The sequence below is a fragment of the Haliotis cracherodii genome, unplaced genomic scaffold, assembly GCF_022045235.1.
Source record: "Haliotis cracherodii isolate W230 unplaced genomic scaffold, xgHalCrac1.p SCAF_22, whole genome shotgun sequence".
Taxonomy (NCBI): Eukaryota; Metazoa; Mollusca; class Gastropoda; order Lepetellida; family Haliotidae; genus Haliotis; species Haliotis cracherodii.
The window spans coordinates 5,431,619-5,567,942 of NW_027266278.1; the positions used below are offsets into that span (position 1 = coordinate 5,431,619).

The following is a 136,324-nucleotide window of genomic DNA, read 5'->3' on the forward strand; positions in this document are numbered from 1 at the left end:
ACCCCATTTCACCTCACCTCACCGTCTAAGCAACGAAGCTCTACCAACTTATCCAAATTAATTTAATATTATTTCCACAAAGGGTCATTCAGTTGTCATGAAAGCATGTGACGTCATTGCATTCCGTGAGCTGTTCCAGCATTCAGGAAGAATGTGACGTCGGAACATTTGTAATTTACTGTGTCGATCAACATTAATTGTTTCCCTGATTTGCAGGACTGTGTACTCCTCGCATGGAAACACTTTTTTTTGTTTTTTTGTTTGTTTGTTTGTTTGTTTGTTGTTTAACGCCTCACTCAGCAATATTCAAGCTATGCCGGCGGTCTGTAAATAATCGAGTGAGAGACAATCCGATGACTGACATCATGAGCATCGATCCACGCAATTGGGATCCGATGATATGCATCAACCAAGTCAGCGAGCCTGACCACCCGATCCGTTAGTCGCCTTTTACGACATGCATAGTCGCCTTTTAGGGCAAGCATGGGATGCTGAAGACATATTCTACCCCGGATCTTCACAGATCATGTTATCAAGTACATTATTCTAAAGGATATTTCCGGCATCAAACACTCAATAACACCTGTAAATCTGAAACTTTTTAGCTCTTAAGTTAAGTCTTCAGAACATTTTATGTTGAAACTGTTTCAAACAAAGTTTTTGCTCTTATGTTAAACTTTATAATATTCTAATAATAATCAAGTGCAGAGAGTGGAGAGAGATGTGAGAGAGATGAAGCGAGAGAGGAGAGAGAGAAAGCGGGAGAGGGGAGAGAGGCGAGAGACGGAGCGAGAAAGTAGAGGCAGAAAACCTGAGAGAGGAGAGAGAGACAGAGAGAGAGCGGTTAGCGAGAGAGACAGAGAGAGAGGGGGATAGAGAAAGCGGCAAAAAGGGGAGACAGAGGAAACGAGAGAGAGAGAGAGAGAGAGGCAGAGAGGGGGAGAGAGATGTGAGAGAGATGGAGCGAGAGAGGAGAGAGAGAGAAAGCGGGCGATGGGGGAGAGAGAGGGAGCGGCAGAGGAGAGAGAGGTGAAAGAGGGAGAGAGGGGGCGAGAGAGAAATGAAGAGAGAGAGGGAGAAAGGGAGAGGAGAGAGAGAAAGCGGGAGAGGGGAGAGAGGTGAGAGACGGAGAGAGAAAGAGAGAGAGGGGAGCGAGAGAGGAGAGGGAGAAAACCTGAGAGAGAGAGCGAGAGAGGAGAGGGAGAGAGGTGAGAGAGAGAGACGGAGAGAGAGGGGAGAGCGAGAAAGCGGCAAAAAGTGGAGACAGGGGAAACAAGAGAGAGAGAGCGGCAGAGAGAGGGGAGAGAGAGGGAGCAGGAGCGGTAGAGGAGTGAGAGGAGAGAGAGGGAGAAGGGGAGCGAGAGGAGAGGGAGAGGGTGGGAGAAAACCGCAGAGAGGAGAGAGAGAGAGGAGAGGGGGAAAGAGAGAGAGAGCGAGAGGGGTGAGGGGAGCGAGTTGAGAGAGGAACGGAGAAAGAAAGGGGAGAGAGAGAAAGCGGCAGAGGGATAGAGAAAGGGAGTGGTGAGAGAGGAGATAGAGAGAGGGGGGAGCGAGAGAGGAGAGGAAGAGAGTAGGAGAGAAGAGGGAGAAAGAGGTGAGAGAGAGAGACGGAGAGAGAGGGGAGAGAGAGAAAGCGGTAGAAAGGGAGAGAGAGGAAACGTGTGTGAGAGAGAGAGAGATGTGAGAGAGGTGGAGCGAGAGAGGAGTGAGAGAAAGCGGGAGAGGGGAGAGAGCGGGAGAGGAGAGAGAGAGTGGCGAGAGGAGAGGAGAGGTGAGAGAGAAGGGAGAGAGAGGGGAGAGGGATAGATGGGGAGAACTGGATAGAGGCAGAGAGGGGAGAGAGAGGAAGAGAGAAAAGGAAGAAGACGGAGAGAGAGATACAAAGACAGACAGAGAGACAGAGGGAGAGTTCTGTATCTCTCTCTCTCTCTCTCTCTCTCTGTCTGTAAGAGGAAGGTCGGTTATTAAATCCCTGATAAAGTCATACCAAAAGACGTTTAAAGATTGTCGATCAGAATTGAGACGATTGAACTAGGTCTGGTCGGCTCCGAGTTTGTGTAAGATGTCTGATTTGGGATATCCATGTTAAACCGCGCTAGCACTGTAAACACGGACTAGTAGAAGCAGACACACACAAACGCACACAAAAACACACACACACACACACACACACGCACGCACGCACGCACGCACGCACGCACACACACACACGCACGCACGCACGCACGCACGCACGCACGCACACACGCACGCGCGCGCAAGCACACATTGCATGCACATCGCTATATACAGTAAGTCCAAGTATCTTGAACGCGACGTTAATCCCCAATTTACCTACCCGAACCGCACCTTCTAAAATTCTATCACGCGTCTTAAAATATTTGAATAATACTACCAAATCAGCAAAGTATTTAATTAAAAAGAAGTACTTTACTTAACGTTCACATATATCTTTTTGTATAACTAGTCTGTTAGTTTCTTTCATTTTTAAACACATGCTCATGCCATTGTTGGAATTGTACAATGATGTTATCGATTTCATTTGGATATGGAAAGGGTTTTGTCACTTTATTTGAATAGGTTTCAACATATTAGCGTAATATGAACAAGGCCCAAATTCACATAAATAAAAATCCAAGCCTATATTCGTAAAACATATTAATTTGACTTTGAAAATCAATTTACACGATAAATTATCATGCAGTTATTTTCTTTCAATAAAATCATCTATAAACTATGGTTTAATTTCAAGCTTTATCCCTTCGCGTAATTACTTTAATATGAAATGATAAGGTAGAATGTGACTTTCCACAAAAATACATCAATTTGAAAAAAAATGACTTTTAAAACCCTCCAAAAACAGCACATAAAACAATACTCTGGAAACAGGAAAGAAATCAGAAACTCTTCAAAAGAAATGATTCAAGCAACCTAGTGCTTGAAGTGTAAAATCTGCGGGTTCAATGTACATCAATTCAATGCATCAAGACAATTATCGCTGTAATTTTTAAAATAAATAAAAAGGGAAACGTACACCTACCATTTGTGAATTTCCAGACACAGACACCAGGCTCCCGCAAAAAACAAACAGGGATATTTGTAAGGCAGACATGGCAACACAATCTAGCGCTTCAAACTGTCTCCGGAGTCAAAGAACCAGCCACTTATATACTGTCTGCTCTTGTCCACACAACTAATATATCTATTACAATAACTTTAAAGTCTACTCCCCTTTTATGGGGACAAAATCCCATGTAACCATAAATTTCGCCAAATTGGTCTGTTTATATGGCTCCCCCGTTGCCGAGCCTTTCATGTCGCATTCAGTGTCATTCCTTTGAGGAAGTGCGATGGCTGCTTTATCTTATTCTTTGCTTCTGCTCGTAACCGGAAACGCTGTAAACGCCGCGCACTTTCGTCCCACATCAACCGGAAATCATATCAATATGAAGATTATTGCAGCGCCACGCCGGAAGTTAAGCCCTATAATGGCGCCGACATCACTTCCGGTTAAATATGTGCTCAGCGAGCACAGACGAATAGTGAACTGCATTCATGTGGAAATTGGACAGGTAGTTATTATATGTCAGTGGTTGTAAAATATAGATTATAGATCTCTGGGGATAATATTTCTTTGTTAGGAACCTAAAGAAGTGTTTTTAAACATCACGTGGGATAGTTCTAATATCACGTGCACGAACTGCGTAAAACCACTGACGCAGATGTGGTGACAAATATACATTTAGTTAATGCCTTGCTCTGCATATAGATACATTAATCACTGCGTGAAAAACATCTGTTTTCAGTGGAAAATACGGAACCATAAGTTAAACGAGTAAACTCGAAATTTAACACAGGATTCATGGTGTGCATTGAAAGATTCACACAATGACGTCGAATTATTTTAGGAAAGGAGCGATTAAACTTGTGTTGTAGGGTAGCCTAGAGGATAAATCGTTCGCTTGCCATTTCTGTGTCACCCGATGTGATATTACTGGAATGGTGCTAGGAGTGGCGTTTTGACAAGTTATTTTTTGTATTACAAATTGACGTCGCTCTTGTGTAGCAATGGATTGTGGACGCTTAAAAAAGAATTACCAGGTCAAAAAAGATTAATATATACTAGATTCAAACACTAATTCATAAGATTAACTTGTGTTTTTCCAATTAAGAACTGTAAATGAATCAAGTAACTAAATGCAAGGAGAGTGAGTGAGTGAGTGAGTATGGTTTTACGCCGCTTTTAGCAATATTCCAGCAATATCACGGCGGGGAACACCAGAAATGGGCTTCACACATTGTACCCATGTCGGGAATCGAACCCGGGCCTTCTGTGTAACGAGCGAACGCTTTAACCACTAGGCTACCCGACCGCCCCTTAATGCGAGGAGAAGTACGTTGAACATAGCTAAGGTTTTGAGTGGAGTGTTGGGTTTTGCAAGTTTTGAATATTTGAGAAGTTTATACAATTCCTAAAACGCAGTGTCAGTATACAAATCGTGTATCTACAGTCATCCAATCAATAACTATCCCTAGTCACAATAATCAATCTGATCACTGGACAACGGCACGCCACAAGGCAGCATAAAAAACAAACCTTGTTTAACACCATGATCAATTACCTATTTCATTATGTCTGCTCTCCTACCCAAACTTCTTCATTCGCTGATGACAGAGCAATATGGGTAAAACAGAGATATTTTACAAATCCGAGAAATAAATCCGGTCACTCCTGGACGGAAAAGTAAGATGGTACAATAAATAGGAATTCACCTTTTCAAGTGAAAAACTGTGGGATATACCCCGTCTCTCCATAAAAGGCAAATGTATCAAATTCGAAAATATCATGTAGAGATCCATATACTGTATACTGTGTCCTGTCAGGCAAGAGGTGAGGTGAAATGGGGTTTAACGTCGCGTCCAAGATTATTGCACTTACATAGCGACGTGCATGTACGTGTGTGTGTTTGTGTGGCTGCTTGTACTAGTCCGGACTGATGCCGATTTATAGTGCTAGCTCACTGATATACCATGCCGCAGTTTAACATGAATACCCCACTCAGACACAGTATACTGACTCCGAGCCGAACAGTCCTTGTTTTAGCACCTTAATGCCGAGCGCCAGACAGGGTAACAACAAGTACCATCTTTTAACGTCTTTTGGTATGACGCGGCCGGGGATCGAACCCCGGACCTTCCGCTCTCTACCACTAGACCACGAAGGCGGTCTTCTGTCAGACAAGAGGCAGATCACCTACACAACAGCACCTCAGCTCATAAAGCATGAAGCCGAGAACTATAACTTTAACTTGAGACCCGACATTTTCCGTTTGACTTTGAAATGGCAGCTGCTAATGCTGCTACATCTGTGTTTGATGGTGTTCAGATCCGAGGATGCTACTTTCACTACGCATGGCATTATGGAGGAGGATACGACATCTGGGACTGGAGAACATGGATATTTTTACCAACTGGCCAGCCGAGCTAAAACCCTTCATCTTGTGCCGCTGGATCAAGTGGACAATTTTGGGGTAGACGCCATCAGTGAGTGTCCCAAGAGGGAGATCCGCGTTATATTCATGGACTAAGTCACGTCAACACAGATTGAAGGCGCATGGCACAAACTGACTTGGAATCACTTTGAATCACACAGAATCAACAACAACATTGAAGACTGGCACAAGTAGATTAATTCCCTGACCACCTGCAATCCCGACATCTTTGTCTTTGACTGCGTCGAACTTAAGAGGGAACAGTCTACCACGTATGTGATACTGATACGGCATAGAGGGAACCGTGGTAAACTTACTTGACGCAGACAGTATGTTTTTGTTTTGTTTTTTTGTTTTTTGTTTAACGCCGCACTCAGCAATATTCTAGCTATATGACGGCGGTCTGTAAATAATCGAGTCTGGACCAGACAATCCAGTGATTGATACCATGAGCATCGATCCACGCAATTGCGATCGATGACATGCATCTACCAAGTTAGCGAGCCTGACCACCCGATCCCGTTAGTCGCCTCTTTCGACAAGCATAGTCACCTTTTACGGCAAGCATGGGTTGCTGAAGACCTATTCTACCCCGGATCTTCACGGGGAGACAAGCATGGGTTGCTGAAGACCTATTCTACCCCGGATCTTCACGGGTCCAGACAGTATGTGGCAGAGGATGAGGACAAACTTTCGAGCAATGATGTATCTCTTATGGACTATAATGGTAGAGCTGCACATCTTCTAGGGGGTACATGATGCTTGACTTTAAAAATCTTATGTTTGTCTGAGTCTGAAGTGTCTGTGTTCAATAATTGTTGACAACCTTATTCTAGTGGATAAATGCTGCATAATATTTGTTGACAACCTTTTAACTCACATACAAGTGCTAAGATAGCTAAATAAAGTATGCAAAAAACGTATCTTATTGTTTTAATTGTGAGCACCCTAACAGTAAAATGGGTTGATCAACATGCCGACTTTGTATAACCGGAAGAGTCATTCATCCTTGACAATACCTGGGTTGCCTAATTGCAATTGTTTACCTGTTAGAAGTTAAACGAAGCAGACTGGCAATATGTACAATGCCACGCGCATATTGCATCTGGATGAAGATATTTTGTTTATCCTAAACACTAAACCATAATCCATATACGCACATACTCCATATTCTGCCGTCCTCCGCACTATGACACGTGTCTGTTGCATGTGGTTCAAATACTGTATTCCGCTGTCCATACGTCCTAATCCGCGCATATTACATATGGTTGAGAGACGGTGGAGACCATCCATAAATCCGGTACATCAATTCCGTCGATCACCGACGTCAGCTACAATGGTTCACCAGATGTCGTTAAAAGATACACTTATCTCAATATAAAATATATGTAACCAATCTTAAATTTCCGAATGATACCGTTTTCTCAATATAAAGCACATTTTACCATACAATTTCCCGGAAGTATCATGAAATGCTTTCGTGTAAATGTCGTAATACATAATGTGGATTTTCTGATGAAAGATGGATAAGATTGTTTCTCAAGCTGGTGTATTCAACCAATATGATAATCAGATAATTTTGCAATAAATGCACGTACATTACCCACAGATATATGTTGTACCACAGTAAATGCACGTACATTGCCCACAGATATATGTTGTACCACAATTAATACACGTACATTACCCACAGATATATGTTGTACTACAATAAATGCACATACATTATCCACAGATATATGTTGTACTACAATAAATGCACGTACATTACCCACAGATATATGTTGTACCACAATAAATGCACGTACATTACATACAGATATATGTTGTACCACAATAAATGTACGTACATTGCCCACAGATATATGTTGTACCACAATTAATACACGTACATTTCCCATAAATAGGTGTTGTACCACAATAAGTGCACGTACATTACCCACAGATATATGTTGTACCACAATAAATGCACGTACATTACATACAGATATATGTTGTACCACAATAAATTCACGTACATTACCCACAGATATATGTTGTACCACAATAACAGCACGTACATTACATACAGATATATGTTGTACCACAATAAATGCACGTACATTATCTACAGATATATGTTGTACCACAATAAATGCACGTACATTACATACAGATATATGTTGTACCACAATAAATGCACGTACATTATCCACAGATATATGTTGTACCACAATAAATGCACGTACATTACCCACAGATATATGTTGTACCACAATAAATGTACGTACATTGCCCACAGATATATGTTGTACCACAATTAATACACGTACATTACCCATAAATATGTGTTGTACCACAATAAGTGCACGTACATTGCCCACACATATATGTTGTATCACAATAAATGCACGTACATTACATACAGATATTTGTAGTACTACAATAAATACACGTACATTACCCACAGATATATGTTGTACCACAATAAATGCACGCACATTACCCACAGATATATGTTGTACAACAATAAATGCACGTACATTACCCACAGATATATGTTGTACTACAATAAATGCACGTACATTACATACAGATATATGTTGTACTACAATACCCACATATATATGTTGTACCACAATAAATGCTCGTACATTACATACAGATATATGTTGTACTACAATAAATGCACGTACATTACCAACAGATATATGTTGTACAACAATAAATGCACGTACATTACCCACAGATATATGTTGTACCACAATAAATGCACGTACATTACATACAGATATATGTTGTACCACAATAAATGCACGTACATTACAGACAGATATATGTTGTACCACAATAATTGCACGTACATTACCCACAGATATATGTTGTACCACAATAAATGCACGTACATTACATACAGATATATGTTGTACCACAATAAATTCACGTACATTACCCACAGATATATGTTGTACCACAATAACAGCACGTACATTACATACAGATATATGTTGTACCACAATAAATGCACGTACATTATCTACAGATATATGTTGTACCACAATAAATGCACGTACATTACATACAGATATATGTTGTACCACAATTAATGCACGTACATTATCCACAGATATATGTTGTACCACAATAAATGCACGTACATTACCCACAGATATATGTTGTACCACAATAAATTCACGTACATTACCCACAGATATATGTTGTACCACAATAACAGCACGTACATTACATACAGATATATGTTGTACCACAATAAATGCACGTACATTACCAACAGATATATGTTGTACAACAATAAATGCACGCACATTACCCACAGATATATGTTGTACCACAATAAATGCACGTACATTACATACAGATATATGTTGTACCACAATAAATGCACGTACATTACAGACAGATATATGTTGTACTACAATAAATGCACGTACATTACCCACAGATATATGTTGTACCACAATAACAGCACGTACATTACATACAGATATATGTTGTACCACAATAAATGCACGTACATTATCCACAGATATATGTTGTACCACAATAAATGCACGTACATTACCAACAGATATATGTTGTACCACAATAAATGTACGTACATTGCCCACAGATATATGTTGTACCTCAATTAATACACGTACATTACCCATAAATATGTGTTGTACCACAATAAATGCACGTACATTACCAACAGATATATGTTGTACCACAATAAATGCACGTACATTACATACAGATATATGTTGTACTACAATAAATGCACGTACATTACCCACAGATATATGTTGTACTACAATAAATGCACGTACATTATCCACAGATATATGTTGTACCACAATAAATGCACATACATTACCAACAGATATATGTTGTACCACAATAAATGCACGTACATTACCCACAGATATATGTTGTACCACAATAAATGCACATACATTACCCACAGATATATGTTGTACCACAATAAATGCACGTACATTACATACAGATAAATGTTGTACCACAATAAATGTACGTACATTACCCACAGATATATGTTGTACCACAATAAATGCACGTACATTACCCACAGATGTATGTTGTACCACAATAAATACACGTACATTACCCACAGATATATGTTGTACCACAATAATTGCACGTACATTACATACAGATATATGTTGTACCACAATAAATGCACGTACATTGCCCACAGATATATGTTGTACAACAATAAATGCACGTACATTACATACAGATATATGTTGTACCACAATAAATACACGTACATTACCCACAGATATATGTTGTACCACAATAAATGCACGTACATTACATACAGATATATGTTGTACCACAATAAATTCACGTACATTACCCACAGATATATGTTGTACCACAATAAATGTACGCACATTACCCACAGATGTATGTTGTACCACAATAAATGCACGTACATTACCAACAGATATATGTTGTACCACAATAGATGCACGTACATTACATACAGATATATGTTGTACCACAATAAATACACGTACATTACCCACAGATATATGTTGTACCACAATAAATGCAAGCACATTACCCACAGATATATGTTGTACCACAATAAATACACGTACATTACCAACAGATATGTGTTGTACCACAATAAATGCACGTTCATTACCCAGTGATATATTTTGCACTGCAATGAATGAAAATATATGTGATCGAAAAAATGCCATTAAAAATAGTTTTCAGTTAGAAATATTACTTTATTCCCCAATTCGTTTAGATTAAGTCACACTTAGGCTGACCTGTCGTGAGGTAACCAAATTGTTGCTATAAGTAGCAATTAGGTAAACAGACGTGCAGTAGTGAGTGAGTGAGTGAGTGAGTGAGTATTGTTTTACGCCGCTGTTAGCAATAACACCAGAAATGGGCTTCACATTATTGCTGGAACAGCATGATGTGGCCATGCATCCATACACCACCCGATTCCCGGACACAAACTTTTATTTTATTTTACATTAAAATACTTTCTTCTGATTGGTTAAGGAGCAGGTAGTTACTTTCCATGTAGCCCGCTCGCAGCCGATGTACGACTTTCTAGTAGGCCACTGAAAAATCAATCGGAACACATCTCGCATAAGTATTCCTGAGTTTCTGAAATGAAACGATGTTTACCGAATGCGTTGGGTAAAGGGAAGTAACTCTGTCCGCTTTCGTCTGGTAGCTGTCAACATACGTACGCTTCGTCCAGGCCTTTATGAATGAATGTCGTTGAGATAAATTCGTTGTCAACCGATCCCTCGGGTATATTATAAGTTGTCAACTGATCTCGAGGGGTATATGGGGTGATGTGACCATATGTTCCCCTAGCGGTCAGGCTGACACACATTGTACCGAATGTCCCGACGTATCTGTTGAGAACGAATTTATCTTACCGACATTCATTCACAAATCTCAGCAGCGTCACGGAGTCAGCAGACGACGCAAGCGAACCGAGCTACTTGCCTTAAGATAAGGCTTTATTAATCCCAAAGGAAATTCATATTGCACAGTTTTTTAGCACTAATATATGAAGAAAAATAAGAAACTTATTATGTTAAATTATGTACATAAGAAAAAAAGACACTTACTTATATACCAAGGGTAAAAACGTAGAGAATTGAACACTATCACAGTGACGACAAGGAATGGGATTAAAGTATAATGTATTATAGCATTAAACATATAATGATTCAAAAGACTAATACTGGCTGGTGTGAATGAGTTCCGGGTCCTGTTTGTTTTGAGCATGGGCATGCTCAGTCGTCGGCCAGGAGGCAGAAACTGATATTCGGAATGAAGTATATGACCGCTGTCATTTAGTATCTTACGCGCCTTTTTGACAATTTGCTGTTCATTAATTTTGCCGATATGTTGAAATTTGCTCTCTCTCTCTCTCTCTCTCTCTCTCTCTCTCTCTTGCTCCCTCCCCATCTCTCTATCTCTCCCTCTCTCTCTTTCGCTCTCTCTCCCCCATATATCTCTCTCTCGCTCCCTCCCCCATCTCTCTCTCTCTCTCTCTCTCTCTCTCTCTCTCTCTCTCTCTCTCTCTCTCTCTCTCTCTCAATAACCATGTCTGACCGCACAAAGATCTCCACCTTCTCACTTTGTTCCGCGAAAGAGTAACTATGTCAGCGAAGGAAAGATACAGCTGTGTTTATACTGATCGTGTTGCATTACACAGAGCGCAAAAGTACAGGGAGAGGCAAGAACGGAGAATATCAGTGGATACAGCGCGCCGCTGAGGTGAGTTGTCACGCTTCGGGTCAGTGTAGCAGACATATGCTGTCTATCAATGTCAATCAGTTTTATTCAGTACTTAAAAGGCCATAGGAATATAGTACAATGCGTATTTACATGTAGGTGACGTGGTTGTTAACTAACATTTCTGTTTCTATGTGACATCGCGTGACATCGCGTGATATCAATGTCATAAACGGCAACCACCCATGGTGATCCGGGTTCGAACTTATCTTCAGCAACCCATGCTTGTCGTAAGAGGCGACGGGATCGGGTGGTTAGGCTCGCTAACTTGGATGATATATGTCATCAATACCAGTTGCGTAGATCGATGCTCATGTCTATCATCGGATTGTCTGCTCCAGAATCGATGATTTACGCCATATATAGCTGGAATATTCTTGAGGGCAGCGTTAAACAAACAAACAAACATCAACCGCAGTAATATGTTAGTTTTCAATTATGAAAACATGAACGCAAAATATCAAGATACCACAACCCTCTCGGGCCACTCGAATTAACCAGCAGTTCACTCGTCACGCCCAAAGTTTACGTGCGATTTTCACATGGATACAGCATTTATATGTACTCGCTAAAATCACCGCAAACGTGAAGATCCGGGGTAGAATAGGTCTTCAGCAACCCATGCTAGCCGTAAAAGGCGACTATGCTTGTCGTAAAAGGCGACAAACGCGTTCGGGTGGTCAGGCTCGCTGACTTGGTTGATGCATGTCATCGTATCCCAATTTCGTAGATCGATGTCCATGACATCAATCACTGGATTGTCTGGTCCAGACTCGATTATTTACAGGCCGCCGTCAAATAGCCGGGATATTGCTGAGTGCGACAAACAAACAAACAAACAAAACATAAAATCACAGGGTACCGACTTTCGAGAAGCATGAGGTACCAGAGAGCTACCGTGCTTCGCCTCTATGCGTGTATACGATGTTAGGAATACCCAAACCACATACAGAATAAACAACAACTCAAAATTATATTACCGAAGGGCGCGTTAAACAAGAAAGTCACGACTCAATTTGTAGTTTGTGTTGACGTTTTGGGCGCGTTCAGCTTCCTCTGACGTCAGGGAATTTACTTTTGAGCTGTAGTGTAATTTCTTTTCTCTCCCGCCCGGGACTGTCCATATGATCATGGTGGTGTTGGTTGGTTTCAGATAAAATTCAGTGGTTACAGTTCGTCGCAACATGACAGCCCCGAGTTACAACGAAACGAGCAAGTCTCGCGGGGGCGTGGACGGGCGCAGCTACACCATTCCCAACGACAGCGTGTGTGTCAGGACAAGGATCTGCGGCGATAATATTGACTTGACATCTTTGTTTAAAGCCGTCATGGAGATCAAACAGATGGTCAGTGAAAACATGTCCTTTGTAGTTGATAAACTGGACAGGTTAGAGATGTGCAAGGATGCAGAAATACACCATTTAAAGGACGCGGTAAGCCGGGCGGAGGACACTAATCGAATTCTCAATGAACAGTTGTATGCCTACCGTATCAATGAACAGAAGATGCGGTATGAAATAAAGCTACTGAAGAATGAAAACAGAGAACTGGGGACGAAGGGGACGAAATGCCAGTCTGAAGTCGCATCTGTGACTAATCAGTTCCGCAAATTAGACGTCATGACAGAAAAGATGGATCTGGTGCTTCAAAAAACATCTTCCTCATCAGCATCCGTTTCCCTTAACAACATCGCGACCCAAACACCACCAGAGACAGCACAACTCAGTGAAAAGAATTTCACTCCTGAAACACCATCTGTCAGACGAGGGGTAACTCGCACCTCACCCTCACAAGATTGTCCAGCTTCTGATGTTGGTAGATGTGCACGGACACAAAAGTCTACAATTGCTGATGAACCATCGCGCAATGATACACGAACGCTTAAATTTGGGAGTGTAGAAAATCACCACTCTCACCCAGTTGGAAATAAGCTGAATATCAAAACACCAAACTCAGATGGAGAAAAGAACATTAAAACGGAACAATATGTGGTGTCTCGTCTCAAGGGACCTGCAAGTATTGATGGTGTAAGTGCAGCAGTGACGCGATATGCCGCTGACAGAAGTGTAAGGTTGACACATGCACGACACATGAAGACATGGCGTGGTAGGGCCGGAGGACAAACGTACACAATGCTCATTGATGTAGCTAGTGATGATTCCCACAAAATACAGGACAAATTCTGGCCGGATGGTGTTTACTGTAGACTTTACGTTCCCGAGGTAGAAATGACAACCAGGGACGGGGACAGAGCACGTGACAGGGATAAAAAATAACTAAAGGCACAAAGGATCCTGACACGCATAAGGGATGCAACTCTTCACAGACAAATGAAGTGCCTTAAACGAATGGCATGCAAATATGACATTTTCATGAAAGGCGCAACTACGAGTGAAAATGGCAACTTTTCAGGTCACAAGCTCAGATAAACATTTTATTTGACAAGAAATGTTAATTTTACAAGGTATTTTCTTGCATGACTTTCATGATCTTACTCTGAATACCATTGTGACATAGAATGAAAGTACATGTAGTTCCGACTCTAGAGAAATATTGATTTCGTGTTTGGATATTTATACAATATTTCACCACTAAATACATATTAAATGTGTTTAGGTCCTTATTCTCCAAGGTACTCCATGATTGTTTACACATATTCCTTAACGATAATCTATTTTTATACAAAAAAATACAGAAGTGTTATTTGCCTGTTTAGTGAACACGGTGGGTCCAGGTGTAGGGGTGCAGTTTAATAACAAGTAACTAAAACATTTACCCTTCTGAACTAGAAATAAAGGCGACCAGTGAGACCGCCTCATCTGTTTCATTACGGAAGCCTTTTAGGGCCATTTTTTTTTAATTTATTTTTTATACTCTCTTGAAATTTCAAGATACTAAGTTGAAATTTCAAGATACTAAGTTGAAATTTCAAGATAGAGAAGTTGAAATTTCAACATAGAGAAGTTGAAATTTCAAGATAGAGAAGTTGAAATCTCAAGATACTTAGTTGAAATTTCAAAATACTAAGTTGATATTTCAAGATTATTCACTTCAAACATATTTTTACATCTTAGGATGTTAAAAACTTATTATCATGAAATTTCAACTTATTATCTTAAAATTTCAACTTAGTATCTTGAAATTTCAACTTAGTATCTCGAAATTTCAACTTAATATCTTGAAATTTCAACTTAGTATCGAAAAAAACAAATGGCCCTAAAAGGCTTCCGTAGTTTCATCTTTAGATCTTTGAATAAAGATGTTCAGAGTGACAAAACCCATTCAACAAGACTGTATGACAAGAGGGATGACTTCAACTTTCCAGGAGTCAACTTTCCCTTCACATGCTCATGGGGGGTCGGGTAGCCTGGTGGTTAAAGCGTTCGCTCGTAACGCTGAAGACCCGGGTTCGATTCCCGACATGGGTACAATGTGTGAAGCCCATTTCTGGTGTCCCCCGCAATGATATTGCTGGAATATTGCTAAAAAAGCGGCATAAAACCATACTCACTCGCTCACTCACTCACATGCTCATGATATAGTCGGAATCGTACGATTAATTGACTCTGCTTTAGGCAGAAATTTCTTATGAATATCGAAAATGTCACTTTTATTTATTGATATGTTCTCAAAGCAAACAGAACGATTAAAGGATGCATCTGGCAAGCTGTATGTCACGTGAACCCTAGCTCCCGTTAAAAAATCTGTTTACGAGCTTGAATAGTCCCTATTCACACAAGCACAGTCCGCAAACACAGGCAGAGACACTTATCATTAAATGGATCCTGCTTTTGTTCCGCATTTACCGACCTTGACCTTGACGGTAACGCCACTATCTCGCCATATCTCTAGAAATGACAGGACGTATGGTGATTGTCGTTCTCGCTGCTTTCTTGTGCAGTTCGTTAAGGATATGTAAGTACTTTTTATCTAACCATATTGCTGGGAAGGGTAAGGTGACACCATGTCCATTTCAGCCTTCGTGATTTGCATATTAATGAGAAAAGACCACATGTTTAGAAAAGGTTATGCAAGTCATCACATGTGTGATCATTTCAACACGTTCGTGTACAGGACTTATAACAACACCATGTTATGTACAGTATTGCTAAACGATGTCACATATTCTCAATGGGCGGTCGGGTAGCCTTGTGGATAAAGCGTTCGCTCGTCACACCGAAGACCCGGGTTCGCTTCCCGACATGGGTACAATGTGTGAAGCCCATTTCTGGCGTCCCCCGCCGTGATATTGCTGGAATATTGCTAAAAGCGGCGTAAAACCATACTCATTCACTCATTCACAAATTCTTATTTAAGAGTATTTAAGGAACATTCTGAAATATTTCACATGGGCCAAATCTTTGACCCAAACTGATTATCCATGAAGACGTAGATAAGGACAGTTCGGGCATATGGCATATATTTTCTCTTGAAGTTGGAAAAAACGCTCCTTTGCACTCATTTTCATGCATTTGATCATACCAGGAGGAACTGCAAGTGTAAGAAATAAATAAAGGCTTGTTGTCAGCCATTTGAAGAGGTCTGGTACTTTTCATACCAATTTTTCAAACTTTAAGTTTGTTTGTCTGTTTGTTTATTTGTTGTTTAACGTCGCATTTAGCAATATTCCAGCTGTACGACGGCCGTCTGTATATAATCGAGTATGGACAGTCAAGTGATTGACATCATGAGCATCGATCTTCGCAATTCGGATGAAACAAGTCAGCGAATCTGACAACCCGATCACGTTAGTGGCCAAATGAGTAAATGAACTGGGCTTAACCCCACTTTGAATGTTAACTTTTCAGTTAATCATGGCGTGTAAGCTGTGACAGAAGTTTATAACACACGGAGACGTGTATGATAATTGGAAAATAAGGACAGAGTGATTTGGGATTCGAACATACGACGGACGTTCTTACACAACTCTGCACCATCTTCCCGAGGCAAGAGAGTTAACTGACAATAAACGTCCAGTTTCCACCCTAGCCGAACTAGGCTGGTATTATGGAGTTACATTTTGGCTGGACTAACGAGTCTATGCATAGTCCAATCAAAATCGAGCAACGAAATCGAAATCCTGTTCGTAAACTGTCATGCAGATTTCGCCCGATTGAAAGATTTGCAAAACGTGTGAAGCACCAACTCGTTGTCACCCTATATTGTCTAAATCTTTTCATGTCTTTAATCAAGGTGCTCACGTGATTTGATGCACTGCGTGATGTAAGACTCGTTTACACAATATAGATCTTGATTATCGATCAGATCGTCTTGACTTGGCGCCGCCATTTTGTTTGAAGAAATTCAAGTGATACGAGAGGTGGAATCTGATTGGTCCATAGGAGAGGCATGGAGGGGACATAGCTCGTATTAACCACTGGTGACGCTACGATCGATCCCAGGAATTCCAGCCTTGTTCGGCTAGGGTGGAAACTGTACTTTTAAAGTCAGTTAACTCTCTTGCCTCGGAAAGATACTCTGCCCATGCAAGTGGTCAAGGTCAACTTGTAGCTACCATTATTCATGCAATATGATAATACCCGGAGTTTAGGCATGATGATCAAACGGTTTAGACACGAGACTAACCACACCACCCATTAATGGGTGCGGATACAACATGATAATATTGACTCTGACCTAGCTGATCCTGCCCCGACTAAGGGAGGCGATTCTGTGAAGAGAATTATGGCGCCTTACAGCATCAGGCAACTGGTGCTCTCTAACATGTAACCTGGTTGGCTGGTTTGTTGTTTAACGCTGCACTCAGCAATATTCCAGCTACATGACGGCGGTCTGAAAATTATCGAGTCTGGACCAGACAATCCAGTGATTGACATCATGAGCATCCATCCACACAATTGGGATCGATGACATGCATCAATCAAGTCAGCGAGCCTGACCACCCGATCCCGTCAGTCGCCTTTTACGACAAGCATAGTCGTCTTTTACGGTAAGCATGGGTTGCTGAAGACCTATTCTACCCCGGATCTTCACGGGTTCTAACATGTAAGAGTGAGTGGGTTTGATTTTACGCCGCTTTTAGCAATATTTCAGCAATATCACTGCGGGGGACACCAGAAATGAGCTTCACACATTGTACCCATGTCGGGAATCGAACCCGGGTCTTCGGCGTGACGAGCGAACACTTTAACCACTAGGCTACCCGGAGGCACTTAACATGTTAAAACCACTGAATGTGTTAAATGAAAGCATGTCACACAATGTTGAGTAAATGCGAAATTATTGATTTTTAGCGCATGCACAGACCGCGTCATGCGCAGAAATTGGGGGCAGATGTCTCCCGGACGCGTCAGACATCTTCTGTGACGGCACTCGTGACTACAACAACCCGGGATGTCCCACACGAAACTATTGTTGTGTACCTCTCAAGAACAGTAAGTTGTAATATAAATAGTATCCAAAATGTATCCATTGCCGGAATTCCGGATCAGAGTAAACCCCCAGTACCCCATTAGTTGAAAAAGAATTTGGGGGGGAAATTATAGTGAAATTCTATAAACCATCTTAATTACAACAATTGCCCGCAGGAAGACAGTTCTCTTGCATTAAACTGATTCTGTTGATTGGGAAAGTAGGAAACAGCTGACTCATCATTTTTTTCATTATACTTTTTATGATAGTTTAAAAGGACATCGCTCATGTTTATTCAATAAAAGTTTCAGATTTTAGTATTTGCATTGAGTTCACTTTTCTTTATCAACACGGGTGCATTCGGGAGCTAAATCTTACCAAAATTGATTATGATGGCGGACATATTGACTTGTAGGTCACATGACCACAAGGGGGTTAAATTAACTTGGGTCTATATAAAAAATATTTCTTACAGACAGAGCAATCATTACTCCAATTGGCATGTTAGTATCACATTTTGGTAATTTTCAGCAAAATTACCGATTATATAATTATAATGAGGTTCGGGTGGTTACAAAGTGTTACCTGGCAGATCGTGTGCCATCAATAGCATCTGTTGTGGATTTTTTTGTGATATCGTGATGAAATGTTCAAAATCGGTATTCTTTGATAAACTGGAAAAGATATGTCGAATACAATATGTTTAGTATGTGGAGAAAATACACAATTCAGTTTAAACAAGAACAGGGACGTATTGGCAATGTTTCCGTCCCTTGTGTGACACTATGCCAACGAATTCTGATCTGGATGTTTGCCATGTGTTAGAAGAGAGCTGCTCGTCTCTCGCTGGCCGATGTATGAATCTGATCTGGGTGTTTACCATGTGTTTGTAGAGAGCTGCTCGTCTCTCGCTGGCCGATGTATGAATCTGATCTGGGTGTTTACCATGTGTTTGTAGAGAGCTGCTCGTCTCTCGCTGACCGATGTATGAACCTAATCTGGATGTTTACCATGTGTTTGTAGAGAGCTGCTCGTCTCTCGCTGGCCGATGTATGAATCTGATCTGGATGTTTGCCATGTGTTTGTAGAGAGCTGCTCGTCTCTCGCTGGCCGATGTATGAACCTGATCTGGGTGTTTACCATGTGTTTGTAGAGAGCTGCTCGTCTCTCGCTGGCCGATGTATGAACCTGATCTGGATGTTTGCCATGTGTTTGTAGAGAGCTGCTCGTCTCTCGCTGGCCGATGTATGAATCTGATCTGGATGTTTGCCATGTGTTTGTAGAGAGCTGTTCGTCTCTCGCTGGCCGATGTATGAACCTGATCTGGGTGTTTACCATGCGTTTGTAGAGAGCTGCTCGTCTCTCGCTGGCCGATGTATGAATCTGATCTGGATGTTTGCCATGTGTTTGTAGAGAGCTGCTCGTCTCTCGCTGACCGATGTATGAACCTAATCTGGATGTTTACCATGTGTTTGTAGAGAGCTGCTCGTCTCTCGCTGACCGATGTATGAACCTGATCTGGGTGTTTACCATGTGTTTGTAGAGAGCTGCTCGTCTCTCGCTGACCGATGTATGAACCTGATCTGGATGTTTACCATGTGTTTGTAGAGAGCTGCTCGTCTCTCGCTGGCCGATGTATGAACCTGATCTGGGTGTTTACCATGTGTTTGTAGAGAGCTGCTCGTCTCTCGCTGACCGATGTATGAACCTGATCTGGGTGTTTACCATGTGTTTGTAGAGAGCTGCTCGTCTCTCGCTGACCGATGTATGAACCTGATCTGGGTGTTTACCATGTGTTTGTAGAGAGCTGCTCGTCTCTCGCTGGCCAATGTATGAATCTGATCTAGATGTTTACCATGTGTTTGTAGAGAGCTGCTCGTCTCTCGCTGACCGATGTATGAACCTAATCTGGATGTTTACCATGTGTTTGTAGAGAGCTGCTCGTCTCTCGCTGGCCGATGTATGAACCTGATCTGGGTGTTTACCATGTGTTTGTAGAGAGCTGCTCGTCTCTCGCTGACCGATGTATGAACCTGATCTGGATGTTTACCATGTGTTTGTAGAGAGCTGCTCGGCTCTCGCTGGCCGATGTATGAACCTGATCTGGGTGTTTACCATGTGTTTGTAGAGAGCTGCTCGTCTCTCGCTGACCGATGTATGAACCTGATCTGGGTGTTTACCATGTGTTTGTAGAGAGCTGCTCGTCTCTCGCTGACCGATGTATGAACCTGATCTGGGTGTTTACCATGTGTTTGTAGAGAGCTGCTCGTCTCTCGCTGGCCGATGTATGAATCTGATCTAGATGTTTACCATGTGTTTGTAGAGAGCTGCTCGTCTCTCGCTGACCGATGTATGAACCTAATCTGGATGTTTACCATGTGTTTGTAGAGAGCTGCTCGTCTCTCGCTGGCCGATGTATGAACCTAATCTGGATGTTTACCATGTCTTAGAAGAGAGCTGCTCGTCTCTCGCTGACCGATGTATGAACCTAATCTGGATGTTTACCATGTGTTTGTAGAGAGCTGCTCGTCTCTCGCTGGCCGATGTATGAACCTAATCTGGATGTTTACCATGTCTTAGAAGAGAGCTGCTCGTCTCTCGCTGACCGATGTATGAACCTAATCTGGATGTTTACCATGTGTTTGTAGAGAGCTGCTCGTCTCTCGCTGACCGATGTATGAACCTAATCTGGATGTTTACCATGTGTTTGTAGAGAGCTGCTCGTCTCTCGCTGGCCGATGTATGAACCTAATCTGGATGTTTACCATGTCTTAGAAGAGAGCTGCTCGTCTCTCGCTGGCCGATGTATGAACCTGAACAGGATGTTTGCCATGTGTTTGTAGAGAGCTGCTCGTCTCTCGCTGGCCGATGTATGAACCTGAAGTCTGCTCTGGCCTGTGGAGGGGAGAGGGTGTTCGGTACAGCGGACTGCGGCCCCGTACAACAGGGCAACTACTGCTGTGTAAGACGGAACCCACAAGGTGAACAGATTTAGGGTTTAAACTTAACCTGATAATTAGGTTCTCCATGTGTCCTGACTCTAAACACGTAATTCTTTTGGGAGACATCCACAATTATACTCACAAAAGAGCGCCGCGGTTGGCTCTGTGTCCTTTTTGTGTGTCAGGATCAGCTGATCGTGGGTTCGAATCCCAGATCCTCACTGATTATCTCTGTGTCTGGGGTTAACAAGGCAAATGTCACTTCTTTAACTTGAGTTAAAGAAGACCTTGACCAGACTCCACTCCAGTGCGCTTAAACGAACAGCGCGGGCGGGAGGGCGATAATTACTTAAAGCCAACGTAAAATGCTTCCGTTGTCCCCGCAGGAACTTGAAAAACACGGAGTTATACTCTCTCACCCACTAACCCACCCACGAACTCACTCACTCACTCACTCACCTACTGTTACAGCATCCTGCGCATCAATGGGTGGTCAGTGCATGAATGTCAAGTCGGGGCTGGTGTGTGGAGGGGAAGAGGTTCAGGGTACCCCAGACTGCGGTCCTCAAGTCCAGGGCAACTACTGCTGTGTCCGCGCGGACGCTCAAGGTAGAAACAGCTCACTGAGATACCATGCCGCAGTTTAACATGAATACCCCACTCAGACACAGTACACTGACTCCGAACCGACCTGTCCTTGTTTTAGCCCCCACCTTCCGCTCTCCGGGCGGACGCTCTACCACTAGACCACGGAGGTGGTCTTTCGGAAATAACTGATTTATCCTGATGGCTGAAATTCTGCAAGGTTGTTTAGCGTGAAATCTTTTCCAACGTAATGCCATTAACAATAAGAAAGACGTTCATAGAATTCAGTTTTCGAAAACATTAATGATTGTCAAAAGTAAATATCACTCAAGTATATACCATATCTTATTTTTTTTTTAAAAGAATAATTTTTGTGTTGCTTATGTTCTTGAATATTGAAACCCCGTTTATACTTTTCTCAGTGAAATAACAGGGGCGGTCGGGTAGCCTAGTGGTTAAAGCGTTCGCACGCCACCCCGAAGACCCGGGTTCGATTCCCGACATGGGTACAATGTGTGAAGCCCATGCCAGGTGACCCCCGCCGTGATATTGCTGGAATATTGCTAAAAGCGGCGTAAAACCATACTCACTCACTCAGTGAAATAACGTCGTGCTTTAAAAAATATTATGGTTCCGGAATCACCCGCAAGCCGGCTTTTGAACTAACGAGGTCTCACTGCATTTATACTGATGAGTGGTTTTGTTTATTGTTGCTTTGAACAGTATTTCAGTTATATCACTGCATGTCTGTAATACAGGGGTAATAGGCCTGAAGCGCTGAAATCCACGAGCACAGGTGTGGCGTGACAAACCAAGGGAGATAACCAGGGCGTAGCTAGGATTCTAACAACTAGCATGTAATCCTGCAGCTGGCTGCTGGGGTTTGCACCTCGCCGCAGTGACTGCTTTACTTTAGACGACATGGCCAACCAATCCTAAATGATCCAGTGTATTTCATCTTCATTCCTTCATTATAAATACCCGTGGCCTATTTGCCGTCATTCTTTCGTTTCCGAACGTGACATCATTGTCTTCAACTCTCGGACGGAATTTCTCTCGCTCATGTTTGTTTGTTATTTATAACCTCACTCAGCCATATTCCAAACTTTATGAAGGCGGTCTGCAAATAATAGAATCTGGGCCAGACAATCCAGTGATTGACATCATGAGCATCGATCTACGCAATTGGGATACAATGTCAGCGAGCCTGACCACCCGATCCCGTGACCCGTGAAGATCCGGGGTAGAATAGGTCTTCAGCAACCCATGCTTGCCGTAAAAGGCGAGTATGCTTGTCGTAAAAGGAGCCTTACGGGATCGGGTGGTCAGGCTCGCTGACTTGGTTGATGCATGCCGTATCCCAGTTGCATGGATCGATGCTCATGATGTCAATCACTGAATTGTCTGGTCCAGACTCGATTATTTACACACCGCCGTCATATAGCTTGAATATTGCTGAGTGCGGCGTTGAACAACAAACAAACAAAACCCGATCCCGTTAGTCGCCTCTTCCGACAATCTTTTTTTGCTGAAGTCCGAAACCTAACAATTCTAACACTTATCTTTGCGGGTCCTATCGCTCGTGTAAGTATTTTGATTGGATGTTTTTTAGAGCACTGGCAGCCAATGGGCCCAGGGTATTTAACACAACAGGAGACAAAACGCTGCATAATCGAGTAGGTGGTTGCCCGTACACCTGAATTGGTAACCTAGTCGTATATTCCCCCTTCCAGATACCCCCATGGAAGCGTGTGAGAGAGAAGGGGGGAGATGCCAGACTCTGCTGTCTGCACTGGCTTGTGGCGGCGACAGGGACAACACTCAGTGCGGAGACAGCACCTTCACGTACTGCTGCTACCCTCCAAGACAATAAACTCTACATGTCCTCGTACATACGCTTTTTACGTGCGCTTTAATAGCAGCCATTGACGAATATATGTCAGTTCGACCTCTCGATCCTCTGCAACGAAACACTATTTGGAAATCGTGAATCGCTAATAAACTAAATAATTTATTCTGTTCTGTCCCATCCCACCCTCACCAAAACACATAATTGAGTTAAACAAATTTTAAAACAAATGCTTTAAATTCATTTTGCAAAATAAAATATTTACTTGGAAATGATAATGTTTTTCGTTGCTGTTGTTGTTTAACGCCGCACTCTGCAATATTCAAGCTATATGACGGGTGCTATGTAAAAACTTTGAAACTGGACCAGACAATCCAGTGATTGATATTTTGAGCAACGTCCTACACCGAGTTGGAACGGTGACAGGCATATGCATTTAACCAAGTCTCCAAGCAAAACCATCCGATCCCTTAAGTCGCCTCGTACAACAAGCATAGGTTGCAGGGGACCTGTTCTAAGCCGGAATATCCACGAAGGAAAATCATTGTTATGTTCGCAAAGTATATACTCTGAGCTAAAAAAGAAGAGAGATTTTCTTAAGGATATAAAGTATTCGTAGAAATATTTTAAATACCATGTGATCTGTACTGTATATATATTAATATTATTCTTAAATATTTGCGGTTGTCACCGTGTGGTATTATATTAGACATCAGTGTAGAGCATGGCATTGTCTTAAAAGGCCATCGAATCATTGTACCTTCAACAATGAGAACACAAATACCTGCAATCGTGCACCAAGGACACACAGGCGCTGAGAAATGTCAACTGAAGGCAGGAGAATGTATATTCTGGCCTGGTGAGGTGAAGTGAAATGGGGTTTAACGTCGCGTCAAAGATTATTGCACTTATACAGCGACGTGTATGTGCGTGTAAGTGTGTGTGGCTGCTTGTTCTAGTCCGGACTGATGCCGATTTATAATGCTAGCACACTGAGATACCACGCCGCAGTTTAACATGAATACCCAACTCAGACAAAGTATACGACTCCGAGCCGACCAGTCCTTGTTTTAGCCCCTTAATGCCGAGCGCCAGACAGGGTAACAACAAGTACCATCTTGTAACGCCTTTTGGTATGACGCGGCCGGGGATCGAACCCCGAACCTTCCACTCTCCGGGCGGACGCTCGACCACTAGACCACGTAGGCGGTCATCGAAAAAAGACGTGTAATGATGTAACAGTGTCACCCACGCTCAATGTGCGCATGGATGAATTTTGACAGAGAACAATCTTCTTTAAGTGTACAGACATGGGTATTTGGATGCTGAGTTAGTGAGTGGGCTAGGTTTAACGCCACTTTGAACAGTATTCCAGCTACATCACGGCGTGTCAGCTTGATGCGGGAGGAAAGCCGAAGTGATGCAGACGTTAAACACTGCAAGATAGCAACGGTAAAGTGTATCCCAAGGATAATTATCAGGCCAATCTTTGACATGAACTCTAGTTTAGCGGATCCTAGCAGAGATGAGGGTCTCAATTCTCCACATCGAAACGCCCCGACCCCGAGTGTTTGCATGTTCAACCAAACATGATAGTGTTATCTGGCTATAAACCGACAAATCAATAACAACATTCATCAACAATATATGTTTCCGTACGCGTCACACTTCCCGTGAATCTAAGGATGCGGCCGTAAAATATCTCTTGCTGGCGCACATGAAAGAGATTCTTATAAAGTCTGGAAGGTAATTTAAGGTACCGACGTTTACAAAAATATCTGAAAAACTATCAACTCAACTCGAAAGGGTGCACAGGAATCACGCACGTTGAGACGCCCAACGCTAACACCGTATTATTGCGGGCGTGATTCCCATAGAGTTGATTGGTTCAACTGTGTCATATGACGCAGGGGTAGCATTATGCAGATGTCTGTTTCAATGAATGCTCGTTCCACCCGTGACGAACAGGTCTGGGTGACGAACAGGTCTGGTTGTTGATGAAATATAGTGATAGCTAAATAGGCAGATTTTTCATTCATGCACCGATTTTCTTTAAATGAAATATCCAGTTGTATGACTGTTTAATAATCTCATACCAACTTTGACTGGAGTAGGTCCAATAGGTTTTCAGATATTGTAGTAAACGTCGGTACCTTAAATTACCTTAAAGACTTTATAAGAATCTCTTTCATGTGCGCCAGTAAGAGATATTTTAAGGCCGCTTCCTTAGGTCCACGGGAAGTTCACATCGGCACCTCTGTAGCCTGACAGTTTCCTTTTCCACTGAGATGTAACTGTCGTTTGACGCCATCCCCAACATTTCAAGCACTGTAATCTGTGTTATGTAGATTGTGTTCAAATGCAAAATATATTTCCATATAGAGACATTGTATAGAATAGAACAAGGGATGTTCTAAAAGTCGTTGCTGAGAGGCTATTCCACGCAAAAGCTAGTTAGGCCACTTTACGCAGACAGGATGACGTCACTAGAGGTTACTAATCACTCGTTAACCGGGTACAGGGTCAAGGTGATACGGAATTGTCGCAGAAATTAGTTTGTAAAGGAAATACATGGCACAACGGTATTGGGAACATCACAAACTGAGAATGCAGCTCAAGAAGACAAGAGTTGTGACCTTTTGCTGAGCTAACCGACAAGAGTTTTATGCCGTGTCATTTCAGTGGTCTCTAAAAAGATCTGACACATGTTGTTTTTGACTAGGTTTAGCGAAGGAAAAAGAACATTTCACCCGAGTGTCTTTTGATATCGAGTTGATAAACTCCTGTTGATATATTTGATATCAAAAGGGGGCGGTGGGGTAGCCTCCTGGTTAAAACGTTTGCTCGTCACGCCGAAGACCCGGGTAAAAGCGGCGTAAAACAATACTCACTGATATCAAGACACGAGGGTGAGATTTTATTTACAATCCAACATCATTCTTCCAACTTTTTTCAGTTTGTAGACAGTAATAAACAGTGTCTTAGTGTAAAAAGTACTGCTAACAGCTTTTAGTGATGTCATTTGATTGTGACGTCATTGTTACCATAGTCTGCAACGCATTGTGATGCAATTTCATTGCAACGATATCATGGGTGCATTGCAAAGCGCCAATCGCTTGCAAGCGATGTGCAGCGATTTGCCTCACAGCAGTGCGCTAACTTTCAGCCGCTTGCAAGCGAAACAATCGCTGGCTGAGGTCGCTTCGTTCTCAAACAAAAATGGCGGCTGACTTTGACAACGGAACAAGAAATTCTAGACTGGATCAACGAGGAAATGAGCAAAGGTAGCTAACACCCCATCATCCTGAATCTGCTCCACATCTTCAAAGTTTTCATAAATCTCATCAGCTCGTCATCAAGCCTCTTCTATTACGTTCTTCATTACGTCAAGGCAACCAAGCGGGTGCGCCGCCATTTTGGAAGAGTGCGCAAGCGCTTCGACCTGTTGAAGACCCCGGGATGACCGATTAATTTACTTTCTCAAAGCGATTCGTGGCTCGCAACGCGCAACTACAATGTAGATATCGCTTGGGTGAGGGGGCGGTCGGGTAGCCTAGAGGTTAAAGCGCTCGCTCGTCACGCCGAAGACCCGGGTTCTAATCCCGACATGGGTACAATGTGTGAAGCCCATTTCTTGCGTCCCCCGCCGTGATATTGCTGGAATATTGCTAAAAGCGGCGTAAAACCAAACTCACTCACTCACTCACTTGGGTGAGATCAAGCGATATCTCATGTGGGAGCCAGTTGTTTATGATAAAATGTGTTCTAATACATGAACGAACATTAAATTTGCGGTTGAGAGTGGTTTCCCTTATTTAAGCATAAAATCACCAAGATCCCGGCATTTGGCACCGAAAATGTGATTCAGTCTTTGATTACCATACGGGGAATCGAACCCCGGACGTCGGCGTCGCCAATGTGCCCAAAAAGCGTTACGTAACGGTTTACTTTAAAACAAGCCTGTATTAACATTATTGGGACCCGTGAAGATCCGGGGTAGAATAGGTCTTCAGCAACCCATGCTTGCCGTAACAGGCGACTATGCTTGTCGTAAGAGGCGACTAACGGGATCGGGTGGTCAGGCACGCTGACTTGGTTGATGCATATCATCGATCCCAATTGCGTGGATCGATGCTCATGATGTCAGTCATTGGATTGTATGGTCCAGACACGATTATTTACAGACCGCCGTCATATATAGCTGGAATATTGCCCTTGGATCCCCTTTACGATCAATCACCCCTTTACGATCAGTAGGGTAAAGTACCCGTTTAGTGGCTATTAGATTACCCGAACCCTATCCTTAGCCCTTGCATCCCCTTTACGATCAATCACCCCTTTACGGTCAGTAGGGTAAAGTACCCGTTTAGTGGCTATTAGATTACCCGAACCCTATCCTTAGCCCTTGGATCCCCTTTACATTCTACCAACCCCAGCTTTACGATCATTAGGGTTAGTTAGCCGATTAATGGCTTTTATAGATTCTATAGATCCGGCTCCTAATATTCCTCACACATTTATTCAGTACTGATTCAAAAGCGAACTCACCCTTGTGTCGTCACTAGCCATGCTTCTGCCTCCCTCGTCCCTTACACATGCCAACATTATCCTTACAGTGTTCAGTACCACAGTTTTCTGTCACAAAAATCACCCGACGAATTATTAAATACCATGTCATTCATGCGTACCCGCGAGTACGCCTGACGCCTAGAGTCGTTTTCAGTTCGCGCTATGTCGGCGCACCACTCGGAATCTTGTAGATTACGGAATGGGACGAGTGTGCAAAAATGGCATCTGGACCACTCGTATGTGTCCGTAGACTTAAGACACAAGGCACCATACCTACCCGTAAGCTTCGTAAGTGTCCGTCACCTATTCGACCCTTTTCGTTCAGTTCCGTAACGGCTTTCGGGTCTTTGAGACACGTGACCTACGACAGGGATCGTCCTCACGAGAACTTGTGTCTCTGAGTGTGATAATAAATAGTCCACTTCATACCGTTATCACTTTCTGCTGGACATTTGTGGTTAGAAGTCTCAACTCTAGACACCTGAAATATCATGTACAAAACAAACACATGTAGTCTCTGTGCTGAACCATGAACACATCATCCTCCAAGAGAAAGTTATTGCATCGGTAACCATGATAACCCTGTCACAATTTCAACATATGGTCAAGTCGACAGGGTTTCCTTCGTCCTCTGAAGGGATATCTTCGCTCACAGACTGTCATATTTTTTAACGTTTTTACGGTAGATAGTCTCCTCTGTTACTCGCCTTTTCAGCAATTGGCTCGGTCGCTTTAAATCCAGTGCACGCTTAAGTTTACGGTGGCCCATAAGGGACAATGAGTCTGTTTTTCAATATTTTGATATTTCACTTACTGTTATCCTCACCTTTTGCTAATTAACACGATTTGCTATACAAGTTACATCTGGCACATGAGGCTGTGTGTCATATTTGGGCGAGACATCCGTTCCTTTTGGAGTCAAGTTAGAGGTTGGTTGGCAAAGCCTTCATCATTATCTTACTTTGGCCTGGTAGGTTGTGATGGTCCGGAAATCAACATGGTCATGCCTGCCATTGTCTCCAACGCGCACAATATATGCCACTGGACCTAGTTGCCTGGAGCAACCTCTCCTTTCCTCTGAAGTTCCTAACCATGACTGTATCAGGTTAAACTCTCTTCGTTTCATCGTTGAATCATGCTGTGTCTTCATTCTGTTTTGCTGAGTCTCTACTCTCGCAGATTTGATTTAAGCAGAGTCAGTCCTGTCCGTAATTTTCGTATCAGGTTTCAGGAACAGCTCAGCCGGGGAAGATCCTGTGACTGTGTGCGGTGTGCTCCTGTACTGGAACAGGACATTTTCTAAAGCCTGACTGTCAATTTGCTACCTTGTTTTCAGTGAGTGAGTGAGTGAGTGAGTATGGTCTTACACCGCTTTTAGCAATATTCCATTAATATCACTGCGGTGGACACCAGAAATGAGCTTCACACATTGTACCCATTGAACCCAGGTCTTCGGCGTGACGACGGAACGCTTTAACCACTAGGCTACCCAACCGCCCCAACGTGACCTGAGACCAGCAGAGCGCAAACAACTCGTACAGTTGACCTGCTAATGTACACGTTATGGGCCGTGAACTTTGACGCTGAAAGTCCGACGACGCCATTTACCTTTGACGTAAACCTAGATTTCGAGTTATCGATAGTCTTAGCGCTAAGATCGCTTTGTGCAAGTGGACCCTGGTCTGTGTGCACACGCAACGGATCCTGTTGCTTGAAAGCGTAACCACGGCCGTCCGATGACACTCTGACTCTACCCGGGGGCGGTCGGGTAGCCTAGTGGTTAAAGCGTTCGCTCGTCACGCCGAAAACTCGGGTTCGATTCCCGACATGGGTACAATGTGTGAAGCCCATTTCTGGTGTCCCCCGCCGTGATATTGCTGGAATATTGCTAAAAGCGGCGTAAAACCATACTCACTCACTCACTGACTCTACCCAACTTGCAGCATACAAACAACTTAACCTCTCATCTCTATATTTAAAAAACCCGTAGCATATTCAACTTCAAAGAGTGCAGTTCAGCTATATCTGGCATGAACCATTTTATACCCACATTGACTGTTTCTTCTTCGTGCATTTTACGTTTCGGGGGTAAACCACTGGTTGCTTTCCGTGTTTTGGCTTGATATTCCCATCACCTTCAATCTTGCACTTTTCACTGTTTTTATTATTCGTCCATTTTTCCAGTTACAAGATAGACACAATTTTATGGATAACAACTTCTTTAATAATGTGAAAAGCGACGTTTCGGTATAGATCCTTATACCGTTGTCAAGCAACGTTGTCCCTTGCTTTACTATGGTATAAGGATCTATACCGAAACGTCGCTTTTCACGGTATTAAAGAAGTTGTTATCCATAAAATTGTGTCTATCTTGTCATCCGTCAACTTCTAAGTAATGCCTACCAAACAATTCATTTTTCAAGTTTCACAAAAAAAACATCCATTCAGTGTGACAGACCATTACAAAAAAATGTTCATTGTCCGACCTATTCACGCTTGTTGGCAACTGTTCATGTTTCACACCCTGCATACGTAAGTGACGCTTCAATTATATATGACGCTGAGTACATGATGTTAATTTGGACAAATGATACAATCAGATGTGACGTAAAATGATTCCAGATATGAATAATGCGACGAAACCATTTCCATATCCAATAGAAATCTCTACATAAAGCAGAGTCGATTGTACGATTCCGACTTTATCATGAGCATGTGTTTATGAATCATTATCAAATAGTAATGATACCAGGTTTTTGCGAAAAGGTAAGCGTATCCTGCCCCGCCGGTGACACCCGTCACAAACACATGCAAAGGTAAGTCAATTGTTCACCTGAAAAAAAACCCGGGAACATATGGTACAAGTCAAAAAAAGAATTGCATCGGACATCATTTTTGTCACTGATTTGTCAAATATGGAAATGTTCCCTACATGTCTACAGTCAAACTTTACTGAACCCTTGGATGTTGTAACCTTGATCAAACAACTTTACGTGTATAGACTCGTTAGTCCAGCCAAAATGTAAGTCCAGAATTACAGCCTAGTTCGGCAAGGGTGGAAACTGGACTTTTACAGCCAGTTAACTCCCTTGCCTCGGGAAGATGCAGGCTGATAAATCGACAGTATGTTCTTCTGAGTACAATAAAGTACGGTTATAACGAACTCAAAGGGACTACTAATTTTAGTTCGTTATAACCGTAGTTCGTTATAAGCATGTATACTGCATAACTACAGACCAAAAAACTAAGTTCGTTATATCCGTAAGTTTGTTATGAGCGTGTTCGTTATAACCGTAGTTTACTGTACTTTGAATTTGCACACACTTTTGCCAGAAGAAACAGTTCGTATGTGTTAACCCAATTATAAACATTTACAAGTGAGTGAGTTTGGTTTTCACAAATACAAAATAATAGATAAATTTTGGTTTAAATAGTTACCACCCTTTTAATAAAGACCCCTTTGCGTGGTTTAATTTGTCCACAGTTACCCATGTTTGTTATAAGGGTCGATTGAAGTGGATCGGATGGTTACACATTCTGCTATCAGTAATTACATCACGCACAGTTAATATTTTATGTGTCATGGTACACACTGATAATAGGAAAAAGCGGGAGTAAAGCACTTTATTAATCAATTCATACCCAGTTGAAAACATGCAATCACTCTGATACCACGCTGAATGGAACTAGCAGACATTTCCTTCTTTGTGATTTCCACAAAACCTACTCCAGAAAGTAGACATTTCCGCTCCCAACGCGTGCAGTACCAATGTAGGCATCCTCTCACTGCAGAGCACGAGAGAAATCGCATTAAAGCTTAGTTGTTCAGACATTCCAGCATACACCCAAACTCCAATGGCTGTTTTGATGTTTACAGAACACTCTTAATATGATTTTTTTTATAACTAACGCATTCTTCAATCCGTAGGATAGACGTATCATTAATTGTGTCCGGGTGCGTTCTGACATCTTTCCCGAGGCAAGATGCATAATGTATAATTATGATATATGTATATGATAGTATACATTTGTCAATGGAACGCGTTTACAATTATGTGGTTTAGTGGGTAGCGTGTCCGTTCATTGCGTATGCAAGGGTCAGGCTTTATCCCCGGGTCATATACTGGCCAAAAAAAGAAACGCATAGCTGAAATCTGTTTTTCAAACTTGACTGTTATTAAAGATGACCGCTTGAACTCAATATAAATGTCATTGCTAACTGTGAATATTGACCTTACACTAATTTATTGCACCCGAACACAATATTTGGTGACTTGTCGCCAAAATACAGCATCTTGAAACCAAACTGGGAGAAATTGCATGCAGAAAAAGCTGTAAGCATGCTGCATGTGCAAATACGGCTACTTACCCTTTATACCGATGGGTATAAAGATTTGTCAGTCCTGCTGCGAATCACTCTCCGATGTTCTGTATACGTGACTCTCAAGACTGAATGAAGACTGTAGAAACAGAGCCATTGGACGTCTTGAAGCTGGAGAAAGTCAGACATCAGTAGCCAGGCACTTTAACGTGAGGCAGAGTACCATTTCTCGTTTGTGGCAGCACTGCAGACTCCACAACTCTACAAGTGATCGACCGAGAAGTGGAAGACCCAGGGTCACATCTGCGGCGCAGGACCGCTTCATCTGGGTGTTGCATCTTCGCATCCGGGCAATCAGTGCAGCATACACAGCTAACAATGTTCCTGGTCTTCGTAGAGTCGTCCGAGACAGCATGGGATACGGCCAATGAGACCATATACAGCGCCCGTTCTGTGGTAACATCATCGCCGTGCACGTCTGCAATGGAGCAGAAATGTTCGACCATGGACCCTAGTGCACTGGAGAAGGATATGGTTCAGCGATGAGTCGCGGTTCATGCTGTATCGCCATGATGGTAGTATGCGTATCTACAGACGGAGAAATGAACGCTACACTCGACGCTGTATTCATGACGTCGACCGATACGGCGGCGGAAGTGTCATGATGTGGGCAGGCATATCCGTGCAGGGAAATTTAACTGCTGTACGCTACCGTGATGTAAACGTCACCTTATTCCCGCCATTGACGTCAGAAGAGAGATTTTCCAGCAAGACAACGGAAGACCGCATACTGCACGTGTTACCATGGATTATCTTGCCCACAACAATGTTACTGTGCTGCCATGGCCCTCCAAATAGCTTGATCTAAACCCCATTGAACATTTGTGGGATCTGCTTGACAGACGTGTACGACGCCGACAGCATCAACCACAGACGCTTCAACAGCTGAACCATGCATTGCAGGATGAGTGCAGAGGGATTCCACAACGCCAGATTCAGTCCATGCCCAGGTGGTTCAGAGCTGTGATCAATGCTCGTGGTGGTAACACCCGGTACTGACTTTGGCACAGTGCCATCACAGACACAGACGTCCCTTAGAACATTAAAAGACTATTTGTAGTGTAAGAAACATGTGCCCCATCCTGTGTAAAATTTGATTATTGTATCTTCATTATTTATTGTGTAATCCTATTTCATTAAACATGAAATGAAACACTGATTATTGTGGCCAGTGTACATTGTGGTATGGCTGAAGTTGTGTCGGGCGGCTGATGGAGGGTTGGACACACTCGTCGCCATTTTCCCAGGTTGTCCTGTGATTTAGGTAACATAACTTTGTCTGTTATATCCCGTGTCTTCTTTATGTGGAGGATCTTGGCTATAATTGGTCTTCAGAAACCCATGCTTGTCGTAAGAGGCAACTAACGGGATCGGGTGGTCAGGCTCGCTGACTTGGTTGATGCATGTCATTGATCCCAATTGCGTGGATCGAGGCTCATGATGTCATTCACTGGATTGTTTGGTCCGCCGTTATTTACAAACCGCCGTCAAATAGCTGGAATATTGCTGAGTGCGGCGTTAAACAACAAACAAAAATGTGGACAAGAACCGGATGTGACGCAGGACAGAGATGTTAACCATTTAATGATAAACAAATGTACTGACAAACCAAGCGAAAGCATTGGTGATAATCTGGATGCAATTCGAAGACCTACTTCAGCACTATCATACAGGTCTCAGGCATTCTGCTTTGACGAAACCCACGGAAAAGGCCGAGTGCTGACGATTCAAAGATCATTATTTGGGCTTTTTAGGGATTCGAATTCAGGACCCGGGAATACCTGCACGATACATTGCGGTGCCGAATTCCCGTGGGCCACCCAGCTTTAATTTGTTGTCATCAAACAACCACTGCAGACTTAACCCAAACGCTGTTGTAATCAATTCATCTAGATTGTGTCTGTCCGCTCGTGTTTGCTCACTGCTTTCGCGGATGCACTATGTATATATTCGTTATTTGAGTACCTTTTACAGCGATATTGTGTTTTAATTGAAACAGATGAATTACTGTTGAATCATTCCCCCATCAGTGTTTAATTGTTGACATTAAACACAGGAAGTACTGGTAAAGGAAATGAGGATTAGTCACAGATCGTCAACATACATACGTCTCTCAATTATACTGCAAATACACGAATATGGTCATAAAGCTTTATTGCACCGCCCGTAACATGTATTAATAAACTGTATTCATTTATCATTTAAAGTACGCTCGATGCGGGCTGGACATAAAAACCATGCAACCCAAGTATTTACAAATAACCAAGTTCATATATACATAACCTTAACGCCTTAACGATATGATGTTTAACGGGGCCGAAACCTGTGAATGAAAAGCCCTAAACATGTCTACGTAATTATGAAGTACGGTCCGACAGCTGTGCAATTCATTCGGAACATCCTGCAACGATCTCTCGGATCCTTCAGCGCAGTCGGAGCGCCATGTCCATGCGATGTCACAGGGTAGCGTTACGCGGGGACAAGGACGTATTTAAAACTAACTATAACAGGACGGAACATCCCCCCAAAGATAATGATGTAGTGGAATGTTGTTGCAGTGACGCCTGGGTGGACTTCACGCAGACCACATCTCTACAAGGGCTGCGTTACATATGGATGCGAGGCACCGTCCCCATCAGAAGGTGAGGATAGTTTTGTTAAGCCTCTATTAAATGCTTGATAGCATCGCTTTGGTGGGCCCGAAGTACATGTATGATGAAAATCTTTGCGCCATAATAGCACCGCTGTGGTTCAGTGGAAAGTAACTTTTTGTTGTTGAGAGGTCAAACATTTTTGGCATTGACGAGTGTGTTTTTGAAATTTAACCGTAACTTTTCTTTAATCACCGTGATTATATTCTGCGATTGGTGACATCGCTTAGGTTGATGTAAGCCTCAGAACTTAGTAGGAAGTGGATTTTTTTTATGGTTTGAGATGACAAACAATTTAACAATTAACATCGATACGTGGTTTTTTAAACACTAAAACATGTTTTTCCTTTTGGTAATAGTGTTTAAATTATACGCTTTATAGTATCGTTTTTGTTAAACCGAATTATGAGTAATAGATTAATTTTATAGATGCGTCGTGGCATTTCGTAGGAAGAAGATTATTTTTAGTTTAACATTTGCATCGACGCGTGTGTTTTGGGCACTTAAACAATTAATTTGTTTTACCTCAGTGATTATGTTGCACCCTTGATAGCATTACTTGATAGCATTGCTTGATGGCATTACTTGATAGCATTACTTGATAGCATTACGTGATAGCATTACTTGATAGCATTACTTGATATCATTACTCGATAGCATTACGTGATAGCATTACTTGATGGCATTACTCGATAGCATTACTTGATGGCATTACTTGATGGCATTACTTGATAGCATTGCTTGATAGCATTACTTGATAGCATTACTTGATAGCATTGCTTGATAGCATTACTTGATAGCATTACTTGATAGCATTACTTGATAGCATTACTTTTGTCGGTCCAAATATGAGTAATATCTTGTAAAATCACCGGAGAAGTTTAGTTAGAAGTAGATTGCTTTAGTTTGACAGGTTAACTTTATTTAAAATAAGCATCGATGCGTGACATTTTTTCTTTGTATACATGATTTTCTCCGTTCAACACAGTGCATTCATTACGACCGCCTTCGTGGTCTAGTGGTAGACCTGTGTGGGGTATTTATGTTAAACTGCAGTATGGTATCTCAGTGGGCTAGCACTATAACATCGGCACTTACGCACACACAAACACACACACGCACGCACGCACGCACGCACGCACACACACACACACGTGCATGTATGCATGTCGCTATGTATCTGCAACAATCTTGAACTCGACGCTAAACCCCATTTAACCTCACCTGACTTCCCCGCCTATATTACACGCTCGGTAGCATTGTTTTTGTTGTTTCGAAATAAAAGTAGGATTCATATTTCGGCGATTTACCGTAACATTTAGGTACATTTTCCTTTTGACACAGCACTTATATTACACGCGTTATAACATCGCTTTTGTTGGCCGGAAATAAGAGTAAGGTGTTTATTCAATTCACTTCAGCTCAATGACACAGCTGTTTTCTATCAATCTTTAACAATGTCACATTAAAACATGTCGGTATCATAAATTGTTCGAGGGGTACATGGGGTTTGATGCTTCCCGCGTTCAGGTTTATACCACGAGCCGGATGCGAGTGGTATAGACCCTAACGCGGTACTGTTAACGAGGTACTGGGGACATGGCTTACTGGGATTCAGAGCTGGGAAGTATTATCACCTGATGACTGATACTTTCTCTGCTAAATACCTTTTTTTTTTGTGTAAGTCGCCAAATGTAAAAAAGTGGTCTTCGACAGGAAGACTTTTCTCGTGGTTCTCGGGGAAATATTTGACGTCACCGCATTCCAAAATGAGGTTATGTCTTTTCAACGCTTTTTCAGTCAAAGAGAAGACTACCGCAGCCAACCAATACCCCTTTTGGTTGAAATTTTCACATGATTATCAACATTGTAAAATGCAAACGTTATTAGTAATGTTCAATAGCTCTCTCTCGACGTGATCCCCACCCTTTGTCCAAGGCGTCACTCTGGAATAATATGACGTCAAATTGTTCTGATTAATTTTGTTCAAATTTAATATTGAATTTGTATGATCTCCGTTTCACCAAGCCCAATGTTTCCAATTTGGGATTAAGAAAAAGAATAGGCGTTAAGAAAAATATTTACACGCAGTGAAATGTCCGAAACTTACTCATTCACATATATATGTTCTTTAATTTGTGCCGGGGCATTACCCTTTGTGGACATAAGTACAGAGATAAGGCGTCACGCGTCAATTAATATGTTACCCCACTGTAGAAGGGGAATTATTTCACGTTTTTATTGTATATTACGCCGTATACATGATGACCCCCACTGCATCGGTTAGAGTGTCGTTAAAGGACTCGAAATACGACACTTCGAGTTGCGCAGTCAACACAAAATCATACCGGCAGATATCTGAAATAACGTTTTTCAACCAGTCAGATTGCAGCACACACACCAATTCATTAAACGTGTAATGGTTTCCCCTTCATTAATGGCGGAGGGGAAGTCGAAGTTTCGGCTTCTGTTCTCGGAATGGGTACGTCATATGAAGCCTAGCAGGTGCCCCTCACCGTGATATGGAATATTATTTTACACGTGCATGAAGCCACATTCAATAATTCCCTCATCATTAGGAGATAAATATACAAACTTTTAAATTCGAGTGTTTCCATGCGTAACGAGGAAAAGGCCAATTTGGTTCATCCAACTGTCGGCGGTATCACCAGGGGAACTGAGGACGATGCATAATATGTTATTCTAAACTTATTTTTCTTATTATGTTGTCATAAAGCCAATGGTTCCTCGTTGAGAGGCTGCTGTAATATGCAAAAAGTGAAAAATATGTGTTATAGGCTGAGTGTATATTTAAGAAGTGAAGTTGCTCTCCCACCATGTTGACTGAAGTAAAGATTTGCTCTGAACTAAACTAAGCGGCAAAAGAAAGTATAGGTTGGCAATTTGTTATCTTCCTAAAAAGAGCGATAACTAGTGGAAAGTGGGTATTGGGAATATGACTGCCCAGGAACAGGTACCAAAAAACACCTCACCCGAACGCGCCACCTTTGACGGCGCTCGTGCGGTGACAAAAAAATGGTGAAACAGGTTTCCCGCCTATGGCATAAACTGCACGTGCATGTTAGCTGTATAAATGCGTTCGTCTGCAGGGTATAACCACACGTGATGAAAGCACACAAAAGAAATGTCACGACTGTCACAGGGGAAGAGAGTGAGAGCCATCGGTATGGCCGAAATGGGGGCAACACAGGTCCAAATTGCCAAAAGGTTTGGTTGTACACCATTGACAGTAGCCAGGCTGATTCAACGGTACAGGCAGACAGGGAGGACACAGGACAGGCCTAGAACCGGACGACCCCGAGTGACAACACCACTGGAAGACGGTCAGATACGGCTCATTCACCTGCGAAACAGATTCGTAACGGCGACGGCAGCAACAGCATGGGGACATCCCATTAGCCAACGTACAGTACTACGACGACTTCGTGCTGCTGGAATCCGAACGTATCGTCCTTTCCGAGGAATGGTACTGACTGCTTAACATCGACGCCTGAGACTGCGATGGGCGAGGCAGGTTCGACGCTGGCAATGAGAAATTGGCGTCGAGTGCTGTTTACTGATGAAAGTCGGTTTAACCTGTTTCGAAATGACGGCAGAGAACGAGTTTATCGAAGCAGAGGGGAACGTTTGGCTCTGGTGTGTATTCGAGAGGTCCATCCAATCGGCGGGGGAGGTGTCATGGTGTGGGGCGGTATTTTTGAGATCAGAAGACTGATTTGGTGATTATACCTGAACGCTGTGCAGTACAGAGACCAAGTGTTGCAGCCAGTTGTGCTTCCGTTCTTACAAAACCAACAGCATGGGACATTGTTTCAACACGACAATGCTAGGCCCCATACTGCAAGACTATCGGAACTATCTAAACCAGCAGAACGTTGACGTTTTTGCCCTGGCCTGGCCACTCACCCGATATGAATTCTATTGAACATCTGTGGGACCATCTTCCCTGACAGATTAGAGCAACAGGCTCTGATAGAGTGGTAACGGATTCCAGTCCACGTCATCAGAAGACTGACGTCATCGATGAGGCGGCGCATCCCAGCATGCATTGACGCAGCTGAAGGTCAAACAAGCTATTGAAGGCAACTGTGTCGACAATGAACTTGTAGTGTGTCTGACAATGTTTTGGTGACATTTCAGACAACTTTTGAAAATGAATTTTCGTACCCCACCATTGTTTACCTTGAGCTTACATTACCTGTGATTGCACAATTTCATTCAAACTGTGGTTGATCAATCATTTGTTACCCCTCCCTAGAATATATTATAATTCACAACAAAACCTCTTCTTGTTATTTCTTTATCGTTCATGGAACTCGACCTATACTTTCCTTTGCCGCCCAGTTAAGTATGGCTTCAGGACAGTGGAATAGTTCAGGGCAAAACTATTTTGGGGCGAAGGGCAATATTTATTGCTTTTTTTTAGATACGGAATTGAAGACTGACCTTGTGTTTCAGTAGAGGAACGTTCAGAGTCAATTCAGTTAAGTGCCGCCGTAAATTAAGACTCCCCGAATAGGGCTAAATGACGGGCTGTTCAACTAATTGCCTGCATCCTCACGTTAAGAGAACGGATTTTAATTTATCTATTTATATAACTTTGCTTCAATTTAATCACCTGACCCTAAATATTACACAACTGTATTGTGGGGCCTGGCTAACACATGTAACATAGCTGAAGTTCTGTGTCACTAGTCATTGTGGGGCCTGGCTAAGACAGGTAACATAGCTGAAGTTCTGTGTCGCTGGTCATTGTGGGGCCGGGTTACACATATAACACAGCCGAAGTTCTGTGTCGCTGGTCATTGTGGGGCCGGGTTACACATGTAACACAGCCGAAGTTCTGTGTCGATGGTCATTGTGGGGCCGGGTTACACATGTAACATAGCCGAAGTTCTGTGTCGCTGGTCATTGTGGGGCCTGGCTCACACATGTAACATAGCCGAAGTCCTGTGTCACTCGTCGTTGTGGGGCCTGGCTAACACATGTAACATAGCCGTAGTTCTGTGTCACTGGTCATTCCGGGGCCTGGCTTACACGTGTAACACAGCCGGAGTTCTGTGTCGCTGGTCATTGTGGGGCCTGCTAACACATGTAACACAGCCGAAGTTCTGTGTCGCTGGTCATTGTGGGGCCAGGCTAACACATGTAACATAGCCGAAGTTCTGTGTCGCTGGTCATTGTGGGGCCAGGCTAACACATGTAACATAGCCGAAGTTCTGTGTCGCTGGACATTGTGGGGCCTGGCTAACACATGTAACATAGCCGTAGTTCTGTGTCGCTCGTCACTGTGGGGCCTGGCTAACACATGTAACATGGCCGTAGTTCTGTGTCACTGGTCATTGTAGGGCCCGGCTAACACATGTAACACAGCCGTTGTTCTGTGTCACTGGTCATTGTAGGGCCCGGCTAACACATGTAACACAGCCGTAGTTCTGTGTCGCTGGACATTGTGGGGCCTGGCTAACACATGTAACACAGCCGTTGTTCTGTGTCACTGGTCATTGTAGGGCCCGGCTAACACATGTAACACAGCCGTAGTTCTGTGTCGCTGGACATTGTGGGGCCTGGCTAACACATGTAACATAGCCGTAGTTCTGTGTCGCTGGTCATTGTGGGGCCTGGCTAACACATGTAACATGGCCGTAGTTCTGTGTCACTGGTCATTGTAGGGCCCGGCTAACACATGTAACACAGCCGAAGTTCTGTGTCACTGGTCATTGTAGGGCCCGGCTAACACATGTAACACAGCCGGAGTTCTGTGTCGCTGGTCATTGTGGGGCCTGGCTAACACATGTAACATAGCCGTAGTTCTGTGTCGCTGGTCATTGTGGGGCCTGGCTAACACATGTAACATAGCTGAAGTTCTGTGTCGCTGGTCATTGTGGGGCCTGGCTAAGACAGGTAACATAGCTGAAGTTCTGTGTCGCTGGTCATTGTGGGGCCTGGCTAACACATGTAACACTGCCGAAGTTCTGTGTCGCTGGTCATTGTGGGGCCTGGCTAACACATGTAACATAGCCGAAGTTCTGTGCCACTGGTCGTTGTGGGGCCAGGCTATCACATGTAACATAGCCGAAGTTCTGTGCCACTGGTCGTTGTGGGGCCAGGCTAACACATGTAACATAGCCGTAGTTCTGTGCCACTGGTCATTGTGGGGCCTGCTAACACATGTAACATGGCCGTAGTTCTGTGTCGCTGGTCATTGTGGGCCTGGCTAACACATGTAACATGGCCGTAGTTCTGTGTCGCTGGTCATTGTGGGGTCCGGCTAACACATGTAACATAGCTGTAATTCTGTGTTGCTGGTCATTGTGGGGCCTGGCTAACACATGTAACATGGCCGTAGTTCTGTGTCGATGGTCATTGTGGGGCCTGGCTAACACATGTAACATGGCCGTAGTTCTATGTCGCTGGTCATTGTGGGGCCTGGCTAACACATGTAACATAGCCGAAGTTCTGTGTCGCTGGTCATTGTGGGGCCTGGCTAACACATGTAACATGGCCGTAGTTCTGTGTCGATGGTCATTGTGGGGCCTGGCTAACACATGTAACATGGCCGTAGTTCTGTGTCGATGGTCATTGTGGGGCCTGGCTAACACATGTAACATAGCCGAAGTTCTGTGTCGCTGGTCATTGTGGGGCCTGGCTAACACATGTAACATGGCCGTAGTTCTGTGTCGATGGTCATTGTGGGGCCTGGCTAACACATGTAACATGGCCGTAGTTCTATGTCGCTGGTCTATGTGGGGTCCGGCTAACACATGTAACATGGCCGGAGTTCTGTGTCGCTGGTCATTGTGGGGCCTGGCTAAGACATGTAACATGGCCGAAGTTCTGTGTCACTGGTCATTGTGGGTCCGGCTAACACATGTAACACAGCCGAAGTTCTGTGTCACTGGCCGTTGTGGGGCCTGGCTAACACATGTAACATGGCCGTAGTTCTGTGCCACTGGTCATTGTGGGGCCAGGCTAACACATGTAACATAGCTGAAGTTCTGTGTCGCTGGTCATTGTGGGATAGGGCTAACACACGTAACATAGCTGAAGTTCTGTGTCGCTGGTCATTGTGGGGCCTGGCTAACACATGTAACACAGCCGAAGTTGTGTCTCACTGGTCATTGTGGGGCCAGGCTATCACATGTAACATAGCCGAAGTTCTGTGCCACTGGTCATTGTGGGGCCAGGCTATCACATGTAACAAAGCCGAAGTTCTGTGTCGCTGGTCATTGTGGGGCCCGGCTAACACGTGTAACATAGCCGATGTTCTGTGTCGCTGGTCATTGTGGGGCCTGGCTAACACATGTAACATAGCTGTTGTTCTGTGTCGCTGGTCATTGTGGGGCCTGGCTAACACGTGTAACATAGCCGTAGTTGTGTCTCACTGGTCATTGTGGGGCCTGGCTAACACATGTAACATAGCCGTAGTTGTGTCTCACTGGTCATTGTAGGGCCCGGCTAACACGTGTAACATAGCCGTAGTTGTGTCTCACTGGTCATTGTAGGGTCCGGCTAACACGTGTAACATAGCCGTAGTTGTGTCTCACTGGTCATTGTGGGGCCTGGCTAACACATGTAACATAGCCGTAGGTGTGTCTCACTGGTCATTGTAGGGCCCGGCTAACACGTGTAACATAGCCGTAGTTGTGTCTCACTGGTCATTGTAGGGCCCGGCTAACACGTGTAACATAGCCGTAGTTGTGTCTCACTGGTCATTGTAGGGCCCGGCTAACACGTGTAACATAGCCGTAGTTGTGTCTCACTGGTCATTGTAGGGTCCGGCTAACACGTGTAACATAGCCGTAGTTGTGTCTCACTGGTCATTGTGGGGCCTGGCTAACACATGTAACATAGCCGTAGTTGTGTCTCACTGGTCATTGTAGGGCCCGGCTAACACGTGTAACATAGCCGTAGTTGTGTCTCACTGGTCATTGTAGGGCCCGGCTAACACGTGTAACATAGCCGTAGTTGTGTCTCACTGGTCATTGTGGGGCCCGGCTAACACATGTAACATAGCCGTAGTTGTGTCTCACTGGTCATTGTAGGGCCCGGCTAACACGTGTAACATAGCCGTAGTTGTGTCTCACTGGTCATTGTAGGGCCCGGCTAACACGTGTAACATAGCCGTAGTTGTGTCTCACTGGTCATTGTAGGGCCCGGCTAACACGTGTAACATAGCCGTAGTTGTGTCTCACTGGTCATTGTAGGGCCCGGCTAACACGTGTAACATAGCCGTAGTTGTGTCTCACTGGTCATTGTAGGGCCCGGCTAACACGTGTAACATAGCCGTAGTTGTGTCTCACTGGTCATTGTAGGGCCCGGCTAACACGTGTAACATAGCCGTAGTTGTGTCTCACTGGTCATTAAGGCAGGCTAGTGTAACAATGACAATTGTAACACATCACACAGATTCATGCATGTCATGAATATTTCTTTTGTACAACCTGATCTGGGTTTGTTTTGTGGATGTTATGGTAACTGTAAATAATTCATGACATTGTCGACCCGGGAACACCACTGTCTAGGGATTTTATTCAGTTGCAAATATTTTCCTCTGATCTTTATGTTCGCTCTTGGCAGTGTTGGCTGTTTCGCTGTCATTACATTGACACTGCACACTCACAATCGCCATGAGATAACATAGAGAACACCAACGGAAAATATATGTAATTAAACCCATTGACAAAATTGTGTTATTAGAACGAGAATTGTTTTTTAAGCGCATTTAATTACAAGAAACAGGTTTATTTTGTAATGGTAACACAGGATTGCGACCATGGGAATACCAAACAAACCTGTTCGAAAACAAATGCATTCATGAAATGACAATGACAACCTGAACAGACCCAGCGTTTCCGTGCTACATACTACATACACATGATTACACTCCTCAGAGGACTTTATGAAACAAGCATGATGTTGTGGAACTTATTCGTCACCGAACGTTGCAAGTCTCCAGTGATGAAACAAAAGATGGTTTACCTTAGTCGGTGTTGTGAACTGATAGGTCAACTGCCTTATTATGTGTAATGCTATATCTTATGTTTATTTGTTTGTTTTTTCTACGCCGCAAATAAATGCTGTAAATAATCCAGTGTGGACCAGCCAATCCAGTGATTGACAACATGAGCATCGATCCACGGAATTGGGATATGGTGACATGTATCAACCAAGTCAGCGAACCTGACCACCTGATCCCCTAAGTTGCCTCTTACGAGAAGCATAGTCGCTTTTACGGCAAGCATGGGTTGCTGAAGACCTATTATACCCCGGATCTTCACGGGTCATCTTATGTTTAATATTGCAGTTAGCATACACTCTTCAAAAAAAAGAAACGCACAGGTAGTGTGTTGTTCATGGAACCTGACTACACAAAAACTCCGGTATACAAATTGGACTTATCTTATTGGAAAATGTTGGTGGCCTGATATTCGACAAACGCAGCCATTGTCGATTTGCAATGTCTTAAACGGCATTGTTTTCACACTTGTTCAAAAATGTCATGGAGAAAAACATTAAAGCAAAATGCACGTGCAAGTTTATGGCATTATGAACTAGTGGTAGTGGCTATAAAAGGCAAGCATAAACCAATAATTTGTCATTCAATTGTCAACATTTTTCAAGTTCGAAAATGCCGAGACTCAGCGCTGCCGATCGAAACATCGCCATAGGACGTATCCAAAGAGGGGAATCGCAGTCTACTGTTGCACGCCACTTCACTTCAGACGTTGTACCTCTCTGACAGCTCCGGTCATGCCTTTCTCACACCTGCAGCCAGACGTCATGGCTTACACCGTGAAATGCCTTAAAAATCAACGAACAGGCAGAACTTACCTTTCTTCTGAACCAGTGTGTCGAATGAAACACGTTGGCTATGATGGAGCATCCTTGTTCGAACCCAGTCTGAGCTTCATGAAAAAACTTTATTACTGTCTGATCATATCTGAAATGTTGTGTTCCTAATGGAAGTAAACATTAAACATATGGAGGCAATCAGCTAGATCTGAAAAGTTGACCACTTTTGCTTTTGCCCTAGTCGTCAGGAGATCTAAAGGGTAACTGGATTAGAATTGCCATTTAATAGGTTCTCAAAATGGTAAATCCACTGGCTGTTATATTAAATGACTTTTTGACACTGCTCGGGGTCTTTGGACCTTTGGATTATTCATTGTGTCATCTGGTTGTTTCTCCTGCTTGACAGCAAATAAGTTCTTAAAGTGTGAGCGCAGTGTTCTCAAAATGTTCAAATCTAGTCCAAGGTGCATTGTTGAATTTATTTCTGACACTTCATCAGGCGTCAAGTTGTTGGTCCCTCCACAGTCAGTTTCTGGTCTGACTGCTTAAAGTTGTCTTGTGGCCGTTTCTGAGATGTTTTAGTATCCTCAGCAGCTATATGGTATATTTTTGTGACACCCTTGAGAGTTGAGAATTGTTGTGCGAGAAACTGAATGGCGTGTGTCTAAAACTGTCCCAATATATCATTGTGTAATACTGCCGTGTTATTACAACGAAGATAGAAACAAACTAAACTGATTTTCACCTTGAAACCTTCCAAGTCAGACCAGTGACTAAAATTGTGGGACATTTAATTAATTGCATGCATCCAACATCATTGAACCCTAATGCAGAATATCTGTGGAGGATGTTAAAAACATAGGCATGATACAAATAGCTTAATTTCGAACCCGGGTCTTCCAGCGTGACGAGCGAACACTTTAACCACCAGGCTACCCGACCGCCCTCAACAGCTTGAACACCGTTCAATGTTTTTCAACGAAACTTGGCACATGCATTGTTCATCATCCGAACTGCTGCCATTTACAATTTTAGTTTTCATTTTTATTTTTTCCATGGAAACAGTTTTGCCTTGGTCTCAAACGAAGGCAGAGTTCGTTTCCGAGCCTTAACTCTCAAATATGAATATTACTGCATGGAATTATAATATCTCTCTACTGTTGCCTTTTTCAAATGCTTGCGTTTCCATGTAATCTGTAATTTTTTAAGAGTCTTTCTGCTAAGCATTAGGCAAATGATTGTTTATTATGAGTATGGCTACTTTCACAATACAATCAACCACCCAGACTGCTGTTCAATAGTTCAATAGTCTTATCTGTCAAAAAGAGTCAAACACATTTATTGTAGTGAGTGAGTTGGGTTTAACGCCGCTTTTAACAGTATTCCATTTATTCCATAGCCTGCTAGCTTAATGTTGTAGGAAAGGCCGAAGTGATGCAGGTCTCAGATGTTTACCACTTCGGTGAAACCCACGAGCACGGTTATGGTGCTGACAAACCTAGAAACATAATCGGGGCGAACTGGGATTAGAACCCACAATCATCGGTGTCTGGCGTGCCCAAGGGACGCAACTCCACAGCGAATCGCGGCGCCTTAGACGACTGTGCCACCCGTTACCCCACATTGATAGTTACAACTTGAACTAATGTATCAAAAATGAAGGGGGGAGACATCTGGTTTTATTGGTAAAAAACAATTCTAGTATTCTTCTTATTCCAGACTGGTATGGCTGGTTCTAACAGTGACGTGTGTGGCCATCATGGGCTACCAGATTGTTGACCGCGTCATCTACTACTACGACTACCCCGTAACTGTCAACGTCAACGTTAACTACAACAAAACCCTCTTCTTTCCCACCGTCACCATCTGCAACCAGAATGCTTTCCGGTAGGTGCATAACCCCATCATTGTTTTGTTTCCTACGTACATATTGTTTTACACCGTGTGATCGGTATTAAAAGACATGTATAACTGTTGCATAAATTAAATCCATAATGACCTTAAATAGTGACGTGACAATAATTTGCCTAAACCTCTTTCGGAACAGAGCAAGCAAAGCAGCAGCGATGGGATACTATGAATTTCTGACCGCCATGTTTAATGGAGGCAAACGTATGTCTGCCCTTGACCTTGAGAAAAGAAACGCCACGAACATGACGCTAATGCATCTTTACACCAGCACAGCTCACACAATGGAGGATATGATCGTCAGGTAATCGTATTGGAACGCTGACACCTTACAATACGGACTCCGGGGATTCCGGATTTGAATGGGTCCCCAACCTATGCTGGTTTTAGAGGCGATTTAATGGATCGGTGGTCAGGCTGGGTCATTTTGTTGATTCAATGTTATCGTACCCGCGTAGATCGTGCTCACAATATCAGTCACTGAATTGTCTGCTCTAGACTTGATTATTAACAGACAGTCGTCATATAGCTGGAGTATTGCTGATGGCGGCTTTTAGCTAAAAACTCGCTCACACACTCATTCCGCATGAAGCTGACCCGCCATGTGCACTGACCGAATAAACATGATATAAAGTTGAGCAGGAATCTTTGAGTCACGTTTTCAAAAGCTCCAACAGCTACCCCAAATTTTTTTATTGGTTGACATTTGCCCTTTTCGTCTTCTATTGTATATAGGGGGGCACGGGTGGCCCAGTCGTCTAAGGCGCCGCGATCCGCTGTGCAGAGTTGCGTCCCTTGGGCACGCCAGACACTTATGATTGTGGGTTCGAATCCCGGTTCGCCCCGATTATGTTTCTAGGTTTGTCAGCACCGTACCCGTGCACGTGGGTTTCACCGAAGTGGTAAACGTCTGACACCAGCATCACTTCGGGCTTTCCTCCCACATTAAGCTGACTCGCCGTGATATAACTGGAATACTGTTAAAAGCGGTGTTAAACCCACCTCACTCGCTCTAAATTCCAACACGACGATAGTAGTATCGCTGTGATCATTATCTGTGTCTATATAATAATGAATTCATTACCTTCACACAGCTGCCAGTGGCGAGGGGAGCCCTGTGGGACCTCCAACTTCACTGAGATAGTGAGTGACCATGGCATCTGTTTCTCCTTCAACCTACAAAACACGTCTTACCCAGAACGTCTCAGTGTCATGGACGCAGGTTGGTCAATGTTCAGTTGAAATGTTTCGAATGTAAAAGGAAATTGCCAGGATTGCGGATTCGAATTGCCCTTAGCAACCTATGCTGATCTTGAGAGGTGACTTAATGGAATCGGGTGGTCAGGCTCGGAGAGTAGGTTGATGGTGTCAACGTACCCATACGGCGTGGAACGCTGCTCACAATATCAATCACTGGTCAAATCACTCATTTATTTACATGGGCCTATCGCTCGCGACTACGAGCTCGTTTCCCTGCATTTGTTTCGGACCCGTGAAGATCCGGGTAGAATAGGTCTTCAGCAACCCATGCTTGCCGTAGAAGGCCGCTATGCTTGTCGTAAGAGGCGACTAACAGGATCGGGTGGTCAGGCCCGCTGATTTGGTTAATGCATGTCATCGTATCCCATTTGCGTGGATCGATGCTCATGATGTCAATCACTTGTTTGTCTGGTGCGCCATCGTATAGCTGCCGTCTTGCAGCTGGAGTATTGCTTCGTGTGGCTTTTAACAACAAACAAGCAAACACATCATGATCAACAACGTACATATATTGATTGTAACCTGATTCATGTGCCAGGGGCAGAGAACGGCCTGTCCCTGACGCTGAATGTGGAGCAGTACGAGTACATGCCGGGGCCCCACGACGCCGCAGGGGTGAAGATCCTCATCCACGACCACAAACAGTTCCCCAAGGTGCAGGAGCTCGGCATAGCCCTACCCACGGGGACGCATTCATTTGTCGGCATGCAGCTCATCTCAGTAAGTAAGGTGCACGTTTCAAAGACTGGGTTCAGTATTCCTCTTTTGTTACCATACTTACACGATGTCGTGACATTTCAAATTTACCATTTCCGAGCGGATCCTTGCACTGACAAGAAACGTAACTCCTCCACTCTCAGAACCCAGGAACATCTTATATCACGCTGTGTCAGCTTATTGTCGGAGGGAAAATCAAAGAGATGCTGGTCTTAGATGTGTATTACTTTGTTGCGTTCCACGAGCACTGGAATATAGTATATCGTGCTGACAAACCAAAGATCGGAATCTTTGATTCCAAACCACGACTAACAGCGCCTTTAAGAAGACTGAACACACCTTGTATACAGTGCGTAAGACTTTATTGATACAATAACGTTGCGGTTTAATAAAAAAACTGACTTTCACTTTGTGTGGTTGGTTGGTTGGTTGGTTTGTTGTTTTACGCCGCACTCAGCAATATTCCAGCCATATGACGGCGGTCTGTAAATAATCGAGTCTGGACCAGACAATCCAGTGATTGATGTCATGAGCATCGATCCTCGCAATTGGGATCGATGACATGCATCTACTAAGTCAGCGAGCCTGACCACCCGATCCCGTTAGTCGCCTCTTACGACAAGCATAGTGGCCTTTTACGGCAAGCATGGGTTGCTGAAGAGCTTTTAAAAATTCCTACCCCGGATCTTCACGGGTCCACTTTGTGTGAGTTCATTGGAGTATGAACCTTCTTACAGTGTGGGCCAAACTGTATGAACGTCGGACCTTGCGACGACGTTCATACAACGTTTGGCCCTCACTTTCTGAAGGTTCATACTCCAATAAACTCACACAAAGTAAAAATCAATTATTATGAAAACATTTATCGCTATTTTATATCTCGAAGGATGTAGATCTATACACAATTCTATTTAGTAGGTGTGTCATCTTGTTTACACTGACAGCCATACAACAACTAGCTGTATCGCGGAATGAAGTAGTTTCTCAAAGGAGAGGTGGCATGAGCGTATGCATGCTCACAGTGACATCTTTTGGAGTTTGTTTACCACAAATATATTCAAATAATATCATTTCTAGATGAGAAAGGTCTGTTTAGAACTCCCTCAGTAAGTCAGTCACAATGGCAGCGCATCGTAATACATTTACATCAAGTACAAGACGTCAAAATGGCCGACACGATAAACGTGACGGGAGAGACTTCCGAAGTTATTAATGAACCTGTGGCGATTACAAGTGTTAGTCATCAGTGATCAATTGTCCGATCATTGAAAGGGGATTATCAAATAGATACTAAATTAAAACATAGATTGCTGTAGACTGTCACGGTGAGTCTAGACACTGATCGACTCGATATATACAACGATAGTTTGGAAGTGCATTTCTTCGTTTTGTTCACTAGGATTGGTCCCAGCGAGGATATCCTTCAACGGGCATATCAAACGTTTATCCCAATGTATGCTGAAATGCTGAGTTTAAGATTAAAGGGTCTAAATGATCTGAATCAATGCTTCTATTCGTGCTTGGGAATTCCCAGAGGTTTCCTCAGGGATGTGGAAGTAGTGCGTCAGTGTTTACGTCATTTCAAGACTACAGTTTCGTGAAAAACGCACGAACGTCAAAATGTGTCGATCGTACACTTATGAACTTCAATTTCGTGGTCATGTGACCGACCTCTTGTCCAATGAAAAAGCCGTGTATCAGTAAACGTTACATTAGAAAATTATTGCAATTTAATACTTTCTGTTGTAGATTCATAATCTTCCCAAGCCTCACGGGGAATGTCAGCACCCTACATTGAAGTACTTCCCTCACTACTCTATCGAGACATGCCAGGTGGAATGTGCCATGGTACAACTAGCGGAGAAGTGTGGCTGTAGGCTGTTCTATATGCCGGAAACGGAAGGTATGAGGACCATACCATATGCAATGTAGGGGTGTGCAGCTTATCTCATTTAAAGCCTTGAGGAATATATGCACCACATAACTGGTCAAACTTTTAGGCCATCTCAGGGATACCTTCAAATTAAAGTTTTGCAGTGATTGTATAATTTTGGGTGAATTAGTTCATATTCAGACTCGTGTATATGAAAATAACAAAGAGGTAATCTTCACCCTGAGGTGTAGCACAGTGGTTAAGGCGTTCGCTTGTCACGCCAAAGGCCAGGGTTCGATTCCGCACATGGGTACAATGTGTGAAACCCATTTCTGGTGTCCCCTGCATATATTGGTGAATATTTTCTAAAAGAGGCGTAATCCCGTTATCACTCACTCTTGTGTACATGTATTGCAGGTTAGTATGTTAACTATTACCGTTTACTTTCAGAGGACATCCCGCTCTGTACTCTGGGGGATTACTACAGTTGTTACAAGCCTTTTGCGGGTGACATTTAATTTTGTTCTTTTGGATACCGATTTTCTGAGTTAGCATTAGCGTGGCTCTTTTATACAATTCGGTAGATTATCGCTGAATTATCAATGCGTTAATATTCAAGTCAAATGGCCATAAAAGAGACCATTTTCCGTTTTTAGAAACATATGTAATAGTTTAATCAGTGCTTGTATATACAAGAAGCTCAGGGCCCTGTTCCACAAAGCGATCTTAGCGCTAAGTAGATCGTAACTCCCTTTCTTTAACACTGACTTAAGACAGTCATGGCGCTAAGATCGCTTTGTGGAACGGGGTCCTGGTTGGTAGGACACATCAAATTATGCGAAGGGGCGGTCGGGTAGCCTAGTGGTTAAAGCGTTCGCTCGTCACGCCGAAGACCCGGGTTCCATTCCCGACATGGGTACAATGTGTGAAGCCCATTTCTGGTGTCCCCCGCCGTGATATTGCTGGAATATTGCTAAAAGCGGCCTAAAACCATACTCACTCACTCAAATTATGCGAAGGAGAGACACAGGTCTTATTGCATTGAAGACTGACATCTTAAATTGATTTTTTCACAGTGGAGATTCGCGAGTCTGTGCAACAGAACTGTCACTGCCCTGTTCCATGCAACTACGCTCTCTTTGATTCCACTGTATCATACGCCACGACCTCCACCTTCGTCATCGACCGTTTCCTTAGCAACACAAACAGATCCGCCCTTAAAATGAAATACCAGAATGCCAGAGACATCACTCATCGTCTACAAAGCAACAAAGCTGAAGAGCTTCGAACACTAGCACAAACTTTGGACCAGAAATTCAAGATGCTAAGACACGCGATTGTGGATCAACTAAAGGTCAAGGTCATAGAGCAGAGGAGACAACTCCTGAATATCTCCGAAGACTTCTTGTGGAACTGGAACGAGACCTATATGTATTTTCAGTACCAGAACTACATTCATCTGAAGGACCTTGCACGTGCTAGAGATGCCATGAACGAGAGGACGTTCTCCGTGATTGCACACGGGGTTCAGGAGTTCACCTTCAGCGTAGAAAGGAAAATTGATCAACTGGCTGATCCAGAGATCACGGATAGCTCTGTGAGAAAGATGATCTACATCCTCGTCAAGAATCAGCTTGATGCAAGGATAGACATGGCAAGAAGAGCACTACAAAATCACACCCAGCTTCTGTCAAGTTATCTCAATGCAACACCAATCTTTAACTACCGGTTCAGAAAATTCAATCAGAGCGATAGCTACCTTCTCATCCCTGAAGTGATGATTAAGCAGTCGCTCCGCAGGTCCTGGACTATCAGGACACGGTCCTCTCGAGTTGCGACTGATATCAAGAAAATGATTGTCTGGATGGAAGAATACAAAAACCTTGCTGAATCAGCATTTATGAATGGAACTGTAAATGGCACATTAATATACTTTGCCAACATACACTTTCTTGACAACTGCAGACAGTATTTGCAAAGTAAAAGCCACTTCTTTAAGGATTTCATTGATTGGATTGTCACACAGTTGAATAAACGAGAACAGGATTTCACATTCATTAAAACGGACTTTGCAAAGGCCCGCGACTTTACTTTACAGTATATGGGCATCGTGGAGGATGCAATCGAAAACATCCTATTGTCCTTGGAGGACATACAGAATGGAACCCGTATGTGTGATGACTACTTGAACTACGGAAACATCAGCCTGGAGGTTGTGTCACGCTTCTTCCGATCAAAAGCTGTTAAGAACAGTGTCAACAGTTTAAATGTGTTCTTCGGGACTGTCAGAGCCCGAGGGCAGAATATTTACGACAGCTGGGAGAAGCTTTCTGTGGTATATCAAGAGATGTGGAACTTCACGTTTAAGCAGGTGGACCTGATGCCTTACTGGAGGAACAAGAATATCAGCAGATATTTGAGGAACAGCTCGGAGGTGATTCAGGAGATTCGGGACAGCTTTCTCGATCACCGGGACATGATTGACGTTCAGTGTAGGTTCGATAACAAGGATGAGGCGTTCCTGTTGAGTCTGGAGAGTCTCACTGATCACATGCAGGAATTCCACGCCAGTAGTCACGTGGATTCAACGTTTGTGAAGTAAGTGGTTCAAATTTTCAATAAATTCGATCATGGGGACGACCGTTTGATATTCTGTGGGGGCGGAGAAAAATTGGAAATTGGACTCTCAAATCTCTCTCTCTCTCTCTCTCTCTCTGCGTGAACTCTTACAATTGTGACACAGATGACGTAACGCTGGACCTGATAGCTGAACCAGCCTGGTTAGAATAATATGCACAACCACTACCAAGTCTAACCGGTTCAAATACATACTTAATTAAACTGACATTTTATTGACATTATGAGCGACCGATGTTGTTTTGAGTAATATTAGTGCCATGAATGTCAAAATGTTTGGATTTTAATTGAATAGATATTTGTTTTTACTTTTTCTCAACGATGTCGACAGTTGCTTCAAATAATTTTCGGCCAAATGAGAAGAATGATAAAAGTGAAAAGAAAAACTAACTATGTAATATGTTTTGCTTATCTTCTTTTTTGCCACCAAGAGATCAAGACTTAAGGTACTGTCTATCTACCCGTTACTTGCAGAAAAAATGAAATATACGAGTAAGTGTGTGTGACCTACTGATTTACTAAACGGGTGTCATATTGTTTGTATTTCCCGAAGAAGGGTAAGATAAAACGAAATAACACGATTTTCATTTTATTGAAATGCACAAACGAATGTAAGATATGTCATCCATACTTTATAATACACTGTAGTAAAGAAGCAGTACCTTAATAGCCAATATCATGTGACGTCATTATTATTGTGACGTCATTAAACAAACATTAACAATGGTGTCTGTGCTACGCAAATGTATTTTCACAAGGTAAGTGAGTAAATAAAAATTCACATGAACATGTAATAGGATAATTCCTTATAATACATATATTAATATTTACAACAGCTCCACAACATTTTTGAAGTAATATTAACAGCATTGTCGACGTAATGTGTAATGATGTCACAGCAGATCATTGTCCGGTAGGCTTCGCAAAACGGTACTAAAGTTACCACTTCCTTACCGCAGCTAGTAATGAAGTGTGAATAATAACGATTCTTTTACGATCAATGTATGTATCCAAAGGTGTTTACAAATCATGTGTCATTGTTTTTCCACCCTCTCCCTCGGGAAACATCTGGCACTGAGCTGGTTCGAATCCCAAAGTTCTGATTCCTTTTCTGTCGGCACCATTCTTGCTCTCGTTTGTTCCCAAATCAACGTCAGGCTCGCTGACTTGGTTAATGCATGACATCGTCTCCCAATTGTGGATCGATGCTCATGTTGCCAATCACTGTATTGTCCTTGATGTAGGTCGAATATTGCTGAGTACGGCGTTAAGTAACAAACAAACAAACTAAACCAGCCGCTTCACTTTTTGCTGTCCCTTTTCCGACATATTAAACAACATTCACATAACTGTTATCATTAAAAGGGTCAAGTTCTTGTCAACCAGTGACTTAGTGTTATTCTTGCTCATACTGGACTACGTAAGTGAGTGAGTGAGTGAGTGAGTGTGGTTTTACGCCGCTTTTAGCAATTTTCCAGCAATATCACGGCGGGGGACACCAGAAATGGGCTTCAAACATTGTACCCATGTCGGGAATCGAATCGGGTTTTCGGCGTGACGAGCGAACGCTTTAACCACTAGACCACCCGACCGCCCCATACTGGACTAAGTCGCCAAAGAAAGACAATTTATCTATATATAACAAGGCGAAAACCGATGGTAAAGTTCTTTTCAGTATAACCTTGCTATACAACTGTTTATTTTTAGGGAAAACTTCTTGAAGTTGAACGTCTATTACCGTCAACTCAACTTTGAAAAGCACACCCAGCAAATCGCCTATGACGTGTTTGCGCTGCTCTGTGAGTACTGTTCCTTGTGGTCATTCCTGGTTAGATCTCCACCAACACATGCTCGTTATACGTGACGTCTTTGTGGATCGGTTGGTAACTGCGTCACTTAGTTGATTGACGGTGTGGATCGTTGTTCACAATATTAATCACTGGCTTATCTGATCCAGATTCGATTACTGTACAAGCGGCCGCCATAACATACTGCGGTGTTTACCAACAAAAGGACAAGTCTAACAGTATTTTATTCAATATTGAAATAACTCGGATTATAAATCTATAGAAATTCCTTCAGCTATTTTATCACTGATTTTCAGTGATCCACTCATATCATTGAGTTGCCTTTCATGCTGTATGGCATCAGTTTGAATGGACACCCGTGAAGATCCGGGGTAGAATAGGTCTTCAGCAACCCATGCTTGCCGTAAAAGGCGAGTATGCTTGTCGTAAGAGGCGACGAACGGGATCGGGTGGTCAGGCTCGCTGACTTGGTTGATGCATGTCATCGTATCCCAATTGCGTGGATCGATGCTCATGATGTCAATCACTGGATTGTCTGGTCCGGACTCGATCATTTACAGACCGCCATCATATAGCTGGAATATTGCTGAGTGGGGCGTTAAACAACAAACAAACAAACAAAGTTTGAATGAATCGAGACTGACGTTCTATGCTTATCATGTTTTCTGGTTTATTATAATTATTATTATTATTATTATTATTATTATTATTAACACCTACTTCAATGTTATCTCATACCAGGCGACATCGGGGGATCCATGGGCCTCTTCATTGGAGCCAGCGTACTCACCATCGTCGAAATCCTAGACCTCGTCATGTTTCAAGCAATAAACTCTTCACGATAAGACCGATGGCTGAGGAAAGTACAGAGCTTTAAGTTGTCTGATCACCATGTGGCATGTGTATATCAATGTACTATTGTAAGGGTAAAGCTATTTATAAGGACATTATCATTTGCAGAAGCCCAAGGTCTTCCATTAACTGCCGGACGAAGGAGGGCAGTTGAAAAGACCGCGGGCGTCTGCAAATGATAATGCCCTGAAAAATAGCGTTACCGTTATTATAACTGAAATGGATAGAATTTGTTATAAAATAAAAAGAAACAACAATACCGGTTTTGAAACATTTACTGCAATCATCACGAATGTCACTGACCCACTTTTACAAATATGGGAACGTCATAGAACAAACCAGATGACGTCACTATTGAACGTGACGTCACCTATCTCTATCCTATGACGTCACCTTACAACGGGCGTGATATTGGCCCGTCGTCAAGAAATATGAGGGCATAATCAAGTTACAGTGGCCCGCTCATTTTTGATAACATGCGGGCGGTTAAATGATAATTCTATCCATTTTAGTTATAATTTCTGATAACATGCGGGCGGTTTAGAGATAATTCTATCCTTTTTAGCTATCGTGCTATCAACCACCGGTTTCTGCGTGTTCACAGGCCGTGGTGATATAGCTGGAGTATGATGATAAGAGCAACAAGCACTCTCAGGATACCAACTAGATTAAACTGACCACAGTGGTGCATGTTCAATCCGGGATTCGAACCCACACCCTCAGAGTGAGGCACCTTATCGCCAGCACACAAATTCAGCGATCTAATCTTATTCATGGGCCATTGGAGCCGTGCCAATTTTTCCACCTATCAGAGGTGGTTGGTTGGTTGGTTGTTTAACGCACCACTTAGCAATAAGCCAGTTATATGACGGCGGTCTGTAAATAATCGAGTCTGGACCAGACAATCCAGTGATTAATATCATGAGCATCTGACCAGCCAATCCCGTTAGTCGCCTCTTACGACAAGCATAGTCACCTTTTACGGCAAGCATGGGTTGCTGAAGACCTATTCTACCCCGGATCTTCACGGGGCTTTCAGAGATGGACACTATGTAAGTGATCTGTTGTCCTTCCAGTTGTCGCAGTTTCATTACGAGGGATCGTCGGTGGCCGAGTGGGTTATGATCGCTGACTTTGTGTGCTGGTGATTAGGTGCCTTACTCTGAGAGTGTGGGTTCGAATCCCGGATGGAATGGGTACCAAAAAGTATTAGAATTTGTTCTTCACTAAAGACGTGGTATCGCAAATATAACATTTGTTACATTTGACCAATTCTTTAAAGGAATTGTGTATTCATAGTGTGTAAATATTCCGTTGTTGACTGTGATCCATCCATTGCTCTCACTCATGCTGAGACAATCTATTTTTCCTTAAGCCTCACTGAATGTCATGTTCCATAATATATTTATCTGACAATTATGTAAGAGGAGTACTTTATGGTCAGTAACAATCGCTCTCTTGAGATATATAACTTTTAACAAATCCGTCCATTGGTGTCAATACCACTTTTCCAGGGGGCATGAGAATTTGTTGGAAACAAAATACTTATTTTATTTACAGCAGGAGCCGAACAATTTGATATCTTTTCACAACATTTTTTTTCAGAATATCCAGCAATAATTGTTTTTATAACATGATACAAAATATATTTTTCCAGTATTTATGGAACAAATGTTAGGTTCCTATGTGTTTGTGAGCTTCTTTTTGTTTGTGACGGAGACACTTGAATGACTGACTACCCCACAGTCTTCAGTCAGTGTATATAAACTGGGCGGCAAAAGAAAGTATAGGTTGAGTTCCATGATCGATAAAAAAATAACAAGAAGAGGTTTTGTTGTGAAATTTTAATATAATCTAGGGAGGGGTAACAAATGATTGATCAACCACAGTTTGAATGAAATTGTGCAGTCACAGGTAATGTAAGCTCAAGGTAAACAATGGTGGGGTAAGAAATTTCATTTTCAAAAGTTGTCTGAAACGTCACCAAAAATTGTCAGACACACTACAAGTTATTGTCGACACAGTTGCCTTCAGTAGCGTGTGTGATGTCCAGCTGCCTCAATGCATGCTGTGATACGCCGCCTCATCGATGACTTCAGTCTTCTGATGACGTGGACTGGAATCCGTTGCCACTCGTCTCTCAGGGCCTGGTGCAATTCTTGTCTGTTGACGGGAGGCTGATGGCGTGCTCTAATCTGTCAGGGAAGATGCTCCCACAGATGTTCAATAGGATTCATATCGGGTGTGTGGGCAGGCCAGGGCAAAACGTCAACGTTCTGCTGGTTTAGAAAGTTCCGAGTCAGTCTTGCAGTATGGGGCCTGGCATTGTCGTGTTGAAACAATGTCCCATGCTGTTGGTTTTGTAAGAACGGAAGCACAACTGGCTGCAACACTTGGTCTCTGTACTGCACAGTGGTCAGGTTTCCCTGTATAATCACCAAATCAGTCTTCTGATCTCCACAAATAGCGCCCCACACCATGACACCTCCCCCGCCGAATGGATAGACCTCTCGAATACACGCCGGAGCCAAACGTTTCCCTCTGCGTCGATAAACTCGTTAAACCGACTTTCATCAGTAAACAACACTCGACGCCAATTTCTCACTTGCCAGAGTCGAACCTGCCTCGCCCATCGTATTCTCGAGCGTCGATGTTGAGCACTCAGTACCATTTCTCGGAATGGGATGTCCCGGCACTGTTGTTGCCGTCGACGTCGCCGTAACGAATCTGTTTTGAAGGTGAATGAGCAGTATCTGACCGTCTCCCAGTGGTGTTGTCATTTGGGGTCGTCCGGTTCTAGGCCTGTCCTGTGTCCTCCCTGTCTGCCTGTACCCTTGAATCAGCCTGGCTACTGTCAATGGTGTACAACCAAACCTTTTGGCAATTTGAACCTGTGTTGCCCCCATTTCGGCCATACCGATGTCTCTCTCTCTCTTTTCCTGTGACAGTCGTGGCATTTCTTTTGTGTGCTTTCATCACGTGTGGTTAAACCCTGCAGACGAACGCAATTATACAGCTAACATGCACGTGCAGTTTATGCCATAGGCGGGGAACCTGTTTCACCATTTTTTGTCACCGCACGAGCGCCGTCAAAGGCGGCGCGTTCGGGTCAGGTGTTTTTTGGTACCTGTTCCTGGGCAGTCATATTCCCAATACCCCCTTTCCACTAGTTATCGCTGTTTTTAGGAAAATTACAAATTGCCAACCTATACTTTCTTTTGCCGCTTAGTTTATTTACAGCTGTCTCAATGATCACTCGACGAAACACAGCGTTATCATCATCTACCGTGAAATAAACTACTTGCATTCCATCCGTTGATTTGTTCGTTCTCTTGTGGAAAGTTAGGGCTAGCCAAACGGATGGGCCGATCGCTCTCGACTACGAGTTCGTTTCCTTTCATTTGTTTCAGACCCGTGAAGATCCGGAGTAGAATAGGCCTTCAGCAAACCATGCTTGCCGTAAAAGGCGACTATACTTGTCGTTAGAGGCGACTAATGGGATTGGGTCGTCAGGCCCGCTGACGCGGTTGATGCATGTCGCCGTATCCCAATGAATCAATGCTCGTTATGTCAATCACTGGATTGTCTGGTCTGCCGTCATATAGCTGGAATATGGCTGAGTGCGGCGTTTAACAATAAACAAACATCATTTTGTTTCGAAACCTTACACGTTTACTCGTGTCTTAAATATATATCACAACTTGTATGTGTCCAGAGCCCCATAGTGACTTTCACAACAGGTCGCAGGGGTCATAATCGGGGTAAATCCGGGATTCGAACCTAACCATCCTAAATCCTGCGCCTTCGGCCATTTGGCCACTGGAGACTCCTGGGCCCACTTCCACAAAACGATCTTAGCGCTAAGACTATTGTAAACCTATGTCAAAGTATGGGAGTTACGATCATCTTGGCGCTAAGATCGCTTTGTGCAAGTGGGTCCTGGTCATGTTTGAAACGCCATTTTTTTTTCGAACGTTTTCTGGGTGTAATACAAATAGCTTGCAAAATATACAGAGGTTATCACGCGAGTGTGTTTGGGGATGGTAAATATCCTGCATTAGGAATAAACATTGTATTTAGCGAGCCTTGGAGAGCTAAATACATAGTGTTTATTCCTAATACAGGATATTTACCATTCCAAAACACACAAGCGTGATAACCTCTTTATCATATAATGTCATTCTTTAATTCTGTGCTTTAAAATAGCTTTCCCTCTCTCACAAACATTACCCAAATAGAGTTTTCCTGGAATGCGCGCATTAATATTTATTACGTCACAGGGTAAGTAATGTGTTAGTCGGACAGTGACATCAGCCAATATAATTCCAACTGAAATCTGTTTCTTTTACAGTGGCGAAGCAACATATACGCAAAACAACAGTTGTTTTTATTTGCCTTTCGAGGCAATCCATCAGTCTGTCCAGTAGAGTAACTGCCCATTGTCAAAGGGAAGCTACTCTAACCCTAGTCTATGAGACGTCACGGCCACGGTCAGACGTTGTTGACAGTCGGTCTGTCCTGTCAAAACGTCAAGAAGTGTAGTCAGATGTACACACAGCGACAAAACGAAACAAAGGTAACAGTTCAAACATATTTCGGCCAAATCCAACTATTTTTATTTGTGGAGAAGGTTTCAAGCCGCAGAGGTCTACAAGCACATATATGGCTACTGATCCCGCTTGGCTAGGCCTCGTGCCCTCGCAAAAAAAAATCGAAATTTATATCTCCAAAGTTGCAAAAACTTATAAAATGCCTTAGCTACGTCACAGTTAGACACTGATTTTCAGTATGTTAGACTGTTCTTTTGATAATGATAGCAATTATCCTTGTAGTTTATCCAGATTCCCGATGGTTAATTCTGACTCGATCGCCGAATGACGAGAGCGACGCCATGTTTGTTTATAAACAGTGATAGTAGTCCTACTTGACCTTTGATATTTGCATCTCTATCCGCATATGACCCCAACGGATATCGTTTTTATCCGTTGGCTTTATCCTGCCGAGAAACCTACCCATTATATGATAAATAGAGAATCTCCCCCTCGTGTCTTTTGATATCAAATATATCAACGAGTTCATTCTTCTAACCTGTTCAGGTTGTAGACAGTAATAAGCACCGTCTTAAATGTAAACAGTAAAGCTAACAGCTTCAGTAGCAGAGCCATTAGTAATGTCATTTGATTGTGACGTCATGTAACCAATGACGTCACAATGGTCTGCAAAGCATTGTGATGAAATTTCATTGCAGCGATATATACATATAGAATACTAAACGAGCTCCCGTGTAATACCAATTTTATGAAACGAGTGAATAGTTGTGGTATCTGACGAGCGAAAGCGAGTCAGATACCATAACTATTCACGAGTTTCATAAAATTGGTTTTACACGGGAGCGAGTTTAGTATTTTATTTATTACTGGCCATTTATAACGTTTTTAGAATTATACTGTTGAGTGTTAATAGGCTGACACATACACGATCCACGGCATAATCCAACTGAGTTTAACACAGTAATACTTCAAATACGTCAAAAGTTGAAACGTATGAATTTAATACTACCCAACGGTCCACCTTTAGAATTCAGGCGTCCGTTCCACAAACATATCGTAGCGTTAAGGTTATCGCAACTCATATACTTTAACTTAGACCAACGACTGTCGTCGCGCTACCGTACGATCGCCTTGTGGAACGGGGCCTTGCACCTCAAAGTTTACAATCACGTCACAATACCCGATGACGTAATTTGTGGAATTTTGTTGCAAGATCCTTCGGCGAAACAATGCCATGTGACGTCAACCTAGCAACAAGGTTGCTGGGGTCATCGAGTGTGCATAAGCTCGTATCAGTGATCTATCATCTCCACACGCAATGTTGTTGAATAAGCCAAGGGATGTTGAGAGCTTTCAATATTTGTTCGTGAAACGTGTTCCGAGAGTACATAAGCACGCATTTTGGTATTACACAATGTGTAATACAGCTGTATGTTTATTAAACGGGTGATCTCTTCACGGGCAAGTAATAAAATGTAAATATCGCTTGATCTTACCCAAGCAATATCTCCTGCGAGAGCCAGTTTTGGATGATAAATATATTTATTTATTCATGCATCAACTTATATACAAACAAACGTATGTGAATATATACACTGACATATTAACAGCATCATGGAATCGGGTTTAACAGTCCGCATCATTTTGCGTGCATTCAATCAGGAAAAATAAATCACCAGCGTAATTCAATACAGCATCACTCTCTCAACCCTCCTACTGTTTCTTCTTCAGCTAATGGTTCTCTAAATACATGTTAATCCATTCTGAATACACTGCCGGGCAAAAGAAAGTATACACTTGCAAACTGAATTTGAATAAAAAATTAGAAAACATTCGCCGAAACACTGCAAACTAAAGGTCGACAACACAACTGTGATATTAAATATATCACCATTGAATAAACAATTATTGTTTGTTTCATTTTTAGCAATCAAACAAACGTGTTTTTACTTTTTTTTGCCCGTATTATACTTCAGGGATTTGTATACACTACGTTCCTCCATACGACTGTTTGTAGTCTGGTATCTGTGCAATTCGCTGTGCAGAGTTGCGTCCCTTGGGCATGCCAGACACCTATGATTGTGTGTTTGAATCCCAGTTCGCCCCGATTATGTTTCTAGTTTTGTCATCACCATACCCGTGCCCGTGGGTTTCACCTAAGTGGTAAACGTCTAAGACCTGCATCAATTCGGGCTTTCCTCCCACATTAAGCTGACACGCTGGATATAACTGGAATAATGTTAAAAGCGGCGTTCAACACAACTCACTCACTCATTCAGCTATCAAGGCCTCACAGAAGCCACATGAGCCCTATTCCGTGCATGGACTATGTCCGAACACGTCCAATGCCCGACACTGATGGTGCGTTAACTAAATGTCATGCAAGAAACATTGCCGTTTGCGTGCCGTAATCTGAGCGCCCATTGGTCAGAGTATTCCCTGGCTGGCCTCTCGATAGAAGCAGGCTGTCGCCCGACGTCTGGTGGAGCAGCAGGGGTCACCTCTTGAGGGGGGTACCCAAACTCAATTCCTGCTCTAATTTGAGCCTTATTAATGTTTTGCTTATTACAGGTTGCGTTTGGTGTTCTGCAGACAAACTAGGAAAACATGTATAATTTGGCTAAAATCTAATTAATTTTCATTATTAATGCTCTATACAATCTAGATACATTGAATTTGCACATCTAGCAGCATAAAGACGCCCATATGTGACAACAACAAAAAAAAAAGATTTTAGAAAATAGAAATATGTGCAAAAGTTGCAAATTCTATTTTTATCATTTAATGGTATAAAATCATCATAAAATATACAATAATACTTATTGATGTTCCAAAATCACAGGAAGTATTCATGTATAACCCCTATGGATGCGGAAACATATTTAGCAATGTTAAATCGTCTATGGAGACAAATACATCCCGATAGTTTAATGTCAGAACACACGTAAACGCGTAACCTACTTGTTGGTAGTAGTAAGAAAGTAGCATTTTCTTCAAACGCCATCATTTTTGGAATGTCATCATGGGTTTTCATTAACAGTAGTGATAGAGCATCATTCTAACCACACTAGACAATGTGGTTATGCTGGTTTGGGTATCTCAAAAACTAAGCCACTTTTAAGGCCTCTGCTGCTCCACTATTCTGGGTTAATAATAGCGACGACTATGCATCGTATATCGGCCCAGTTTATGCACAGGTGATAGATAACGTAATGTATACATACCAGTAAAGTTTCACGATAGTTCTTAATCGGATGAATTTCACAGGACATTTTACTCCGCATGTAACGAAGTCGTATAAGGAGTATAATTTGATACAACAAAATATTTTCTTATCCATTTAGAGTTGTTATCCTCGTTTATATTTGGATAACAGGATCAGACAACATGTTATGTCCTCTCGACTTTACTAATTGGCGTTGAGAGAGTGCAGTTAAATAAAACAAAAGGGTTTTCTCATGTCATTATTCATTTGAATATTTGCGTATTTTCTAAAAATAAAATGAAAATTTATGTTTTGAATAGGCTCCGTTGCACATGGGCAAACCGCACAAAGTTCTTGTCAGTGCTAAGCTGGAAAACACAATAACACTCGTACATCTTCTCCTTTAGTTTCTTAGTTGCGATACACACAAACACTTTATCCCAAGTTGAAGCTAGACATCGTGTTCCTGGTGTACAATGTCGAATACAGGGGATGATATGTCCGATACCAACTCCCTACCTGAATAAAAGCGATTCTTTACTTAACCATAAGAAATCTCTGCTGAAAGACGAGTCCATTATTCGATTGCGACTGTTGTATGAGTATGTGTTTATGAAGTGAGGTGAAATGGGGTTTAACGTCGCGTCCAAGATTATTGCACTTATCTTGCGACGTGCATGTACGTGTGAGTGTTTGTGTGGCTGCTTGTACTAGTCCGGACTGATGCCGATTTATAGTGCTAGCTCACTGAGATACCATGCCGCAGTTTAACATGAATATCCCACGCAGACACAGTATACTGACTCCGAGCCGACCAGTCCTTGTTTGAGCCCCTTAATGCCGAGCGCCAGACAGGGTAACAACAAGTACCATCTTTTAACGTCTTTTGGTATGACGCGGCCGGGGATCGAACCCCGGACCGTCCGCTCTCCGGGCGGACACTTTACCACTAGACAACGGAGGCGGTCTGTATGTGTTTATGAATCAGCATCAAAGAGTGATGCCAACAGGCGCATCCTGTCCCACCGGTGGCACCCGTAACAAACACATGCAGAGGCAAGTCATTTGATCCCCGGGAAAGATCATTTGGGAACATTTGGCGCAAGTCAAATAGGCACATCACCTAATATCTACCGTAAAACGTTTGAGATCTTGAGACTTACTCACTCACTCTCAAATCATTGCTTATCTCGAGGTTAACAACAAGCCTCAAGCCTCAATTTTACGAGTGCTTCTAGCTGAAACATTTTCGCAAACCTGTCTATTTTGTCGCTTTTATTTATATCGCAAACAATCAGTTAAGTTCACTTTGTTTGTTTTTTGTCGGAAGGAGTTGTTTCACGAATGTATTAGGGACATCACTCAATGTAGACATTTCTCCAAATGCTGCACCAGACTGGCCAACTCTTTCGAGACAAGCAAACTATTTCAATTGTCGTAAGAGGTGGATTGGTTGATTAGGCTCGGTGGGTTGGTAGGTTGCTTCTTAACGTAATCCAACGACGCGGGACGTTGCTTACAACAGCAATCACTTGTCCAGACTCGAGTACTTGCATGACGCCGTGATATATATTGGATATTGGTAACATTAAACAACCAACACGGTTTGGGAATGATTGCCCATTCTCCATCACACACGGGCACTCTGAATCTGGGGTTTCAAAATCTCTTCAGATAAGTCAGTATCGTACTTGGATGCGGGGGAAGGGCGGAGGGGGTCGCGCGTTACTGCTTCATCTCTGTGCCAGTCACCGAATGATACACAAGAAGATCCAGAATCTCGAAGATTGTCATCACACTGGCGCCGATAAACAGTCCCATGGATCCGCCGACATCACCTGTAACAAAGACACTCAATGAATAGAGTACACTCAGGATGTCCCATGGATCCGCCGACATCACCTGTAACACAGACTCTCATTATAACATGATTCTATCAACAGACTATCACTTATCTCACTGAAATTAAACATCTTTACTTGAAGTTATTTTTGGTTGTTAAAATATCCTATGTTCACGCGTTGATCACCCAAATGTGCATGACTCCTAGTATTTACTGGGTGGTAAAACCCTGTTGACCAACTCTACAATATATACACTTTGGCATCGGTCACGATCGAAGGTAAGTTCGTTTTGAGTAGTATATTAAGGGATAAACGCTAAACTGTAAAAATGTCTCCAGGCCTGAGGGATTTGACCAATGCAAATACACTAAAGGAGCAATTACTACTTAAATCTATGTCAGAATAGTCGGATAACAATAACTGGAATTAAGTCTGTTAAGCAAATGGTTCACAAAAAAGGGAGACGTGTTCTCCATATGGGCACCATGACAGACTAAGGATAGACATAAAGAAAAGCAGAAAAACAAATGTCGCGGTTTGCAGCGTAACAAGGGGCAGTTGGATCTGGTGGTTTAATCATTAACTGATACCGCCTAAGACCGGGTTCGATTCCCATCTTGGAGTCCACCATTTGTCTCATATAGCTATGGCTAAAATATACGTACACAACCCCATTCTCCCCAATCCCAGTGAAATGAACCGAGGAACTGCATATTGCCCATAATTAATACAAATTAAGCTGCGTGTTGGATGCTTAAAGACACACGACCCTTGACCTTCCCCTGGGCCATAGGGCAGTTTGGTAGAACCAGTGTGCGTCTGTATAGTATATGGTTGGTTGGTTTGTTTGTTGTTCAACGCCGCAATCAGCAATATTCCAGCTATATGACACCGGTCTGTAAATAATCGAGTCTGGACCAGAAAATCCAGTGATTGACATCATGAGCATCGATCCACGCAATTGGGATCGATGACATGCATCAACCAAGTCAGCGAGCCTGACCACCCGATCCCGTTAGTCGCCATTTACGACAAGCATAGTCACCTTTTACGGCAAGCATGGGTTGCTGAAGACCTATTCTACCCCGGATCTTCACGGGTCGTATAGTATATGACAAATACAGTTTGTATACTTACATAGTAAGGCAAAAATGTCGTAGGCAACTTGTTGAGTTATCTTCTCATAGCTGAGTTCTCGGTAGAAGACATTGACCTTTAGGAAGTTGTCCCTGGCGAAGACAGAGCATCAGTTAAAGGATAAATAGAGGTCATCACTCGAGCGTGTTTGGGAATGGTAAATATCCTGTATCAGGAATAAACATTTACTTAGCGAGCCTACATAGTGTGTATTCCTAATGCAGGATATTTACCATCCCCAACCACACAAGCGTGATAACCTCTTTATCATATAATGCCATTCTTCAATTCTTTGCTCGAAATATCTCTTCCCATGCCTTACAAACATAGCCTAAATATTTCTGGAATGTGCGCATTAATATATATTACGTCAGAGGGTAAGTGATGTGTCAGTCGGACAGAAGACAGTAGCCAATGTAGTTCCAACTGAAACCTCTTTCTTAGACAGTACGTTATCTACATATAGGCAAAACAACAATTGCCTACCCAAATTGTTTCTACTTGGCTTTCGTTGTAATCCATCGGTCTGTCCGCAAGAGTAACTGCCCGTTATCAAAGGGAAACCACTCTAGCCCTAGTCTATGAGGCGTCACGTTTGTTAAGATTCTGCCTGTTATAACGTTACAAAGTGCAATCAGATGTACATACAGCGACAAAACGAAATAAGGTAACAATTCGGACATATTTCGACCAAATCCAACAGTCATAATTTGGGGAAAAGGTTCAAAGCCGCAAAGGTCTACAAGCCCACTCGGTTAGTGTCCTCGCTAAATTGTTTCGCAATGTATATCTCACAAGTTAACAAAACTTGTAAAATGCCTTAGCTACGTCACAGTTAGACACTGATTTTCAGTATATTAAACTGTTCTTTTGATAATGCTGGCAATTATCCTAGTAGTTTCTCCAGATTCCCGATAGCTGGTTCTGACTCGATCGCCGAACAAGGGCGAAGCCATGATTATTTGTAAAACACTTAAAGTAGTCCCTACTTGACCTTTGATATTTGCATCTCTATCTGTTTATGCCCCGAACGTATATATCGTTTTTATCCGTTGGCTTTATCCTGCCGAGAAACCTGCCCATGATATGATAAAATAGAATGTATCTTGAAGGTGCTATTGAGTATTCAATGCAAGGCAATTTCATTCGGATCCGATGGTTTTATCCGGATATTTCAAATGTTAAAATTCCAGATCGTGAAATACTTGAACACACCCTTAAATCTGAAAAAACACAGAGACGCGCGCACACACATACATACATACACACAAACACACGCACGCGCGCGCGCACGCACGCACACACGCACGTACTCACGCACGCACGCACGCACGCACACACACACACTTGCAACACAAGTACGACAAGACCAACCTGACAAATGCTGAGTCCACGTGACTGCTGGCATGGAACATTTCCATGTGCTCCACGAGACTCCCGAGACTCTGCAGGAACTCCTCATCCTTGTTTAGGAACCGACACCGGACGTCAATCATGTCCCGGTGATCTGCAAACTCCTGCGCGATCTCTGCAGCCACCTGGGTGTAATTCCTGAGATACCGTCCGATCTTCTTATACTTCCAGTACCGCATCAGGTTAACCTGGCTTAGCGTGAAGTTCCACATCTGTTGAGAGGCCATCGATATCTGATCCCAGCCGTCGTAGATATTCTGACCACGATTCCTCACAGTGTCAAAAAAGACTTTTAAGTTATTGATACCATTTTGGATTTTCTCAGACGTAAAGAGATCTGCTACATCCACTTTGCTTACGTTCCCATGGGCTAAGTATTCCTTGCACATCTGTATTCCTACTTCCATGTCAGCCATCAAAGAACTCTCGATGCCATGGATTAGTTCGGAAACGCTCGAGAAATACCCCAACATTGTATCCCGCATCTGGATAAAGTCACTTCGCATTTGAAGGAATGTTTGCTCTCTTAAATCCAGCTGGGTCACTGGCCACTGGATGAAATCGTTAAAAAACATGCTTTTACTTTGTAAAAATTCTCTGGACGCACGTAAAAATTTCACATTTGCTATGTACAATTCTGTGTCATTCACCGTTTTATTATAAAATGCTTCCTCTGCTATTCTACCGTACTCTTTCATCCATGTTGCCATGGTAATTATATCCCTTTCGACTCTAAGAGACCTGACACGAACATGATTACTGCGTGTAAACGCTTGTAACAAAAGTTCCCGAGGAAGAATGAAATTGCTGTTCTTCCGACTAAAATTTTGGTATCTATAATTAAAAATTGATGACGAATTGAGGAAGCCTTTTATTAGTTGTGTGTAGTTCTGCAAGGTTCTCTTTCCTATATCCAGTCTTGCATTCAACTGGTTCTTGACCATAAGGAAGAGGACCTCTCGGACAGCAGGGTCGTCAATCTGTGGATCAACCAGCTGGGCAATTTGTCTTTCCACACTGAAGGCGAACTCCTGAACCCCATGGCCTAATACAGAGAACGTCCTCTCGTTCATGGCGTCTCGGGCACGTACTAGGTTCTTCTGGAGAATGTAGTTCTGGTATTGAAAATATATGTTCGTCTTGTTCCAGTGCCAGAGATAATTATTGGAAACATTCACAAGGTGTTTCTCCTGCTCTTCAATACTCACTTCCAACTCGTCAAGAATGACGTGGTTCAACGTTCTGAACTTACGGTCCAGGTTTTCTGTGAGAGATTTAAGAAGGTTGGCCCTGTTGCTTTGTAGGCGATGGGTGATGTCTCTTGCATTCTTGTACTTCATTTTGAGGGCGGAGCGGTTGGAGTTGCTGAGGAAACGGTCTATCACGAAGGTCGATGTGGTGGCGTAGGAGACGGTGGGATCGAAGATATGGAAAGAGCAGGGAACAGGGCAAGAACACGTGTCTCTCACAGACTCACGTATATAATCTGTAAATATGAATGTGAAAGTGTTAATTTCAGTCATATCACAGCGTGTCAGATTGATGTGGGGGCAAGCCCAAACTCTTGTAGATATCAATGATATCTTTAAAGCAATCCTTCATAAACATGTACGTATGTCAATGTGTGTGCCCGATCAGTTCCTAGAATGCTATAGGATGGTATGAAGACTACAAGGATCACCATCCCTGATGTCCTGAAAACCAAGCGGAAGCCAGAAGATTTTCAATGTGTGCGTGAGTGAGTATGGTTTTACGCCGCTTTTAGCAATATTCCAGCAATGTCACGGCGGGGGACACAAGAAATGGGCTTCACACATTGTACCTATGCCGGGAATCGAACCTGGGTCTTCGATGTGACGAGCGAACGCTTTAACCACTAGGCTACCCCACCGCCCCAGATTTTCAATTACCCATCACTATGACCCTGAGAGCAAACAAGATGCCACGGAGGTGAAACACGTCGGGTCAGCCAATTTGTGCAGAGCAACCAGATCCACTGAGAAAGTTATGTCCACCTTTTTAGGGTACTACACATAGTATAATACACATAGATTACTTACGACAATGAACAACTATGAATGGTGAATAGTATGTCAACGTACTGAAAACATGCGTGAGTCTATCAAAGAGAAGCATCGCGCAAACTTTGACATGATGTTCTTCATCAGGACAATACGCCCGTTCACAGCAGTGGGTGGTGGTGGGAGGTAATTGACCAATATCAAGTTTAGACTTACCAATTTTCTTCTGGTAACACTCATGGTGTTCCTGCAGTGTGCAGTACTCGGGGCTATCTGCAGCAGAATATATCATATATACTCAAAGGCAATAGTAACTGAGTGAATGAGTGACTGTTTATTAACGTCGCAGTCACAGTAAGTAATACAATATAAGCTAAAATCACCATAAGAGAGTGAGTCTTACGAGGGGCGTTCAATAAGTTGCAACTTCAATATAAGACCAAGTCTTGCACTTTTATTTTTCAATACAATCTCCAATAACCTCAATACACTTAGGGTGGGTGATTTAACTGTACCGCCTTACTTAGCCCCCAGTGACTATTTCCTGTTCCGGCAAATGAAATCGGCCCTACGTGGAAGACGCTTCCAGGATGACGAGGACATAAAGGCTGCTACAGAGGCGTGGTTAGAGGTCCAATCTGCGGATTTCTATAAAAGTGGTATTAAAAGCTTGAAGGACAAATGTAATAAGTGTATTGAGGTGAATCGAGATTATATTGAAAAATAAATGTGCAAAAGATACTCTGCGACTTGGTATTATATTGATGTTGCCAAACTTATTGAACGCCCCTCGTATTTTGTTTTACACCGCAGTCAACAATGTCACAGCTTATCGCGTTCTGGAAATAGTCGATACAAACCAGGGGTTGATAACATGATCAAATAACCAAATGGTAGGAGTACGATGTTACACAATCAGCCAGGCCACTAATTATACCACGATTCCATTAATTCTGCATTGTTATAAGAATAGGCTAATAGTGAGTGAGTGAGTGCTTTTAACAGTATTCCAGTTATATCACGGCGTGCCAACTTAATGTGGGAGGAAAGCCATGTGTGTTGCGGGTCTATGGCGTTTATCACTTCGAACACGGGTATGGTGCTGACAAATCTAGAAACATAATCGGGCCGAGATTCAAACCCAAAATAATAAGTTCCTGGCGTACCCAAGGGACGCAGCTCTGCACAGCGAATCGCGGTGCCTCAGACTGCTGGGCCACCCGTGCCCTCGAATAGGCTTTTAAGAAATGGGCTTCCAAAGTACCCGAGCACGGAATCGAACCCGTGTCCTTGGCGTGAGAAACCAACACTTTAACCACTCGGTTACCCCACAGTTAATAGTAGTTAGCGCATTTTAGCTGTCAACTATCTATAACCAATTATATTATTTATAAAAAACTCGTTTAATGTCACCATTGGATGGGAACTGAGATTAATTGTAATTACGGGTCATGCTTGATTGTTTGTTGTTTAACGCCACACTCAGCAATATTCAAGCTATATAACGGCGGTTTGTAAATAATTGAGTCTCGATCAGACAATCCAGCGATTGACAACATGAGCATTGATCCACGCAATTGGGATTATATTAATGACATGCATCAACCAAGTCGGCGAGCCTGACCACCCAATCCCGTTAGTCGCCTTTTAGGGCAAGCATGGGTTGCTGAAGACCTGTTCTACCCCGGATATTCACGGATCTACAGGTGATGGAAATGTTAGGGTAGTTGTAAAATGTGAAATGGAACCATGGTGGCAATAGTGTATCGAGTACGGTCAATACTTACCTTCTCCCTTCGGCATATAGAAGAGTCTGCACCCACAGATTGCATCCATCCTTTTCGTGAAACACTCCACATCACAGTTCTCCAGTGAGTATTGAGGGAAGAAGGAGAGATCAGGTGAGCTACACTCCCCGTAGGGTCGAGGGAGATTTACAACCTACATGATAAAGAGATCCATTAGTGACTTGTTTAACGCCGCAGCAGCCAATATTACATCACGGCCTGTAAATAATCGAGTCTGTACCAGGAAATAGTCTTGACGTGCAACAATGCACGCAATCAACTTGGTCACACATTGTGAACACTTGATCCGTATTTAGCTTTCGGTTGGTTGGTTTGTTGTTTTGTTGTTTTACGCTGCACTCTACTCTCTACCTATTATTTTTTTCAAGAAACTTTGAAAATATTCTGTCCCTGTTCCTTTAACTTGAGTTGTGTACGAATTACTTATTTGTTTCTTTGTTGGTTGGTTAACACCGCACTCAGCAATATTCCAGCTGTATGACGGCGGTCCGTAAATAAATCGAGTCTGGACCAGACAATCCAGTGATTGTTATCATGAGCATCGATCCACGCCATTGGGATCGATGACCTGCATCAACCAAGTCTTTGGGACCTATTCTGGCCCACGTTCCCCGCAGTGAGTGAGTGAGTGAGTGACACATTCTAAGACTAAGGGACGCAACTCTTCACAGCGAATTGCGGCAAGTTAGACGCCTGGGTCACCAGGTATCCCATAAATAGATCAGGGCGACGTTGACCAAATACTGTTCAATAGAGCATTATCCCAAATGGAGACTTTCCAGTATACATATATGTATTCTATATATAGCAATACAGCTTTATTTCTAATTTGTTGAATACTTGTCCTCAGGGTTATGCATTTTATCTTTAAGTTACACTTTAGAAACTGTTGCATCAAAGAAGACAGAGTTAAGTGGCGGACCAAAACATCCTTATTCTTATCATTCGACGTTTCGATGCATGCTTGATAACGGTACCAGCATCTGTAGCGAAGCAAATCTATCTTCGGCCAACGCGCCATGATACGTGCATCGTTCACTCTCAAGCATCCATCAATGTCTTAACTAGCATGCGCGAGTGAAGACTTTAGAATTGAATTCGAAGCCATTAACAAACTTGATACGTTCGCTTTAGACTGAACACAGTATTTTAATGTATATACTGCTGTTGTCCTGAAGACATCTGTTCATAGATAGCTCATTGAATCCTAGCAGGGACATTGTCGTGTTGTCGCAATGTCATGACAACGTCCCTCCTAGGAGTCCATAGACATCCTTCATTGCTCCTTGCATCACAGCCTGCCCGGACAGGAAGATCGGTGGTTCGATCCCCGGCCGCGTCAAACCTAAAGACGTAACTAATGGTACTTTTTGTTACCCTGACTGGTGCTCGGCATTACGGGAATAAAACAAGGACTGGTCGGCCCGGAGTCGCTATTATGTCTAAGTGGTATGTGATCCATGTTAAACTACGGCATGGTATCTGAAAGGGCTAGCACTATAACACAGGTATCAGTGCGGACTAGTACGAGCAACTATACACACACGTAAATGCACGTCGCTATAGTGCAATAATCTTGATCGCGACGTTGAACCCCATTTCACCTCTTCTCCCCTTATTTACCTTACAGTGATAAAACATAATAAACCAGATTTTATATATACTCGTAACCCTGGCAACAGACTGTAAAAACTCTTATGGGTTCACCCACCAACTGATGCACCGAGTGAGAACGGACCCGTGTATTGCGTATCGCAAGTAGTGTTTGAAGTAATAACACACGTGTCGTCCACGTGTGATTCCAAAATACTTCCCACGAAGAAGGGGAATATTGCTCCGAGGGTCCCTACATATCAGTATGGGGAGGCGCGTGTTATTCTGAGATAACACAAAAGTCCGCCTCCGCTCAGGGAAAGTAGTCCCGAAATATTCCGAGTAAATATTATGCTTTCATATCTTCTCACAGTCTAAGCCAAGAAGTTTCATTTTATGTTAAAGCTGTTCTTATAGTGGGAGTGTTCGGTAATCATGATATATCATGGACGATTCATAGGTAGAATAAAGACTTGAGTTAAAATTCGGTTAAACCGAGATGCGGAACGACAGATATAGAAATATAGTACAGTAAACTACGGTTATAACGAACTCAAAGATACCACTAATTTTAATTCGTTATAACCGTAGTTCGTTATAAGCATATATACAACATGGATACTGCAAATGGACGGGACCCCAAAACAGTTCGTTATATCCGTCAGTTCGTTATAAGAGTGTTCGATATAAACGTAGTTTACAGTACTTGGAAAGATAATCATTGTTGGACATTAGGCGAGTCAGCGTGGCCGTGTTGAATGTTTAGGATATGAGTTGTTTATGTCTCAAGTGTCTAGTGTATTCAGATATACATGAGTGTGAGTGAGTATGGTTTTACGCCGCTTTTAGCAATATTCCAGCAATATCACTGCGGGGGACACCAGAAATGGGCTTCACACATTGTACCCATGTCGGGAATCGAACCCGGGTCTTCGGCGTGACGAGCGAACGCTTTAACCACTAGGCTACCCCACCACTCCACTGTATGATATTGCATGGGTTGTGTTACCTACACTGAAAGCGGCATTAAGGGACTAAAACAAGGACTGGTCGGCTCGGAGTCACTGTGTCTGAGTGGGGTATTCATGTTAAACTGAGGCATGGTATCTCAGTGGGCTAGCACTATAAATCGGCATCAGTCCGGACTAGTACAAGCAGCCACACACACATACACACATACACACATACACGTAGCTATATAAGTGCAATAATCTTGGACGCGAAGTTAAACCCCATTTCACCTCACCTCACATTAGGGGCGGTCGGGTAGCCTAGTGGTTAAAGCGTTAGCTCGTCACGCCGAAGACCCGGGTTCGATTCCCGACATGGGTACAATGTGTGAAGCCCATTTCTGGTGTCCCCCGCCGTGATATTGATGGAATATTGCTAAACGCGGCGTAAAACCTCACTCACTCACTCACCTCACATTATCACCCATGTCATTATCCCATTAAATCCGCCAACATTACCGGAGACACTACATCTAAAACACTTCTCTTTGTAAATTGCTCCGACCTATCAACGCATTGACAACACTTTTTCAAAGCACCTACAAAGAGGAAACGAACCAATATCGACCAGTTTTTTAAAAATCCTTTAAATTTATATGAGTAATCAAATGCTCTCTTTGAAACCCGAGACAACGGGCTTGTGGCGCGTTACACACAGGTGATGTGTTGTAAATGAAACATGAAACGAGAAACATGATGTTTTCAACGTCAGGCAGATTACGCTAAGCGAGCGAAGTCTTCCATTAATGACGTTGATTAACAGCAGGCTTCACTGCAGCTAATCCACACGGGCCAATCACATTGAGACGATAACAATGTTCCCAGTGGTATATATGGCAGAAAATTACTCATATTTACTGTCAGAATCCGATATTTCCTGTCACTGCACGGAAACTGGTTTCAACCACGTTCTGGTGTAAAAAAGATTCGATTTTTATCAGATTAAAAATGACAAAATTCTCCCTATTGGAGAATGACATGTGCTGTTAGTTTATTCGAACACGGTATAACCGAAAAATAAACCTATTTTTCTTGTACCTTTTCATCATGAAAAGTGTTTACTAGTAGTTTCAGAGGCCAAACAATAAAAATATGACAAGTATCTTATTCATTTTATTCATAAAATCGGTTCATATTTCTATTTCCAAAATAAACGCACCATGGCTTATGCCCCTTGCAATATGACGTCATTGGTGACAATTGATAAAGAATGACGTCATGAAACTTTATTAGACTCGTTTCACGAGGTGTATGTAGAGGTGTGTGGTTCTATCTTCCCAGATGCGCAGCCTATTTTGTACAGTGCCGCGCTGTATAAGATACAACAGGTGATGTGGGTCTTCTCTTGTTTCCACTTGATTTTCCTCGTTTCCATACCGCGAAGCTTGCTCGTTTTGGTTCAAAAGCGTATGGTTTTGCGATTTCTTGAAGGTGTCAAGGGAACTTCTTCGGACCAGGCAATGTATCGGATGCCATGTTGTCTCACCATAAACTGGTACTTAATATCTTTTGCGTTATGACAAGACAGGGACCCAGTTAAATTGGCACCAATTACGTCATAATCCAAGGGGGATAACTCAGGCCTGTTTAGCTCGGAAACCGAAGGCCTGATAACGGCATAGCATTTTCACACTATTTTGAGCTCCCTACTTTCACTGTGAGAAAAATGAGTGTATATTTTCAAACACTGATACTAACTAATTCTAAAATTGCGTTTTGTTTAAAATAAGAAAGAAAGTTATTTTTGTCTGTACACTTCCCCTTTAAGATGACATAACCGATTGTGTATTAGATGTGTTGAGCTCGAATTGTGTATATTTTATTCATGCGAAAAGGAGGATGTTTCACATTTAGTCATGGTTTCCCTTTTCGCGAACACCTGGTGTCATCACTGATTTTCAGTTATCCATTCATATAACATTAACCGTTATTTGCCTTTTACGTCCAATGAATCTGTTTGGGCGGATAACCGAGGTTATTCCCTGGCGTTTTATATTTACCACAAAGTTCTTGTATCCTGAAATAACAATTCCATTTGACTTTCAACAAAATATACTGACTTTTGAATGTTGTCTCAGTGTCACGAATGTTTTAGTGTATATTAGGGGAAGAAAAAAGTGCATAACTTAAACTAAAAACAAAAAACTTCTATCGAAAATAGTTGGTCTGGTGATGAGGAAATAGATTTGTATAATTTCAGTTTGTGTTTATGATTTTTTGGTTAGATGCACAAACTAATTAATAATATTACGCTCAATGGGTTTTCTGATTGAAGTAAGTTTCAAATTACGTACCCCTGACTGGATTGGAAATTAGCATTTCCATATATCTGCACTTTACATCAGGACCTTACGAACCTAAGGAACATTAGTAGGATTGCAAGCTCGCTGAACAGCCGGGAGTTTATGAACCACCAAAGTCCTTAAAGTCGGTCACATGTGTCCTAAAATACTGAGTAGGACTCGCCTCCGTGGTCTGGTGGTAGAGCGTCCGCCCGGAGAGCGGAAGGTTCGGGGTTCGATCCCCGGCCGCGTCATTCCAAAAGACGTTAAAGGATGGTACTTGTTGTTACCCTTTCTGGCAAGGACTGGTCGGCTCGGAGTCAGTATACTTTATCTGGGTGGGGTATCCATGTTAAACTGTGGCATGGTATCTCAGTGAGCTAGCACTATAAATCGGTACTAGTACAAGCAGCCACACACACACGCGTACATGCACGTCGCTATATAAGTGCAATAATCTTGGACGCGACGTTAAACCCCATTTCACCTCACCTCCCCTCCCGTAAATAAATAGTTTTCTGAGACTACATTACACTACAGTGACGGGTTTAGCTAAAACATGTTGATACATCTCACAACGAGGCAGATATTGTATATCACTGATCGCTATTTTTACCTTCATTTCTTACCCATATTGGAAATGTATATCAGTTGTCTACAACATCTAAACTTATAGTCTCTCATAATTCCATTGACATGGCTTACGTGTCTTAACACATTTATTCTACAGCCAGCATCTTACTATTTACTTAATTTCCAGTGGAATATTATTTCCCCATACGAATACTCTTTCTTTCATTAATCCAATTAGTGAGTGATATGGTTGTAACAGTTTCTCCAGGATTCTAACCGGTGGTAAGCGGATCCTGCCACGCCTAAGGGGAGCAACTGAGAATCGCGGCACCTTAGACTACTGAGACCCCCTTGTCTATAAAAGTGAAACCCGCCAGCATGGTATGGTACTGACAGACCCAGAACGATAATCAGCGCGAATTTAGGATTCGTACATCACCGGATCCTGTCACGTCTAGTGGGCGCAACTCTACACAGTGAATTGCGACCATCTCTTTTTCATATTGTGAAGATCTGGTGCCATTGCAGATAGTACCGACAGGTTACTATTTCGAGGTACGTGGCTGTATTTAACTATTTATTCCTAAGATGCTAAGACGCTGGTTAATAAGATCCGATTGGAAATGGTAAATTTGAAATGGCACGTCATCGTGTAAGTATGGTAACAAAAGAGGAATACTGAACCCAGTCTTTGAAACGTGTACCTTACTTACCGAGATGAGCTGCATGCCGACAAATGAATGCGTCCCCGTGGGTAGGGCTATGCCGAGCTCCTGCACCTTGGGGAACTGTTTGTGGTCGTGGATGAGGATCTTCACCCCTGCGGCGTCGTGGGGCCCCGGCATGTACTCGTACTGCTCCACATTCAGCGTCAGGGACAGGCCGTTCTCTGCCCCTGGGACACGAGGCAATGGTCGTCATGTATTGGGGTATAGCAAGGGACTTGTGGCTGTGTGTATGTTAGATACAAGGTTCGTAACATCTGGCAACTGACTTGTGAAATTCAAGAACCAGATTAACTACATGTACATACCTGTATATGTACTATGTAGAGAGAGCGAGTGTGTGTGTGCGTGGTTGCGTGTGTGTGTGTGTGTGTGTGCGTGCGTGCGTGCGTGCGTGTGTTTGTGCATGTGTGTGTGTGTGTGTGTGTGTGTGAGAGAGAGAGCATTAGGCATTGGTTATATCATGTCTATTCAAAGTCGTCTCTCGGCAAATATGGACAATAACATTCACCCACACCCGTTATACTTAATAACCGACGTTCGGTTCGAAAAAGGCAATATTAATATTCGACATATCCAGCACTGGTCGATGTAGCTGAATCATCACGATCTGACTCTGTTGATCTACTCCACTCTGTTACTCACTGGGAGTTTCACGTATGTCCCACGAGTTGACTCCATTGCTCGCCTGATTGCATCAACATGATCCCCCTCTCTGTACTACGGTTATCTCGAAGGGTTCGACATTTTTGTCTCGACCTCACGCCAATAGTGTTATAGTGCAGCATACATGTCAAGTCCTGCTTCTTGATATTATTTGTCACCACCTTCATGTCACAGGACTACACTTAACTGTACGTTAAAGTCAACTTCGGTTGTGTCAAAGGTTTTCTTTTTTTCAGTTCAAGATATCGTGATATTTTTGTTCTAAATCTCGAAGTTATCCGAAACATCCTAGCTGTGTTATATATCTATCTATGCTAGAGGTCATTTTGCATAATTTAAGCTTACAGTTCATTAAGCAAGGATTTAGCAAATGTCGTTTCTCGTTCCAGGCAACAATGAAATCAATTTCCTGTATATTTGACTCCGATAATATTCCGCCATGTTGAGTGACGGTTCCTTTGTCAAACCAGAAAGTATCTAGTTACAAATACCTGGTCTATATGAAATTAAAACACCACAATACAATTCAACAGGCAGTCACTGACAACTTTGGCGAGACCATCTCTTGCCATACTGTGACAAGCACAATGGAGTCTCGTGCTCATCTCGCACTTCAAACAAGGACGATAACTCTTATTCCACCCGCGTCTTATAGTAAAATTAACGTAGGCGTTACAGCAGTGCTCGCTTATTCCTGTTGTAAAAGAGTTTAACATCTTTGGCAATCCATGCTAATCATTCATCCTCAGCTGTGCATCTATTTTTAAAATTATTAATTATTATTTACAGTTAGACGAAGGAAAACAAGACGAAAGTGGTTTTCTGTTTTAAATGGTTTTTAAATGACTATTTTGTTAAGAGTGGCAATTTCGCTATTGTCTTTTCAATGATTGAAAAGACAAACTTTAAAACTCATTTATTTCATGGCTGAATTTCTCTTTCAAGGACAGCAATAACAAATAATACACAAATGATAATTTTATATGAATTAATTCAAGTATTTCTAAATATATACCAACAACATATTGTGACCATTTTAATATTCAAACCCCGTTGGGACTCCCATGTTTGTTTGTTTGTTGTTTAACGCCGCACTCAGCATTATCCCATCTATATGACGGCGGTCTGTAAATAATCGAGTCTGGACCAGACATTCCAGTGATTGACATCATGAGCATCGATCCACGCAATTGGGACACGATGACATGCATCAACCAAGTCAGCGAGCCTGACCACCCGATCCCGTTAGTCGCCTCTTATGACAAGCATAGTCGCCTTTTACGGCAAGCATGGGTTGTTGAAGACCTATTCTACCCCGGATCTTGACGGGTAGCCCTGTGCTTGTAATTAAATGCGACATAACGGATGCAGTGGTCAGACTCGGCAGCCTGGTTGATTGCGTAGCATCGTACCCCGACGACTCGGATCGTTGCTTTTAAAGTCAATCACCGGTTTGCCTGGTCAAGACTCGATTATGTACGAGCAGACATCACATAGGGGGGATATTACCTTGTGCGGCGTTAAACATCAAGCAAGCTTTAATATTCAAGCTCGTTCTAAGTTAAGGTTTAATATAAAATTATAATCTTATCAACTGATGTAAACACATGTAGCTGACTGCTGGATATAAAATAAATAGCTTTAGTATAGTTGGTATTTAACGGAATAAATCGTGTGGGAGTAACTTAGTCTCTAACAGGTTTAATAAGCCAGAATATGCATTTATTACATTCTTCAGAGTGAAAGACTGAGTTGAGAAATTTAGAAAAGTGACATTTTCATTGCAGGGAACACTTGATATTTCACTGCAGTGAACATGACACTTTGAAAGAATTACTGTCATACAAGAGTTAACACCCCGCAAACTGTATCCCTTTATCGTAAGTGTCCATCTTCCCGAGGCAAAGGAGTTAACTGACTATAAAAGTCCAGTTTCCACCCTTGCCGAACTAGGCTGGTATTATGGAGTTACGTTTTGTCTGGACTAACGAGTCTATGCATAGTCCAATCAAAATCGCGCACCCAAATCAAAATCCGGTTCGTAAAGTGTCGTGCAGATTTCGGTCGATTGCAGGATTTGCAAAGCATGTGCATCGCCAATTCGTTGTCAGCAGATATTTTCCAAATCCTTTCATGTTTTTAATCAAGGTGCTCACGTGATTTGATGCATTTCGCGATGTAAGACCCGTTTTATCACAATATAGATCTTGATTATCGATCAGATCGTCCTGACGAAACAAACCAAAGTGATACGACAGGTGGAATTTGATTGGTCCATAGGAGAGGCTTAGAAGGGACATTGTTGGTAATAGCCACTGGTGGCGCAACGATCGAGCCCAGTTATTCCAGCCTAGTTCGGCAAGGGTGGAAACTGGACTTTTCAAGTCAGTTAACTCCCTTGCCTCGGGAAGATGTAAGTGTCTGGCCCGTTAACAAACTGTTGACCACCTTTTTACGCTAGTTCCACATTGACAAAGCAAACTAATGACAGATGGTCATTTATGGAGTTAATATCGCTTATTACCGTTTGTTATTCTCCAGAAAATGTTTCTCCTCTAATCTAATCTATCTATCTATCTATCTATCTATCTATCTATCTATCTATCTATCTATCTATCTAATCCATCTAATCTATCTATCTATATACCTAATCTATCTATCTATCTATCTATCTAATCTAATCTATCTGTCTGTCTGTCTGTCTGTCTGTCTGTCTATTTAATCTATCTATCTATCTATCTATCTATCTATCTATCTGTCTATTAGGCGGTCGGTCTGTTGCTGGACCTACCTGGTGAGAAGACACGAAGCACGTCCCTGGTACCCTCGTCGGGGGTGTTGAAGGTGTAGCAAACGCCGTGGTCGGTCACTACCTCGGTGAAGTTCTCAGACCCACACGCTACTCCCCTCCACGTGCAGCTGGGGAAAAACACGTATTTCGGTAAAATCTTGATGTGGGAAGAGAACCCAAGTGATGCAGGCCTTAGACAAGTACCACAAGGTGATGGTGCTGATAGACCAAAGGTCATGGCAAATCGAAGCTGTGTAGCAAGGGAATGAATGAGAGAGTTTAACGCCACTTTGAAAAGTATTTCAGTGATATCACAGCATGTCAGGTTTATGTCGGAGGAAAACCAGTGATGGATCTTGGACATAATAATTACAAACCTAGATTGGTAATGAGGTCGAATCTGGGATTACTAGGTTATTAGGTTTATTACTGAAATGGACTTTAATCCGCTGGATGACGAGTTCTTTTTCTTACGCACATTTTCCTTAAATAGGAAAAGTGAAGGTTGTGCGAGAATTGCGCTCACACGGCACTGGATCTACCTCCGGCTATAAAATTACCCATAGACGTAGAATAGTAAATTTCCATTCCGATGGTGTAAATTTAACTGCAAATATTAAACTGGTTTGAAAAAAAGACACAGGAAATTTCTCCGCTTTTTATCGAACACCGATAAAAGTACTTTGCGACGACGTGTTCTATTTAGAAGCTTTACGGAAACTGTAAGCGAACAAAATACAGTCTAATATCTACACGACATTAATATATATAATGGAGTTATATGCATATGTGTAATGACATAAATTCAATGCAGAAAATAGCCTGCCGTAAATGACGAAAACTGATTTTTCACTATGACGTGAAAAAAAGTTCACTTCGGCGTTCGTGTTTGCGTATTTTCCAAAACATCCTAAACAATTCTAGGGTTATCGGCGACGTTTTGGAATGATCATTGGTGATTTCATAATTGACAGATACCCGTGATCACAAATATGCTATTTGTGAAATTAATTTCCGAAATATCCGAAATTTAGATTTCAAAGTCTTTTTCATTAATATTGTTTGGCCTAAAATGCCAGTGGATGATATCACAGAAAAGGGAACAGTGTGTGTGTGTGTGCGTGTGTGTGTGTGTGGCTGCTTGTACTAGTCCGGACTGATGCCTATTTATAGTGTTAGATCACTGTGATACCATGCCACTGTTTAACATGAATACCCCACTCAGACACAGTATACTGACTCCGAGCCGACCAGTCCTTGTTTTAGCCCCTTAGTGCCGAGCGCCAGACAGGGTAACAACAAGTGCCATCTTTTAACGCCCCTTTGTATGACGCAGCCGGGATCGAACCCCGGACCTTCCTCTCTACAGACAGACGCTCTACCACTAGACCACGGAGGCGGTCTAACATCCAATGGTTGGTTGGCTGGTTGGTTTGTTGTTTAACGCCGCACTCAGCAATATTCCAGCTATATTCCAGCTATATGACGGCGGTCTGTAAATAATCGAGTGATTGATATCACGAGCACCGATCCACGCAATTGACATGCATTAACATCCAATGAATACACTAACCTTACAATGAGGTCCTCCTTCGTATGTGTTGTGTTTTTGAAGAGTTCCCTCAAAGTCAGATGACTGAAGTTCCTGACGCCGTAGTCACAGTCAGAACTCGTCTTCCTTCCCGTGTAGAGGTCAGTCAGAAGCTGGTAATGCTTCAGCTGGGCGGCCTTGCTGGCGCTAGAACAGACGCAGATAATTCATTATGAAACTCCGTTACCAAGACATACATGGATGCCCTTCTTCGTAATATACATGTCTGTACTTGCTGTATCATAGGCTTGGTGTGGAACCTGTCTCCAAATATTCTTTGAAAGATTATAAAAATCCGAGCTGTACTGAGGGTATACACCCTAGAAGGGTGGAAGCATCACATGAAACAAGAAATGGTTATTCGATGGTGATTTATTTGATACGGGTATCATAGCTGAATTAGACGTTGGGGGCACGGTTGGTCCAGACTCGATTACAGTAAACTACGGTTATAACGAACACGCTTATAACGAACTTACGGATATAACGAACTAACTTTATAGTCCCGACTATTTGCTGTAGTTATACTGTATATATGCTTGTAACTAATAACGGTTATAACGAACTAAAATTAGTAGTCCATTTGAGTTCGTTACAACCGTAGTTTACTGTATTTACAGACCGCCGTCATATAGATGGAATATTGCTGAGTGTTGTTAAACAACAACAACATACTACGATCCGTCAGATCAGCCACGTCGTCCTAAGGGACTGTTGTAAAATCGATTTTTTATTCTAAAATAAACAACAACAAAACAACAGTATTGTTCCTGGATTCATCCCTTGCTTCATGTCACCTTAACCGTGATTGTTGTTTTTGTTCATCTCTTTCAATATCCAGTAAACTACGGTTATAACGAACTCAAAGGGACCATTAGTTCGTAATAACCGCAGTTCGTTATAAGCATATATACAGCATATATACAACAAATGGTCGGGACTAAAAATAGGTTCGTTATATCGGTCAGTTCGTTATAAACGTGTTCGTTATAAACGTAGTTTACTGTAATCCCACACTGCATAGCGTATCCTACCCAGTTGTTGATGACTTTCTTGATAAAGGTACGAGCACTGCACGATATGTCGCAAAGAAATAATAAAGAAATTAAACTCCATCAGTCAATCCTGTCTTCACGAAAGTCATTCGTAGGCAGTCAGACCGACCCGACTGTGGCAAGCACTGCCAGTCGTTTAACACTGAAGGTTAAGCGCTGGAAGTAGACCTTTAAGGGAGAGCGAGTATCATGTACCAACCATCTCTTGGAGCCAGTCGTGATAAGGAAGATAATAACCTCTTAATGTTTTCCCTCGACGCAAAAACGAATGTGCCACATCTTTTGAAAAAAACATGTGCGATAGCCTCGCGTTACTGTACCGATATTTGAAGCGCATGAAGCCATGATGGTTTTATCAGTGCAAACTACAGGGGGTTTAACATGGCGGTAAGGTACAGGTTAGATGTGATAAATATAGACTTTATCATAGGCCCCTGTGGCTAAATATATTGGAGTGGCACTGTTTAGATTCTGTATCATTCTTGGCCAATTAATACATGATTTGGGCAATATGAATATTCTTCTTCAAACCTTAACATGTATAATTATGTTCACAGGGTATTTCCGCGGTATGAACGTGCCAAACTTTCAACGTATGGAGTGACCCCTTACTCCAAGTCGAAATATTTCCTGATTTTACTTGCATTGGAATGTTTCGGCTTGTTGTTTTTGTCTGTATATTGGTTGCTGTGTCTGGTGACTGTGTCTGTACATTGGTGACTGTGTCTGTATATTGGTGACTGTGTCTGTATGTTGGTGACCATGTCTGTATATTGGTTGCTGTGTCTGGTGACTGTGTCAGTATATTGGTGACTGTGTCTGTATATTGGTGACTGTGTCTGTATATTGGTGACCATGTCTGTATATTGGTTGCTGTGTCTGGTGACTTTGTCTATATATTGGTGACTGTGTCTGTATATTGGTGACTGTGTCTGTATGTTGGTGACCATGTCTGTATATTGGTTGCTGTGTCTGGTGACTGTGTCTGTATATTGGTGACTGTGTCTGTATATTGGTGACTGTGTCTGTATGTTGGTGACTGTGTCTGTATATTGGTGACTGTGTCTGTATGTTGGTGACTGTGTCTGTATATTGGTGACTGTGTCTGTATATTGGTGACTGTGTCTGTATGTTGGTGACTGTGTCTGTATGTTGGTGACTGTGTCTGTATGTTGGTGACTGTGTCTGTATATTGGTGACTGTGTCTGTATGTTGGTGACTGTGTCTGTATGTTGGTGACTGTGTCTGTATGTTGGTGACTGTGTCTGTATGTTGGTGAGTGTGTCTGTATATTGGTGACTGTGTCTGTATGTTGGTGACTGTGTCTGTATGTTGGTGACTGTGTCTGTATATTGGTGACTGTGTCTGTATATTGGTGACTGTGTCTGTATGTTGGTGACTGTGTCTGTATATTGGTGACTGTGTCTGTATATTGGTGACTGTGTCTGTATATTGGTGACTGTGTCTGTATATTGGTGAGTGTGTCTGTATATTGGTGACTGTGTCTGTATATTGGTGACTGTGTCTGTATATTGGTGACTGTGTCTGTATATTGGTGACTGTGTCTGTATATTGGTGACTGTGTCTGTGTGTTGGTGACTGTGTCTGTATATTGGTGACTGTGTCTGTATGTTGGTGACTGTGTCTGTATGTTGGTGACTGTGTCTGTATATTGGTGACTGTGTCTGTATATTGGTGACTGTGTCTGTATATTGGTGACTGTGTCTGTATATTGGTGACTGTGTCTGTAAAAGTCTCCTACACCAACATCTAGAAATCTAGAACAAGTGTAATATTATATTTTACAATCTTTGCTTCGAAACTCAATTTCAAACTGGCTTCGTTTGTCCTTATACTTCGTTATAATGAGTCTATAGTAAGCTACCCGTGTAGATCTCGGATAGAATAGGTCTTCATCACCCAATGCTTGCCGTAAAAGGTGACTATGCTTGTCGTAAGAGGCGAATAACGGGATCGGGTGGTCAGGCTCGCTGACTTGGTTGATGCATGTCATGATATCCCAATTGTGTTGATTGATGTTTATGATATGAATCGCTGGATTGTCTGGCCCAGGCTCGATTATTTACAGAACGCCGTCATATAGTCAGAATATTGCTGAGTGCGGCGTTAAACAACAAACAAACAAACATTACTGGTATGCCAGGATAAGTTGAGTTGTGACTTGACAATTAACCCCATGTGACTATGTATGAGGCCTGACCATTGTCAAGAAAGGGGTAGTGAGTGGTCCCCGACAAGTAGTACGCTGGGTATCTCCGTGTCCTGTCTCGGCTAACAACGAGTTCTAGGGGAGAGTTCAATAGTACGTGCTGATGTCAGGAGACCCATGACTGTGAAAACGGTGACCCCAGCTTTAGATAGATATCAACAACTGAGATGCATCGTGAGAATGAAGGGAATTCATGTGCTGTAAAAATGAAAATTTCAATATTTTTTTCACCCCAGAGAGCAATAATGAATAGTGTCATGTCATTCATCAAATGATTGTGAAGGTTGAGACCTTAACGCAGTTACAAGTGACTCAATGACATTCTTCTTAATTAATCCCATGTGATTTTGTGTGGGGTTTCAGCATGTTGTAAACGTGGTTGGTTTACCCTACCCTGGATAACCAATAGAAAGTGAATGGGTCACCAATGGCACTTGTTTATATAGAAAGCTTTCCGATATTTCTGAATGTTTTCTAAGCAATTGAATGGTCGACATCTGGCTTTCGATGTCATTACTCGAACCCTTTCGTTAAACATTCTCATTCCCGGAACGTTCACGTTCAAGTGTGCGTCATTAGTAATCTGAAACAGCTACGTCCAACTTGACATTAATTGTCACTTTTTTCTTTTCTCAAGTGTTTGTTAAAAGTTTGTTTGTTTGTGAGTTTATTTAACGCCACACTCAGCACTATTCTAGATATATATACAGTGGTCAGCAAATAGTTGGACAAGACAATCCAGTGCTTGGACATCGATCAACGCAAAAGGAAACGATGAAATGCGATCAACCAAGTCAGCGTGCCTGACCACCCGTTCCATTTAGTCGCCTTTCACAACAAGCATATGTTGCTTGGGGTATATATTCCTATTGCTACTCAAACGTCGTATTGAAAGAATAACGTCAACGTCAACTTCAAGATCAACGTCAACGTCAACGTCAACGCCACAGTGCTCGTGGGTTTCACCGAAGTGGTAAACGTCTGATACCTGCATCACTTCGGGCTTTTCTCACACATTAAGCTGACACGCCGTGATATAACTGGAATACTGTTCAAAGCGGCGCTAAACCCAACTCACTCACTCACTCAACGCCACAGAGAACAATCAGTTTCTACTTATTAGTCTTAATGTATTCTATTGGGCGTTAGTGGTGAAAATTATATGAATGAAGCACTGAAAATTAGTGACACTATATTCACGAAAAGGGCCAGAAACTATTGAATACATGTGGGTGGTCGGGTAGCCTAGCTAGTGGTTAAAGCGTACGCTCGTCATGCCGAAGACCCGGGTTCGATTCCCGACATGGGTACAATGTGTGAAGCCCATTTCTGGTGTCCCCCGCCGTGATATTGCTTGAATATTGCTCAAATCATACTCACTCACTCACTCAAGGTCTAAAGACACTTCTGGGTGTCAGGTGAACTTTTTTATCAACCAATCAGCTTTGAGGTTTTAAAATTCCCTCGGTATTCACACAAGAATCCTTGATTTCTGTATGGTTCCGAATGTAGATAAATAAGGCCGCGCCATTAAATTGATATGAATATTCTATACATCCTATCATTTCTGAGCGCCATGGCATCTACACCCAAAAGGGAGTGTCAAATGAATATTTGTGTTCTGTGTGGGTTTTCATTAGTAGTAATAGAAATTTCCGAATTTAGGGAGTAAAGAAATGTAGCCGAATCATTTTAGAAAGCTGACATCTGATTGGCTCAAGAACCCACGCATCTGCCATTTAGATTGGGCGGTCTGATCTTCGTGCAGAGAGGGATCGTATCAAAACAAATGATCTGAATTTTATGAGATGGAACGAGGTTTCAGTAAATATACCGCCAAATCGGGACCCGGGTTAGAATAGGTCTCTAGCAACCCATGTTTGTCGTAAAAAGCGACAGAAGGGATCGGGTGGTCAGGCTTTGCTGATGTTGATGCCTGTCACCGTATCCCTCGATGCTCATGATGTCAATCACTGGATTGTCTCGTCCAGACTCGATTATTTACAGACAGCCGTCATACAGATGGAATATTGCGGATTGCGGTGTTAAACAACAAACAGACAAGCCGTCAAAACAGAATATATTCACATACGAAAAAGGTAGAAGTTTAGGCTATGCACCTACCGGAAAGCGTTCTGGTTGCAGATGGTGATAGTGGGGAAGAAGAGCGTCTTGTTGTAGTTGACCTGGACGTTCACGGTGACGGGGTAGTCATAGTAGTAGATGATGCGGTCGATAATTTGGAAACTCATGATGGCAACACAAGCTACCGTTAGAACCAGCCATAACATTCTGTAACAAGAAGAAATGACATGATAGACACGCAATTCACTTTTAGATTCACCGAGGGTACAGCAAACAAGATGGGTACGAACCAGTCGGTTGCGTCCCTTAGGCATGTAAGACAAAATTGATCGTGAGTTTGTCGATTTGTGTGTGTGCTTGTGTGTTTCACTAAAGTGGTAATCATAAAGGACTTGCATCACTTTGGGCTTTCCTCCAAAATCACGCTGACACGCCGTGATATAACTGAAATAAATGGGATTCACACATTGCGCCCATGTGGAGAATCGAACCCGGGTCTTCAGCGTGACGAGTGAATGCTTTGACCACTAGGCCCCTGATGAAATGGTTCATTAATTAAATCTATACGGGTAAAAAAATAAAACAATATATAACTCTATTGTATGTGAGTAGATCAATCTCTTTACCCATTAACGATTTATTTATTTATTTATTTATTTATTTATTTATTTATTTCACCGCCGCAGGTTCATTAACAACTTCAGAAATCTCTCACGCCGCGTCATTCGTGACAAACTCGTGTTTTTCCGGAACAAGCCGTTTTAAGCAATATTCAAGCAATATCACGCCTGGGGACACCAGAAACTGGCCTCCCACATTGTACCCATGTCGGGAGTCGAACCCGGGTCTTCGGCGTGACGAGCGAACGCTTTAACCACTAGGCTACAGGAATTTCATCGTTTCCCATTGCGTAGATCGATGTTCATGATGTTAAGCACTGGATTGTCTGGTCCAACTATTTGCTGACCACTATATATATCTAGAATATTACTGAGTGTGGCGTTATAAACCCACAAACAAACAAACTTTAACAAACACTTGAGAAAAGAAAAGAAGTGACAATTAATGTCAACTTGGGCGTAGCTGTTTCAGATCGACCAGTCTTTCGTCCACGTTCCCGTGTGTTCTCTCTTCTGATTGTGATCCAAGGGTACACATTACTAATGACGCACACTCGAACGGGAACTTTCCGTTTCCAGGGCGAGGCGACCGAGAATGTTTGACGAAAGGGTTAGAGTAGTGACATCGAAAGCCAGATGTCGAATATTTAATTGCTAAGAAAACATTCAGATATATTGGATACCGCCCCAAGTATGAATATACGTGAAGTTGTGTGAATTTATCGAAGCATAAAAGCAGGTTTTCAGAAGGTGGCCAATCCGAAACACGTAAATATGTGTTACAAATATATTTTGTAATTAACTATGTATGGAAGTTTAATACAGTATTTCATATGGATTTCTAAAAACGCGTTTTTCTTGAACAATATTAAAATGAAATGTAACGTATCCAGCGAGTTGTCTTCACAGTCACTTCGGATATAACCAAGTTGGGTAAAGGGGGATTTCGCTTATACCGAAACCGGATACATCGGGTACTCCCTTCCAAACCCCTTGGGGACGTATATAGTGATATAAGATAGCTACGCGATAAATCTCAAAGAACAATGAAGAACGAAGTGTGGTCTATTTCACGATAAAGCATTGTTCTACCATGACGTCATTTATGGGATTCGAACATGCGGTCGCAACTTGATGACGTCGTAAATTGGACGACGTTATTTTTCAGAGGGAAGTGTCTAGTGAGTTGTTCCCATAAATGTAGCTAGACAGAGCAGATAAACGCAATGCCCCCCCCCCCCCCCCCCTCCCCCTCCTGTACATAAAATGGACTTGTCCTACATCGCCGAGGTCGGATTCTATTCAGGGAGTCATCATTATTTAAATACGGGTAAATGTTCTTAAAGCTTGTACAATTTATTGACATCCTTAAAAAGAGCTGTACAAAGTGTTGATATCTCACATAGGAAATAAACGAATCGTGGTCGTTGTTTATCATACAATAAAACACTGCAGGGAGAATAAACCACTCGGGGCTGCACTCCTAATGGTTTATTCTCCCTGCAGTGTCATAATGTGCTCGTCGTTTATGTTTTAATAAATGCTTAGGGCCACATACACAAAGAGAATTTAGCGCTAAGACTAGCTTACCTCTTATACTTCAAAATAGGCTTACACAAGTTATGGTGAAGGTGAATATATATAGAATACTCAACGAGCTCCCGTGTAATACCAATTTTATGAAACGAGTGAATAGTTGTGGTATCTGACGAGCGAAAGCGAGTCAAATACCACAACTATTCACAAGTTTCATAAAATTGGTTTTACACGGGAGCGAGTTTAGTATTTTATTTATTACTTGCCATTTATAACGTTTTTTAGAATGATACTGTTGAGTGTGAATAGGCTGACACCTACACGACCCACGGCATAATCCAATTGAGTTCAACATAATGATACTTCAAACACGTCAAAAGTTGAAACGTATGAATTTAATCCCATACAACGGTCTACCTTCAGAATTCAGACGTCCGTTCGACAAAACTATCGTAGCGCTAAGGTTATCGCAACTCACATACTTTAACTTAGACCAACGACTGTCGTTGCGCTACAATACGATCGCCTTGTGGAACGGGGCCTTGCACCTCAAAGTTTACAATCACGTCACAGTACCCGATGAAGTAATTTGTGGAATTTTGTTGCAAGATCCATCGGCGAAATAATGCCGTGTGACGTCAGCCTAGCAACAAGGTTGCTGGGGTCATCGAGTGTGCATAAGCTCCTCCCAGCGATCTATCATCTCCACCCGCAATGTCGTTGAATAAGCCAAGGGATGTCGAGAGCTTTCATGATTTGTTCGTAAATCATGTTCCGAGAGTACATAAGCACGCTTTTGGTATTATACAATGTGTAATACAGCTATATGTTTATTAAACGGGTGATCTCCTCACGGGCAAATAATAAATAGAGAATCTCACCCGAGTGTCTTTTAATATCAAATATATCAACTCGAGTTGATAAAAGTTGAAAAATTCCGAGGCTTGCCAAGGATATTTGCCACTTTTATCAACGAGGGTGAGATTATATTTATCATCCAACATCATTCTTCCAACTTTTTCAATTTGTAGACAGTAATTAGCAGTGTCTTCAATGTAAAAAGTACTGCTAACAGCTTCAGTAGCAGAGCCATTAGTGATGTCATTTGATTGTGACGTCATGGTAACAGTGACGTCACAATGGTCTGCAAAGCATTGTGATGTAATTTCATTGCAGCGATATCTACAGTGTAGATATCGCTTGATCTAATCCAAGCGATATCACCTATGGGAGCCAGTTTTGGATGATAAATTATATATAACGAATATGACGAATAGAACATTTGACTTTTATTGTCAAAGATAATGTTTATTTCATCTTGTGATACTAGAAAAACAAATTCACCCATGAACAAACATTCCAGTGTCGACGGGCCGCTCGATATGATAAACATGTTTCTGGACACGAAAACCAAATGTCATTTATGTATTATTTACATCCCATATTCCTATGAGAATAAACAACAAACACCGAACACCAAACAGTATCCATAATCACATAGATGACCTTGCACAACTGTTAAAATATATTACCCATACAAATTACGCAAGCGTTTTAATCATCACGTCACTGAAACATCGGTTGATGTTGGTTCGTGTCACGCAAAGAAGCATCTTCCTTTGTTATATTTGACGTCGTTCACCAAAAGGGCTCTGGCAATCCAGGCAATGAAATGGTTACATTGCATTGATTCCATGAAAAGCACTTAAACATCCACCAAGCTAATCTAATAAAGGTCCCATGGGATAGTGTAGCTTGCCTATACACCGGGTACGACAAAAGCTTAACGCTACGGTTTGATTGTCACTAAATCTGCATGCAACATTATCGATGTCCAAGTCAGTGTTTTGACGAGCGTCTCTAAAATCCTATTTCGTTTTAGTCCTATATAACATAATAAAACGAAAAAGGAGTAGTTAATTAAATAAAAAAACATGTGACGCGATATGTATCAAACATTTACAAGGTTGTACCTGTGAGAATTGATAGTGTTTTACGCCGCTGCCAACAACGCTCCAGAGGCGTCAAGGCGACGTGATCAAATACTGACACAGTTAATGCTATGACCAACTATGCGCACAACGGCACATGATAGACCATGGCACCCATTTTAACCAACCGATCTTCACTTTAGTGGTCAATAACGACTGAATGACTACAACGCGTGCTGGATCTATTGCCAACGCCAGGTTCTGACCATTGGGTATTCTGGAACAATGATCAAGATGAACAAATAAATGGGAACACATTTTCAAGACCAGGAATAACTGTACACAAATGTAGAGTGTTCACGGGTGAGCAAAAAAATACCCATCTTTCCGACCAAAGAGCGTCCACAAGCCTTTTTATCAAAGTCTTGTTTCCACCCTTGCCGGGGGCACGGGTGGCCCGGTCGTCTAAGGCACCGCGATTCGCTGTGCAGAGTTGCGTCCCTTTGGCACGCCAGAAACCTATGATTGTGGGTTCGAATCCCGGTTCCCCCGATTATGTTTCTAGGTTTGTCAGCACCACACCCATACTCGTGGGTTTCACCGAAGTGGTAAACGCCTGAGACCTGCATCACTTCGGGCTTTCTTCCCACATTAAGCTGACACGCCTTGATAAAACTGGAATAATGTTAAAGCGGCGTTAAACACAACTCACTCACTCAACCCTTGCCATATCAAGCCCACTTTCCTGTGCTAAATATGATTGGACTTCGCACATATCGATAGTCCAATCAGAGAACGTTTCACAAAATCAAAATCCATCGGGAAGATGGCGCATACCCTACCGAAAGCACCCGACACCAGTTAAATATCTGACGTACCTTGAAATTTAATTTTGTGAAAGGAATACTCACGCACGTACGAACATATTTGGATTTCGTGACAGCGTTAAATCACAAACCAACAAACCTTATATCTAACACGTGCATTAATGTTGTTCGTAGTAGCCCATATGATTCTTAAACTATCTCTAGAAGCTATCACTATTGGGAAGAGGTATTTGATGGTACAGGGACACGGGTGGCCCAGTCGTCTAAGGCGCCGCGATTAGCTGTGCATTCGTCACCACTCGCCCCTTTCCGTAACCTGCAAGGAGACTCGTCCCCCATTCGTCACCACTCGCCCCTTTCCGTAACCTGCAAGGAGACTCGTCCCTCATTCGTCACCACTCGCCCCTTTCCGTAACCTTTAAGAAGACTCGTCCCCCCTATCGATGAATGTTATGTGCGAAAATACGACAAACTAATCAGAATGCGCGTATGATTTTAAGTTCTTCGTCTAAGAATCCCTCAGAAATAATTTTTGATTCTACATATGTCTTGCATCTAAAAATATACCCAAGAAACAGTTGAATGTGTTCAATCAACAGCTTTAAATTGCATCTGAAATATAGATAATACATGGGGAAATAATATGTGAACCATTACGCAACAAGTTGACAATTGTTTTAGGTATGCCCGTTTGCGCTAAGACGGAAACCGGTCGCAAAAATGGCCATGAGAGAGGCACGAGTCGCTATTCGGCTTGTCCCGGAATAACACGAGTTGGTCACGCATGACTCGTCCCCCTATCGATGAATGTTATGTGCGAAAATACGACAAACCAATCAGAATGCGCGTATGATTCTTCGAAGTTCTTCGTCAAAGAATCCCTCAGAAATACTTTTTGATTCTACATATCTTTTGCATTTAAAAATATACCCAAGAAACAGTTGAATGTGTTCAATCATACTTTATAATTCCGCACGTCCCAATGTGTTTTAAATTGCATCTGAAATATATATGATACATGGGGAAATAATATGTGAACCATTACGCAACAAGTTGACAATTGTTTTAGGTATGCCCGTTTGCGCTAAGACGGAACCCGGTCGCAAAAATGGCCATGAGAGAGGCACGAGTCGCTTTTCGGCTTGTCCCGGAATAACACGAGTTGGTCACGAATGTTCGCTGTGTAGCGCAAGCGCAGCATATCCAGGGAACCAGACTGGGAGGAACACTAATCAAGAGGTTGTTGGTTCGCATCCCATACTTCTGTATCCCCTTAAAATGCGAAAAAGCACATAGAAAACGTCCCTTTTTAAAATTAATTACAATAATTTCACATAGAGCCAGAAAACGTTTAGCTGAACACAATCCTAAACATGTTTAGACACCAAACGAGTCAGAAGTATGGGACAAGGAACGTGTTTAGGATCTAAACACATCTTTCACAGGGAAGGTTCCACTGTTCTGTCTTCAGAATATATAAAAGGCATATGATAACTTTCTCCGAGTCAACTAAGAGGCGATGGGGTAGGCTAGTGGTTAAAGCATTCGCTCATCATACCAAAGGCCTATTTTCGTGTCCCCTGCCCAAGAATATTGGTAAAAGCGGCGTAAACTCCACTCACTCACTCACTCACTCGTGTAACTGGTGACGGGTCAACCACAACAGTATTAGCTTGCACGTCAGACTCAGGCTATGATCACATAATGACATTATATATTGGTAATTTAACCTTTAATATCCGGCTCTGCTCCCCTGTTAAAGTCAACGCTAATAACAACGACCATGTCACGTAGAACCACTGTATCCTTGGATACGGATGCACTTTAATACGACATTAGGGTTTGAGGCATATTTTTCCTCATCTGCTTCATGGTACCTAACCCAAAAAACATCAGCGCAACAAGCGTGGAAAGTTATCCAACTATTGCAATGTAAATCTTTTATGTATCTGAGATGTGGGGTTTCCTCCAATCCCTAGATGTTGATATAATTCATGACAAGTTTTGTAAATTAGTATTGGGTCTTAAACGTCAAACCCCGAATAAAGCTGCGAGAGGGTAGGTTTGGAGATTTTCTGTGAAGGTTTTTCGATACAAGTGAGTGAGTGAGTATGGTTTTACGCCGCTTTTAGCAATATTCCAGCAATATCATGGCGGGAGACACCAGAAATGGGATTCACACATTGTACCCATGTCGGGAATCGAACCCGGGTCTTCGACGTGACGAGCGAACGCTTTAACCACTAGGCTACCCGACTCCCCCCGCAACTTGATGACGCCATATATTGGATAACATTATTTTTGAAAAGGAAGTGTCTAGTAAGTTGTTCCCCATAGATGTAGCTGGGCTACGCAGATGAACGCAGTGTCCGAACGATCACATCCAAAAGTGGGAGAGATATGACAATCGGTATTAGGAGAATAGGTACAGATGACCGACTTGAGAATTGTGAGAATATGCGGGAAATACCAATCCTAACCCACCTGTTCGTAAAATGGACTTGTCCAAAATTTCCTAGGTCGGATTCCATTCAGGGAGTCGCCAGTATTTAAATTTGGGTAAATATTTTTAGACCTTGTACATTTATCAACCTCCCTAATTGACTGTACATGATGCTGATATCTCATATAAGAAATATTCGGCGCGTGGTTTATTCTCCCTGCAGCGTTTTATTGGACAATAAACAACTCCTACTCGTCTTATACTAGTATTTCTATATTGAGTTAGATGAAAAGAAAGCAGTTATTCAAGTACAAGTACAGTAAAGTACGGTTATAACGAACTTAAAGGGACTACTAATTTTAGTTCGTTATAACCGTAGTTCGTTATAAACATATATACAGCATAACTACCGCAAATAGTCGGGACCAAAAAAGTAGTTCGTTACATCCGTCAGTTCGTTATAAGCGTGTTCGTTATAACCGTAGTTTACTGTATTTACTTTGAAGGCGTATTAGTTATTTATACAATCAGGAAAACCGTAATGTGTTTCTCCGATCGGCACAAATACATTCGTACAACATCGGTTAATGGTTTCTAATACGATGTGATGTTTGTAAATGCATATTTAAAATTGACAAATGTTCGAGAACAATTACCGTGCATTAGCCCCTTTGTCCAAATGCATGGTGCATTATCATTTGCGAAACGTGTTAAAAAACATCAATAGAAATACGAACTGAACCAATGTTCAATAATTATTGCGCACAACGAAGGAGTGCTTTGCCGACCGGTGCAATGCTCCGTCTGTGTTGCTTTGTTTGAAGTGGAACCCCAGCCAGTCTGTGATGAGGTGTGTAGAATTACACAATGTTTTATCAACAGAAGCCATTTGATTAAGTGCATCCATACCTGTCTTACAGTTATTAGTTTTATTGATTCAGCATAACAGATTTTAAGTGATCCATTCGTATATTTCCCCCCTCTTTTTGCTTTTTACGTCAAATGGAGAGTGTTTCGGTGGAGAAGCTAGACTGGTTATTTTCTCTTGCGTTAACGGGGGCACGGGTGGCCCAGTCGTCTAAGGCGTCGCGATTCGCTGTGCAGAGTTGCGTCCTTTGGGCACGCCAGAAACCTATGATTGTGGGTTCGAATCCCGGTTCACCCCGATTATGTTGCTAGGTTTTTCAGCACCATACACGTGCTCGTGGGTTTCACCTAAGTGGTAAACGTCTAAGACCTGCATCACTTTTCTCACACATTAAGCTGACACGCCGTGATATAACTCGAATAATATTAAACGCGTCGTTAAACCCAACTCACTCACGTTAACGCTATGTATTTAGGACATTAGCCACTGCTTGGATTCTGGCACGACAAAGAGGGGTTGTCTGAATGAACCAGAACGTGAAATTTGTGAATGAGATGATTGCCAGTGTAAAATAAATGCCATTTTACGCCTAGCTTCAACCTCTATGGGACTCGTGAAGATCCGGGTAGATTAGGTCTTCAGCAACCCATGCTTGTCGTAAGAGGCGACTGACAGGATCAGGTGATCAAGCTCGCTGACTTGGTTGATGCATGTTATCGTATCCCAATAGCGTAGATCGATGCTCATGATGTCAATCACTGAATTGTCTGGTCCAGACTCGATTATTTACAGACTGACGTCATATAGCTGGAATATTGATGAGTGCGGCGTTAAACAACAAATAAACAAACAAACAACCTCTATGGATCTTCTCTGTGGGAATTCCGAGAAGGAATTGGTCCCTAGCAACCTAAACTAGTCATTAGAGGCCACATCTGGATCGGCTGGTCGGTCTCTGTGCCTTGGTTGATATGTGTAGTCGTACCCTTCAGCTGAGAACGTTGCTAACAAATTCTCTAAATGTATGGCTCATCCGTAAAGAGCACACACGCTATTGATAACTTCATTTAATCGCCTTATATTGGCTGTAATAGCCTAGCTATGGAAACTGTAATAGGCAATCAAAACGGCCTCGTAGACCTACTCCGAGATCACTCGAGGTACAGTGCTGTGACCTCCAGCTGAGACCGCTGTGACCTCTGGCACCATTCTCTGTGACCTCTGACACCATTCTCTGTGGCGAATCCCAGGCGGCGCTAGTTAATAAGGGCACATGTCGAGCAGAACTGACCCGCGAGAGGCCCACCTATCCCATTACTCACAGTAGTATCCCGACTGAACACGAATCACGAAGTACTAGGACTATAACTTACAATGAGTAGATGGCTGAGGCTGATGTTGGCGAGGAATGCAGAATCCGCTTTGAACAGTGCTTCGGTTATTATTCACGGCGTGTCAGCTTAATGTGGGAGGAAAGCCTTTAGTGATGCAGGTCTAAGACCTTTACCACTTTGGTGAAACGTGTATGACATGGTATACTGTATGGCATGGTATGATGTATGGTATGATGTATGGTATAATGTATGGAAGGTATGGTTTTGGCATGGTATAATGTACGGCATGGTATGATGTATGGTATAATGTACGGCATGGTATGATGTATGGTATAATGTATGGCGTGGTATGATGTATGGTATAATGTATGGCGTGGTATGATGTATGGTATAATGTATGGCATGGTATGATGTATGGTATAATGTATCGCATGGTATAATGTATGGCATGGTATGATGTATGGCATGGTATAATGTATGGCATGGTATAATGTATGGCATTGTATGATGTATGGTATGGTATAATGTATGGCATAGTATAATGTATGGCATGGTATGATGTATGGCATGGTATAATGTATGGCATGGTATAGTGTATGGCATGGTTTGATGTATGGTATAATGTATGGCATGGTATGATGTATGGTTTAATGTATGGCATGGTATGATGTATGGCATGGTATGATGTATGGCATGGTATAGTGTATGGCATGGTTTGATGTATGGTATAATGTATGGCATGGTATGATGTATGGTATAATGTATGGCATGGTATGATGTATGACATGGTATGATGTATGGTATAATGTATGGCATGGTATGATGTATGGTAAAATGTATGGCATGGTATAATGTATTGCATGGTATGATGTATGGCATGGTATGATGTATGAGATGGTATGATGTATGGCATGGTATGATGCATGGTATAGTATGATGTATGGCATGGTATGATGCATGGTATGGTATGATGTATGGCATTGTATGTTGTATGACATAGGATGATGTATGGCATGGTATGATGTGTTGTATGGTATGGTGTAGGCATAGTATGATGTAGGCATAGTATAATGTAGGCATAGTATGATGTAGGTATAGTATAATGTAGGCATAGTATGATGTAGGCATGTAATCATATGTTGCATAGTAAGCAACGGCATACAATTGTATTGGTATTTTGTAGTGTATGGTACGGTATCATTTAGCGTCGTATGATCAGGTATGACATGACAGGAAGCGGCTTTAACCATGTTGGTCTGTTTGAGTTATTCTTGTCGCAGATTAAGCTCCATGGTATTTCTGTCACCCCGTATGACTGAATTCTATCAATATGTGCACAAACAATAACGGTAATCTGAAAACAATATTGAGTGAGTGAGTGAGTATTCTTTTACGCCGCTTTTAGCAATATTCCAACAATATCACGGTGGGGGACACCAGAAATTGGCTTCACACATTGTACCCATGTCGGTAATGAAACCCGGGTCTTCTGCGTGACGAGCGAACGCTTTAACCACTAGGCTACCCGACCGCCCCCGAAAACAATATTGTCTTACAGGTCAATAGAATTCATCTGAAACAAGTCACTTCTTTTGAAGATTTCAACCAAATTGTTAAATATAAATCAATATTGGATCCTCACTGCGTTTGTCTATGCAGACGTTACATCCCAAATTGACAGACAACTTTGTACTTAAGATTTGGTCACGCCTGTTAAGAATGCTGTCGGTGATAAGCAATGTCTCCTTGAGTGAGTGTGTGAGTGAGTTTGGTTAACGCGAACGGTATTTCAGTTAAACTAAATATGGGATGAACACTCGAAGTCTTAGACGTCTACTGCTTCGATGAAACCCGCGAACACAAGAATAACCATACTCTAATATATACATAGAGAATCTCACTCTAGTGTCTTTTGATATCAAATAAATTTACACGAATTGATAAAAGTGGAACCTCTCCGGGGCTTGCCGAGGATTTTTTCCACTTTTATCAACGAGTGTGATGCAATTTAATTGCAGCGATATCTACAATGTAGATATCGCTTGATCTCACCCAAGCCGTATCTCCTGTGTGAGCCAGTTTTGGATGAAAAAGCAGTATGAACAGACGCCCCACCCCTCCATCCCTTTACCTCTACAATCGGAACACACTGTGCATTTGACCGTGTGAAAGTTGTACAGAGTTGCGCCCCTTGGCTGCACCAAGATACACTGATGATGGATGTGACTCCAGTTTGCCCTGAGTATTATCACCAGACATCTTCTGATGGGTATCGCCAAGTAATCATCTTCGATCTGGGTCACGTCAGGGATTTGGTTCTCCCACACCCAGCTGACACGCAATGATATAACTCAAATATTTCTCAAACAAAACCCACACACTCAAAGGAAGGAAAGATAAAACGGCGTAAAACACAATTCACTCAATGACATAATATCGATCAATAAATATTATTACCAGTAACGTAAAAACGAGATACACTGACCCAGACAGGGTCAATCACAGGTCACAAACGGTTACACACGTATTAAGTCACCAGAAGATAAAAAAACAAACATCTGAGAGCCCTCAAAAGCTACAGTACAAAAAACACGTTGTCAGCACACCTTTCATATTCCAGTTCATTATTACCGTTCAAATTTTACTGCCAACGGGAAAGATATATTGCCTTTTCGATTACGTGATTACTATAATTGAGAATGCTTGCTTCCCGATATAGCATAATAATATTTAGTCGCTGACACCCCGCCATGAAATCCCTGTTGGAATCACCGGCCATTAACGCATGTAGGCCATTCGGAACTTACACCACGACACTTTAACCCGAGGCCTTCAATAACCTCTGAGGCAACCAAGATTCAACTGAGATATTCTGAAAGACCGTCACTGCATATAGATTCAACATGGCGTCATATGATATATTAAATGAAAACCTTGGATGCGATGCATCAACACAGTTGTCAACTCAAATTACATATTTAATTAAACAAATTTTTATTCAACACAGGCATGTTGAAAACAATGTGAACAATATTGGTTTCTTTTTATTTAATGTTTTGACTGCTGTGCGATTAAATTCTGAATTTGATAAACAGTTTTTCGACAGTAATTAACCGCAGTTGCCTATTCAGGCCTAAACTAGGTCAAGCCACATTCCACTTGAATTGATCGTTAGCACCGTCTCCCTGTCATTATTGCATGGGTACCCCACTCAGACACAGTATACTGGCCCAAACCGACCAGTCCTTGTTTTATCTTCTTAATGCCGAGGGGGCACGGGTAGCCCAGTCGTCTAAGGCGCCGCGATTCGCTGTGCAGAGTTGCGTCCCTTAGGCCCCTATGATTGTGGGTTCGAATCCCGGTTCGCCCCGATTATGTTTCTAGGTTTGTCAGCACCATACCTGTGCTCGTGCTCGCCATACATTATACCATACATCATACCATGCCATACATTATACCATGTCATACATCATACCATGCCTACATCATACCATGCCATACGTCATACCATGCCATACATCATACCATGCCAAAACCATACCTTTCCATACATTATATCATACATCATACCATGCCATACAGTATACCATGTCATATACGTTTCACCAAAGTGGTAAACGTCTGAGACCTGCATCACTTCGGGCTTTCCTCTCACATTAAGCTGTCACGCCGTGATATAACTGGAATACTGTTAAAAGCGGCGTTAAACCCAACTCACTCACTCACTCTTAATGCCGAGGGCAGACAAAGTAACAACAATTACCATCTTTTAAAGTCTTTTGGTATGACGCAGTCGGGATCGCTCAGACACCGACCTTCTTCTCTCGGGACATATGTTCTATCCACTGGACCACGGAGGCTGTCTTGTAGAACAAACAATGGGAGTTTTCAATCTAGCTATCGTTCACATGTTAAATGGCTTGTTTTTTATGGAGACTGATTCCGGAGTTGCGTGGAAACCAACTGTGTTATAATGGTCACATCGCCATATCCCTTTAGAGGCGGTCCCCTTGTATTTGCAAGGCGTGTCAAGTAGGCACTTAGTAGACTTTATATAGCTGACAGTTCTCGAGTGAATTTCTCAATTCATTGTCTCTGTTAGTTCCCGATGGCGCGCTTCATCAACGCAACACCAGTCATCACATGCTGAAGGAGACTTGACTACGGCAAATAGCGTGTATTATTACATAGTCTTGACGTAGACTAGCGAGGGGCACAAGCAGGCGGGGCATAGTTCCTCTTTAAGAGCTTCAGAGGCCACGTGCCCGATAGCAGAGATAATTTGATCATGGCTTTAAGCAAATGCGTGTCCTTTTTCTATAGATAGGACGTAGATTGTAGATGACCTGTTTATAAACATCAGAGGAAATGGCTCGGAAGGGATGACTAGATTGGGACACTTGGGACATCGTCTAAATAGGAATTCCTACTGGTTAACGGGTATGTTGATTTCAGGGACCGAATGTGTTTCTGCATCCCCGCAGGATTACAAGCATGGGGCACTTGAACCCATTCTGAATCTATTTCTGCGGAGCAAGCATGTGAGACGTATGCTACCTAAGGATCTCAATGGTGAGACAAGCATGGGACACTTGAGACATATTCTTCCTCGGAATCAATAGGGAGACAAGCATGGGACACTCGAGACATATTCTTCCTCGGAATTGATAGAGAGACAAGCATGGGGCACCTGAGGCATATTCTTCCTCGGAATCAATAGGGAGACAAGCATGGGGCACTTGAGGCATATGCTTCCTCGGAATCAATAGGGAGACGAGCATGGGACACTTGAGACATATTCTTCCTCGGAATCAATAGGGAGACAAGCATGGGGACCCTTGAGATATATTCTACTTCAGAATCAATAGAGAGACAAGCATGGGGCACTTGAGACATATTCTTCCTCGGAATCAATAGGGATACAAGCATTGGGCACTTGAGACATATTCTTCCTCGGAATCAATATGGAGACAAGCATGGGGCACTTGAGACATATTCTTCACTTGAGACCTGTAATCTACATTGGATCCCCACGTAGGGGAAACAGTTTTAAACATAATAAAACATTCGCAGTTGATCCCATCAACTTATTATTCAACACACATCCATGCGCCATTTCTCTCTTTATTGCAATATTGAGTATGCATATTTTATTTACCACAGAGCATTCAAGAGTTCAATATGTTATATGTTCCATGTTTAATACATATCGAAATTCGCTACATCATAACATCCCCTCGTTATTTTCAGTAATGATAGGAAATTGGTAAAGGAACTGTAAATCTCCCAGCTTGGTAATTGTGATTGACGTAATTATAATTGACGTGGCTTCAGACAAATTTACATATGGAAACAATTTATATATATATATATATATATATATATATATATATATATATATATATATATATATATATATATTCCAGCGATATTCCAGCTTCACATTTTGTACCCATGTGGGGGAGAAATAATTTTTTAAGTACATTTCATTCCATGCAAACACACGGGTTTTACAGCAGTACACTCGGTAATGTCGGTGAATACTGGATTCGAAAACACTGTTGGAGGATTCCACCCGTCGATAACCAAAGGCTAGAAGCCCTAAAATCACACGTGACCAAAATACGTCACAGTGGATTTGCCTTTTTACGTTCAAAATACATTTTTACAGTGCAGTCAATTGTGTGCATTACTTCATAAATTCATTAAACTGTAATCATTAATTAACTCTGTGCAGAGGGATGAAGTAGGTGGCACCGTGAAACAAGATATTTCCTGTCCCGGAATCCAAAAATTTAGTACGGGGATATTTCCTCACCCGGAATCCAAAAATTTAGTACTGGGGATATTTCCTCACCCGGAATCCCAATTTAATACAGAGGATATTTCCTGTGTCAGAATCCCAATTAGCACTGGGGATATTTCCTGACCCGGAATCCACAAATTTAGTACCGGGGATATTTCCTGACCCGGAATCCAAACATTTAGTACTGGGGATATTTCCTGACCCGGAATCCCATTTAATACAGAGGATATTTCCTGTGTCAGAATCCCAATTAGCACTGGGGATATTCTTGACCCGGAATCCAAATTTAGTACTGGGGATATTCTTGACCCAGAATCCCAATTTGGTACTGGGGATATTTCCTGTCCCGGATCCCAATTTAGTACAGGGAATATTTCCTGACCTAGAATCCCAATGGGGTACTGGGTATATTTCCTGACCTGGAATCCCAGTTTGGTACTTTGGATATTTCCTGACCCGGAATCCCAATTTAGTACTGGAGATATTTCCTGTCTCGGAATCCTAATTTAGAATGGTGGATATTTCCTGTCTTGGAATCCCAAAGGGGTACTGGGGATATTTCCTGTCTTGGAATCCCAATTTGGTACTGGGAATATTTCCTGTCCCAGAATCCCAATTTAGTACTCGGAATATTTCCTGACCCGAAATCCCAATTTAGTACTGGGGATATTTCCTGACCCGGAATCCCAATTTAGTACTGGGAATATCTCCTGACCCGGAATCCCAAAGGGGTACTAGGGATATTTCCTGACCCGGAATCCCAAAGGGGTACTAGGGATATTTCCTGACCAGAAATCCCAATTTAGTACTTGGGGATATTTCCAGGCCTGAAATCCCAATTTAGTACTTGGGGATATCTCCTGACTCGGAATGTCAAAGGGGAACTGAGGGTATTTCCTGACCCGGAATCCCATAGGGGTACTGAGGATATTTCCTGACCCGGACTCCCAATGGAGTACTGGGGATATTTCCTGACCCGGAATCCCAATTTAGTACTGGGGATATTTCCTGTCACGGAATCCCAAAGGAGTACTGGTGATAATTCCTGACCCGGAATCCCAATTTAGTACGGGGATATTTCCTGTCACGGAATCCCAATTTAGTACTGGGAATATTTCCTGACCCTAAATCCCAATTTAGTAATGGGGATATTTCCTGTCTTGGAATCCCAATGGGGTACTGTGGATATTTCCTCATCCAGAATCCGAATTTAGTACTGGGGACGCTCCTGACCCGGAATCCGAGTGGAGTACTGAGGATATCTCCTGACCCGGAATCCCAAAGGGGTACTGGGGATATTTCTTGACCCGAAATCCCAATTTACTTCTAGGGATATTTCCTGACCCGAAACACAATTTACTACTGGGGATATTTCCTGACCCAGAATCCCAGTTTAGTACTGGGAATATCTCCTGACCCGGAATCCCAAAGGGGTACTGGGGATATTTCCTGACCCGGAATCCTAAAGGGGTACTAGGGATATTTCCTGACCCGAAATCCCAATTTAGTACTGGGGATATTTCCTGACCCGAAATCCCAATGGGGTACTGGGGATATTTCCTGACCCGGACTCCCAATGGAGTACTTGGGGATATTTCCTGACCCGGAATCCCAAAGGGGTACTGGGAATATTTCTTGACCCGAAATCCCAATTTAGTTCTAGGGATATTTCCTGACCCGAAACCCAATTTAGTACTGGGGATATTTCCTGACCCAGAATCCCAATTTAGTACTGGGGATATTTCGTGTCCTGGGATCCCTAAGGGGAACTTGGGATCAATTCTGACTCTGGATCCCCACGGAGAGACAAAAATGCGGTACTGGGGAACTTTTCTGACCCGCAATATCACGAGAACAGAAAACACATTTACTGTTGTATTGAAATAACGACTTCGTCAACAGTCATTAGTCAACAGACTTTCCAGCATAAGAAAATGAAATTAAAGTTTGGTTTAAAAATACCTCATGAAGCATACATAGTAGAATCGTCTATGAAAATTATCTGACGATTTTAAGATCTGGCCACGATATATGCACGTCAGACAGCAGTGTGGCGTCAATCCTTTCTCGTTCCAATGTAAATCGCAGTCTTAACTCTGAGTTATAAGGCAGACTTCAACCAGGATAATCAATAAAGATTTGTTAAATGACTCTGGCAGTCTTCCTTAGAAAACTAATCGTCCATCAGAATACTGAAATGTCTTGTGATATTTCATTGGGGAATAATTCGAAACACTGGCGAATAAACATGAGACAGATCTGAATGTATTAAATGCCAGTAATTAGGATTTTGTAGCAGCCTTCCGACTTGTGGTCGAGCGGACAGAGCGTCTGCCAGAAGAGTGGAAAGTCGGGGGTTCGATGCCCTGGCCGGATCATACCAAAGTTGTTCAAACTTGTACACAAACCTCAGTGCGTTCCTTGTCCCATACGTTTGACGAGTTTAGGTTGTATACGAGTTTAGGATTGTGTTAACAGCTAAAAGTGTTTAGAGTTTAAATGAGGAAGAGACCACACACATTCTAAACATGTTTAGATTATGGAGATGTTGAGTATAGGTGGAGTTTTGGTTGAGTCGATAGCTCGCTTCATGTATTTAGACGCTAAACGTGTTTAGATAGAACTCATTTTTACGGCGTTCTACTAATGGTTGATGGAAGTCATCGTATTCCAATTGCGTGGATCGATGCTCATGATGTCAATCACTGGATTGTCTGGTCCAGACTCGCTTATTTACAGACCGCCGTCATAAAGCTGGAATATTTTTGAGTGCGGCGTTAAACAGTATATATTCGAACATTGTTATCAAATTCCTCTTACTATTGTCCGCCATGATAGCATTTGCAAGTGAACTGAAACTTAGATTACTGACTGACTGATATAAAAGATTTAACGTGCGCTTTCCGACTACAGCGTATTTCGCACACGGGAAAAACTTAGATACAATCTCGTAAAATTTATATGTTCAATGTTTGTTTTACAGACAAGAATGCATTACAGGTAAATTTAACACAATGCAAGTTTAACAAGGTTGATCCATAACGGCTGACTGTTCATTCACCACTGATTGTGTTGATCCGTCACGGCTGATTGTGCTGATCGATTTTGGAATATATTAATACTGACAAAATGATAGTTTCAGGCACACTTCTTCCGATCATTGAAACAGAAAATACAATTTAGATGGTTAATCATCATTTCTGGTGATAGTTTATCTCAAATTTCTCATTTTTATTTACCAAGTTTGTTATCACCTGTTCGTTGAATTCTCTGAAGGGATACATGTAATCTTTTACTGTGCATAATATGGTGTTGACCTATAATTTCATCCTTTCAAGTCATTAATGCATTAACCAACAACAAAACCATACGTCAGTTTGGCTGCAGTTCTTTATTGGATATATTATATATTTTGTTATATATGATATATGGCTTCTGCGATCCTCCGATAGATGTTGCTTCACGCAGCCGCGCAGTGACAATAGCGCCGAAGCAGTCGGGATTACAGACCATACTAAGCATATTTTGAATCCGCGAAGTAAAAGGCGATCAAAAACGAATGTCCGACAACGAGAAGTACGAAAAAGTACGATAATGTGTGCTTTACAAAGAAAGTGTTATCCCAAATATAACATTTGTTACATTTGTCCATTATTTAAATGGCACTGTGTGTTCATAGCTTTCGGCCATTGGAGCCGTGCCTATTTACACTTGTCAGAGGGGTACATAAAGCATGTGATCTAGACTACTTTCATTTTTGTGGAAGCCTCGATGGCTGAGTGGGTTAGATCCCTCTGGCAGTGTCGGTTCGAATCCTGGTCGGGACTTAACCCGAAATCATACGAGAATCTGTAATTGTGCTTTACAAAGAAAGTGTTTTGCCAAATATAACATTTATTACGTTTCTAGTTTGTTTCATTTTTAGTCACTTTCAAACATGAGTGTAACTTTCTTTTGTCCGGCATTTTACATACTCAGTGGACCAAGGACATGTTCTAGTTAACGGGTTTTTCTACTTACGTGATCCTCATAATCAAATGATAATAAGAAAGGACTTATTCGGGACGTAGTTACTTAGCCGGTATTCTTGTTATCCGTTGTCTACTTAAAGGAAGTCATCGACCGTATACTCCAAGCGCTGCTTACATCATGGTGATATTGTTTAGTGCCACGAGTGTTTTCTGTAGGTCAGTCCTAATTTGTACTGATAACACCGGTGTCGTGTGCAGAACGGACATTCCATTGTGGCATATTTAGGTCACGTGCTGCTTTAGTCTTCCAGCCTTTTGGTATGGCTCGATGATGTCCTTTAGCTGGTACAGAAACCATGTGAAATAATTCATATATCTGTCAGGATTCTCGCTACTTTGGTCAGCCGGACATTAGTAATTGTTGTTTTCCGCCGCTTTTAGAAATATTCCAGCAATACCACGAGATTCACACATTGTAACCATGTGAGGAATCAAACCCGGGTCATCGGTGTGACGAACGAACGCTTTAACCACTAGGCTACCCCATCGTCCCCAGCAGGACATTAAATTTGCAAGTTAGATCGCGAGGCAATCGAGTAATGTCTCTTCAAAAAACCGGGCGGTGGGAAACCCACGCCGAAGGTCTGGATTCGCAAATATATCGGTGCATTTTTAGCGTCACCCGCTGTCCCAGACTGTAGATTCGTTTGTTTGTTTGTTGTATATCGCCGCACTCAACAATATTGCAGCATTATGACGGCGGTCTGCAAAAAATCGAGTCTGGACCAGACAATCCAGTGATTGATAACATGAGCATCGATCCACGCAATTGGGATACGATGGCATGCATCAACCAAGTCAGCGAGCCTGACCACCCGGTCCCGTTAGTCGCCTCTTACGACAAACATAGTCACCTTTTACGGCAAGCATGGGTTGCTGAAGACCTATTCTACCCCGGATCTTCACGGGTCCTGTAGACTCGAGTGCCTTCAGACTTCGGTAAACATGCTCTGAGAGAAAGGAGCACATTTTTTCAGGTGACTTGCCTTTAAATGTGCTTAACAAGGGTGCCACCAGCGGGGCGGTCGGGTAGCCTAGTGGTTAAAGCGTTCGCTCGTCGCGCCGAAGACCCGGGTTCGATTCCCGACATGGGTACAATGTGTGAAGCCCATTTCTGGTGTCCCCCGCCGTGATATTGCTGGAATATTGCTAAAAGCGGTGTAAAACCATACTCACTCACTCACCTGTCCGGTGTCATCACTATTTGATAGTGATTTAAAACACATGCTCATGATATAGTCGGAATCGTACAATCGAGATTTCTTAATATCAGTATACAGAGAGTTTACAAGCGTTTCATTGACTGACTATTTTCATTGACTCAGAACAGTTCCACGGAGACATCTCGACCCGACAGCTCATTCCTTATTTAAGTACAATTCTATAGCAATTTCAAACTCCTTAATTTATTGATCTGTTTTTGTTTGCAGTGCCCGTTCAGTATGCTTATCCACGCGAGAACCTGTCCGAATAACTAGCAGAAGTGGTTGTTAAGCAAATAGCATTTTTCGCTCCACTAACCACATGCATGAACTTGGCACATACTTCTTGATTCCATGCAACATTTGGAGTTGTTTTCCATATAAAGAAATGCACTGGACTACTGGGATATTGGGAAAGCGAGAGTTAAAATAACTGACTCGCTTCAATATATCTTCGCAAATGTCACCAGCCTATCACTTTTTCGACTTGATCTACGAGTAGTTCCCCCATGTAAATAGTTTAAATATATTACAGTTTGATTGCGCGATCAACGAGTGAAGGAAGGTCAAAGGTCAAAGGTCACCGTTCTGTGCACACGAACATGACCTCCGTCGTTTAAGCAAATGTGCGTATATCAGTTTGGAGGAAATCGACCAAAATATAATTTCAATATTATTTCAAAATTAATCGGTCCGTTTTCAACTTCCATTCTTTGTAGAAACTGGATCCATTTTCCCTGTAACGTTAGATTATTCACTGGCCGTGGCATTAACGTAAAGCTCATCCTATCTATCGGTTTGTTTCTCCTCACTGCGAAGCAATTAAATTCCCATGCACATACAATCTCCGTATCAGTCAGTCCGCCTTCGTGGTCTGGAGGACAGTGCGGAGAGGGAGGTGTCGGGGTTCGATCCCCTGACCGCGCCATACTAAAAGACGTAAAAGATGGTACTTGTTGTTACCCTGCCTGGGGCTCGGGATAAAGGGTAAAAAAGGGGACTGGTTGGCTCGGAGTCGGTGTGATGTATCTGAGTGGGGTATCCATATCTGTGTCAGTGGGTAAGCGATATAAAACACGCATCCCTGAATTGTGTCATCTTTCAACTGAACACAATCCAAACGGGTTAAGGAGGCACGAGGGGCGGTCGGGTAGCCTAGTGGTTAAAGTGTTCGCTCGTCACTCCGAAGACCCGGGTTCGATTCCCGACATGAGTACAATGTGTGAAGCCCATTTCTGGTGTCCCCCGCCGTGATATTGCTGGAATATTGCTAAAAACGGCGTAAAACCATAATCACTCACTCACTAAGGTGGCACGAAGAGTGCTTACCATATAACCGAACTGATTGCTACGGGTTTTCGTCCGGACCAGTACACAGACACACACGCACACGCACACAAACACACACACACATATCTTCCAGAGGCAAGCGTATCCACTAGCCTAAATATGGTACACATTACGCCCTATATAAGCGCAATTATCTCTAACGCGACGTTAAACCCAATTTCACCTCTCCTCATAGTCCTCCACCATGACCGTGGAAAATATTTATTTTATGAAATACAAAATATCCAGAAACGCATTCAAAAGCAAGTCTAGCCAGCTCAAGCTGGCGCTATAATCAGCATAGGGAACTTTTTTTATTTTTAGAGTCAAGAAAGATATTGTGTAATATAAGATTTCAGAGACTAAATGTCAGTCTACTCTCCTCGCCTCACCATCATATCACACCTATTAAACACGCCCTTTATTATGATGCCAGGGCTGGGGTAGTTCGAGATGGTTAAAGTTTATTTTTGAAAGCGATCTTTTAAGGATGTAATTATATCCCCCAATTACCCCAGTCAGCTGTGTCATTTGGTAAAGGGTTCATGATAGAACATTCGATTTTCCGATTTTCAGTTGTCATTGTGTTAGTATTTCAATCTACGGTTGCTATTTCTGTGGTAATGTGGCATGTATGTTTGTTTTTCGGAATACGTCGATCTTTAATCCCAGCCATTGACAGAAACATCTACCGAAGGACAGGATACTATTTAGTTGCATAGCAATTCACATTAACAACCAAGCATGTCAAGTAAATTTTAAATTTTAAAATTAATTCAACTTTAAATTTTACTGGAATCGTCTTTTTCAAAGTGATATTAATTAAAGCTTATTAAAGATAGAAATGATTTGTCGTAACTAAATGTTGATAAATATACTTGCAATGTGGTAATAAATATACTTGCAATGTGGTAATAAATATACTTGCAATGTGGTAATAAATATACTTGCAATGTGGTAATAAATATATATTCAAGCCAACAACTTCACAACTTTATTAACACGATCAATCATTGTGGAATGATTGTTTTTTTACGACCACTCTTCATCACTTTAACACCAATTATTATCTTTTCATCTGAACATACATGTACTATATACGCACATATAAGTACTATATACGCACAAACATGTACTATATACGCACAAACATGTACTATATACGCATATACGTGTACTTTATACGCACATATATGTACTGTTTACGCACATACATGTACTAAATACGCACATACATGAACTATATACGCATATACATGTACTATATATGCAAATACATGTACTATATACGCACATACATGTACTATATACGCACATACAAGTACTATATACGCACATACAAGTACTATATACGCACAAACATGTACTATAAATGCACATACAAGAACTATATACGCGCATACACGTACTATGTACGCACAAACATGTACTATATACGCAAATACAAGTACTATATACGCATAAACATGTACTATATACGCATATACATGTACTATATACGCACATATATGTACTATATACGCACGTACATGTACTATATACACACATACATGTACTATATACGCACAAACATGTACTATATACGCACAAACATGTACTATATACGCACAAACATGTACTATATTAGCACATATATGTACTATATACGCACAAACATGTACTATATTAGCACATACAAGTACCATATACGCACATACAAGTACCATATACGCACATACAAGTACTATATACGCACATACGTGTACTATATACGCACATACAAGTACTATATACGCACATACGTGTACCATATACGCACATACAAGTACTATATACGCACATACGTGTACTATATACGCACATACAGGTACTATATACGCACGTACATGTACTATATACGCACATACAAGTACTATATACGCACATACAAGTACTATATACGCACATACAAGTACTATATACGCACATACAAGTACTATATACGCACTAATATTTTTGTAGATATTGTTACATTTGCGCACATATATGTAATATTACGAACATATGTGTTCAGTTAACCCGCGTAACGCACCGTAATATTTACGCACATCAAGTACTATATATTCACATAACAAGTAGTATACACGTACTACTATTTACGTATTAAATGTTACATTTACGCACATATGATATTTACGCACATCAAATAGTATATACGTGCATCACGCACGGATTATTATGAGGGTAACGCTATTTTTCAGGGGATTTTTTTTGCAGAATTTGCAGATTTCACTATTGAACGTGACGTCACCTTTCCCTATCCCCATGACGTCACCTAACAACGGGCTTGATAATAGGCCGTCGTCAAGCAATATCAAGTTACAGTTGCCCGCTCATTTCTGATAACATGTGGGCGGTTTAATGATAATTATTTCCATTTTAGCTATAATCTGTGATATCAGTATACTAGTTTATTACTAGCCATATAGGGGCGGTCGGGTAGCCAAGTTGTTAAAGCTTTCGCTCGTCACGCCGAAGACCCGGGTTCGATTCCCGACATGGGTACAATGTGTGAAGCCCATTTCTGGTTTTCAACCCGTGATATTGCTGGAATATTGCTAAAAGCGGCGTAAAACAATATTCACCCACTCACTCACTCACTTTAGGCGCATATGGGGGCACGGATGGCCCAGTCGTCTGAGGCGCCGCGATTTCGTCCCTTGGGCACGCCAGAAACCTATGATTATGGGTTCGAATCCCGGAAGTGGTAAACATTTTAGACCTGCATCACTACGGGCTTTCCTCCCACATTAAGCTGACACGCCGTGATATAACTGGAATACTGTTACTCACTTAGACGCATATAAAAGTACTGAATCCGGATCCTATGTAATTATTTACAATTACGAACGACCGCATGGTACCGTCCCTGACACTCACTACACTCTAGTTCTGCCCAGAGGCTGTGGTGACCTTACAAATCTGCCCTGCCGCTGGTGTTAGCGTTCGGTCGCTAGATAATGGTCACCACAAATGTCATTCAGAGGCAGACTGTTTCACACAGAGTAAACATACTATTCTCCGTTATTAATTGTTTCAATAGAATTACTGCAACAGTTAACGCAGTGCAAGAACCCCTGGACTTATGGTGTTTACGATGGCAATAGCTACCCAAGGGCTTAAGAGATGGTTATTTATACAGCAGTATTGCCAATAGGTCAGTGGGTAAAGGGGTTTATTATAGGACTCGGTATAACGTATTTCCATTATTCGGACAGTACAAGAAAGTAATTATGAATATAAAAACATCACGTATCCTCAAAACGTTTATACCAATTAATGTTAAAACCATATGACATAAAAAAAAGTTGTGATGATGTATTAATTGTTTTATGTCGTAACAATTGTTTTTTCCCTGTAATCAAATCGTTTATTTTTATAACATGCCACAACCTGTGGCGCAATATGAATGTTGGCTAATTAAGTAAGCTATTACCACAGCCACTGTCGGATCGAGTTACAAATATGTGTACATACATATATTACCAATGGATTGATCGTCTTGACGTCAGAATGTGAACCTCGTCAATCTGGACTTCAGTTTCGTTGCATGTCCAGATAAACGAGTGTCCAAAACGAGGAATGTTAATATAATAATGCTCCGAAACGAAAACACCTTCAAAGTGATGTCGGTTTAGGGTTAATATCAACACTGAAGTCACTATATTTCACGAAGCCCTTTTTCACATGTGCAGATGCATATCAATACGAAGATGTTACACCGTATAAAACAGTTTATCCGTAACTTAGTAAGGGCGATACCCAATGCGGGCGAGTGTACTCACCGTCTTGTTGGAAAAGCACCTGGCAACCAGATATACTTGAGTCCATGAAGCGTGGTATTTTGAGTAAATTCGACCCAATTCCCGTTGCAACAACATTCGACCAGCGAACTCCTTGGACGAATAGGCTCAATGTCCGTTTTCTCATCGTAGAGTCTGTTCTTAATGACCAAACCCGGGTCTAGCTCCTTACCGTTTTTCACGTTTGCCATACTACCAGCCATGTTGCTCGTTACAATTTCGCTTCACCAGTCCTCGTACAGAAGCACCGCTGGTACATCGACCGCTCACACGCTTTGAGTCAGGCTGGTTTAACAGGTCAGATAGATGTCGTATTTAACCGCCTGAGTATCAATAAAATTGACTGAACAGTGTATAGAGTCAATATGAGTAGAGTCTTAATTAATATTGGTGGAAATATCAGTTAAGAGTTTTCTGTGAGTGGGCGACTGTTGATGGTTTTTCCGCTGTCCGCGGGACAAACGATCCTTTGTAATTGTCGGGGTCTTGTAAAGTTTGAAGAAATTTTAATTATGTTTGTTGAGTGTGACGTTTTCAGCTACTCTATACCGGAAATGTGACTTTTGGTATTAACGTTCAATCTCATTGCACTGAATGTCATTGATAAATGGTATTTTTTAGATTGTGTATGCATTTTTATATGTCATTGTGCGTCTACGATCATTATAAATATCATATTTGCTATTATATTCGGATTAACATTTTGTAAAATATTTATTTATATATCTAGTTTGCGTGTAATGTTCCCAGTGAGTTTAAAACATATCAGGGGGCACGGGTGGCCCAGTCGTCTAAGCCGCGATTCGCTGTGCAGAGTTGCGTCCCTTGGGCACGCCAGAAACCTATGATTGTGGGTTCGAATCCTGGTTCGCCCCGATTATGTTTCTAGGTTTGTCAGCACCATACCGTGCTCGTGGGTTTCACCGAAGTGGTAAACGTCTGAGACCCGCATCACTTCGGACTTTCCTTCCACATTAAGCTGGCACGCCGTGATATAACTGGAATGCTGTTTAAAGCGACGTTAGACCCAACTCACTCACTCACTTAAAACATATCAGTTGGTGGGGAGTCAAATTTTATCACCGCTGCACTGTGCTGTAGTCCACATATTAACTTTGCATGGTGACACGACTCAACGGTAAACTACCATAACGACTTTATTTGAACGAAAGATCCTAGATTTGTAAAGGATCCATATTTTTTATCTACATGATAGGTTGATTAGGGTGTGATGAAGTTCCATGTAGTCAGTTGGATCTATGCATAAAGATTCAGAGTGACAAAACACTCTCCACAGGACTGTATGACAAGAGGGATGACTTCAACTTTACAATAGTCAACTTTCCCTTCATGTCGAGCAATATTCCAGCAGCTCAAGTCTTTGGTGTTTACATTTCACAACTTTTGAGATACAGTCGAGCATATGCTCTTTCTACCAAGATCTCAAAGAGGGTCATACGACTCTTGCTCAGGAGTTGTTTGATCAAGGTTACAACATTCAAGGCCTCAGTAAAACTTTAGAAATGTTTCATAGTAGACATGTGGGGACCTATCCAAATTTGACGATTTTATGTGTGTATGTGTGTAAGGGGGGGGGGGGTGGGGGGGGGGGGGGGGGTGGGGGGGTCCACCAAAAACAGAGTGATTATTTATCAGAATTACGATTTGTTCCATTTTACGGACCACGGGTAGTTCTGTGGTTTATGACGAGTTGCGTCCCTTAGTTCTTAGTCAGCACCATACGTAAGCTCGCGTAATTCAGAATACTTATTTTAAAATATGTTTGTCAAATTTCAAACAAGCATCGTGAATTTTCAAATGAGCATTTTGAAATATCACATAAGCATCGTGATTTTTTTCAAAAAAGCATTTTCGAATTTTCAAAAAAGAAGCAACATGCTTTGGCTCTAATTGGCTTCTTTATTACTAAGTAACCTGCGTATCTGCAGAAACAACATTTCAAAAATAATTATGTTATTTTGGGGTAGCACTATTCTGTCTATATATGCTATATATAATAATATGGGCAGTCATTCGGTCAAAAAGTTGAAACAAAGGACAAAACTACGCCAATGTTACGAACAAAAGATTGAATGTTACAAATAAAGGTCCTTACATACGAAAACTCAAAATACAAAACAATACCAATAAACAACCCGCAAACAAAAGACGTCATATGTAAAGAAAGAAAAATATCTACTAAAGAACGTCAGTCCACTAAAGGACACTAAACTGCTGAAGGACAACGTTGTCAATAAAGAACGCCAGATGGCGCTGTAATTAGTAATGCTTTATAAGTTAAATCGGCATGTTCCGCCGTGCATATGATAAATACGGGCCGAAGTGCTCAATGTCATTCGTCACCATTCGTCCCTTTCCGTGCCCCTATCGATGAATATTATGTGCGAAAATACGACAGGCAAATCAGAATGCGCGTATGACTTCAAGTACCTCGGTCAAAGAATCCCTCAATAATATATTACTTTGAACACCAAATGCCTTTTAGAAAGTGGTCAAATGTAACAAATGTTATATCTGGGATAACACATTCTGAGTAAAGAACAGATTCTCGTACCTTTTTGGGTTGAGTCCCGTCCGGGATTCGAACCCACACTGCCAGAGTGAGGCACCTAATCGCCAGCACACAAAGTCAGCGATGTACCCCACTCAGCCATCGAGGTCTCTTTGTGTGCTGGCGATTATGTGCCTCACTCTGGCAGTGTGGGTTCGAAACTACAATTGACCACCTTCTAAAAGGCATTGGGTGTTCATAGCTTTCGGCCATGGAGGCCGTGCCAATTTACACTTGTCAGAGCGGTACACAAAGTATTTTATCTAGACTACCAATTGTCGAACTGTCATTTTTTTGGAAGCCTCGGTGGCTGAGTGGGTTAGATCGCTGACTTTGTGTGCTGGCGATTAGGTGCCTCACTCTGGCAGTGTGGGTTCGAATCCCGGACGGGACTCAACCCGGAAATGTACGAGAATCTGTACTTGACCCAGAAACTGTTATCCCAAATATAACATTTGTCACATAAATATATTTCTTGCATTTAAAAATATACTCAAGATACAGTTAAATGTGTTCAATCATACTGTGTAATACTGTAAGTTTCGGTGTGTTTTCAATAGCATCTGGAATATAATACGATACATGGGGATAATATCTCCCGGATGTGTCCCTCCTCTTCAACCCTCATTTTTTAATTCTGTGGGAAATTAAAGTCTCTCTTCGGTGATATCATCCACTATCATTTTAGGCAAAGCGAAATTACTGAAAATGACATGAAATTCGGTACATCGTAAATGGCGCCTTTCTCACACATTACTAAATCACCATTCACGGCGTTATTTACAGCATGTGTTGAAATCTAAAAATCGTATATTTGCTCGGAGAAATGAATTTTACAAATAGCATATTAGAATTTTAGAATCAAAAGATAAAGGGTCTTTGTCACTTTTACAAAGTGTCTAGAAGAAATCAAGCAAAATAAATTAGGTGTGAAAAACGAACGCTGAGGTAAAAAAAACTGCCCTTGTTGTTATTGTAAACAAAGCAAAATTCAGATTTTACACTGTGTAGCATTTTCTCCTATGTTTAGCTATCCATTCGTCTTTTCGTTGCATACATTGGCTCAAAATTGTCAGAATGTGCACGTGGAGAGAATTGTAGCAAGAATTAGGGAATTAAGAAAAGACACATTGCAATGATTTAGTAAATTCACCCGAAATCGTCAAAGTTTCCGTCATGCGTGACGCCATGACTGACGCAAAATCACGCACAATGACAACTTTTTTACACAGATTGTCAGAATGTTTCTGATTACTTATATGTCACATTTATGTATTTCCGATCCCTGAATCAACGAAAGTTCCCTCGTAAAATCCCGCGTACTGTTGTCAGTGAACACGCCATTTTGCAAACGTCGGTCACCGGTAGTGATGTCATACGTCAACATTGTTGTACATATTTGGTAATTTCTTTGAGGTGAAGGTCCTTGAATGAAAGTAAACACGATCATTAGATCCTGCTGTTTACAGTTTCAATTATGATGTATATTTTGCATAAATGTTATACATTTTTTCACACAATTAATTTCACTATTGATATTTATCAATGTTCAGTATATTATACGTAGATATATGAAACAAAATACAAAATGTATGAAACTTTGATAATCTACCATTTAATCTACCGTTTAACATTGTTTACATAAGAAAATGAAAAGTTAATAGTGTCGTTTTCGATATTTCCTTTCTTTAGATAGGTGTTTGAAGATGAAATGTATCTGCAACATGTACGTATTCCTTTGGAGTGTAATAGACAATATTGTAATTCATTTGATTTTAAAACTTAAGCTGTTATATTACTTTAAAATTGGATGATATTTTCTGTTAAAATATATGCACACATCTTCAGAAAAATTGTCTTGGATTTTGATTTATGTCGTTTGATAGAACGGTCATGTCGAAAGATTCGCAAGGTGCGCGTTAGTCACAAAAGATTAACGAATTATTTCTCTCGTTTGGTATCAATGGGTTCACCTTTTTTAAATATTCTGATAACAGGATATTAAACTGTTTACTTTATTTCTCCAAGAATTCGCTGGCTCAGAATTATTTTGTTCCAACTCACTTTTTCCTACTTTGCGGGAAATCGAGTTTGAAAGTTTGGGGTGTTGCCATCAAAGTACCCCATACTGTGTGACATGTAACATGGTGCCAAATGTGTTTTATTTAGTAGAAAGGACACAATGGTGACAAAATATGCCCCAGAGGGCTTCTAAATTGTTGAAACGAAGAAATTTCGACCATCAGATAGAACAGTTCACCACAATGATTTTGATTTTTTCTGATTCTTTAAGTGTTCTATCTAAATTTGTATAGAAAACTCCATTGCCAATTCGGTAAGTCACATCATCGATGTAAATATTCGATTTTTTTAAAATTACAGATTAATCAGGGTAAGATGTGAGACCGAAAGGTGTTCCTTTGTTATCCCTAAGATATAAACACCCTTTACTTTCACAAATAAATGTGTATTTCATGAATGGTCCTGTTTTGAACGCATTACATTTTGCCCTGTTTATTAATCAATGTTCAATATGATATCATAAGTAGATATAGGCCACAACATGTATGAACCTTTAATAATATCCTGTTTGTTTGAACAATGTTTACATATGAAATTGATAAGTTTATAGTGTCGTATACGATATTTCTTTATTTTGGACAAGTGATACTAGATGAAATGTAAATGCAACTGCAACATGTATGTATTTCTAGGGAGTGTAATAGTCAATATTATATGTTCATATAAACAATGTCCACGAATAGCTGTATAACTAAACTGAAGATATAACTTAAAGAAAATTGATATTGCTTTTCGTTAAAATATATGCACAAACGACTTATGAATTATTTCTCTAGTTTTGCATTATATAATCAATGGGTTCATCCTTTATCAAATATTGTGACCACAAGATATTAAACTGTTTACTATATTTCTACAAGAATTGTAAAAAGTTTTAAAATATAACCCGTGCCATGTACCCCGTTGGTGGACGATTATCCTTATACGATTATCCTGTTAATTCTATACCAAGAGAGCTTTTTCGCATCTTTTATGGTATAAGTTTGAGACAAGCTGATGAGAAATATAAAAACATAATAATGAACAAATACATGTACAATATTGAATAATAATTTTGTTTGGTTCGAAATAATTTTTTGAGTACTTGCATGATTACGTAAAATTGATGCCAAACAGGTGCGTGTCTTGTCCAATTAAGATACACTGTACATTATCGAATTGTTTATCTATTCAAGACATTATTTACATGGTAAACGCAGTCTTTTTATGTTGTGTCGGAAAAGCGTCAAATTCCGTTTTAAACACATGGACTTTTTCCATATCATGAACGAAAATTAGGGGAGATATATATCAATCAAAATACCAGTGTCGTCTATCTCCGACGTTATCAAAGACAAACAAGCAGCCATAACGTCAAATAGAATTGTGTCATTTTCTTAGTAATTAATTACATTTGATGATACTGCTAGTGATCCATTTAGATAGGTGCAACATTAGTCAAATTACACTTGCACAATCAGGAGAATGTTGGAATTTAAGGACTAATTTATGGTTTACATAGGGCCATCCATTTCGCTATCACTCATTTTTTATGAAGTATAATTTCATAATTTCTGATGGGTTTTTTATGCCTAAACGTATACAGTTTCAATATCAATATTTGTGTTGGAATATTTTGGTTCCTCGTGAACAAAACACCACGAAAATACACTGTCCTTACCCACAGCTAATTCTCACCAAGTGACCCTAGTTACAATAAACTAGTGCTAAGCATAGCGGAGTTATGCCCCCTTTCCTTTGAACGCGTGTAACCTCTCTGTCGCCTTTTGACGTCATAGCGGTAAATCAGTTTTCGTCATTTACGGCTGGCTATTTTTTGCATTGAATTTATGTCGTTATACATACTCATATAACTCTATTTGATATATATTTATGTCGTTCAAATATTAGGCAGTATTTTGTTCGCTCACAGTTTCGATAAAGCTGCTAAATATTTTTTTTTGTCGCACAGTACGTTTATTGGTGTACGCTAAAAAGCAGAGAAATTTCCTGTTTTTCGACGCAGAATAAATTCTCGGACAAAACTTAGCAGCGTCTTTTTTTTCAAACCGGTTTAATATTTACAGTTAAATTTACACCATCAGATAGGAAATTTAATATTCTACCTCACTGCGTAATTTTATAGCCAGAGGTAGATCCAGTGCCGAGTGAGCGCAATTCTCGCACTCTCTTTTCCGATCTTAGGAAAATGTGCGTCAGAAAAATAACCTCGGCATCCAATGATTACAGTAGTGCGATATAACGTGCGCGTGTCCCTATGACGACGGTCTTAGACTTAGACTTAGCTAAGATTTTGCTGAGACCGTTTCAAGATCCAGTCTTAGAGCGAATCTTAGCTAAGCAAAATCTTAAAAACTTAAGACAAAATTCGTGCTTAGCAAAATTTGAGCTAAGACCACTTTCATGATCCCGGGCCCTGGAAGATGCAAACGCATATCTGTATTTCTGCTTCTCTGCCGAAGTGATCTGTGAATCTCTGGAGAACTGAATGAGGTTTTGTACGAGCATTCCATTGGCTTGTTATCACACAATGTGATCAGTTTCACTTTAGTGTATGGAATTACCTCAATTTGAAACATTTTGACAAACTTTGATAATCCAGAAACATGTTCTTTTTCATATGTATGATGATCAAAGGCTGTTTTCCAACATCCTTCAGGATGCGGATAATCCTCAAGGGACTATAAATCTCTCTGACTGTCATGGCTTTTTCAATTCTGCTGTGAAGGTTATCAACCTCTTGAATGGAGCTATGTCCTGGCTCACAAAATTTTGCTTGATGCTTTGGATTTCAGACCGTGCAAGCAACTCCTTTAGGGCTGTGCACATGATGGAATTTCGATTTTTGCGGACGCAGGAATCTGACCACAATACAATGTGCTTTATTTCAGGATGGTGTGGCACAAACCTCTAGAAAATTGCTATAAAGGTACTTGCTATTTCATTCCCACCCCTTCCTGCGATTCCCTCGTGCCAGACACAACAATATCCATGTGGTGACACTGAAGAGTGTGCTGTTAAATTGAAGCAATTCGGTTTACGCTTATTAAAGAAAGAGGACACATAAGCTCTTGGTCAAGCGAGGACATTTTCAAGATCAAAACACATAGTGACTGTCGTCACTTACAATCGATCTGTCATTAACTTTTTCATTTTTTGTTTGTATCTCAGAGTCAATATGAGCCTTGTACTCATCAGAGAGTTGATCAGTTGTGTACTTACTCATTTCAGCCATTCTAAACTGCTCACTAAAGTCACATCTGTCCTTTTTGAGCACATGAAAACCCAAATTATACTCAAGGTCAAAGATTTGCCGGTACATATGTTCCTTTACAGGTTCTTCATCCTTTGTATCTTTGATACAGTAAGTCCTGGTTCTAGAAACTCTTTCCTTGTTTCTGCTCTTGCATAATGTGAAGGCCTTTTGGGAAAGGACTGTATGTGGTCACGGACACGATCCTTAACATTCTCAGGGACAAAACGTTTTCTGTGACGCCGCGCATATCTGCTTTTGGAACTCCATCTGCAGGAACATTAGCGTGGAAGTAGGATATACATCGCTGGCTAATGTGTAGAATCGACAGATAAAAGTCTTCACAAACACACACAGGGTCATTATCTATGATGAAAAAGTACTTTATGCTGCATGATTTCCTTGCAGTTTACATAGTCCTGTCCACTCTGTCTTCTTCGCTTCCTGAGTTTTGATTTCCACTCTGCTTCATTTCTAATCCTCTTTCTTTCTCTTCTTTGAACTTCCTTATTTGTGTTCTGTTCAGTTCCAGTTTCGTTCAGCTTCTCTGACTCATCTTCTGCTCCTCTGATTTCTTCATCCTGACCATCTATCTGTTTGTTCCTGGAAACTGTTTCTCCCCTCTTACATGTCGATGTTCCTGTTTGCCAGTTCCCATTTGTACCATTCTGTTTTCCTTCCTTGGTGTCCTGTGTTTTGTTTCTCCTCTCCTCTTTAGGACTTGTGTGTTTCTTTTCCTTGTCCCCATGGGCTACTTTTATTTGTCCAACAGCTTCTTCATCTGATTCATCTATGACTGTGCTTTCTTCAGATGAAAGAACAAGATATGGGTCATCTAAATCACAGTCACTTTCACTATCTGTTTCTCCTACAAAAGTGTCATTTGTCTTAAATTCACTAATTTCCTGCTCTGGAAACAAACTGATTTTAAGTTGTGCCTTTTCAGAATTCACTACCTCTGTGAGCATTTCTGTATCTCCAAACAATTCATTTACTGATGGCATTGGTGAATCTTCCTGTATGGATATGACAGGATCAACAGATATATTGTTACTTTCAACATGTTCATATTCATCATTGCAAACAAGACTTTCTAGTAATTGTAATGCCTGTGCCTGATCCATTTTATTCTTTGCCTCGAAAAAATATTGAAACAGCAATCAGAAAAATGTCCTTCTATTTCTCTGTAGAAAACTTGTCTTGTGATGCCTTCCTCAAGACTGATACTGAGGAACAGAATGGACTTCCAGCAATGTTCCATGAGCCTTTTGCACTGATCTAGTGAAAATGATATTCCACAAGCATCTAGCGAATAGAGACGAAGGTGTTGTGCAATATCTATCACCCCGGTAGATGAAAGATTGTTGAAAGATACATACAGTTGATCCAAACTACCACATTGTCTAATAACAGCAAATTCCTCTTCAGTCAGGCTGATGCAATTTGATACATCTAAAAGCTGCAAACAGTTTAGGTCTTTCAAGAACTTGAGAGATGAAATATTCGATCCTGCTAAAAACAACCATGTGAGATTAGTTGCCTTTGGTAGTGAGTGTAGGAGTGCAGAATCTAGGGCTGATGACTGAATTGAAATGGTCGAATATCCAACATCACACGTCTTAAATTTGTGTGAGTGAAGCAACACAGTCTCAAACTGCTCACTTGAAAAGTTTAATTGGTTCACAAATTCAAAGTTTCTCCACAGTATGCTTGTATTTGCAATGATATAATGAAGCTCCAACAGACCCTGTTAGTTGACTGAAGTAGTTCTTCCAACGGAATGAACTTTAGAATTTCTATTAAAACAACTATTGGTAGATCAATCAGGTTCATTTCTTAATATCTGTCAATGCAAGAAAGAATTAAAGACAATGTTGGACACTTTGTCACACCCGTTTTGTTTTATAATGTTCTATGTTCTTCATACACCATTATAATCTCAGGGATACATTCATATCAAATTATAAGAATACTTTTATCTTAGTATTATAGTGTTCTATCTTTGAAATAAACTTAAATTCGATTTTAGTCCAAGAATTTGTCAATGTATAGAGACTAAACATTACACACAAGATTTTGACGATTAACACTTTCATAAAAACTAAAAATTGTTTTGCTTTGAACATGATACATACATGATTAAAGTGGATAAAGATGACCCCATACGCTCTGCCCTGACATCAAAGGAAAAACTGATCACGTGGTATATAGTAAGACATGTGATTGGTCAGGAAACACGGAACACTTTAAGACTAATTTTAAGTGTCATTTTCTTGATAGAACAAAATAATTCTGTGAATTGTGGCTTTACTATTGCTCAAATGAGAATATTTTTTGCACAGCCGGGAAGATGAGAACCTGCGCTTTCCAACGGTACCAGTAACTCAATTTGACCCAATTCAGTCGATAGAACAGTATAATTCTGATGCCGCGAATTGTTAAAAGTATAAAATATATAAACCGTGATATGTACCCCGTTGGTCGAACCTTATTTATATATGACTATCCCTATAATTCTATACCAAAGGAGCGTTCTTCGCATATTTTATTGTATAATTCTGAGACGAGATAAAGAGAAATAATCACATAATAATGAACAAAGACATGTCAAATATTAAATAATAAAATTATAATTTTTTTTGTTCGAAATATTCTTTGGGGTATTTGATTACGTAGAATTAATGCCAAACAGGTGCTTGTCTTGACCAATTAAGATACACGGTAAACTGTCTAATTGTTTAAATAATCAAGATATTATTCACATTGTAAAAGCAGTCAAATTCCGTTTTACACGTCGAGATTTTCCATACAATGAACGAAAATTAGGGGATATATATATATAAATAAATGGTGCCATTTTTTAAGTAATTCTTTACATTTGATGAAAAGCCTAGTGCTCCATTAAAAATCGTGCATCATTAGTTAAATTACGCTTGTACAATCAGGAGAATGTTGGATTGTAAGGACTAATTTATAGGTTAGATAGGGCCATCCATTTCAGTATTACTTCCGTTTCTATAAAATACGATTTCATCATTTCTTATGGGTCTTTTTATACCTAAACGTATACAGTTTCATTATCGATATTTGTGTTGGAATAGTTTGGTTCCTTGTAAACAAAACACTACGAAAATATACTGTCCTTACTCACAGCTAATTCAAGTGCCCAGAGTTACAATAAACTAGTGCGAAGCATAGCGGAGTTATGTCCCCTCTTTCTTTGTGCGTGTGTAACCCCCTCTGTCGTCTTTTGACGTCATCGTGGAACATGATCAGTTTTCGTCATTTACGGCAGGCTATTTTTTAACTATGTAAATAAACATATACATTTATTTGATATGTATTCATGTCGTTCAGATATTAGGCAATATTTTGTTCGCTCACAGTCTCCTAAAGCTGCTAAATAAAAAAATCGTCACACAGTACTTTTATCGGTGTACGATAGAAAGCGGGGAAATTTCAACGCAGAATAAATTCTCGGACAACATTAAGCAGTGTCTTGTTTCAAACCAGTTTAATATTTGCAGTAACAACATCAGATAGGAAATTCAATATTCTACATGTCTGCGTAATTTCAGATCTTTTTAAAAACATGCATAACTCGCCTTTGTGTGTGTGTGTGCGTGCGTGCGTGCGTGCGTGTGTGTGTGTGTTGCGTTTATGTGTTCAGTCACTGCTCGGTAGTTGGGTGATTTAACTGTACAGCCCAGACTTAGCCCCCAGTGACTATTTCCTGTTCCGGCAAATGAAATCTGCCCTACGTGGAAGACGCTTCCAGGATGACGAGGACATAAAGTGGTATTAAAAGGTTGAAGGACAAATGGAATAAGTGTATTGAGGTGAATGGAGATTATATTGAAAAATAAAAGTGCAAAAGATATTCAGTGAGTAGGTTTTATATTGATGTTGCAAAACTTATTGAACGCCCCTCGTATTATCGTTTGTTATGTATTTTAGTGTGAAAGAGTTTTCCGATGTTGAGAAAGGGATATTTACATTGCAGTGAACATAACACTTGATACTTCACTGCTTTGAACACTTTAACGGAACTATTGTCTCACAAGAGTTACCTCCCCTCAAATTGTCTCCCTTTATCGAAAGTGTCTGGCCCGTACACAAACTGTTGACTTCCTTTTACGCTGGTTCCACATTGGCAAGGCAAAATAATGACAGATGGTCATTTATGGAGTTAATATCGTTTCCTGCCGATTTTTTAATTTCTCATTTAACTCGTCAATCGAGACTGTTCGTTTCGCAAAGCGCCACTTTTGTTACTTGACCAGCGTGTATTCTTTCGCTTCTAATGGTCTCGTAGTTTTCAAGAATATTTTTTTTTAAAGTTGATTTTGTGTATAATCATATCTATATGTATAATACAGAATTTTCGTGACACTAAATATTTTTTGTTACTTTTTTAAATATTTTTTTAAGATTTTGTAAACATGAAACTACTTTTTAGTCGCATATACAAGGGGTGGTGAACCGTCCCTGTATGTTATGTAGGAAGAATTTACGTTTCAAGGTTTTACATTTATAATGAAATAATTTCATTTTCCGGAAGTCACCTACACAAAAAGTATATAATAAATAGAATATTGTCAAATGAAATTTCTCTCATCGAATGACGGGGAAAAAGGAAGATATCGTCTGGAGTGGCGTAAATCAACACACGAAATATCCTCTATTTATATAAAAACTGTAACACTGTTTTACGCCGCTTTTAACAAAATTCCAGCAAAATGACGGCGGGGGGTCACCAGTAATAGGCTTCACACATCGCATCCATGTCGGGAATCGAACCCGGGTCTTCAGCGTGACGAGCCAACGGTTTAACCACTAGGCTGCCCGACTGTCCTCAAAATATTGTGGGAAATTGTTAGTTGTCTGATATCACATACATTTACTTTAGGCAAAGTTAGATTGCTAAAAACGACTTCAGAAATTTAGGTTCATCGTAAATATCGCTCCTTTTGAATTTTATTAGATTACCATTCATGGCGTTATTTCGTGTATGTTTTGAGATTTAAATATTGGATATTTATTCGGAGAATTCAATGACCCTGAAGCACATAAGTGATCACGGGTATCTGTGGGTTTTTTTTAATCAAAACACCAAAGATCATTCTTAAACGTCGCCAATAACCATAGAATCGTTTAAATATTACAGAAAATTTGCAAACATGAACGCCGAAGTTAACTTTCCGCCTCATTGGATAGTGTTTAGAAAATCACGTTTCGTGTATGCCGGTTATGAGACGCCGGTTAGATCACATATATTTCACACACAGCTGCGATACATACATCACTGAATTACGCATACATTTTAGCATCAAAATTAAAGCTTGACTTTGTCACTAATACAAATGGTCTAGATAAAATCAAGCGAAATAAATCAGATGTGAAAACGAACGCTGTGCTGGTCTTTATGGAGGAAAATCGTTTTTATCTTTTATGGCTAACTATATAACGTTATACATATGCAAAATCCATTTCATATATATATACAGAGTCCAGATATTCGTGCTTGTCAAAACTCCTTTATCCATACACGATCTTTCGCCGTTCAACGGCTCTTCAGGTACATTGTAGTCCTAGGCGACGCACAACAGTAGTATTTGTGGCGTCATAATGCCTATGATGTAATAGTGACAATGGAGGGAGAAGTAAAACGTAGACCTCGGCGACAGCCAACGTTATGCTGACAGGCAATGCTGTCGCCTAGGACAACGTTTTACTTCTCCCTCTTTTGTCGTTATCGTTCAGATGTTTGGAAAGGTGAGGTGAGGTGAAATTGGGTTTAACATCGCGTCCAAGATTATTGAGATTATATAACGATGTGCATGCACGTGTATGTGTGTGTGTGGCTGCTTGTGCTAGCCCACTGAGATATCATGCCGCAGTATAACATGGATACCCCACTCAGACACAGTATACTCCGAGCCGACCAGTCCTTGTTTTAGCCCCTTAATGCCGAGCGCCAGACAGGGTAACAACAAGTACCATCTTTAAACGTCGTTTGGTATGACGCGGCTGGGGATCGAACCCCGGGCCTTCCGCTCTCCGGGCGGACGCTCTACCACAAGACCGATGGTCTTTACAGGTCGATGTTTGTAAAGACAAATGGACAATTTGTCGCACAGTATTTTTGTCGGTTTTGTCAAAATTTGTACTTTCATACCACAACAAAATCTCGGTCAATGCTGGCCTGTGTCTCTTTTACAAATCAGCTTGATATTTGCAGGTACAATTACACCATCTGATATGGACATATACAATTTACACCTCCGCGAAATATTACAGTCTGAGGTAGACCAAGTGCTGAAATAATTTAAAGTCTACGAAAAGAAGAGACATTATTTTTTCACCGATTACTTTCACCCAGACATCGTAATACAATACAGGGTCATTTGTACTTCGCGTTATTAGCTGCTATTTTCTCAAGTATGATATAGGGGCGGTCGGGTAGCCTAGTGGTTAAAGCGTTCGCTCCTCACGCAGAAGACCTGGGTTCGATTCCCGACATGGGTACAATGTGTGAAGCCCATTTCTGGTGTCCCCCGCCGTGATATTGTTGGAATATTGCTAAAAGCGGCGTAAAACCATACTCACTCACTCACTCACTCACTCAAGTATGATATAATTGTGCCCATACAACTCTCTAGGCCACAAGACTTTAAAAAACCACATTGGGCCAAATTCTTCCTTTGAACATACTGGAGGCCATCTTGGATTTCAAATTGGCAATTTTAACGCCAAATGCTATCTTCGGAGAAGCGGTAAACTTATATACAATCAATATATTAATCGAGATGATTAATGTATGAAGTCCATGAAAGCAAAATTGATTTTCTACGAGGACAAAACAAGTCAATGCCAATACCTATTCCTACAATAAAGAACAGTCGTCAACGTCAGAAGTCCGTGCAGGTACTTGTGTTGTCAGTATTAACTGTGATGTGTAATAATATTTGACCTACACACTGAGATAGAGATGTGTAAAGGTAATTAGTCCCACTTGGGATAACGTACGTGTGTCCCACCTTTAAGTCAACAGCATTGGCCAGCCTAACTGCCAACTTCATAGCATAACTATTTGCACTATCGACTTTCATCACCAACAAACATCTTAAGAGGCCTCAGTGCAAGGACCTATGTAAACAATATATGGACAAAATCAACAATCAGTGTCAATGTGCGGAGACGTACAAAATAGTTAATGGGCGAGTGCATCTTGTTTAAGGCCGCAGTCAGCATTATTCCCGGCGGTGTATAAATCAATGAGTTTTGAAAAGTCAAAACAGTGGTTGATAGCACGGGAAACGACACACGTCATCGAGGGATGACGACAACAGTTTACCTGTTGTGTGCGACCGATTATTATTTTCATGGAATAAACAAGTGAGTATAGTTTTACGCCGCTTTTAACAAAACATACGCCAACACCATTTGCAGTGGTTAATCTTGCTCATGCTTGCAATTGGCAAAATAGCAAAATATTATTTTTTTAGCCGCCCTGGCACAGGAAGGAGCATCAACCCCTACAGTTGATACCATGTCCACTGGATGGCTGTCGTTGTTTTCAGTTAGTGATACTTGATGACAGCGCGGTTGCCATTTTTTCCATTTTCATCAACAGACAATACCTGGTCACTTTGATGCCCGACAGAGAATATCTTGTCACCTTGATGCCTTACAGACAATACTTAGTCACCTTGATTCTTCACAGACAAAACCTGGCCACTTTGATGCCTGGCAGACAATACCTGGTCACCTTGATGCCTGACAGACAATACTTAGTCACTTTGATGCTTCACAGAAAAAACCTGGTCACCTTGATGCCTGACAGACAATACCTGGTCACCTTGATGCCTGACAGACAATACCTGGTCACTTTGATGCCTGACAGACAGTACCTTGTCACTTTGATGCCTGACAGACAATACCTGGTCACCTTGATGCCTGACAGACAATACCTGGTCACTTTGATGCCCGACAGAGAATATCTTGTCGCGTTGATGCCTGACAGACAATACCTTGTCACTTTGATGCCTGACAGACAATACCTAGTCACCTTGATGCCTGACAGACAATACCTGGTCACCTTGATGCCTGACAGACAATGCCTGGTCACCTTGATGCCTGACAGACAATACCTGGTCATCTTGATGCCTGACAGACAATACCTTGTCACTTTGATGTCTGACAGACAATACCTAGTCACTTTGATGCCTGACAGACAATACCTGGTCACCTTGATGCCTGACAGACAATACCTTGTCACTTTGATGCCTGACAGACAATACCTGGTCACTTTGATGCCTGACAGACAATACCTAGTCACGTTGTACCTGACAGACAATACCTAGTCACGTTGATGCCTGACAGACAATATCTAGTCACTTTGATGCCTGACAGACAATACCTTGTCACTTTGATGCCTGACAGACAATACCTAGTCACTTTGATGCCGGAGAGACAATATCTAGTCACTTTGATGCCTGACAGACAATACCTAGTCACCTTGATGCCTGACAGACAATATCTAGTCACCTTGATGCCTGACAGACAATACCTAGTCACCTTGATGCCTGACAGACAATACCTAGTCACCTTGATGCCTGGCAGACAATACCTAGTCACGTTGTACCTGACAGACAATACCTTGTCACGTTGATGCCTGAGAGACAATATCTAGTCACTTTGATGCCTGACAGACAATACCTTGTCACTTTGATGCCTGACAGACAATACCTAGTCACGTTGATGCCTGAGAGACAATATCTAGTCACGTTGATGCCTGACAGACAATACCTTGTCACTTTGATGCCTGACAGACAATGCCTAGTCACTTTGATGCCTGACAGACAATACCTAGTCACCTTGATGCCTGACAGACAATACCTAGTCACCTTGATGCCTGACAGACAATACCTAGTCACCTTGATGCCTGACAGACAATACCTGGTCACCTTGATGCCTGACAAACAATACCTAGTCACGTTGATGCCTGACAGACAATACCTGGTCACCTTGATGCCTGACAAACAATACCTAGTCACGTTGATGCCTGGCAGACAATACCTGGTCACGTTGTACCTGACAGAAACCATGATACTGATATAGTAAATATGTTGAGCCGAAATCAGACACGAATTTTTCAAAGTGGTACCATCAATAAGTGTGACGCCAATGTGTCAAATGTGCAGCGAGTGTAATTAACCGTATACACACTTGGCCCTGACTCGGTATAATTAACCTCATTATCTCAAGGTACACTGATAAATGATTTATTTGCACATATATTTCCCACGTGTTTATATTTCTCTTCTGTGTACTTCGTTACAGATTTCCTGTTCGTGTGGTAAAGTGGCTGTGAACAATTTCTAATGTTAACAAATATTTAGACACATCAGATCCTCGTTGTCTTTCATAACCTCAAATTGTGATGATATTGATTAATTGATAATTAATTGATGTATTGTACAAGTCAGAAAATATACCATACACGAAGTTGTAGCAATGTGCTGCTCCGGTATTACAATCCAGCTTTTTTGCATAGCTACGAATTCCGCATACTTAAAAAATGTTTTGCATCGGCCTCGACAATCCCAGTTCAACTGTACACTTAAGAAAGATATTGTAGATTTATTTATACCCCACAAACTATTACCGTTTAAATTAATAACAACATTTCGCTTGAAAATGTCTTTTGTTGAAGAGATGAACGAACGAGTGGGGTAGTTTTTCTGCCCCCAGTCCTATGAAATAGCGACGGTGTTCGGATAAACTATTTTGTATATGAGAACTAGTACTTGGCGTCACCAATCAGGTGACGTTAAGCAACGTCGGTCTCGTGGAGTAGTTGGAGAGGTGACCGCGTTCAGCAGCTTGACTCCTGGGAGTTTCTAGGGCTTCGGTCCTGCCCCACACTGAAGCACATGTAGCACACGTGGTGCGTCCTCAAACTTTGACTTTGTTACAAATGTGCCTCTGTTCACCCAGCAGTGAATGGGTACCCGGTAGGATGTGTCTGTTAACCTTCTAGCGCCTCACAGGTAGCTTGGGTTGTATACTCCCCAGGGAGCTGAGAATGGAAATCGAGTGCACACTGATCCATTGACCGGGGTAATAAGTGTAGAGCTATGAGCATCCACTTCGTGAATGGAATTTGGCTCATCATAAATGCACTTGTCTTATTGTTTGTATAGAACTAACTGTTACAAATAGAAATCAGTTGGCCTCTTCATCTCCACACACATCCCCTAGTGCAGAAACATACCACACATCTGAGTATATATTTACAATGTCTGTGTGGTGCTACTCCCCCCGTTATAGCGCGAGTAAACGCGATAAACTTGGCCGTCCGGAAACCTATGATCCGACGGTACTATAGTTAATCTATAGCGAATCTGGTAGCCCTTAACATTTTTGGGTAGTATATATGATATTTCCTAAAGTTGGTTTCTCAAAGGAACACTGTAGGCCATTCCAGACCTGATAGATGTAAATATCTTACTATAAAATAATGAAAAGGAATCGAGATAAATCTTCTTCGACAAATTCAGAAATCCGAACATAATACCATACAAATACTTGAATTGGCGGAACTGTTCGAATTTCCTAGTCCTCTGGCGGGTACCCATCAACTATTGTTGATCAGGGCATGTCCTTTTCAGGGGTAGAGAGGGCCTTTAAGAGGGTGAGTTTAGTTTGCTCATACAGCCCCAGGACTTTGTTGTCTAGCGGTGCACGCTGCACTATGATGGCGGTCTGTCCATAATCGAGTCTAGACAAGACAAACCAGTGGTTGATACCACGAGCACCGTACAACGCCGTCGGAGTATGCTGCCGCGCAATCAACCACAGACCAACGGTTCCATTCAGCCGCCTCTAAGGACAAGCCAATGTTCCAAGAGGCCAATTCAGTAGTGATAGTTTATCCGTTTATAAGGGGTGAGGTGAAATTGGGTTTAACGTCGCGTCCAAGATTATTGCACTTATATAGCGACGTGCACGTACGTGTATGTGTTTGTGTGGCTGCTTGTACTAGTCCGGACTGGTGCCGATTTATAGTGCTAGCTCACTGAGATACCATGCCGCAGTTTAACACGAATACCCCACTCAGACACAGTATACTGACTCCGAGCCGACCAGTCCTTGTTTTAGCCCCTTAATGCCGAGCGCCAGACAGGGTAACAACAAGTACCATCTTTTAACGTCTTTTGGTATGACGCGGCCGGGGATCGAACCCCGGACCTTCCGCTCTCAGGGCGGACGCTCTACCATTAGACCACGGAGGCGGTCTTTCCGTTTATGAGCGGGGAAATATGTGTTAACCTAGTTGCAGTATACTTTATGCTATTTTTATGCATTCACGTGCTGGGGATTTGGTAGCTTTTCGTTCAAAGAAACGAACAGATAGAACGAAATTACTCTTATCCTGACTGATAATTGCTCAAAATAGGCCATCAACGAGACAAGTCATATTTAGGGGATGTTTTTTGTAAGTATAAAAGGGTGATGAAAAAAAAAGAATTTCAAATTCTTTATTTTCCTTTTGTCATGTTTGTAAAAAGAGAGAAATATTAGATATTTGTAGCTGTGTATTTATTCATAAGCATGATTATGAGGGTCAGTGTTAATAAAATAAACACACATACACACAAACACACACATACATACACACAAACATACATACACACAAACACCCATACACACACAAACAAACACACACACAACATATACACACATACACACAAACACACACAAACACCCATACACACACAAACAAACACACACACAACATATACACACATACACACACAAACACACAAAAACACACAACATACACACACACACTAGCACAACACACACATACACACAACATATACACACATACACACACAAACACACACACACACACAAAAACACAACATACACACACACTAGCACAACACACACATACACACAACACACACACACACAAACACACACACAACATCTGAGTATTTTCCGTTTTATCATAACCAAATTACCTAACAGTAACCATATATAAATATAAGTGAATGTTTTTAATTAACGTTTTGTTATTAAACACAAAAAACGTTTATTGAACTGCCACCAATAAACTGTATATGTACTCCATTTATCCTCGGTTGACATTTTTTGGGCCTTTTCATGAGAAAAAAACATACTTTGTACACAACATTTCCCTTTAACTGTTTGCTAACGACTTTAGGTCGGACAAGGGCCCATTCCCATTGATTGATTAAAGCAAGGATTAACTGATGATCACTTTGAGTATTTAGACAGAACTTAGGAACGTTGAAAGCAAACTGAACATAATCCGTTGATAAGTGGATAGATTGGGACTGTTTGCCTCTCACATCATCACACAATGTTAACAGAAAGATGGAGTGCTAATAGGCACAGTTCTCAATCAAGATCTTGTTTTATTATCTCACTGCCCTGGTCGATGGTGAACAAATAACTATCAAGGTTAGCGTTATGCAAGATTAGATGTGTCTCGTCATCAGAAGGTCTCTTTTTGGAAGACCGCCTCCGTGGTCTAATGGTAGAGCGTCCGCCCGGAGAGCGGAAGGCACGGGGTTCGATCCCCAGCCGTCATACCAAAAGGACGTTAAAAGATGGTACTTGCTGTTACCCTGTCTGGCGCTCGGCATTAAGGGGCTAAAACAAGGACTGGTCGGCTCGGAGTCAGTATACTGTGTCTGAGTTGGGTATTCATGTTAAACTGCGGCATGGTATCTCAGTGTGCTAGCACTATAAATCGGCATCAGTCCGGACTAGTACAAGCAGCCACACAAACACTCACACGTACATGCACGTCACTGTATAAGTGCAATAATCTTGGACGCGATGTTAAATCCCATTTCACCTCACCTCTTTTTTGGAAGGGGTCGATCTAAAAACTTTTGGTATTTCTTTATAGTAAAAACATTATGCCCAATTGAAAGAAGTACCAAATGGAGCTCACCCACTAATGATAATGAAAAAACATAATTCTTGGATACAGGTAGCTTTTATTAATATGTATGTCGTTGCCTCTCAACATCAACATTTAAGAACAACTGTCTTCTGCATAAACTAATATTTTCTCTATACTGATAACAAAAGTCTTTATTGCTAAGCCATCCAGTATGTTTATTCCCTTCTATACTGAAGCTGTGGTTTACAAAACATTTGGTATTCAGTTATTTTCAAGTGGTCATGTCCCTGTAAGTGAGTGAGTGAGTTGGTTTAACGCCGCTTTTAACATCATTCCAGTTATATCACGGCGTGTCAGCTTAATGTGGGAGGAAAGCCCGAAGTGATGCAGGTCTCAGACGTTTACCACTTCGGTGAAATTGACGAGTACGGGTGTGGTGCCGACAAACCTAGAAACATAATCGGGGCGAACCGGGATTCGAAAACACAATCATAGGTTTTTGGCGCGCCTAAGGGACGCAATTCTGCACAGCGAATCGCGGCGCCTTAGACGACTGGGCCACCCGAGCCCCCATGTCCCTGTAACCAACATCCAATTGGACTGAACGGGTCGCGTACCGATATTATTAATATTGATATGAGGGGGTATAGGAGGTGTATTGTCTGATTTTGAAAGACGATAATCCTCTCGAAACAATGATATATGCAAAGCCCCATTGTACTAATATGTAATTATATTAGTCCATGAGCCCGAGAAAATTGGACTACCAAACAGAGGGGAAAATAATCAATATGATTTGGTATAAAAGTTCTCGAATTATAAAAAATATAAAATAACAACATCTTTTCAATATAATTTGCAGAGAAACATTTATTAAACAAAACTATACAAACTGTATATCAAAATGTGTGGAATTTAGTGCCTGATACATTTCATTACACAAAAGTTGTCTAAGAATTGTAAATTCTGTTTTTCATGCATATTTCTGACATTTTGAGCAAACTTGGAAAAAAATGACATTAAGCTGGACATGTGGGCTGTCCATCCCGTGATTTCATGCAGTATGAACATCACGTTATCTGAAAATCACAAAGGAAATTTGTCCCGCCGTTTGATCGTCAAACATAAAAATCAGGGGTCTGGCTCA

General features: G+C 41.7%; 4 protein-coding genes across 5 annotated transcripts; 3 read left to right on the forward strand and 1 right to left on the reverse strand.

Moving 5' to 3' along the window:
* The first annotated feature begins 12,958 nt into the window (after positions 1-12,958).
* Positions 12,959-14,050, forward strand: LOC139471281 (uncharacterized). Its single transcript, XM_071253582.1, has one exon. It carries the CDS (start codon positions 12,959-12,961, stop codon positions 14,048-14,050), a length of 1,092 nt encoding a protein of 363 aa, XP_071109683.1.
* Positions 14,051-15,607: 1,557 nt separating this feature from the next.
* Positions 15,608-23,786, forward strand: LOC139471313 (uncharacterized). The gene is made up of 5 exons (XM_071253619.1): positions 15,608-15,689; positions 18,029-18,169; positions 20,990-21,127; positions 21,560-21,697; positions 23,407-23,786. The coding sequence occupies exons 1-5, from the start codon at positions 15,629-15,631 to the stop codon at positions 23,544-23,546; spliced, it is 618 nt and encodes a 205-aa protein (XP_071109720.1). The 5' UTR covers positions 15,608-15,628; the 3' UTR covers positions 23,547-23,786.
* Positions 23,787-34,914: 11,128 nt separating this feature from the next.
* LOC139471328 (degenerin-like protein del-10) lies at positions 34,915-55,987 on the forward strand. The gene is made up of 10 exons (XM_071253646.1): positions 34,915-35,114; positions 46,659-46,826; positions 46,987-47,151; positions 47,942-48,069; positions 48,646-48,827; positions 50,574-50,727; positions 51,148-51,204; positions 51,774-53,295; positions 55,042-55,133; positions 55,884-55,987. The coding sequence occupies exons 1-10, from the start codon at positions 34,915-34,917 to the stop codon at positions 55,985-55,987; spliced, it is 2,772 nt and encodes a 923-aa protein (XP_071109747.1).
* An 8,627-nt stretch (positions 55,988-64,614) lies between these two features.
* LOC139471223 (uncharacterized) lies at positions 64,615-114,582 on the reverse strand. Of its 2 annotated transcripts, none has more exons than XM_071253513.1 (10): positions 114,304-114,582; positions 88,613-88,780; positions 83,186-83,350; positions 81,613-81,740; positions 78,144-78,325; positions 71,952-72,105; positions 70,381-70,437; positions 68,105-69,629; positions 66,731-66,822; positions 64,615-65,587 (listed from the first exon to the last, which is right to left on the reverse strand). In XM_071253513.1, the coding sequence occupies exons 1-10, from the start codon at positions 114,522-114,524 to the stop codon at positions 65,475-65,477; spliced, it is 2,805 nt and encodes a 934-aa protein (XP_071109614.1). In that variant the 5' UTR covers positions 114,525-114,582; the 3' UTR covers positions 64,615-65,474. The 2 variants fall into 2 exon arrangements, with proteins under 2 accessions (XP_071109614.1, XP_071109615.1); XM_071253514.1 differs by lacking the exon at positions 114,304-114,582 and adding an exon at positions 113,996-114,021.
* Positions 114,583-136,324: the final 21,742 nt, after the last annotated feature.

Bases quoted from the DNA above. Each gene is read 5' to 3' on its own strand.
- LOC139471281 (XM_071253582.1), top strand. From the start codon at position 12,959: ATGACAGCCCCGAGTTACAACGAAACGAGCAAGTCTCGCGGGGGCGTG.
- LOC139471313 (XM_071253619.1), top strand. From the start codon at position 15,629: ATGACAGGACGTATGGTGATTGTCGTTCTCGCTGCTTTCTTGTGCAGT. The intron at 15,690-18,028 runs GTAAGTACTTTT...ATTGATTTTTAG, and splicing joins GTGCAGTTCGTTAAGGATAT to CGCATGCACAGACCGCGTCA. The intron at 21,698-23,406 runs GTAGAAACAGCT...TCCCCCTTCCAG, and splicing joins TGTCCGCGCGGACGCTCAAG to ATACCCCCATGGAAGCGTGT.
- LOC139471328 (XM_071253646.1), top strand. From the start codon at position 34,915: ATGTCCATGCGATGTCACAGGGTAGCGTTACGCGGGGACAAGGACGTA. The intron at 48,828-50,573 runs GTAAGTAAGGTG...TTTCTGTTGTAG, and splicing joins TCGGCATGCAGCTCATCTCA to ATTCATAATCTTCCCAAGCC. The intron at 53,296-55,041 runs GTAAGTGGTTCA...GTTTATTTTTAG, and splicing joins GTGGATTCAACGTTTGTGAA to GGAAAACTTCTTGAAGTTGA.
- LOC139471223 (XM_071253513.1), bottom strand. From the start codon at position 114,524: ATGGCTGGTAGTATGGCAAACGTGAAAAACGGTAAGGAGCTAGACCCG. The intron at 83,351-88,612 runs GTAGGTGCATAG...CGTCTGTTCTAG, and splicing joins TGCAACCAGAACGCTTTCCG to CGCCAGCAAGGCCGCCCAGC. The intron at 72,106-78,143 runs GTAAGTAAGGTA...TTTATCATGTAG, and splicing joins TCGGCATGCAGCTCATCTCG to GTTGTAAATCTCCCTCGACC.